Source organism: Idiotropiscis lumnitzeri, chromosome 2 (assembly GCF_059441095.1).
Source record: "Idiotropiscis lumnitzeri isolate Australia: NSW breed Sydney's pygmy pipehorse chromosome 2, RoL_Ilum_1.0, whole genome shotgun sequence".
NCBI lineage: Eukaryota > Metazoa > Chordata > Actinopteri > Syngnathiformes > Syngnathidae > Idiotropiscis > Idiotropiscis lumnitzeri.
In genome coordinates, this window is record NC_142392.1 from 7,651,273 (window position 1) to 7,795,451 (window position 144,179).

A 144,179-nucleotide genomic window follows, 5' to 3' on the forward strand; every position below is an offset into this window, starting at 1 on the left:
TCAACACACAGATTTCATAATTATTATTTTTTTATTTATAATTTTGTGGTATTTTACATGTGATCATACACGTCCAGGATGTTATTATCAGTGCCGTGAAGATACAGTCAGTCAATACACACATTAAGGTACACAGTATGCGGAGTGGGATTGGGTTTTTGTTGAGCTATGCGAGTACAGTGACGAGGACATGGAAAACAATGATAAAAAAAAAAAACGAAACAAAAATATTGATAAGAGGTCTAAGCAGGAAAATATATCAAAAGAATAAATAAAATGCTACGAGAGATAATGACGACAAGGAGCGGCGTCACTCAGGGATCAGTATCCGGACACCGGTGAGTGCGTTACTATGGCAACGCCTTCCTGTTCGGGCAAGGCGTTAATGCAGAGTCAGGTTCGTTACTAAGGCTTTGTATGGCACGTCTGCTCTGCCACACGACAACAACTCCCACAAACCACCTCTTGTAATCCAACAACATCCCAGTTCAATCTTCATCCCTTTAAAAAAAAATAAAGGCACTGGTATTTCTCCACATTCGAACATCTGGATAACTTTAAGATGAGCGAGGCAATGACGATGCACGGTTAAGAGGACGCACGGGTACACACACGGGCCAGCCGGGTTAACTCACCTCCCTGACGATGCTACCAAAGTATTCCTTTTGTTTCGCATAACAGTCAGCTGACGGCGGAGGCAACGGGATATGTAAACGTCGACAAGGCTATTACATCGTCATGACAAACTACATGTTCCTCCCGTGGTGCCTTCCAGATTACAAATTCAAATCAGGTTTAACTAAAAATGCATTGACCTGGCAAGTCCATAAGGGCTCAATTCCAATTTAATGGGTAGACACGGAACTGTTAGTGACTCAGTAAGCGGCAGTAGTCGTTTTACGCGGAGGATAAAGAATATATGCCTGTCAGTATTGTTACATTGTCTGTCTACATAAGTTCCTGCACCGTTTGTGTTCTATTATCCGTTGTTTACATCACCACACAGAAGCTATCAATAGACCCTCAATTGAATTTTGTATTGTTTTTCTTTTAGCATTTAGCTAAGCGGACTTTAGGCAATGCGATGTGATTGCATTAAATACAAAAAAAAAAGTCATTTTTGTTTGCTTTAGTTTGACAGTAAACTCCATTGGCAGTGGCAATTACAGCTTGACGCCTCTTTTTTGAAAACTTGCGCACCACCTGGCAAACTGTTGCTTGCAAGTCAAAGCGATAAAATCGTCCCAATGTCGGCTCATATCTTGAAAAACTCTTAAATTGGGTCACTCGGATTGCAAGGCACCGCTGTATATACTTTTTTTGATGGTGTATATATATATATATATATTTTTGTTTTTGCTTTTTACGTTGCCATGACGAATAGCGTCAATCCAGCCGTGTATATGAAATTTCGGACACATTGCGATGCATACAAAATGTCTTGGTGTTGCACGGAAATCCTGTTTGGTTCTATACACAGTGAATAGGAACGCCCAACTAATCATCTACACACTGAGCCGGGCTGCTACTTACGCAAGCCTGGAATGATTTTCTGTTTAATAAGGTGAATGTAGTAACAGGTAAAAAGGTTTTATCGCCTCGCACTACTTATTAAAGTGTCTATTCTATAATTCACTGTAGCACAAAAGCACTGGAAGCGACGAGGAAAGAAAATACGTTTTGCCCCCACCTCACGATGTTTAGACTTTTAAAATGTAAACTGATTTAAAAACGATGTGATCAACATTTGATTCTGTGTCTTCATCTTTCCTGGTCTGGAAATGTTAAGCTACACTGCGATAATGTAATTTAAATGGACCAGAAAATCGACAATTTTACGACCCAAAATTTAACTTAACTTTTGTCCTTCAAACAAGTAGGAGCTAGTAAACGAAAACCTAAAATGCGATCGCGTCTGTAATACGGACGTAATATCACCGGGTAAATTTAGCAAGAAAACTTAAAAATGATTACGAATGTGAGCTAAAAGAAGTGAAGCTGAGCCGAGGTTCAGGTCATCCTGACGTTACAGCTTTTGGAATGATGTCATTGTGTACATTTGACAGCAAAACTTAACCTACCTCTTCAAATTAAGAGGAGCTAGCTTGAGCTAAATGAAAGTAAGCTAAATGAAAACAAGTAAAGCCAAAATAAATACAGATTAACTAAAAACACTGTTTAAGTTGACGTAAAAAAGCTTTTTACTATTGTAAATTTTAGAGAAAAAGCCAAAATTGACCAACAAAACCGAACTTTACACTTAGGATACGCTATTTTATGCTAACTAGCTTAGCCAAGATAAGCAAAATAAGGTGTGCGTTTAGGAATTCGCGCTGATGCCCGAACATGACTAAGCCTGGGTGCGTTCCCTGATGCAGAGAGCGTCAATGCAGGTGTTATTAATTAATTTATTTATTTTTGTGACCAGCGAGACAACTGTAAACATTAGCTACAGCGGCTAGTTCAGTAGCGCCTCTACGCAAACACAAACTTCAAAAACGCCTCAGACCTAGTGCCACTAAATCACCAACAAATTTTTCCCGGCGGTACAAGTGGAGCAGAACATCCTCAGAATATATTTCTCAACACACCTAGCCAAAAAAAAACCAACAATTGCTTTTACTTGCTAATAAGCCTCGGTCGGCAATTTTTAGTCACCAAATTCTGTCGCATAAAAGTATAAAGTAATTAATTACTATAGATTTTTGTACATTAATGACACAAAAATTACAATAGCTTGTCTCATCTTCCTTGGTTTTTGATGTAAACTAAGATGAGCTAAGCTAGCCAGGTTAAGTGAAGCGACGCTAAGCTAACACGCGCGAGCAACAACTCCCTCATATTGAAGAAAGGTATTGAATGCAAAATATATACAATTAAGGAATGTTTCGACATTTTAACGCTGTTAAATCCAAGGCAGTTTTTTTTTTGGATGGATTTGCAGAATATTTAGCCGCACTTAATTCATTTTGTCAGCTTCTCACTATTAAGAACACTTAAAAATTACACGGTAGATTCAGTCGCAAAAATTAAAAAAAAAAAAAAGGTTGGGCAGTGCTCACTGTCGTTTAAGAGCTACTAAACATCAAGTTCTCGGGAGAATATTGAAAAAAATTGGACGTTTCCAGTGCGCTTGTGCAGAAGACAAAATACTGTACAAAGTAGTAATGTGTACTTATCACACTTTTCGAGCTGTACATGTCACCCATAAGACTTTTTGTTGTTTTCAAAGTGTGCATGAATTATTTTGAGTTCATTTCCAAGTGCTAAAGAAAAATATAAATTGGACCACTTTGGACGCAACATCATAAAATCATTTAAAAAAAATGAATACTGTATATTAGCATGAAAGGTCCTTTCATTAGGAAAGTCGTCATGGCTCTATAGTTAAAATACGTCCCCCCCCCCCGTCTTTTTTGGAGGATGACATTCGCATTAATGGAGTAGCTCCATTCCCGTCAAGACATAAAATGGCTGTGCTCTTTGTCGACAAGAGTCTCTTTGAAATTGGTGGATCGCATTTCGGAGTGGACTCGGAATTAAAATGCATTAAAAGTCTCCCAGTTTGTGGTAAATTAGCTTCTATATCTTAAAAAAAAAAATACAAGTGAGGATGATTCCGCGGGAGGGAAAATAATGACCCTAGAGTGCGTTTGTGATCAGTCTCTCTGCCTGGCTGCTACTTGAAGACGTAGTTGATGACCACCTGTAGGGCGATGAGGGCCACGATGATGACGTAGTCACGTTGTTGCAGGAAGGAGGAGCCCTCCGTCCGGCCTGCCGTTCGACTCCTCAATGTGCTGATGCTCCTGAGAATGCACGGCGGATGTATTGACGGTATAAATATACACTGCCGCGGATATAAATAGTCTGTCTCTTTTCAGTTGAGTTTTATAGGTGAGAGGTCATATTCAGGCTTGGGGAAGAGATGCAAGACATTTAACTCACCTGTTGATGTCCTGCTGTGTTTGCTTTATGGATTCAATGGCACTTTGAAGTTCACCAAAGTCTGCACCCTTTTTGCGCAGACGGCTGCTGTGTTTGCTCTTGTGTCCTGTGATGTAAAAATAATAAATAATTAATATAATTTTTTTTCCTTTACTCATTGACTGCCATTGACAACCAAAGACGTCAAAGATAATTTTTTTTTTTTACTTGGCTGGTAGTGAGTGAGTTAACTCATTGACTCCCATTGACGGCTAAAGACGTCAAAGTACCATTTTTAAAATTTTTTATTTATTTTTTACTCGGTTGGTAGTGAATGCAATATGTTAATAAATAAATTCATAAGAGTAGTCTCACGTTCGCTTCCGGAGGAGTCCTGGCGGTCTAGTTCAGGCGAAGAGCAGCCACTCTCAGGGCTTTTGGGCTTGTCGCTCTTGTGTTTCCTCTTTGGCACCGTTACCTACACGTCATGGACACATGAAGGGCTCAGCAAATACGTCACACTGGCAAGTACAGGATAAGTTTTGAAGTCACAAATAAAGCACACAGATTTAATTCAATGACAAAAAAAATATATATACGTGCAATTCACACAAACATGATGGCTGATGCAGAGATGACAGCATTAAGAGGGGAAAAAAAAGAATCCGGATGGACCAAATGTGCTAATTCTATATTGCTATAATTTATTTATTATAATTGTTTTTATAGATTTAAAAAAATAAAAAGGGGCCAAATGGCAGTGAACGTAACATCGTGGGAGACCACAAAATTAGAAACCATTTACAACGTAAAATTCTTCGACGACGCAAAATCAATGCATGGAGCGAAAATGAATTCTAAATAAAACCCGTTCCTAATGTTGCGGCCAGTGAATGCATGGCGTTTCTTTTTTCAAACATTTACCAATAACAGGCCCAAATGTTGCCTCCAATGCCACCACACACGCATTCGACGACACTATCGCACATGTTGATGCTCCATCCAGTTAAAGAAAACAGATGACGTAACATGCTTGCCACTTTTTGAAACACACACGATAGAACAAGGCAAGAAAAAGAGGGCAAAACAGGATGACGCAGTGAGGAAAAAAAAAAAAAAAAAGTTTTGAAAAAAAAAAATGAAGCTGCTTAGATGGTGGCTGAGGCGAAGAGATGTTTTTTTTGGGGGGGAAAAAAACCTACCTGGCACTTGCAATTGTCCCTCCGCGACCCCTGGTTACTCAGACTAATAAGACTGCCAGAACGTACCATGGGGGTGCGGTGTCGGACTTTGGTCTGGATACAACCGTCTTTTTCAAACTGGATCAGGTCGTTGAGGGGGTCCCATGGCCTTGTGCTGCAGAGAGACCACAATGAGCGACAACGTGCTGGATTGCAGTCCTATTTTGTTAGACAAGGAAACAGATCAAATATTTTTTATAGACTGGATTATATTTTTTGGGCCCCTTGGTAACCTCACTATGAGGTAGTAGAATCATGTTTCTGCTCACAGGCAATAATAACAAAAAAAAATGTCATAAATACTCTAAATACATAAAATAATATTTTTGTGCAATCGTGCATTAATGTCCTTTGATTAAGACGATATGTAATAGAATATAATATCTATCCACAAATAAATACAACTTGAAATCATCAATAACATTTAGGAAAAAAAAAAAAAAAAGAGTATTTTTGTACCAGCTCACATTCGTCCTTGCGCCAAAAAAAAAATAATTAAAAATTAAACTAATACAGTGAAAAGAATACGTAAAATAAATAAAATAAAATAAATAAAACAAATAAAATAAAATAAAATAAAGATATTTTTAAAACAAGAATACCATATTGCAGCATTACAATAAATAAATAATTAACTAATAAAGAAATAAAATAAAATAAATAAAATAAATAAAATAAATAAAATAAATAAAATAAATAAAATAAATAAAATAAATAAAACAAATAAAATAAATAAAATAAATAAAATAAATAAAATAAATAAAATAAAATAAAATAAAGATATTTTTAGAACAAGTATACCATATTGCAGCATTACCTAAATAACAAATAAATAATTTATTAAATAATAAAGAAAGAAAGAATATAAATCAAATAATATTCACGTACATGCAGAACGAACCTACACAGTAAAAATTATACAAATATGTAATAAAATCAGATTTTTCAGGATAAGGTAGCGACAGAATGCAGAGAATTAAATAATGACAAAATTCTCACTCAGCATATTTATAATGCCACTCTCCGGTGACGGGGTCCTGCTCGAACAGAGTGGGGTTCCATTCCTCGCACTTGGCTTTCCTCTCCCGCGCCGACTTCCTCTGACTTTCCTCCAGGATGAACTTCTCGTTGGTGGCCTCCGTCTGGTCTTTGTTGTTGATGGCCCTCGTCACGTGCTGCCACAGTCTAGAAACGACGGCGGGAGAGGACGAGGTCATCGTTGCGCGTTTGTAGCGGAAGCGCGTGAAAGCTCACCTCTCGGATTCAAACTCGCCCTGCTCCTCCGGCGGGACGGTACAGCGCGTGAGTCGGCTCTGCCTCAGGTCTGGCGTCGGGTTCCAGAACGTGTCCACCGTTCCTGTCTTTTTGTCATTGATGAAGATTTCGCTGTCCTAACGGAGGACACGGTCACAATAAGATTAATTCTGGAGCCAGCATGCAGTTAACAAGACTTTGCATGTTTGGTTATTCATGAGCACCACGCGACACACACCCAGTGTCCCTCGAGAGTTGCCAGCACTTCCTTGCCCAGCTTGATCTTTCCGGAAACCTGGTTGACACTGTCGCTGCTTCCCAGGAATGGCTGCGAGTGGCGCCAGACGATAAAGAAGCAAAAAAAAAGGGAGATAAAAAGTTAACACTGAAATATTTGATTTATTTAGGTGATCAAAAGTTGCAACTGCAATTGTGTGGTCTTACCTTGAGTTTGAACTCCAGCTGAGAACTGTAGCCTGTCTTCTCACACGCGATGGTGATCTGACCACCCAGCTCAAGAGTCATGGTGCCATACAAGATGCCTAGCATCGCACAAAAACAAGACAAATAATTAAAAAAAATGCATTAAAAAAAGATGGAAATGGAAAACATTGTGGGGGATTTTTTTCGGGATTTCTAATAAAAAATAAAAAAAATAAAAAAGTAAAAGTAATCATATATAATTTACATGACGCAAATCTCACAATTGTCATGGCAACAAAAAGACAATAAAAAAATATCAGCAATACTACACTGAAATTCAACAAACTAGGAATGGTTTAATATTGTGAAAAAAATTCCCCCTTAAGAGCATTGAAGCATTTGAGCAATCAATAATGAAAAAATATTGAACGTGGCCACACACACCTTTACAGTGAGCGTAGGGCATGTTCATCACATAGTCCTCTCCCCGGTTGAGGAAAGTGAGTCGAGCCTCGCCGTCTAATATGGCCGATAAGGAGTTACCTAAAGCATGCAAAAAAGGAACAGTAAAGATATTTACTAGGTAACTGGTATCATTTCTTAAATCACAATCTCTGCGCGTCTACCGTAGAACTTGGACTTGGCAAGGATGCTTCCGCTGAGGCAGAATCCATCCTTCCTGTTGCTGACGTAAAAGGCCGACACAGGAGGGTGATGGGAGACCTGAAGAGAAATGAGAAATTAAAGGCAGAGCTTTCAGATTATTGTATTAGTCGAAATCTATTTTAAGTTCCAATCTTCACCTATAGGGGGCAGTCTATTATTGCTTTCAGAACATTTTGAAGCTTGGATGCCAGTGCATCTGCATGTTAAAATAACACAAAGGAGGTTTCCACTGTATTGTTATTTTTTTTTTATGCGTTTACCTGTTCTGCAATGTAGAAGGTCTTGCTGGTGGTCTTTTGGTGGAGCCACATGCAGCGGTAGGTCTCGCCGATGATTGGGTTGTAAGGCTTCTTCAAGCCCTGCCAGTCCAAAAGCACGTTAGCACAAAAAATTATTCTTCACATTCAAATATCACTGGCGAGGGTGAGGGGGGGGGTTAGTGGGTGGAGTTTTGTACTCATAATTCACACCTTGGGCTTTTTATAGAACCCAGAGATGTACCACTTGACCACTTTCTTCATCCGGTTGTAGGCGTTCTCTTCTACCGCAGCCCTGAATGAGGAAATAAAAACAATAAAAGATGAAACACAGAAAAAGGTCTCATCAGCTATGAATTTGAAGCATAATGAAATGTCATTCAATATATTTGAGCCACTGAGAACTACTGTGGGCTAGTACAGAATAGTAAGTGCCATATTTTCACGGCCATAGGGCGCACCCAAAAGTCCCAAATTTTCTCCCAAATAACGCGGGAGCGCCTTGTGTGTGGGCCGAGTTCAAAAAATCTGCACATGCTGTGTAACTTCCATGAGTGCGCCACTGGTCTGACTGGGAGCAATACACAGTGTGTTAGCACCCTCTGGTGGTGAAGTCTTGAAACTACAGTCAGTGGACAGCATACCAGTCTGTACGAGTGGAAGAAATCTGGATAAAAGGGCCGCTGTCCATTGATTTGAATGCAAGCAAGAAACATCATGGGTTGGCAACATTTTTGATTGGGGGGCCACAATGGGTTCTAAAATTTGACAGATGGGCCGGACCAGGACCAGATGGATGGAGTGTTTTGGTAACCACACCTCATTGAAGAAAAAAAACAAACATTTAATTTTAAATGAAAGTGAACAAAAGCATTACAACAATATATATGTGTTTGAAAAACCACAGTATTTAGAAAATAAAACATAAACCAGGTTTATTCATTTAATTTTTTTCAAATTCGGCGGGCCAAATTAAAACGTTTAACGGGCCGCATGTGGCCCCCGGGCCGTACTTTGCCCACACCTGGGTTAGATTAACATTTACATAACAGACGCTGCCCAAGGCACACCACTCACCACATCCCTCTAACCGGACATCAACAACATTAACCGAGATGACCTATGGTCGGGAAAATACGGTAACTAAATATGGCGCCTTGCTCTATAAATACAGAGTATCAGTTGTCAAATGGGGCGAGCGCAATGTGTGGGAAGGCTCTTACTCGGACAGGAAGTCGGCATGGTAGTAGTAGTCGGAGAGTTTATCCAAGAAGGACCTCGGCTCCAGGATGAACGTGGGCAGGACCACCTTGGACAGATCCATTCCCGGTCGCACTTGCTTCAGAAGAGTCCAGATCAGGGATTTGTTCTCCTCTGACACCGTCTCCGTCTGGGCAGCCTCGCCTGCCTGCAAGACAGTCCAATGGAATAATTGCTAATTAATTAGCTGGCAGGGTGTTTAATTAGTGAGCTATCAAAGTCATATTCGTATGGAAATTATCATCAATTTCAGAATAAATAAATCAGAATCAGAATCAGAAATCCCAATAATTCAGTTAAATATATAAATTAGATAAATAAGAGAATTGTTAGTGCGATGGAAATGAAAGGTATTGAAAGTGGTTACCTCGCCGAGTTCCTCGTGAGATTGCTCGAGGTAGGACGTTTCCCGCACATGCTCATTGGGGTCCATGTCCACATACGAGTCGTCCTGGCGCTCCGATGTGTCGCTGTCACTCTCCTCGCTCTTCTCCAGCCCTTCGGGGTCCGACTCCTCGTGGTCTGGCTCGCCTTCCCTGTCGGACTTGTCGGAGTAGAGGTCCGGGTCTTTCAAATGGTCGCTGTCGTTAAATCTGGACGGAAAAATAACAAACAGAATTTTTTTTTTTTAGAGAATTTTAGGGCCTGACCGATTAATCGGCGATAGTCTTTCTTTTAAAATCGGCAAATAAAGTTTTTTTTTTTTTTTCAGTCAAATATTTTGCGGGTAATTTATATCTTTATTGTCGCCCAGCCCTAGATTGAGATATTTGTTTCGACTTACTGGAATCCATGCATGTTGTGAGCGCGTAGGAGGCTGTAAAAGTTAAGGGAATGTTCTCCTCCGGATGCCACCGTGCTCATGTCTTCCTTGCCCTCACGGATCATGGTTCTTTTCAGCAGGCTGGAGCACTTCAGTGCCAGTTCCAGCGCGTCCATCCAGCAACGACCTTGAATAAAAATTAATAAATAAAAAAAATTCCACATATTATAATACGACTGGTTAATTCCCAACCAAGTTGGTTGCCAGATTTAAAAGGGTGTGCACACTTGCGCAACCACATCTCAATCTCAGCAAGTTTTTGTTTTCCAAATCTGTTGGAACGCAACAAATCTCAGCTCTACCATTAACACCTGATGCGTTGATTTAACAGGAACCCGGCGTGAAAGCAGCCATTTTCACAGACGGAGACGCAGACTTGTCGCTTGTTTCAGCACCACGGACAGTTACACAACGTGCGAACGCCCTTTGTATATTTCAGCACCTCGGACAGAGACTTATCACATCGCCATGGTGTTCGTTTCATGACTGCGCTCGTATCTGAAATCGCTCGTATCTCAAATCAACGTTTCCCATTCCAATAATGGAAATGCCATTAATGTGTTCACATTTGGTATCTTTTCAATTTTTTTTTTTTTTTTTTTACAATAAAAAAAAATAAATAAAATAAAAATAATGACGACCAAGTGACAGTTTGTATGTCCATATAAATATGAGTGAACCCGATATGCAGCTGACATGTAGAGAAATGGGCGTCAAGCGGATGAACGTCTCTTACCATCAGACTCGGAAGCCGCACGGAAGATGAGGTGGCTGCTGGGTAACGGCTGAGTGATGGAGCCCACCGTTTCCCCTTTGGGACCCTGTAAGGACCTTGAATTATTCAATTGAATTGAACGGCTCTCAAGAGTTTGTTTGTTAGGGAGGTGGTGAGTGAAATCAATAATCAAGCGGAAACACTTTAAACACAATCAGGGTTGCAGTGGATTGGATTCTTTGTGCATGGGTTTTTTTTTTTTTTAGATGTTCCCTTTATTTTGCACTCCTGTTGAATTAATCTATGGGAAACAAAGGATTTAAACCGCTCACATTATTCTCATCCTGCCATTATGACTGAGTAATAATCCGGAATGGGTTGATGGGGTCATCCTTTGTCATGTGTCATATCGTTAAAAGGATCATTTTGGATTTTAGGTTCAGACAGTTAAGTCAGAGGCAAAATTACAATGAACGACTCCCCGTTAGCAATATAAATTGCGACAGTAAAGTCATCATTTTTAACTGTTAGAGAGGTGCGAGTACCAAGACCAGTATTTGCTGCGTTCTTGTGGCTGTTTTACTAAAAAAGTACTAGTGGTATCGGTACTTGGTATCGGTGCCTACTAAATAATTGCATACTGAAAAAATTGGCATATATTATAAAGAAATTCAAAGCTTATCATTTCTTACAAATAAAATAAAATAATGGTTAAAAAAATAATTACACACAATGGGGATTTTAATTTTTTCATTTTAAATTACATAGCATTAAATGGTTTTATTGTTTTTTGTTGTATTGTTTTTTTGGTTTTGCTGTTTTGATATCATGTGAATATCTAGTTATATAATTTTTCAATTAATACAAATTTAACATCCAGCCAGCTGTCTTGATGCATGTTTCTCCTTAACGGATCATTATAATAACTACGTTTTTTTTTTTTTTTTTACTCAACTATTATTTCAGCTTGCACCCTTGGCCATATTCCATAAAATGCAATCCTTCCGTGCACCGAGAGCTGAGTTGGTCCTGATGAGGCCGAATAAAGCTTTCGTAGATTTCTCAAGTTACATGGGCATATTCTGACCTTGACGGCCCAGATGGACTGCTCGAGGGGGTGAAAGAGCTTGAAGCAGAAGCCGTCCTTCTTGGAGGGTCGCTCGATGAGCTCGCAGGCGTTGAGCAGAACCGTGCCCACCCACTGGCCGTTCTTGTGGGTCTTATAAATGAGCAGGACGCCCGGTTTCAGCACGCACCACAACTTGGTCCAGCTCTTCAGGGTTCCGCGGATCTGCGGGTGAATTACAGGTTTATTCCTGACAGCAAAAATCTGATAAAAAAAAAAAAATTAAACTGGATGAAAGAATCATTAAAAGCTTGTTTTTACCTTCAACCAGTCAGCCATGACAATGACAGAAGGATCCGTGATGGTGCTGAGTAGCTCTTTTGTCGCCCTTTTCTTCTCTTCCCTGTAGTTCTTCTTTTGAACCTAAACACATCATCATCACACTTTCCACAAACTATGCCATGTAATCAAATCAAGAGTAATTTGCCCTTTTAACAAATTGTGTTAACATGTTTTTCCAATGACAGCCGATGACATCATTGGTTATCAGGCTATACATAACACGGGCGTCTTAAGTGCGTCCGGATAAACAATGTGTAAGCTGATTTCAGCGGCGGGTTTTTACCTTGAGGGACTCCTTCTTGGTGAGCTTGCCTCCAGACGCGGACACGTCCTTGTCGGAGCCATTGTACAGCTTGGTCTCCGACTGCGAATGCGCCAAACGAAAAATTATTTCAAATGAAATAAGATGACAACATTCGGGATGTGGATTATTTTAGTATTCAACTTAAGTTTAAGTGTCACTGAAGTCGGGAAACAATCATTCAAAAGGAAATAAATTAACATGATAAACAGTGCTGCGCAATTAATCGAAATTCAATTACAATGACGATTATTACACGATTGGCACATTTGTATAAAACGATTATTACTATTACATATAAAACATTGCTAAAATAGTTCAAATTTTATTGAATTGAAATTATTTATTGAGATTTATTTAAGTATATAGCAAATAAACTCCAATGAATTGTTTCTTTATACAAGGAAACCAGACTTGAATTTACACTTATGCACTTTTTTTTATTTTTATTTTAAGATGAAATAAATTTGATTTGGCTTCATATTGCTTCCATTTATTTCTTTTGTTGTACTCAAAAATAATATTTTAAATAATCGTGATTTTAATTATTACAAATTTTTTTTTTTATATAATCGAGCAGCACTAAAAATAAATATAAATTAGATCAAAAAGCATGCCTATTCTCCTCACAATTTACTCCACGCAAATAATGAGATTTTATACGATAATCAATATTAATAATTAATAACAATAAGCAAAAATGTTTATTAAAATAAAACAAATAAAGAAAAATCAAGCTTCATCTGCTTTGCTTCGCCTGTAAAGCAATGGCTTTTCACGGTAGCCCAAACTTAGCACACGATGAGCTGTATCAGACCTATAAAAGGCCTACAGGAGGTGTGGGAATGCGTCTGCCAGTTCGCTACGCGAGCCAATCGGGACTCATATAGAGCCCAGAGACAGACGCGGATGAGACAGGATCATTAAGTCGGGTTAAATAAGCCCTGAAATAAACGCCAGCAAAGCAAAGCAATGCGGAAAGTTCCAGAACAAAAGAGTTAAAACAAAACTATTTTGCACGGCACGGCTGGATAGTCTGAGACAAATGCCGTGAACATTTTTATCATCGCGCTCACCTTGCTCTTGGATATGGAAAGCGAGTCCTCTTTCAAAGGCAACGACAAAAGGTCCTCCTTCCCTCTCTCGAAACCTGTCGAAAAGGGGGGGGCAAAAAAAATATATCAACACATCCACATGACAAAAGCAGAAACTACAAAGACTATCACGCATGTTGGTGATTTTTTTTTCTTTTCCAAGTGACGACTCTAAAACGCTCCTACTGGTTGGATGCCAGCCCGGAACGAAAAAAAAGAAGAAAAAAAAAAAAATTCCAACCTCCTTATTAAAGTTTGTTTTCACACGGGTTAAGTCGGCCGGACCATCTGCACCCACTTGACGCGCATCCCCCATGCCAACCTCTGGCGGTAAACACGTCAAGGGCAATTGAGGCACTGAGATGGCATGACTCAGCATCCTCTTCCTCTAGATTTGAATGCGCACCGTTTCCAAGTTTGACACTTGGAATACTGCGGCATGTAACCGGCAAGTCTGCTGCAAAGCACCGAACGTATCAATTTTCCAATCAAAACTACGAGCTTCATGTTCTCAGATGGCGGAATGGCTTTTTTTTTTTTTTTTTTTTTTATCCTTTCAATGAGATAATGGCGACATTGTTGATAGATTTCACAGGGGGTTTAGATAAGGTCACATTCTTGTTTCGGCTGCCTCGGCTACTCTGAAAATGCTCTGTAGGGGGGGGTTTCATTGTTGGGGGCTCTTGAATACGGCATTTTATGTTACACGTGTAAAAAAAAGAAGAAAAAAAAATGAGGCAAGAGTCCAACATTGCACGGTGCAGTCTTTATTAGTTTTTACCCGGGCTGGGACGATACACTTTTGTCACGCCCAATACGGAACCTGATACTTAAATATTATAAAGTATTAACCTTAAATACCTTGAATTATTAAAAACAAAAAATTATACGCCCGCAACGTATTGAAACTCACAAAAAGTATCGCGATACATCGCAAAACGCTATTTTTTCCCAGCCGTAATTTTTTAGGAACGCACCACTCTCGAGAAAAGGACCTGGCGTGTGCCGAAACAGTGAATCATCATCATGCATGACACAGAATCTGAAAAAAAAATTAATTTGATTTTTGTGATATTAAATATACGTCACGATATAAATTACATTTGCTAGCTTGCGGGTTTCATATTAGCGAAACGCGACCGAGGCAATTAGCATCTTGACATGCGACAACAGTTCGTTGTAACAGAGAAAAGCTGGTCACTTTTCAAAATAAAATATTTTCCAGCCTAAAGTAATAATTAAACTTAAGTGCTGAAATTTTTTGGTTTCTTTCATTTATGCGGTCCGGCTCGCCCAAAGTGGCCCTCAACCTAGAGGTTGGGGACCGCTCGTGTAATACATTTGCTAAGACATTTCAGACACTGTACAACAAAATGACGCGCGAGTTGAGACCATTATCGTTAACGCATTATAGCATGACAAAAAAAAAAAAAAAAAAATGTTTTTTAGGGAGCAGATTGACGGCAATTTGTCCTGTGTGGGTTTTTCGCCAACTGCCTCGTTATTATTTTAGCAGATGTCTTTGAGGGGAAAAAAACCTCAAAACAAGCCCGTCTTCGCTAAAGGGAAAATGAGAACAAACCTTCTCGGTCTGTGGCATCCAATGTTGACTGTTTTGACAAATTTTTATTTGCACTGCACTAAAATAAAAAATAAGGGAAATAGTAAAGAGATTTTTTTTTTTTGGGGTGATTATAAAACATAAAAGCAGTCGTTTAGAACATTTAGACTGATTACAATTATTGAAGCAAAAACGCAGCCCCGATTAATCGAGTTGTATTCAAAGGTGCCAAGTTAGGTTGCGTCGCATGCTGTCCGCTCATTTAAATTTACAACCTCCAACTCTTCTGTCAGTTCACGTGCAATTGGAAGGGAAGGCGTTGCCCGTTTTTTTTTTTTGCCTTGAATTAAAAGTGTAAACAGCTGGTCGTCAGAAAAGAGGGGATTTAAAGACTTGGTAAATCGAATCGTAAAAATCGAGAAATGAAACCAGCATGAAATGAATGTGGGCTATTTGAAATTTGATATGTTATGCATGAAAAGGTTAAATAGCCTTCCCAAGCACCAATCAACGGCGAGAGAGAGAGAGACCATCGAGTTTAAGATGAGCCGGAGCCAGGACAACAAACGGCGTCGTGACTCACCAATCCCAAACCTCAGCTGTATTCCCACAAATTGAAACGACGTGCAACACAATAGAATTTGCACAGACAAAACAGTACGGCAAAGCAATAAGAGCGAGCAGCTGTCGTCTGCGTTTTGTCTCGCAAAAAAGAAATTGGTGCCTTGTTAGCGATTCAAAATCAAGAGGCTGGAGCTCTGGCTAGGGGGGGGGGACAAACATGCATCAACTTTCAAAGCAAACGGGGACAACGGCGGGCTGACTACATTTTAGTTCGAATTTAGTTACTACAACCTGGAAAAAAAAAAAAAAAAAAAAAAAAAAAATGGGGACGACTGACGACATTTTAGTTCGAATTTAGTTACTACAACCTGGAAAAAAAAAACAAAAAAAATAAAAACATAAAATCACATTCCATTCAATTTTAATGCGTTTTGTGCTATTTGGTTGCCAATGACGACGTCACAATACGAGACAACGGCAAAATAAACGTGTTAACTAAACTGAAGTATGGCTAAAAGATTTTTTTATTGTGTTTAGCGATTTCATTTCCGAGAAAAAATGTTCTGTCGGCCATTGTTAATGATGACCGCCATTGGTATCAGCTGACATGAAAAAAAAAAAAAAAAGGCTGGTATCAGACTGATACTGATACCTCGTATCGGTACTCACCCATCTTTAATAACAAAATAATAATTTCATTCAGATTAGTTTGATAAAAAAATAATATTTATACATGAACCAATAAACATGAAAAACAAGTATTTATTCATTAATTTATTTTTAATTTATAAAATAATAGGCATAGTTGTTTCTCTTTGATAGAGTTCTCCTTCAATCAAATTGACAGTTAATTATATTAAAATAATATTTTCAGTTTAAATAAGAATGTGTAAATAAGTCGGTAAATTAAAGTATGTTTGTGGTTACGCCCCCAAAATAAAAATTTGCCTCCGACATATGCAAAAAAAAAATAAATAAAAAATAAATAAATAAATTCCCAAATTATGGAATTTTCTGAATGCAGTGTTAACATTTGGTGCGCACTCCCGTATTTGGGACTGTAAATATAAAACCGCATTGGGACAGTAAAGCAAACATCGCAAAGTCAAACTATTGAACAACACAGATCATGTTAACACGCCGCAAAGTTAGCAAACATGACATGAAAAGGCGTCCTGGCTGGCCCACCAGCGTTAATCTCGCGTTGCCACGGCAACAACCGAAGATTCCGTTCACCATCAACGTGATCGGAAAGTAGGAACTTGACCTCAAGTTGTTCAGTTGTTTCAATGGAAAGTAACCAAAGGAAGCCACGCGTGGACTCGACACAAGTCACATCTTCTCTAATGACTCAGCATCACTAATAATCCAAACACGTCAATCACAAGGCACAACTAAAAGATGGACGACTTGACTACCCCTACTGTCTTCCCGACACCCACCTGACAACGAAATGGGCGACAGCTCGTTATAACCCCCGAAGGAGGCATTGCGGATGAGTTTGCGTCCGTCCGGGTGCGGGGGTCGCAGCGAGGCCGTGCCGCCGCACGTGGAGAAACGGCGACGCCCCAGCAGGCCCTCCTCCTTCATCATGGGGGCCGGCGGGCGATGCCTCGGCGAGCGGGGCGGACGGACGGGTGGGGCGTGAAGGTAAGTGGGGTTGCTGGCTGCGGTGGTTGAGAAACCCCCGGGGGAGAGGGTGAAAGGGGGGGGGGCGTCCCGCGCTCCTACGGCGAGCCGAGCAAAGTGAACCGAAAGAAGAGAAGACAGAGCAAAAGAGCTCAGAGTGGAGTGCGGTTTTTCCTCGATGCGTCCCTCAGCTGACTGCTCCCTCCTTCTCTCTCTCTCTCGCCCTCACTCGACTGTGAGCGACGAGGCACGCAGCACACTGGAGCTACCTCAAAGCCCCTCCTACTCACTCCCCTCCGGATGGGAAGGAGAGCTGCATCCAAGTTGGGTGGGGGGGGGGGGGGGTTTAAGGAGCCTACCCTAGGTTTAATGCTTCACCACGGGAGATGTCCAATTAATTTGGAGCAAATAGATAGACAAAATGCGGAGACAATTGAAGAAACCCAGACACGACACCCAGTTTAAAAAATAAAATAAAAATAAAATAAACAACACAAAAGTGTCAAAGAGTATTATTTTTGTTGTGAAGGTGTTATTACAGTGTTATTACACGGGGGGAAAAAAAAAACAATCTACTTAATTAATCAAACAAATGCACAACATTTAAAAGGTACAATCCAATCAAACAGGAATGCAGCTTGCAGTCGAGAATTTTCTTTTCATTTTGAATTTAATCGTTAATTATACAATTCAGTCAATACGTTTAAGTTTAATCACTAAAATACCTTTTTCTATATTCAAAAGTAGTATTAATGTTTAAGCGGCACAAAATGTTACAATGTTATTAAATCCATTTTTTAGGGAAAAGAAACCTGCCTTTTTTTTTTTTCAGTGACCACCTAGGCCAACTAGTTACCGTAATTTAACTCGGTCACTGCCATTGACGGGTATAGAAGCCGAAAAGTGCGAGTTGGGTCACTCCAGTCAAATTTGGATATTTTTTATTTTATTTTTTTTTTTTGGGAGGGAGCGTTTGGTGTTCTATTGGAAAATGAAGCTGCTTTAAGGCTCAAAAGTGACCTCGCGGTGACACTGCAACTAATGGATTACAAGTCAGCGACACCACGCGGCTTTAGTCATACAAAGACATAGCAAGCAGAACTAGTCGTCACATGCCGCTAACCACGTCAAACGCAAAGCTTCCGGGTTGAAACGGCATCATTTCCAAATTGTCTTACTTTAGATCCACACGGCGTCAGCCCAGACAAGCCTCCGGCCATCCGAGCGTAGCCGAGTCCCTGCAGTTAGTGTCGTCTCCATCGTAGCGTCAAATTGACTTCGTCTAGCTTCTCCGTCACCCCTAGTCCCTCTTAAGAGCGCTCATTGGATGAGGTCGTAGGTGAACGAAGCGACACCGCGAGGAGATTGGCCGAGTGCGAGGATAAGGCCGGCCTTCCGATGGAATGACAACGCCGTGAACAGGCCGTAATCCCAGAAGCTGAATTTAAATCCGCACTGACCCCATCTGATCTGCTGCTCACTGTTTACCTCGGCCCTTTTCTTTCTTTTTTTTTTTTTTCCCCAACCGCCCAATCACATTGAAAAGCCACGTCAAACAGCCTTTTCAGGGTTTATTTGCGCTTCGATGAGTCATAAAGAGAGTAGTGCCAAAGACGCTCTAGTGATTAGTGATGATGCAGCAGCCTAACAAAATATCCATGGGGTTGGGGGGGGGGGGGGGGTGCTAAAAAGAAATGAATATGATATACTCACCGGTGTTCTTTATCCTCTGCGAAGACAAGTCAGTCTCTCAGTCTCTCAGTCTCTCAGTCTCTCAGTCTCTCTCTCTCTCTCTCTCTCTCTCTCTCTCTCTCGCTCTCGCTCTCGCTCTCTCGCTCTCTCGCTCTCTCTCTCTCTCTCTCTCTCTCTCTCTCTCTCTCTCTCTCTCTCTCTCTCTCTCTCTCTCTCTCTCTCTCTCTCTCTCTCTCTCTCTCTCTCTCTCTCTCTCTCTCTCTCTCTCTCTCTCTCTCTCTCTCTCTCTCTCTCTCTCTCTCTCTCTCTCTCTCTCTCTCTCTCTCTCTCTCTCTCTCTATATATATATATATATATATATATATATATATATATATATATAAGAATTATTTTGGGGCATCTGGACTCTCAGACGCCAGCGTCAGAGCGAGTTTTGCGCGGACAAGTTCACACACCCACTCGCCAGTCTGTCTCGGACACTCGGAAGAAATAATCAGAGCAGCTCGTGTACTTTTCCACCTAATGCTTCAGCACGACAAGTTCACTGTGCAGTCATATAATTGTGGAGTCAAAATCAAGTCTGGACGGCAATATGAATCCATTGCTCGAAGGTATTTCACTGAACTTTCTACAAGTCGTACTTTCCGAAATGACAAAACTAGTGCGCTTGTGTATGAAATTCACTCTTAACAAAATGGATTTTGAGGCAAATCAACTTCACCATGTGACTCACAAAAAATACTATCAGTATATTTTATTTTTGGTCATTTAAAAAAAAAAATACACTTTCATGTATTTTAACCTTTGCAATTAATAAGGAATTAAATTACACTTTTGCACAAATTAAATTACTTTTTTTTTTACATTTTAAAGGTAACATAATGCATTATTTTTGGTCAAATTATCTATTATAAAAAAATAAAAGTGAACACAAAATAAAAATCTGATTCTTTATGGAAAATTGACTACTTAGTTTTCAGAACATTTGCCCAGCCAATTAGAAATCGCATGTAACAGGCACTACCACCTGATATCCACAAGAGGGCATACTAACACAACAACAAGGCAGAGTGGTCAAAATCCATATCTTTTTTAGTTTTTAATTTTTTTTTAAATTTCTTTTATTTTAGTTTTAGTTTTAAAAGTGTCATCAAGCAAAGTAATTCAGTTTTAAAATGGCACCTTATAAGGGAAGGCTGCGCACAATGTACTGAGCAACAAAGAGGTATGCGTGCTGCAAACCACTTGAGACTGAATGAGTCATTGTTTCAGCACTAGGTGTCTGGAGAAGGTTTTAAAAGCGGGAAAAAAAAAAAACACAAGCGCACAACCCCAGCAGCTCGGCGCCATAATGAGGTCTGTTTGAGGTTAAGTGCTTCATAAATAAAGCACAGGCAGTATTTAGATGTCATTTTGCGGATTCTCCACCAAGGAAGATGACATAAAAGTGGGAATGTGAGAGTGTGGTGTGAAAGCAAGCCATTAAATGCTGACTTGAAAAATATTTCATTTACTTAATACATATCCACCAATGTTATGGTATACGTTGTTTTAGATTTGACTGAAAGTTAGTTTTTGTGATATGCAGAATGATTGCACAAAAAAAACGTTTGTGATAATAGACATTATTCTGTTTTTTTTTTTTTTCCACAAGGAGCTACCATTGACTTTGAGTGATTCAGATGAACTGTGCAATAACATTTTAAAGTGTTGTAAAAAAAAAATAGCAAAATGGTTAAAACATTTAAATGCATCCAAATATTTTTTTAAATAGCAGGAATTCAGAGATTAAGTCAAAACCATTTTTTTTTTTTAAATTAGAACGACAAAAATATATTTTTCAGCCAAATTTAAAATTTGAATGAGAATCGCATCATAATAAAAAATATTGAACAATATTTTTATAATGATCAAAAAAAACAAACTAAAATAAATATTAAAATGTTCAGTAAAATTCACTGTGTTAGTGAGGTAAGTGACAATTCAAACATTGATTTAATTAATCGAATTCATAAAGGCGTAGCAAAGTCCCAAACGTACCGTGACTGTAGCTGACGCCCGGGCTGAGTGACGACGGAGAAGCGATATGTTCCCGGTTGGGTGTTTGAAGGCCTGCCTCCCTCTCCTTGTCCCTGTCCTTGTCCCGTTCCTTCACCTGGCGCTGGCTCATCCTGCCTGGCGTCAGAAAAACGGCGTCATCACCGGACACTACAGCTGCTGCTGGAGAGACAGAAACACATGGATGTGAGAATCCATCATGAACATTTATTTATTACCACTCATTTTTCAAGTGCATATTTTTCATTCGTTTTACTCAAGTAATAATAACAGCCTTTGTCAAGAAGTTGCTGGATGCCAGCTTTACAGATACCACGTAAGCTACAATATAATGAAGACAAGTCACACCACATGCTTATTTTTCGTATTTTTCTTCAAGCAATTAAATGCAGCGTGGCATCTAAGGTCAGTGGCTTACCAGAGGTGGCATGGAGCTCTCTCAACTCTGCAGGGTGCTAGCAGGTGTGAAAAAAAAAAAGAAAAAAAAAGCAACGGGCGGGTCGGAAGGGGTCAGGGGAAAATGGAGCGTGTGAAAAGAGAGATGGATCAGGTGTGGGAGAAAGTAAGATCAGAACAGCGGGAGGGAATCCTCCATGCGTTGGCGGCGGCGGCGGCGTTTTGCGTGCAGTGGCCATCAACGGCAGGAGGAGAAGCCGCAGCCAGCGAGTGCAACCAAAAAGACACACACAACAAAACAAAAAGAAATGGGGGTTGGGGGGGGGGGGGGGAACGGACATTAGTTCAACGAAAATAGAAACAGGACACATAATTTGACATGGCGATGGACGGTGAAATGAGGAAATGGGTACTAAATAAATATATTTATCGCGATCATGGATCTCATACACAAATGTGGCAATGTTCGGAATCAAGCAATCACACTGACAATCATTTTAAAGCGAGTCTGCCATTTTTTTAGTAGGCTTTTCTTGACATGGTTTGACTTGGTATATTCATTAAGTTTTTTAATTTTAACGTACCCTCTCAAAAATTTTTTTTTTTCCAATTGAGTTGCACAGTTAATAATCAACATCAATGATAAAGAAAGTTTTGAAATTGTATTTTTTTTTTTTTAAATATAAAAAAACCCCGTCATTTAAACAGGGGTGTGTAGACTTTTTATGCCCACTGTATATCAGACCTGTCATTTAAACAGGGGTGTGTAGACTTTTTATGCCCACTGTATATCAGACCTGTCATTTAAACAGGGGTGTGTAGACTTTTTATGCCCACTGTATATCAGACCTGTCATTTAAACAGGGGTGTGTAGACTTTTTATGCCCACTGTATATCAGACCTGTCATTTAAACAGGGGTGTGTAGACTTTTTATGCCCACTGTATATCAGACCTGTCATTTAAACAGGGGTGTGTAGACTTTTTATGCCCACTGTATGTTAGATAGACACACCCCCATCTTCTCTTTTAAAAAAAAACAAAAACAAAAAAACATGTAAAAATTATTCAGCATTTCACGTCCACCTAGATTGGACTTCCAACTCCGAATAATTGAATGAAACATCACTTTCCGACAGAATATAATATAACACATGTTAGAAAACTGGAGATCACAGTCAGGATTCCCAAATCCTCAGTCAGACAAAAGACAAGCCACTGATTGGATATTCTTCCGTTAATTAGGAAGCGGCACCCGGGTCGCTACGATGTGATTGGACCGAAGCTTTTCGAGGCATTCGCTGAGAGGATCAAGCGCGCCTAAGAGGTGCTTAGAGAACAATAAGGCGAAAGGATTACAGGACTGTCAGAAGATTTGTGGCATAGCACCAACATCGTCTTTTTCCCCCCCCTTTTTTTTTTCTCAATGAATCGCACAGATGACACTTATGCTTTAGCTACGCCTTGTATATCGTGAAACGACATGCGAGTAATTTAACACACTTCATGGAAATGTGTATAGCAGGTGTGGGCAAACTACGGCCCGGGGGCCACATGTGGCCCGTTAAACGTTTTAATCCGGCCCGCCAAACTGGAAAAAAAAAAAAAAAGTAAAATGAATAAACCTTGTTAATGTTTTATTTTCTAAATACTGTAGCGTGCCAAAGATATATTTTGTTGTAATGCTTTTGTTAAATTAAATTAAATGTATAAACACTCCGTCCATCTGCTCCTGGTCCGGCCCCTCTGTCAAATTTTAGAACCCATTGTGGCCCGCCAATCAAAGTTTGCCCACCCCTGATCGATAACATCAAAATATATAAACTACTTTAAAATTTTAAAAGAATATTAAAATACTTTTTCATTTTAATTTTTTTTTATTTACATTTGCAACCTCAAAATGACCCGCCATTGGATATGGGAAATGAACCATGGGACAACGCCTGATCACCTAGAAGACAATTGACATCTTAATAACACCGCCTAAATGTATTTAAATTCAAATGAAAAAAGACAAAGCGAAAACAACCAGTATGAGAAAAATGCCAAGATTGAGGCACGCCAAAGGCAGCTTTGACTACAGCACTCGCTCTAAGATGACGAGCGCTTGCTTACTATGTATAAAATATCCCGTGTTACGTAATCACCCACAGCTTACAGTCTCGCTGACCCATTTTTTTTTTCCTCAGTAGCAGGAGAACAGGAAGATAAAAAACGTTTTATTTTTCTGCTTCTGAAGGGCAACCCGCCCCAAACCTTGGACACCAAATCATCAACTCCAGTAAGCGTGAACTGTGGGTCGAATACTAAAAAAAAAAAAAAAAAAAATGAAATACAAGCGGTGAGTCATCGCTGTCGTGTGACAATATTTCTTCAGAAGACACTGAGAGAATATATTGATAAAAAATTATCTCATTGATAAGATTTCCATCACTTCTATTCTAATTATAAAAATAAAATGTAAATATGCAACTCAAAACAACCGTAAACATTGCTTTTAAGAAGACTCCGCCCCTCCCGTCCTACACATATTTCGATTAATCTCCTCCGAGACTTGTAAAGTCTACTTCCTGTTCATTCACATCCTCGCTTGCTTCCCATTCATTGAGTGGGAAAACTACAGCAGGCGCTGGCGTCACACTGGCTTGATCCATCAAAAACTAGCACATCTGCCTCGGTCTGGCAAACACAAGACATTCCGACTCAAGTTCTACAGTCAGTGGATATTTTTCTATTTTTTTTCCCGAACCAAATACATTGTACGATATTAAACATACTCTCTTAGGATTTCTAATAAAAGTCACTGGAGGTGACCTGACAACCTGACACCCGCCCCCACGTAGGCTGCATATCATCAGATAGCGTTTCAGCGTGTCTGTCTTCGAAATGGGACATGCGTGGGGGGGGGGGGTTAAATGATGTAGGCGGGCTCACGCAGAGAGCGGCGGTGGCGGACTCGGTTTCATCCCTGCAAGGGGGACAGAGGCTCAGGGACGCTACATGAAGGTGACCCCAGAAGAAAGGAGGGGGGGCTTATAGTGTGATATAAAAAAAATGTCAAAAGTGCAATTGATGGATCCATCAAAGCAAAGCGCGTGACATCAGAGCAGCCTTGAAAAACCAAACAGGCTCCTCGGCCTATTTACAAACTCAGCTTTTTCAAACTTGACACACTACAAGAGTGTTTTTGCTTGTTTAATCTGGGTGATTTAATTGAATAAAATTGTATAAAAACAAACAAACAAAAAAAAAAAGCTTTGAAACCGCCGTCTGGAACATCAAACAATACGCAATTGTCGCTCTTCTTAAATTACAAAACCAATGCTGCTGGTCTGGGTCCGAGCGTCTGGTTCTTTAAAATCCGTACCGTCAGTGAACGCATCCTCAGCTGTCAAGCAGCCTCAGAAACGTCCCTCCTGCCAATAGTCTTGATCAGGTAAATTTATCAGCAGCAGGATCACTACACATGTGATGCAGTTCTCGGCCATTTACCAAAAAAAAAAATAAATAAATAAAATAAGCTCGAACAGCCAGACTAAAATCTCACAAACAACGTCAAGTGTTCCAAACAGTCTTCGAGACTACTTCCTGTTTGCTACTTTGTCCGAGGCCCCCTCGCGGAGGCAGATAAGAGAAAAGCATACCGTGTGGAGGGAGGTGAGCTTGCTCCTGCTGTTGCTGCTGCTGTTGCCGTGGCGGCTTCAACTGAAGGGAGGAGACAAGGCAGGGAGCCTCACGCGTTTATTCCCCCCTCTCCTTCACTCAACGTCCTCCTGTGTTTATTTGTCGCCTCACCCCTCCTTCTTCTTCTTCTTCTTCTTGCGCTTTTAACACAAACCACTACTGAGCGCTCTGTTGCTGTACTTCTATTTAATTGGATTCTTTATTACATCACTCTGACTCTTTTTTTTTTCAAGGGGGGGGGGGGCATCATACAAATCATCAGAGCGACAAGGAAGTGGGCGTGTTTCTAAAGGGCTAAAGTGGAAGCTACAATCGGGACCTTGTCTTGTGTACGGGAGGCAGTTATTGGAGCGCTTAGGCGTCCTGAGGGACAGCCTCCTCGTGCTCATGTTGACTGAAGCCCTTCTGCGCCAATAAACCAAAGCGCCCACATCAGCCCACAGAAAGACACGTGCGCGACCAACCCCGCGGCGGTTATCATGGAACCAATAACGCGAGCTGAAATGCACTCGCCTCTGCTAGTGCTCGCCAACGCGACTGGTTAACCGCGTCGAAAGTGGAGATGAACAGAAGTTGTCACGTGGTGTGAATTACGGAAACGATCAAATCCACAGTCAAGGAATCAAAAAAAAAAAAAAAAAAAAAAGGAGATATTGAGCAGGATGGATGCAGCTCATCTTCCAATAACAAACACTGGAAAACATTGAGTAGAAAAAAAGATGTGATTTTAATGGATTTTTTTCTGTTAAGTTTAAAAAATTCTTCAAAACAACATTTACTTTTAATTCCAGTAATGGCATTTCCTTTATCCTGATTGCGGTTTCTGGTATGAGCGATATGTGCAACCACACTGGGGCCCCCTCCAAAGAAAATAGTACTTAATATTTTATCAATGGGGAATTTGCACCCCCTTGTGGAGACATCAGGGATTTTTTTTTTAAAGGATTTTGCGAATAAACAAAGTGAGAGGTTGGCAATGTCAAGGAAGTGTGACATTGTTTCCGTTTTTTTAGATTTCTGTAACTTGACATTGTCAACCGCATTGTGCGGATGGTACAGTACATTAATCATCTTGGGTAATGAGCCACATGCTGCTTCACCCAGATATCATTTTGATCTGTTTAAAGGGGAAGTCAACCTAAAAAAAAAGTATTTTCAAAAAAACGCTCAATGCGTCTTTACTAGTCTAAACATGGAATTCTGGTTAATATTGTGTTTGTGGAATATAAGTAAAGCAGCACAATCTACCCGTTTTTAGCCATCTCTTGGGGCGGCCATTTTGTCACTTCTATCGACTGAAAATGACATCACGATTTCGCAGGTAACAACCAATCACGGCTGACCTGTTTTCTGAAGCTGAGCCATGATTGTTCGTTACCTGAACCCTGAGCAACTGTGATGTCATTTTCAGTCGACAAAATGGCCGCCTCATGGACATAAAGAAGACAACGCAATCTAACCTTGCACCTCATGCACTGTTTCCAATGACCTCAGTCGGCCCCCTTACCGCTACACAGCTGTAAAAACGCTTAATGTGTTTTTAATTGTCCTGAGAGGCTTCAAAGAGGTCTTTTGAGAAAAGTGACGCTTTAACGGCCGCCTTTTTAAAGGGGAGCACACACATGCGTGTCTTTTGAATCGTTGCAGCCATCCTTCTCACGGCAGCGTCAATAAATCCATCCTGTCGCGATTTCTGGTCTCGCGCTCAGCAAGAATCTCGACACTAAAAGCCGAACGCTGTCAGGGAATGACTGCCAAGGTACTTCCATTTTTACCTCCTCTGTTTACTTCAACTCATTTACTTTAGTGGAATCAATACGTCCCAACATTCATGGCTGTGACGTTTGCTATGCAAGCAGAAAAAAGCTGAAGCAAATTCACCCCCCCCCACACTCCTGCCTGGAGCTGATATTCACCTTTGCTTTTTTTTTTCCGAGGCAAGCTCATTCCTGACAGGTGAGCTGACATTTTTTGCTTCGGAGAAGAAAGAGTGTCTGAGCCTCGCTCTGGCATTTCGAACTCATTTGTAGTAGTTGAGCTAAAATGAGAGGAAGGGTTTAATTTCAAAGGTGTGTCAGAGGTGGGTTTTTTTTATTTTTTTTTAAAAGGAAGATTAGTCGGTTTTATTGGGGGGGTTGGGTTATTTTCGTCAACCATTTTGTTTGTTTAATACCAGCACACGTCAAAAATACATGGCAGGCTGTGGTACACATCAAGGTTGAGATATTTTGGCTTTTTTATTTGATTTTTTTTTAACATTATTTGGTAACATTCCAACCCACAAACAGTGTGCTCTTGGTTGTGGTATTTAATTAAAAAAAATTGTGGACTCAAAAATTGGATGAAACATAATTCTGAAAAAGAAAGTTAGCCCAAATGCTAACGATGCTATTAGCGCACGAAAGCTACTGTTGCTACTATGCTTAAAAATTGTTGCTTTACGTGCCAATACATATAACATGCACCTCAAATAAAACAAACAATACATGGTGCCTTTTTTTTCTCAAATGGGGGCCAGGGATGTGTTAAATTCATTAATTATTCGGGGTAAAGCGTTTTTTTTATTCTGTGGGATTTGCACAGGAGAACACAGAATTGTGTCATTTTATTACAATGTAATTACAACCCATTTTTATCTTTTCGAGAAAGCATTGGCGCCCAGCGTAATGATTGATCAGCTGATCATGTGCTACCGCACGCGCCATCCCAGGGAGGTCTGATAAAATTCTTAAAGTTGGCAATCAAAAGAAACAGTTCATTGCCGTGATGACTTTTAGAAGCCTTTAGTCATTAGCGGCTTAATCGTGCGGGCACGAAGAGAGTCCGCATTAGTAATTATTCACGCCACGCTGAGAAACTCAACGCAAGGGCGAAGGGCTTTGGGGTCTGCGACCCAATAATCCCACTGTGTATCTTTTTGTGTGATGGCTTGTGAGAGAGACGCGGCCACGTTATCAGGCTATCTGCAATTATAATTGCACGCCCACTCACTGGCTTAAAAAAAAAAAAAGCGATGATGAGGGATTACAGTGGAGGTGAAATGAAAGGACAGAATGGCAAACCTGGGAGCTGAAATGCTGAAATGAAGGAAGGGGCAATTTAATGCGTAGCTGCTGACTGGAGCTCCCATCAGTCACATTAGAGGCTTTATGGAAGTGCTTGGAATAGATTGTGAGTTATGCTCTTTCATAAATTTGTCTTGGAGAAACACATGATCAAGGCAAAAGCCAACCCCGCAGTGACTCAGGTTTAACCAGAATTTGTTTTTTTTCCCCAAAATGAGATATTTGAAAATGCATGGTGAAAGATTACACTTTTTACATTATTTTTTTTTACGCATTAACAAAGACATGGATGCAGGCTTGGGAAAAAAAATAAAATAAATAAAAAATAAATAATAAAATAAAAATAAATAAAAAATAAATAAATAAATAAAATGAAAAAAATAAAATAAAAAATAAATAAATAAATAAAAAGCAGACCTTTAATGTATCGTCATTTGGGCTTCCATGGAATAAATCTGCATCACTTTAGAACCGCATTGCTTGTTTTTGCTTCCACAGAGATCTCATTATGCAGCCATTTTTGCTGTCTGAGAGACAAGGCTGTGCCACGGTAGCGTTATCAGGAAGCACTTTCAGGTAATTATTACGGCTAATCAAGTGTACTTCTGCAAACAATGTCGCTTCAGTGAAGAACTACAGCAGATACGCATTTGAGAAATAAATGGTTCGGGGGGGAACTAACCACTGTCAACAGGCAATTTCAATCATCAACCTCAAATTATGCATGTTTCTATTTCCAAAGCCTCAATCAAATCTTTAAAAGCGTTCTAAGTTGTTATCTTGGTGTCATTTTGGGACTTTGCCTACCATGTAGTGTGCATTATTCTGTCTGGGTATCGACTCACCAAAGTGGTCTCGGTCTCCTGTTGGGACTCAGAAGAAGACTTCATGGTCATGTTCAAGCTGAGCCGAGGGGCCTGTCAGCACAGCTCAGATAAGTGCATATCTGTCAGGAGAGTGAGGCAATACAAAAGGGTTACGGCGGCAGGAAATGATTACAGGCGGCAACTGACAGCTTGTAGACTTCCTTCACTCATGACATTTGTAAGATCTGTCAAACCGTCAAGATGTTTCCTCCCGGAAATTCTGAATTCATCCATTTGCCTTGGGCTTGTTTCCCTTGTAGAAGCATCGAGGCATGTCATTGTTTGTAACCCTTGTCTATAATCCAGGGATGGTTACATTAGGAGGGCACTTAGGCCATTCAGCGGACCTGACAAAGATTTACTCAACGCAATCTGTGTCGAATGGTTTTACGTAGAAGTCTGAGAATGTACACCGATAAAGAAAAATCACACAGTTGGTATTTTACATTGATATTGGACGTGAACACCAACATTTACAACATTGCAGGGAAATTTTATTAATTTGGTCAAGCTCAAGTCTTTTATAGCCGAGGGTAAAACGCAAACAGTGATTCCAATCATTCTCAGAAATAAGAGCGAGCTAAGAATAAATGACCAAGAAATCATGTGAATTTATTTTTCTTCTTCAAAGGGATGGAACAATCACCTAGTATCCTAATGAGCGTAAGCTGTATAAAAATTTGATGGATGGGATAGGAATGAATATTCTAACCGCTTCACATGTTTCCATAGAATTCCTGAAACAGCAAATCCTACCACTTGATACACTTAAAATCAAAACACTCCTTTACAACTATCAACAGGAGTCCTGCAGGGCTCTGTACTAGGCCCAATCCTGTTCGACTTGTACATAAATGATCCAACTTCTGTGTGTGACAAATGGGCCATCATAATGTATGCTTTATTCATTTTAGTTTATATGATATATAAACTATATAATATAAAAAAGATAAATAAAAATAAATAAATAAACAAAGAAATTAAAAATAAAATAATAAAAAATATAAATAAATAATAAAAAAATTAATAAAATAAAAATATAAAAACTGTATAATATAGTTTATGTAATGCCAAGAAATGGCTCGTTGACCCACAAATATGTTAACTCCAATGTAAAAGCAAATTTTATTCCAAATGTTCTAAACTGTAATATGTATTTTTACTGACGATTATATATTTTACCTGTTGTACTTGTTCTAGTTTGTTTTCATTTAGTCTAGAATTCCCATGGCGAAGGGACTGCCGATCAAAACGAGCCTTTCAGCAATCTCGGGTGAATTTATTAAAACGTTAATTGAATATCAATGATCCTTTTCAAAGTAAAGAAGATGAATTTGAACCAATATAATACATTTTATGTACAAATAATCTGCTAGTAAAGGTATCGTACACTAGTCTACTATATCAGAAAATTTTCCACACTCTCTGCTCGCCTCTACAAAGCTGTCTTGTCCAATTCCACGCTTATAAAGATGCAAAACGTCCAACTGCGGGCATTTTGACGACATGCCAATACCAACACACAGACATTGCTGATGTGGCATTCTCTCTGAAAGACCTGTCACACGAAGACAGATGCTTCAGAAATCAGTCCATGAATCAGCCGTAAAGGTGGGAGGAGGAAAAAAATAAATAACACAAGCTCCCTGCGCCTACATCGAAGGCTTGATGAACTGCATTTTTTTCAACAAAGTATGTATAATGTTGATGGGAGAAAAAAAATGGAAGATGATTCCATTGGTGTGAGGCGCCGGTGAAAGAAAGTCTTTGTGGCCACTTTGGTCAGAGTTTGGACATTTTCACATAGAGCTGTGCTCACTGAGTAAACATGAACACATTTAATCCCAGCCGTTTTTGCAAGAGGAAACACCTCAATCACTGCGTTTTTTCCTGGCTTTTGACTGATTTTGCAAGGCCGACGGAATATTGTGTTTGAAAGATTTAAAAACATGGAGCTCTGACGCAAAAGGATAAGACGTATAAATACGTCTTTGGGAGGCGGGGACTACAATTTTGAAAACGTATATATACGTCTTATGGATTGAATGAGTTAATGGCTGCGTGTTGATGTATTTTCAATGGACAGTAGATTGATACTCTCATACGAGCTTTACATTTAATAAAGTGCAATTTCTTCAGAGTTGTCTTATGAACAGATATGAGTGGTGAACTCAATTTTGTGAAATTCTGATATGGCTTTGTGGTTATCCCATTTGACGTCATTGGAGCTACTAAACCTTTGCTGTAGATAGTTCAAGTAACCTTATTTAAAGTTATATAAAGACAACTTATCATAAAAAAATAACAATGAATCATAATTTAAAGTCAATCACGGAATTTCTGTTGCACAATGCCCACCATTTTATAATATGGAGTAGGAATGTGCAGCTCCATCAGTTAGACCAAAACGAAACGGAAAATTGTGGCAAGTTCAAGTCTCCTGTCTAATTGCATTCTTTCGGGATGACTCCAAAATGGAGACACACTTACGGCATAGCAGTTTCTCAGGACAGGATTGCCGTTTCTCATCACTATAGTGCGATATTTGGCAGAGACGTGAGAATATTTCGCCGCTGACAACACAGAAACAGTTTGCGATGTGGCGGAAGGTGAAACGACCAGAAATCAAATGACTGGGCATCTTTAAGCACTGCACTCACTGTAATATCATTTACGCCAAAGGAAATCATAAGGACGTTGAAAGAAACACATTCTCTTGATATAAAATCAGCGCGACAGTTTTTTTCTCAATAACTATGCTCCGATTGTTAATGTTTCATCAGCAGAGTGTCACCTTGTGATATGCCAAATCACACAACGCTTAAGAGAGTGAGAGAGATGACTCTCCATCCATCCGAAATGCCGGAGCCAGACGCGGATGGGAATGCTGATGAGCCGGATGACAAGGACCGAAGGAGTGAACCCCGCGAGGTGTCAAGGAGACTGTGATGACCTCAAACGCGTGTTCAAATCCTCTTAGCGCCGAAACAATGCAGCAGCTGGACATTTGGAGGACAGGAACACACAGCTACTCCCGAGATGTGCTGCGAAAATCTGTTGCGACGCACGCTGTCTGATTTGAACGTTTTAGTGTGTGTGTGTGCGTGCGCGCAAGAGAGCGTTACCTCTTACATAACATCAGAAGAGAGTTCGAGAGAGGGAATACAGGTGCCGACAGATGTTACAACATTCCGCCTTAAGATGTTAAGGTCTCAGCTCAGGTGACGTGTTTGACTCAGTGAGTCACTAAAGTCACATTAGCATTTGTTAGCAGACGTGCTATACAAACTGTGAAGTTATTCCCTTAAAAGAGATTCAGCACGAACAACGGATGAATTCCATCACATACATGCCAGACCGTAAACGCAGCGTGCACGTGTATCAAGAGAGCCAGGGGAACCTACCTCATGCAGCTTGGGCAGTCGAAGCACCATAACATTCACAACACAGACCCTGGAAGGAGGAAAAGATACAGAGAGAGAGAGAGAGAGAGCGGGAGAGAGACATTGAGATGACATCACCATATTTTCGCCCGCCTCCTATAAAATGTAGGCTGGTGCTGCAGGGCTGCCAGCGTCTGCAGGAGACGAGTAGAGAGCGCTCCCCCTTGTGCGTGCGTGTGTGTGTGTGTCGATCCATGTGTGTGGCACAAGCCTGGATGGCAAGCCTTATTTTTGTTTGTGTGGACGCGCAAGAAAAAAGCAACACTGAGTTTTATTTCAACACATTAGACGAGTGGTTTTCAAATTCTATACAAGCATCACATAAAAATAATTAACCCGCTGAGAATGTAAAATTCAGTAGCATAATAGGCTGTACTCCTAAAAAGTATATTTAAGAAAGCCACTGTAACATTGGGCACAGTTTCAACATGAGCAGTGACCTTAAAGAGGATGTCAAGCCCAAATATTTTTGGGCAATAATAAGTTCTATGCGTCTTCCGTGATCTAAACATAGCATTTTGTTTAATAATACGTATGCGGAATATGAGTTAAGCGGCAAAATCTACCCGATTTAGCCATCTTTGGAACGGCCATTTTGTCACGTGAAAATGACATCACAGTTGCTCAGGGCACAATTAACGACCAATCAGAAAACAAGTGACTGTGATGTCAATTTCAGTGGACAGAAGTGACAAAATGGCCGCCCCCAAAGATGGTAGATTTTGACGCTTAACTCATATTCCACAAACGCAATATTAATCAGAATGCCATGTTTCGATGAGAGGGCCAGCATGGAACATATTCTTGCAAAGAAAATATTTGGGTTGACTTCCCCTTTAATATTGTTATCAGAATGAATATTGGGCGTATTTAACTCATTTAATCCCAGATATTTTCACTCGAGGAAACCCTTCAATTACAGTGTTTTTCTGGATGTCAACTCATTTTGCAACAGAATATTGTGTTCTAATGCTATAAAAACGCGGAGCTATGACGCAAAAGGCTAAGACGTATAAATACGTCTTTGGGAGGCGGGGACTACAATTTTGAAAACGTATATATACGTCTTTTGGATTGAAAGAGTTAAAGGGAGCTTGCAAGTGTGCTTCAGATCCTGCTCTTGTTTTATGTTCAAAGCAGGAGATTGCACAGACAACGGTCGTTAATATCTGAAAATAATCCATCTTAAAGCCTCTCGTCGGCCTGGAAAACGACGGAAGCATACGCCGACTTTCAGACGCCTTTAGCTGGAGGCTACATGCGGGAGAAATGCAGGTACGCCGTCGTGGCTTTTCAAGGAGAACCTCTCGGCACGCGCGTATCAAACGGCTCCATCAAAAGCAATGAATCGTGTTAATCTCCAAAGGCCTGCAGCTGTGCACACAATTGCGATGTCTGCCTGAGTGAATTACAACGTGACATGAGTTCAGCCGAGCCTTATCATCCAAGTATACATCAAACAAGCAAGTTCGAGAGCAACTACAGCAAACATAAAAGCACGGTAGTCTTCCAGTCCGTCGGTAAATTTAGGGGGACTGATATGATCTTGCTGCCGAATACTTTCATTAAAATGCGTCACGCAGTTTATGCGACAGTTATGCAAATATTTCATTTTGTTCCCCCCTTAGTTTTACCTTCTCACGTGTGTCCTTATGAAAAATCCAAACAAGTCAGTTTCTTAACTCTTACTACACGTACCCTCCTCGTCTATTTGCAGTTTGAATTTGTTTCCAAGTTTAGCCAGGGTTGTTAGTGGAAGTTATGGAGAGTCTTTGCCACATGAGTACATTTTTACTCTGCTCAGTGGCTATTAAAAAGCATCTGTCAGCGGACCTGAGCATTGGCACGGCGCCGCACAGATAGAGGAAAACATATATATAAGTCACGATCAGAAACGTACGTCATCTACACCGCCAATTAGTTTGTGATCAGGAAATTTATGAGAATTTTTTTTTTTTGCAGTGGCTTTAATTATGAGCAGACTCCAATTGTGTGTAGTGCTTGAGGGCATGCTTTGCACAATGCGAGGTGCGGTCAACGGCTACACCTGCTGCTACATACTTTTTTCTAAACCACACGATGGCACGGGAATGTATGGTGAGTCACCCCCCCTTGATACTTTCTCAGGAGTATTAGGCGAGGATTTGATGCATAGCCATGCGTCTGCCGTGTTACCAATGGTGGCATGATGGGGGTGAACACTTAAGTTAATGGCCTGGGGGAATTGTAGCAAGTGTTTGACGCGGCCAGAAATTTCTTTCCAAAGAAAAAAAAAGAAATAAAATTAAAAGCAAACAACAGCAACAAAAAAAAAAAATAATTCCACCTTGGCGTTATAAACCTTTTATTACATACACGACTAAAATTCCCTTCAGAATTGATATGGAAGCCGCCAATTACTAAGTCGATACAGGTGATCTGAATTTGCCATCTCACTCCATTTTTCCAACCTCGTGGGCGCTTTTACAGCATCGTGATGAAATCGATATCATTTCCTGATTTCAACTTCCTCAAATGGAAATACATTGACACGTCAAGGCACCGTGACACTCATCACGTCTGATGACGATGTGCAGGTTTCGCAATACAGGGACTGAGCTTTGCCACGAATAGAAAAAAAAATCATGAATAATTGACAACCCAGGTTGGAAATTGCTTATAAATGGCAAAAGATTGGGCCAAAACAGCTAAAAAAAAATGTTACCTCACCAATGCCGAACTTCTGAATCGCAAAAACAATACATTTTGAAACTACTAATCCGACAAAACAGGAATTACTACTGTATCTGTTTGGATCTTTTCTTGGCTTTGTTATTACCGGACCAAAGCGCCACTCGTGAACGGAGGAGAATTTGCCTGGCAAATGCGCACGTTGGCTCTCAACGCTAATTTGGCATGGAAAGTCAGGAATAACCATTCATTAACAATGCAAATGTGGGGGTGAATTGGAAAGATGTCATGGAGTCTACACGCCACAATAGTCCGTCCAATGATTTTCATAAGGAAATAAGCGTACTATTCTATCACACATATTTTAAAACAGCCACATGTATATGTGCCTCTTGAAATGTGCATGGAACATGTCTCTCAGTCTTACACTTTTCAACCTATGATGCATAGTTTTGGAACGTGGGCGAACATATATAATATTCTGGACATTGAAATGCAGCATCTATAAAATTGATTAATTCCATTTTTTTTCAGCCATTTGTACTAAAGTTAGGCATCTATCTGGAATGAACTTGGAGTGATATATCAGTATGCAGGATTTTGTTGACATTTTAAGGGACGCGAGTTAATTATGTATGAAAGCGTGAATTAGGTCAGTCACAGTTTTGTTGCTGCATGTTAATCCCAAAGATAATATTGTTGAAATATTGACGGCAGAAACTGATAAAACGCAATGAGTTACATCATACCATATTATTTGCTCCGCGTTTGAATGAAATCACAAAGAAAAAATAAAATCCTGTTTTGAAAAAAATGTCATTGTTTTTATTGAAGGGTGAAAACGAATTTTTAATCTGAAATTGGATTTTTGTCAATTTGATTGACTCGAAATGTGCATGAATAATCACGAAATTAAATGTGAATAGAATATAAGCCAATTGTTAATTGCAGTTCAGGTGTATTTAACTACAATTAATTACAACGCAGCTGCAGTTCATATTTTCTGCTGTTTATTTTAAGTAAGTATTCCCCATACATTTAAGCACAGTGTTAATGTATTAACCATGCATATCGCTACAATAACACGGAATACTATTATTATTATTTTATTTTTATTATTTTAGGAACGCTGTTAATAACGGTGGCTATGTTTTTTTAAGTACCGTTTCAGGCCGTCTGGTCGATCATTATTAATCATTAACATTTAACATGCAGGCTTTCATGATGCACCAGATGATTGTATCAATTATTATGTATAAAATGGTCTAAATTGCATTTGCAGGCTGCTCTCCCTCTTGCTGCTCCAGACAAGTGAAAGTGGTAACATGGCACCAGAGTGCAGCAGCACGAGTGCATTGTGCGTAGGAAGTCAGGCGAATGCAGGTCAAGTATCTCACAACAAAATATCCCCTTTTTGCAGACAGACTGATGCAGGGTTTACTTTGCCTCGATTATTACATAATAATATAAGTCTGCTCGCCTTCTGCAGAGGTGACTCCAGCGTCAACATTAGCACCGCTAGCCGCCTTTATGTTTGACAGCTGTTTGAAAAACGAACGTTATTTGACACATTTGGTACTCACCCGTGGCGAGATTGGAATATTCGGGTGAAAATGCTTTGTAAATCCGACGTCTTCTTCAGGGAGCGTTTGTCTGACTCGTGCTAACTATATAGCCAACGTTTCATATTCACAAGCGAGCGCAATCATAATCGCTGACTGTGCAGCGCGGTCCCATTTGTCCCCATGTTATTAAATGTAAGGTAACAATATATATCCAATTATATACACGCATTCAATTGTTGAAACAACAAATAAGACACATTTAGACAACTTGTAAGATGCTGCTACACCGGCTGGGATGTGTCAGAGACGCAAGAGAGCAGAGGGCTAGAATAAGAACAGATATTACGAGTTCCGATTATTTAGTTTCAATGTTAAAGTTATATGAAAAAAAAAACAGATCGTGTGTATGACATCCATACGAAACCCCTTGTATTGAGTTTCATAAGGTGTACACGTTTTATATAAAAGAGACGGGTTTCTTGCGAAATATACGGGTTTTCTTCACATTACTTCGTCGTTTGTAAAATTTATTTTGAAATCTGTCAGTTTTGTATCCGGTCTTTGCTTCCTATTTACGGAACATGATGACAATTTCCGGGTACCACCCTTTTTGCTGATTTAATTTACCTGGTTCATAATGGAAACCAAGACAACGTGTTTTTTTAAACTAAAAACTACTTAAAAAGCACAACTATAAAATCACTTTTGCTGTTAATTGTAAATAATGGCCAGTTTATATTGTTGGTTATGACGCAGTGTGATAAAATCAGCGATTATTAATGACGCGACGATTACCAAATATTTAATCTATTTAGGTAATTTTCAAAATATGCATCTATAAAAAACAGATCCCTATAAAATCGCACTACATGCTTTTGTGTTTATTTATACGATTACTTGATTATAGTAGCTATCCAGTGGAGCAACGGCGACATCTAACGGCGTGATATGTTCATTACACAGCCTGAACCTCCCACAATATTAACAATACCAGAGAAGTATTCTTTATACAACATATAGTATTATTGAAGTGACTAAATAAACCCCAATTTTTATAATCAAACGCAATCATATATTTGTATTTTTGACAGCTCCGCCCTCATCACCCCACCACCCATGCCCCCTTCTCAGCCTTCCCACAATGCACTGCGGGCATCACCACCAAGATGGCCGATGTCATGGAAGAGTATGAGAAAGAAGCTGGCTGCGTCCCTATTCTCCATCCAGAGGTACGTTTTGTACAACCCAGTCGTTAGGGCGCGTATGCATGAACACACCTTGCACCACATTTGGTTCATCGGTGTGGATGTTCTTTATATCTCGTCGTGTTTTTTCCCCGCAATAGCCAATGCCCCCTGCATTACCACTAGTGGGGGGATGTCAAGCTGCTAACGATGCTAAATGCGCTAACGGTGCCCGCCCCCCCACCTCCACACACACCCCTCCTGCGCCTCCTGCTGCATTGCTAGTGCACACACACACAGTAGATGTCCGTGTTATTTTCACGCGAAAGTGGCCGCTATCTTAGATTTTTTTTTTAATTTAACCTAATGCACGGCCGCTATCCTGCAAGCGGTGCGTTTAAATGTCCTTCCGCGGCACGAAAAATGTCAATCCTCAGTCAAGCGTCCTGTAACTCGGGAGCTGCATTGAAAGCGCTAGCTGGCATAAATATGTATCAAATATCGAAAAGGCCTCCCTGTGTTACAGACGATGTTCCTAACATCCAATTATTAATATTCTTGTTTTACAACATGTGTCGTCCAATATCCTAATTGCACTTAAACACATCACCCCCATTGCTATGAGTGTTCGCCTCGGTCCAATTTTAAAAATGCTAGTCGCTGCTCATTTCGATTTAAAGATCATATTTTTCTTGAACCAAGACTCAGTCATGGTCTTATTTGGGCATAATTGTGGCTTACTGCTGTGTTTGGAGCTTATTGCATGGCTTTAGTTCATGTTAGAAGTTAAAAAGGGTAGTCATTATTGAAATGGTTGCAATGAATTAGCATTGACTTATCAATCAATTTAACCTTTTAAAAATAAATAAATAAATACAATTAAAATTAATATTATGACACACAGAGGCCTCTTTTTCTTCGGGTGATCTGGCCAAGAAAGTGGAGCACAATTCACGTCATAACAATATGTATACACAAAAGAGTGCAGTATGCATAAAAGGGCATATAAGATTACAGTAAATTTGCAATCAGGAAACAAGGACAGTTTCAACTGACTCAATCTCATGTAAAAAAAAAAAAAAAATCAAGATGGCGTTTAGCGAGGCTGCGTGTTTGGCGACCCTCTTGATATTTCAGCTTTATCCGCGGATTCACTTTAAGTGTGTGATTGCCAAACTTTGTTGGACTTACGGTGCGGCGTTATTTTGGCCGGCAGAACTTTTTGTGTTAGCCTCGGTTGCGCTCTGTGTCCCATTCATGGTGTTCCACAAGGTTCTATTTTGGTGCCCTTGCTGTTTTTGTAGGTTCCATCCTAAACATGGAATTTCCTTCCACTGCTATAAATTAAAAAGGATCTTTGAACATATTGCGTCATAGGAAGTGGGTGCTCCTCTTGTTGGCGGGGTGTCACCACGAAGAGTGATGTCGGGGAGAAAGTGATTTAACATTTGTTGTTACAGACGGGCCTCCCCCACCCACGATGAATTGTCAGCACTTTCTATCAATCTTTAAATCCAGATTTAAAAAAAAAAAAAAAAGAAGAAGCTTTTTGCCTGCTGGAATAATAATCTCTACATGTTCATAATCTTTTTTTTTTTTTTTAAACTCTTTTCAGTATCTTTTTTTTCCTCAAAAGAGGAGGTAGGCAATAACAAAAGAGCCACTTGGTTGTTGATGCTCTGTAGCAAGCGTGGGCAAACTACGGTATTATTCTTTTTTATATACCATATTATATTGGTATTTATCATTTTATGAATTATAATTCCTTTGTTGAAAATGATATTTGTTGTTTTCTCAAATTCTTGTTTATGGCCAAGAGAGTCTAGTGTGTTTGCGAGAAGCACGCGGACTGCGTTTTCCGGGCCATCGAGGCTTAATTGCCGGTTCTGCCGTGTTACCGTGGAGGCTAATTGAATGTGAGACGTGAGCGCAGATGCTGCGTCGCACACGTGACACGTTAGATCTTCCACCGCAGGGCGAGATTAGCCGGGAGTGTCCTGTTCTATTGCTGCTTTCCCGTCTTGGTTGATCAGAAACTTTTATAAATGTACATAAAAAGGTAAAAGTCCGTGTTTGCTCTTCTCTCTTTAGGAAATCAAACCTCAGAGCCACTTCAACCACGGCTACAGCGAGAACGTCAGCCGCAAGAACCACGTGGACGACTACAGCACATGGGACATCGTTAAAGCCACGCAGTGAGTCCAAATAAAGCTTTTTGGTTGGTTCTGGAACGGAGTCACAATTCGCTTTGATATATCGTCGTCTCCTCTGCAGGTACGGCATCTTCGAGCGATGCCGCGAGCTGGTGGAGGCCGGATTCGACGTCCGGCAGCCCGACAAAGAAAATGTGACGCTCCTCCACTGGGCTGCCATTAACAACAGAGTAGACTTGGTCAAGTGAGTTTTCCCTCAAATTCTGGTGTTATAACTATGTAATAGCATAGGTGTTAATAATACTTTTTCCCACAGGTATTATATATCAAAGGGGGCCATCGTGGACCAGCTGGGAGGAGACCTCAACTCCACACCGCTTCACTGGGCCACCAGGTAACTTGTGCTATGTGAAGTGTTTTTGCTCTTGCATTATTGATAGCCTGTCCTCTACCTTGCATTGACCTTTAAAACCTCCCGTGGTCTTCTTCTTAATCGTTTCTATGACTGCACCGAAGGGGGAAAAAAACCCACTATGGATCTGTCATTGTCTGCCTGCAGAGAGATTTTTTAAACATTTCTGTTCTGCCGTGAAACACCAACTTTATGACTTGTTTTCGTCCAGACAAGGCCACCTATCCATGGTGGTGCAGCTGATGAAATACGGCGCCGACCCATCTTTGATCGACGGCGAGGGTTGCAGCTGCGTCCACTTGGCCGCCCAGTTTGGCCACACGTCCATTGTTGCCTACCTTATCGCCAAGGGACAGGTCAGATGTGGATATGACTATAAATCCTCCCACATTCCATAAACATTTGCGATTGATTCATTGAAAAAGTCGGTGCTCCCGCTAGTGGCGCTTTTTAGAACCGCTGTTTTTAGCCATTTATTATGGTGCAATTTAACTTTTATTTGCAATGCATATTAATTTGTTCAACAAGTGGATCAAATAATGGATGAGTTTTTATTTAGGGTTGTACCACTGTTGGCCACCTGAGGGAGACATTGCATTCATTTTTTTCCTTCTCTTCTTAATTTGCTTATTCAGCCTTTTCCACCCTCTTGCTTGTGTTGCATGCATGACAGGATGTGGACATGATGGACCAGAATGGCATGACTCCCCTCATGTGGGCGGCGTACAGGACGCACAGGTGGGTAAAAAACACGTCGTGTTATCGAGTAGGCGCTGTTGATGATGATGATGAATGTTGCTATTTGCCCTCAGAATAAAATAACACAATATAACCCAAATTAGTAGTCGCTTATTAACTTAGAGTAAATATTCCTTCCTTGTGTTCTTATCATAACCTCAAAAGCGTGTTTGTCAGAACAGTTCACTGGTAGCTTGAGCACATTTTTCATTTTCACGTTGTGGCTACAGCGTGGACCCTACCCGACTGCTGCTCACTTTCAACGTGTCCGTGAACCTGGGCGACAAGTACCACAAGAACACGGCGCTGCACTGGGCCGTGCTGGCCGGCAACACCACCGTCATCAGCTTGCTGCTGGACGCCAACGCCAACGTCGACGCGCAGAACATCAAGGTACAAAAATCGGTTTGCGGCAATTCGCTTTCCGTGTGGCGCGCCGGTTAGATTTTGTATGTTTTGCCGTGTGTTTTAAGGGCGAAACGCCGCTGGATCTCGCCAAGCAAAGGAAGAACGTGTGGATGATCAATCACTTGCAAGAAGCGCGGCAAGCCAAAGGCTATGATAGCCCGTCCTACTTGAAGAGACTCAAGATGGACAAGGTGGGCACAAGTCATCAATGATTAGGGGATGGTGATTACGATTCGCCAGAAAATCGTCAGTCATGAGTCACAATTAATTTGCCAGTTAAAATAAGGCGCGCTGATTAATATTACATTTTTCGAATATGAATTTAAGCAGCAAAATCCGCCCGTTTTTAGCCATCTCAGCGGGCGGCCATTTTGTTACTTCTGTCGACTGAAGTAATGACCAATCACGGCTCACCTGTTCTATGAAGATGAGCCATGATTGGTTGTTAGCTGACCCCTCTGCAACTGTGATGTCATTTTCAGTCGACAGAAGTGACAAAATGGCCGCCCCTTGAGATGGCTAAAAATGGGTGGGTTTTGCCGCTTAACTCATATTCCGCAAATGCAATATTAATTAGAATGCCATGTTTTGACTAGCGAGCCTGCATTGAACAGATTCTTAAAAAAAAAAAAAAATGACTTGACTTCCCCTTTAATAAAAAAAAACTTGCAGTGAATTGTATAAAACCATTTGTGGTGCTTATAATATATAAGAGGCGTTGCCTAGTGATCTTTCCTATACTTGACTCTGTTTGTTTTACAGCAGCACACAAGAATAATGATACGATATTCACAACACCGGGCGAAGCAGATTGAGAACAGCCGCGCGTGCGGCAATTGAACATGAATAATTTATACTCCGAATGTGGCCGGCGTTTTAAATGTACCGGTATAGATAAGCAGCCAAGATTACTGCATGAACAAATAAATAACATTTGATGAACATGAAACATCGTTGCATTGTTTTGTTCTCCCCCCCCCCCCCCACAGGAGGTAAGACAGAAGGTGATGCTGGGAACGCCCTTCCTGGTCATCTGGCTGGTGGGCTTCATCGCCGACCTCGACATCGAATCTTGGCTCATCAAGGGCCTCATGTACGTCGGCGTCTGGGTGGCCGTGCAGTTTCTCTCCAAGTAAGTCCGGATGGGAGCGCGTTTTATATTTCATGTCGGAAGATGTCACGCTTTATGGGTCAAAGGTCAACCCCGAATGAAACATTTATTCACTGTGGGTGCGTTTGGGAATAACAATAACGCACCCGAATTTGCAATCTTTTTTCTTCCAGGGCTTTCTTTGACCACTCCATGCATAGTGCTCTTCCTCTGGGAATCTACCTGGCAACCAAGTTTTGGATGTACACAACTTGGTTCTACTGGTTCTGGAACGATATCCTTTTGGGATTTGCGTGCACTTTGTTTTATCCAGCGTGTGGGAATTTATGGAGTCATGTGATATTCGCTAACCTGCAGCGACCGATCATTTTGACACATGGCTTCTCATGTCCACCAGACGGCGTGTTGAGCAGCGTCTATTTATAGCTTCTTTGTCTTTTCCAGTAAATCTTGACGTAAACAAGGAGGTTGTAATTGAGACTGATTTTACTGCTTTTCCCCTCACATTTGTTTTATTTCGACAGAACACAAACGATTCTGAGCTGCGGGCTGAGTTTTAATCTATTTCGCTTAAAAGAGCCGAAAAACAGAACATAAATGGGGATGGAGCGTCTAATAAATGTGCGTGCAAGTGAGCTTGTTAGCTACTTTTCAGTGTTTTTTTTTAGATTTATGGACGGAACAGCTGCTGGGCGAAATCCAGCAGAGAGAGAATCTGGCTGCTCATGCTTTTCCTTTTTTTTTTTTTTTTTTTCTGTTCAGGGAAGAATTGTCTTTCTGTTTGGGAGCTGCTAATTGAAGGAGGGGAGGGCAGTGAATCACATGCCTCATTGCAGCACGAATAGGGAGGGCGAGTGCAGATGTCTTTGACCCGAGCGTGATGAAAAGAGGCACACCGGGTGTCGCCATTTCGACACTCTTGCTTGTGATTTATGAGTTCGAGCAGAGCTGGGCGGACTTTTGAGTTCAAGCGCAGATGGGCCGAGCCAATTGTAAATTTGAAAAAAAAAAATCCAATGTGCTGTTTTTAAGAATATAATTTAACGTTCCAATTATCAAATGTGATTTTTGTATTATTTATAATTAATGTAGATATGATAAATTGAATAATTCATTCATGTGAAAAAAAAGTTAATAATAAAAGAAATAGATTAACCTAATTAATACCTGTCAAATTAGCACCCAAAAAATATTGTATTGTTTACTATATAAATTGGTTAATTGACTTTTATTCCTTTTCATGTTTTATGTTTTTAATAATGAACTTATAGAATTTTTAAAGTAGTAAAATAAAAAAAAAATCATACATTCATGTATTTATTATCAAATAGATTTCTGGTACAGTAATTCAGTTTATGATGAGAATTAATTATTAGGTTATTATTTTTCAAAAACTGTTTTGCATAATTTTACATGGCATTTTTCACAAACTTTACTTCACTTTGAAGTAGTGCGTTTGATGATGATTTCCTTTTTTTTTTTTTTAAATATGTGTTTAATTTAATTTGCTATCAAGCCAAGAGGCAAATATTGAAATAATTGTTTAATAATAATTGTATTTATTTAAAAAAAATACAAATTTCAAATGATTAATAAAATGGATGAATATGTTTTCATCACCATTTTTTTATTTATTCATTTTTTGTAAATTAATGCAACGTTTACAGGACTCTTGATAATCTGAATGCTCCGTCTGCCCGATTCAATTACAAAGATCGATTCAGATACTCACAGATTCTTTTTTTTTTTTTTTGTTGTCTTTTATTGCTTTATCGAAGGCATAACACCGTCGGGTTTATTCGGTACGCCACTTGAGTGTTGACTTTCCTTAACTTGACAGCGCACATCTCCCATTCGCCACGGTCCACGTGCCATTCCTCATAAACACGCTGGCTCTGTTCTACAACTTTGGCAAATCGTGGAAATCAGACCCAGGAATCATCAAAGCCTCCGAGGAGCAGAAGAAAAAGGTAAAGTTAGCACTTTTCAAGCTGTCGCATTCCAATTTGGGTCGTTTTGAATACAGACCAAATGCAACATGGCAGCCCCCTTGTGTCTTCTCCCTCATTATTGGGCTATAAAACACACCGAAAGGGGCCCGGATCCCCCATCCTGGGATTGATGAACGTGCTAAATATATCCCGCATTGTTGAGCGCTTCAAAGCTTTTTTTTTTTTCCTCTTGCCTGTGTAGAGGAACCCCTTCCATCCCATCAGTTCCCATAAAAGCAAACCCAGAACGTAAAGGATTTTTATTGTCTTTATTTTATTTTTATTTTTGCATCTGCCGATATCAACTCCGAGCCGACTCCTCGGCAAGACATTCATTTTTTTTTTTTATTTGACAAGAGTTTTACGTTAAGTGCGGCTGTAGTTCAAAACCACTAATAGAATTTTCTTGATAGCATATCAGTGGCGCAGCACAAAATAATGATGCAAACAAATTACAATTAGTGTCCCATATCAAATAAACAAGCTCAAATTAAAAAAAAAAAAACATTTAAAAATAAAAGAAAAATAATAATAAGTCGAATTTAGTGCAGTAACAAAATTTGTGATCGATTAATTAAGGTTTTAAATTAAATTATGATTTTTGTGTAAGTCGTTTCTGCTTTATTCCCTCCTCTAGACTATCGTGGAGCTGGCAGAGACGGGCAGTTTGGATCTCAGCATCTTCTGCAGCACTTGCTTGGTAAACTCGAATAATTTTTTTTTCCCCCCCTCATATTTACCGACAAATATGATTATTTAAAAAAAAAAAAAAAATCAATTGTGTCCCTTTCTTCCATCTGCAGATACGGAAGCCGATCAGATCCAAACACTGCGCCGTGTGCAACCGCTGCATCGCCAAGTTTGACCATCACTGCCCCTGGGTGGGCAACTGCGTGGGTACGTCGCGGATGATATTACTCTTGAGCTGATAAATCATCACGATGCTTGGTGATCCTGAGAGAGGAGAAGACAGTAGAGCTTTAAATTAGGAGAAAAATGCTTGGAAAGAGACAGCGGGGGGGGGGGGGGTGAGGAGCAACAGGGGGCTTGTTGAAGCAGATGGTCCGGATGAAGCTTTGAGAGCGAGGAAACGGATCACACTCCTGCTGGAATGTTTACAAGTAGGGAGGAAAGATGACCACTGATGATGAAGAAACAATTTGTGACACAGACGAAGGCATTTTTTTTTTCTTTTTTTTAATGTCAGTGGGAAGCTCGTGATTTTGGACTGCGGACTCAACAAGCGGCATCCTTAGTCGTCAGTCGGCCCCAGGAGGCGAATACCATTTTTATCTGACGCCACTTTTTGTTTCACCTCAAACCGTTTCTTTTCCAAACAAAAGCGGGAAGTGACGTTTGTTTTCTCTGTCCACAGGAAGCGGGAACCACCGCTACTTCATGGGTTACCTGTTCTTCCTGCTGTGCATGATCTGCTGGATGATGTACGGCTGCATCTCCTGTGAGTGCTTCCACCTGCTTGATAATTGACGCGGGATTTGCGTAGAAGCCACAAAATGGCGGCAAATCATCTAAATATGGAGATTGGTAGTTCAATTATGACTTGTGAAGCAGAAGTAAGCCACAAAGGCCGTTTGGTGGCTACATTGGGAGAGGAGCAGGCACATGAAATTTGTGTCACTTCCGCCCCCGTTGTAACGCTGTCTCTGTCCGCCGCAGACTGGAGGATCCACTGCGCCACCACTTACGCCAAGGACGGCTTCTGGCTCTACCTGACCCAGATCGCCGCCTGCTCGCCGTGGATGTTCTGGATGTTCCTCAACAGCGTGTTCCACTTCATGTGGGTGGCCGTGCTCATCATGTGTCAGCTCTACCAGGTTTGGACGCCTCACTATTTTGCCGCATCAAAAGCATCAATGCAAGGCGCTGACGTTGCAATTTGTTTTCCCTCGACCAGATCGCCGCTCTGGGAATCACCACCAATGAGAGGATGAACGCTCGGAGGTACAAGCACTTTAAAGTCACGGCAACGTCCATCGAAAGCCCCTTCAAGTAAGTATTAAAGCATCTGATTTCTTTCGCCATACGTTTAGTCTCCCAAAGCAGCAACCCTGCGGTTTGTCGGTCCGTGTAATTTTCAAAGTGGTTAATTTATAACCTGGGTAAGCACAAGCCAAGCACTACAGACAAGGATTGATGTGCTCCGCTATGATTTTTTTTACCATGTGACTTCACTGAGGTTGCTCTAAGTCAGGCGTGGGAAAACTATGGCCCGGGGGCCACATGCGGCCCGTGAAACGTTTTAAACCGGCCCGCCGAACTTGAAACAATTTCAATGAATAAACCTTGTTAATGTTTTATTTTCTAAATACTGTGCTTTTTCAAAGACATATATATTGTTGTAATGCTTTTGTTCACTTTCATTTAAAATTAAATGCATTTTTTTTCTCAGATGAGGTGAGGTGACCAAAACACTCCATCCATCTGCTACTGGTCCCGCCCCTTTTGTCAAATTTTAGAACTCATTGTGGCCCGCCAATCAAAAAGTTTGCCCACCCCTGGTATAAGTGCGCGTTCACCGAGCCACTCGAAACGGCAACGTGCGCCGCCCAAAATTCCGTTTGTTGATTTGGGGGGGGAGAAAAAAATGACACTTGACGTTATGGCCACACTGCTGGGAAAAAAAAATGGCGACTGCAAAAAGCTGTTAGAACACTAAAGTCATTATTATAAGAGGGAAAAAAAAGTCATGCAGTGACGATTTTTATATTTTAGCCTCCTGATGTCTTTCGTAATCAATTGAGCATTCATTCCAATGTCGGTCCCTCTCTGTTTTGCAGCCACGGTTGCATCCGAAACCTCATCGACTTCTTCGAGGTCCGCTGCTGCGGCCTGATCCGGCCCGTGGCGGTGGACTGGACCACGCAGTACACAATAGACTACGACCAGACGTCAGGCTCCGGCTACCAGCTGGTGTGAGAAGAGGAGTGTGAAGGCAGAAGGGGGAGGGGGAGTCCAAGATTGTTGTGAGGAATCGGCACTCCTTTGGACCATCACGCAAAACATCGGACGGGATTAGCATGCTGTTGAGGGGCAAACCCCCCACCCCCCCTCCCCTTTTGTGACCACTATTAGAGGGAGATGGACAACAAAACGTCACAAAATCAGCACCTCTGGTACTAGTAGAGATGCAGTTGCAGTATCCCCTCTTCACTCTATTTATGTTCTTTTATTTGCAGATAAGGGAATGTCTTTTTATCAGAGTTCTGGACCGGCAAATATCCTAACAGGAAAGTCAAATGTGTCGCAGGTATATTTATTTAAAACGTATTTATCGATGAGAAGCGCCATCATTTTTTTTTTTTTTTTTTTTTTGCTGAGAAGGCTTTTTATATTAAGAGTATACCTGTAGCTGTTGGATGGTGTATTTATTCTGGATTATAGGACAGGAAAGTTCATTCCATGTGTTTGTATCAAAAAGCTGTAAAGTCTTATCTATGTTGTTTTCTTTTTTTGTTTTTTTTGGTCTGCCTACAAACTTGCACTGATTTTTGTTTTGTTGTTTTTAGCTGTTACTGAACAAAAGGGCCAAGCAGCACCTTTTCCCATTGTTTACTTTTCCTGTATGTGAGGCGGCGTGTAAAGAATGTGTACATAAATAATCTGGAACTCATTTTTTTTTTTGTCTTTTTTTTTTTTTTTTTTTAATTCAATATGAGGGGGACTAAATGACAAGGACATGAAGAAGTGACTGTAGCTTTTAGTGATGTCCAACACTGGTGTCCCAGACTTGCATGTATGATGCCCTCCCCAGCCCCCCCCCCAAAGCCACTGTATATACTCAGTGTAACGTATTGGCAAGTGCATTCTGTTCCATTTGTTTTATTAACCCTCAAATCCAGTGTCTAGTGAACCCCTCAACTATGTATTATATTCCATGCTTGTGGACTGTACTCAACGCTTTTTTTTTTTTTTTGTATAATTTTTAAATGTCATTTGGGTTTGTTATACCACTGGATGTACAAATTGTAAAGCAAAGACACTAGACATTTTTTTTTTTCTTTTTCTTTTCTAAAAGCAGAAGTGTGATCCTGCGAGATGGGCCTGGTGTTTTTATTCGCCCGGCAACACTAAAAGCAGCCCCGGTTTCTCAAGTTCTTCCAACAAGAGTCAGTTGAGTTCTGGGGGTATACAGTATATATAAATATATACACGGGAAAATAAGATATAATTTCCAGTGCCTCTCTCTTTCTCTCTGCCCACATCACTTTAGCTTCGCTTCAGATGTAAAACATACGGGCATGGTTCAGTTTTAATGGCTTTAATAATAAAAGACAGTCAAATGTGAACTTTTATGTGAGGTGGTGGTGGACTGTTTTATTTGAGAAGGATTAAAAGCACAAATAGCGGCAAGGAATGGCGACGATGTTGTCACTCGGCGTGGACCAGGGCCCCCGCTCCTTGGCCGAAGCCGAATCCTTTCGGGCCAAAGTTCTTAGCGTAGCATGCTGTGGACACCAATAATCAGATATTAACTCATGAAAATACCAACCTCGGTGTTTTTTCTTTTCTGGATTTTGACTGATTTTACTAGGCCTACAGAATATTGTGTTCTAATGATAAAAAAAAAAAACATGGAGCTGTGACGCAAAAAAAAAATAAAGGACGTAATAATGCGTCTTCGGGAGGCAGGGACTACAATTATGAAAATATATACGTCTTATGGATGGAATGAGTTAATTTAAAATATAGATGAGAAACAAACTCTGCACTTTCTGAAACATTACACGAAAGCAAAAGAGCTGCTTTTAATTTTGTTGGATGCACAGGAAGCATGATCGAATTTAGCTTCTGATCCCCTTTTGTAAAATACATTTTAAAGAAACAATTTGCAGTGGAATGTTGTTGGAATCTTTTCTGTCCCATATGATGGACAGCAAATGCCCTAGTGTCGTTTGAAGCTCACATGCCACATTCCAGCTCGTCTTTTTTTTTTTTTTTGTGAGAACATCTTCAAGCTTTGTGGGTCTCTACAGTGTGTGTGTGCCTGGTTTTCTTATCTCACTTTGGTGTCAGTGAGAAGTTCAAACTGCTTGTTAGTGTGTGAGAAACACCCAAACAGTCGTAAATAGTTTGCCGTAGCTCTACTGAGTTGAAAATCAAACTGTTTACGGGGTTAACATGGAGATGAACAGGAAAACAAAACAGAGAAAAAAAAATGTCGCATGCGACTGCTTCATTTGATTGTAGTCATTGATGTCACATTAAATACACAAATTGAATTTCAAGGTCCAGTGATGAAACGGACTTGGTTGTTATATTTAATTCCCATTTGGCACGTTAGTGGTTTTCTCTTTTTGAAATGTATTCATTATGAAAAATATGCTTCTACAGTTTTAAAAGAAGATTGTGGAATGAAATTAAAGTAGCATAACAGCAGCACAAGCGAGTAAGATGAAATGGTGCTGCTCGTGACATCAATAAACAAGAAACTAAGGAAGCGGTTTTGGAGCCTTGAAGTGCAGAAGGCGGGAAAAACAAGAGTTGGATGTCACCTTTACAGTAGATTTCTCCTTCGTTGTCCGTCTGGGTGGTGGACTCCAGGCTCTTGCCACACTTGGCACAGCGGAAGCAGTTCTTGTGCCATGGCTGTGGGTACAAATGAGCACATGGATTCTTTTTAGAGCGGTTCATTTTAACTAGACAACTACACTACATACAGAGACAAGCAAATGCTGCCAAAACTTAACATAGTGGCTAATTATGAGCAAAAGGCATACAATAATGTCATTTTGTACATATTTTGGGGAAAAATCTGGAGGACTGAAAGTGCCCAAATTAAATAAATAAATAAATACACCGTGAAATTTATAATTATTTTTTAATTAATTAACAAAAACTTTGATGCGTAAATTTGACGGATAAAATAAATTCATGTAACACTGCAACACGGCACTATGAAATAATTAAACACGGAAATAATTAAAAATAAATTCTATAATGCGTTATATTTTTTAACATATAATCATGAGTAATTTAATTAATGACACATTGATTTATTTAATGCCACATCAAATTAGTAAATGAAACATTTAATTAATGATACTTTTATTTGATTATTGAATGCTGCATTTATTTGTTTATCTGATTTATTTAATTCTATATATAAAGCAATGAATGAAACAATTCATAACAATTTTAGTTCAACATTTCATGTTGTATTTATTTATATATTTAATTTTGGCACGTTCATAAAAACAACAAAAACAAACAAAAAAAAACAACACGAAAACGAGGTCAGGCTTTAGTGTGAGCAAATGGTATGACTGCTGACATCTGATTGGTTCCTTTCCAGGAAGTGCACAGGAAGTCGGACTTAATTTCAATATACCTCACAGCTGGGGGAAAGACACGACAATCAAAAGAAAACTAAGGAGAAATAAGTAAGTTGTGTTTGCTGTTTAACATAATATCATTGGAATTCAATGTTACACTGGATTTATCACTCTTGAAGCATGTTTATGAGGAAAATGGCTGACTTTTGACAGGGATATGCTGTCAAGTGGCTCAGTTGGGGTCTTCCCTGCTAAAGAAAAGCTTGGTAAGTTACTCCCTCTATTTGCTTTCACTGTCTTTTTTTTATTTTATTTTTTTATAATATATTAGAACACTTAATAGCATTTTTGCACCCTTGACATGACATATTGACTTAGTGGAACTACAAGCAACTACAATTGAACTTTAGCTATTCTGACTACTGGACTGTTCATTTCTTTGTTTGCGCTAGCCATTTTTCTAAATGTGTTTGAGTGCTAGTAAAGTTAATAATCATTAAAGTTGAAGACGTGAAAGTTGTAAATTTGCCTTTGCTAAAGTGTACTGAACTGCAAGTTAAACCAATAGAAACAGAGATTTTTGGGTAGTTGGTTGTGACTGTAAGACAAAATTTACAATATTCATACTTAAAGGGGAAGTCTATCCAAAATATTTCTTAACAATAATATGTTCTATGCAGCCCACGAGACTAAACATGGCATTCTGATTAATATTGCATTAGTGGAATATGAGTTAAGCAGTAAAATCCACCTGTTTTTTTTTTTTTGTACATCTCAGGGGTGATAATTTTGTTACGTCTTTCGACTCGAAATAACATCACAGTTGCTCAAGGTTCAGGTAACTACCAATCAAGGCTCACCAGTTTTCTGAAGCTGAGCCATGATTGGTTGTTAGCCGAGCCCTGAGCAATGTTTAGACTTGTGAAACCACATAGCAAATAATATTGTGAAAATTCTTTTGAGGATGACGTCCCCTTAAAAAAAAAAAAAAAACATTATTTTGTATATATTTTTCGGAGTAGGAAAAACAATCAGTTTTATTTGAGACAAAAAAAATAAAATGGGGGGGGGAGAAGGATTCTTTTATTTGAGAATTTTTGGGGGAATTCCGGGAGTTTAAATAATTTGCAAATGTGAAATATTTTGCGCAAAACTAGCAAAATCAACACCTCTTACAACCTACTAAGACAATAAGTTTCTTCGCCAAAACTGAAAAAATTGTCACATTATCCCAAAAAAAGAAATGTCACATGTTTCGAGAAAACAATGTCATCAGTTGTTTAAAAAAGAAAATGATCAAGTGTTATTTTTTTTTGCCAAGTTTTTTTTTTGGTGTTGTCATGTTATATAATAATAATAATAATATAATAATAATTTAAAAAAAACTATTTGGACCGGGGCTGTGGGGTGGTTTTTGAATTTTCAAGAAAGAAATATATAAAAAAAAATTCTTATAACCCACCAAACCAATGTGACGAAAACAACAGCATATATATCAAGAGAAAAAAAAATTCCCCACATTTTTCAACATATGTGAATGTGTATGAATGTGTGTGCAGCATATATTTCCACTTTTTCTCTGACGCTAGAACAGTCACCTTGCCCGCGCCCATAATCTTCTCCGCGGCGTACACTGAGTCACCGCAGCGAGCGCATTTTTCCGATCCTGCAAACTTCTGGGCGAATTTGGACGGGTTGGGGTTGGTCGTGGGCTTGTGACACTGCGACCTGTCGAGAGAGAGGCGAGCACAACACAGTCGATAATGAATATAATATAGTCCCGTGGAGGCCCTGGAGCTGCGCTCAGTGAAGGGTGACTGCGAGCGTTCCTCAATGAAGCTCTTTGTGGCGTGTTGTGAGTCCGGTGTAGCTCGTTACATAAGAAGAGGTTTTCATAATAATAAGCGGCGGGTGACTTGGGTTCGGATAAACACATTGGCTAGCCAATTTATTGTAATAACATTCTTTTCAGCGTTATTGTGCCAACACCTGACTCAATGAAATGAAAGCCAAGTCATTCGAGAGCTGATAAAAAAATATATATATTGGTGCGGGAAATATTTGAATGACTCCTTAACAAAAAAATATATATATTGCATTATTTTTTTAAATAGATGGGCATTACTATTAAGAATGTAAATAATGACATCTTTATTTGGTTTTGTATATAATTTCAACCTTCAAAAAAGATGCATCAAACAAAGCAGGCGTATTTTATTGAAGAAAAGTTTTAATTTATGACATTAAAGCATTCATTTTGAGAGGAATTTTTTTTATATAAATAAATATTTGTATAACCATATACATATATTTATTATAATATTTATTTGATTACATTCAAGTGATGTGATATTTTTAAGAAGTATTGTTTCATTAAGAATTGTAATTTTTTAAAGAAAAACAAAAAATGACCACACACACGAAAATAATGATATCACGAGAGAAATAGATTTCAACAACACATACAATAAATTGTCATCTTTAAGAGAACGCATAGTGTTTTTCTTTTTTATTACCCCAAAAACTGTCAAATTTTATTGGATAAAGTTGTCGCTTCACAAAATTTTTTTAATGAGGAAAAATAGAGAATAAAGTTGCCTTTTTTCATGGAAGTGAATTAATTTTATGAGGGGAAAAATATTTTTCAGAATTTTTGTTTTACTTTATATGCAAATAGTCGTATTTTGTAAAAAAATGTGTCTTTAGAAAAGGTTTTTAGATAATTTTATGAAAATCAGAAAAAAATGTTTTTAAACATTTTTCTAGGAATCGTATTATTTGACACCCAAAAAGTACTGAAGAAAACTATTGCTTTAGAGAATAAAATCGTCTTTAATGTCACAAAAATATAATTTTGGAAGAATAAAGAAATAATTTCACAAAATCTTTTGGGCAATTTTTGGAGTTTCTATTGAAAAAAAAAAAAAAACTACTTTCCATGACCTACACCGCAAATAATATTTAGCAAAACCCTGAAAGTGGATTCCATAGAGTTCATTCTTATTACGATTGTTGTCAAAGTGAAGTAACTTGGGGAGAGCGCTGCTTACTGCTCGGGTTTGATCCCCAGTCGCTCCCCTCGGTCCATGTTGAGCGTGCCGGCCCCCTGGCCGTAGCCGTAGCCTTTTGGGCCGTACTTCTTGCCGTAGCACGACCTGCAGTAGATCTCCTGGTCGTGGATGCTCACCGTGGTGCTGTCCAGGCCCTTCCTGCACACCACTGACAGCGCACACACAGGCATCATCAGTTAGTTGATTTAATCCGCCGTTTTATTTAATGTCACTTGTTTTTATTTCCGTCTCGTTTAAGGTGTTAGTTGTGTTTACGGTAATTTTTTTTATTTTTAATTTAAGTTTGATTTACGAAGAATAGTTTTAGTGTTAGTTTTTATTGTGTTGCCGTAGCAAAGCTTATATAATAGTCAATATCGCCAGTTTGACTTTTAACAGTGGCTCGATTTAGTTTGGCGCTTTTAATGTTCTGTAAAATTTGATTGATTGAATTGATTATATCCTGTTTCATTTTTTTCCCCTAAGGGGACATAAAATATTTTAATGGGAACCAAAGAGGTTTTACTGTATGAGTTCATTGTCAGAGTGGGGGGGGGGAAAAACGATTATGGCCATCCATTCTCGATACAAGCTCGTGAATGTCAAAAGGGGGGGGCAAAAAAAAATTGAGAAAAAGGCATGGAGCCAAGGACACAAAATCCCGCTACCGATCGAATGCGACAAGCTCATCTTTGTGAGACTTCCCAGGGCAACATCTCGGGTCAACATCCCGGTCGCTCGGTACCGGTCCGCGCGTTTCCCGCTGAGATGATCGGCACAAGTCCACGCTTTCACCCCAGCGTGATCTCACCGCAAGACAACAAGCGCCCCCTCCACACAAAAGACGCTCGACCCAGCTCGCCTTTTGTCCCCGGCGCCGCCCGCTTATCTCATAGGTACTCACTGCAGAGAAAGCAGCCCTTGTGGAAGCTCTGGCCGTCGCACTGCACCTCCTCGGCGTGGTACACCGTGCCGTGGCACGCCGTGCACTTGTTGCCTCCGCCCCAGTTCGGCATTGTGGCTGAGACGGTTGACAAAATGGCAAATGGAAAGCAAACGGGAGTTTAGAACATTCTGACAAATTGAACAATAGTTATGAGCTACGATGACGGAGAGGAGCAGGATTTTAATCTACAAGAGTAGTGTTTGTAATGTATTGGATTGTTGGTTGACTTCCAAATTGTTTAATCTCATAACCTGAGTGAATTGGCTTCAAACACAACGGGCTATGTTTCAAAGTAACATTCATATAAGGATGAAGCCCTTTTGATCCAATCCATTTTCCACAGCTTGTACAATCGACCAGGGATGGGCAACTGGTGGCCTGTGGGAGTGGCCCCTTGACTAATTCCCCAAAATGAATTAATAATTTGCAAAACCACAAAATATATTTCTTAAATCCGTAAATATCGTATGGAGTTGTAATCCCACCAATCACCACGAGATGTCTTAGTCGAGTTTAAGATAGGACTTAAACTGCCTACAATGTGAATAGTCCTAATCTTTTTTTTTTTTTATGATATATAGAGCAAATATATTACCTCAATAACATTAACATTTTTAGTGAGTTTTTTCGTTGACATTTTTTTTTTAAATTGAGTTCTTGCGTTCAGTAGATTTGTGCCATCCTTGAATGGTAATTTGTAATAACATGGTTATTTTGTCGTTTGCTTCAAATCCTTTGTTGTTGTTGCTGTTAGCATAGTGGATCTTGTATACTACATGCTTTGAAAATTGCATTAGCAAAAATAAATATTTAATAGCACGTATTTTGCATGTAGGCACATATTTTGGCCATATTTAAAATAGCAATTTGTCATCTGTTTAGGTAGTGCGTGATCCTATGTGGCCCCCAGTTGCACTACAGCATTTAAGTCGCCCATCCCTGTTGTAGACTTTACGGGCCCAAATGGGAAAATCCCATGCTGCTCGTGTTTACGTTTCGGAAAAATTTCTTCGAGAAATGAGAGCACGGTATCGTGTTTTTTGTTTCTGAGTGGGTGGGAAAAAAAGTCCAACCCTCACAACCTGGGGCTAAAGAACAGGATAAACTCGACTTAATACCCTGAGGAATGCCTCTTGGCAACGGGGGTGTCGCGGTGAGCTCGACCGCAGACCCTCTAGAAACATTACATCACAATCGCTCCCTTGATGGCTCGGCACTTGCGTCTGGCTGTAATTACAGACCCCGCCCAGCTCGCCGCGAAATGTGTCCATTTGGGCCATTTGAAGACCTTGATGTGATGACATGACTTACTATGCGATTATCAGGCCAGATGCTGTTGTCTTCCTCACATCTGGATCAACACAATGCCAGGCTGACTCAAGAGCGTAATAGACAACAGAAAGAGTCAGGAGTTCGCGCTAAAATGACTTTTTAAAGTTCATGTTAATAATTTTCAAAAATCAATCCAAATACAATATGTATGTCCGTTTTCCAATTGAAGCAATCAAGGATGCATTTAATGGAGTCAAACTGGTTAGGTTAATTGAGATCTTCCGAGTTCCTACAGTCATGAACACGCTTCGCAAATCATCCTCCCCCATTGAAATAAAAGGAAATGCTCTGAATCGGTTCCAGCCCACCAAAAAACGGCAACTTTTTTTTTCTTTTCTCTATAACGTCGCAACGTTGACACTCAATTTGTTAGCTAGTCTATGGCATTTTGCATTGAATGTTAGCATTGAGCTAGCCACCGGCAAAACTATGTGGAATGATTATGCAATTGTGTTTATTTCAGTGGTGTGGTGGAGCATCCATTTTTTTGAGGGGGAGTGCGTCAAATCACCCCTACTCAATGAAAAATATGAAACGGGCATCAAAATGTGTATCGACAGCGAATGGAAAAATAAAGCCAGATATTGCTATTATTTTACTAAATAATTTAGCTGCACCCCCCCCCCCCTTTCACCCAGTTTTAAATTTATTTAGGTTTGCATGTTGATATTTAGGTTTACATGTTGATTGAAATTTTAAAGTCCTTAAAAAATCGATTTAAGGCAGTTTGAAACTGCAAATTGGTCGCGGTGGTATTTTTGGGTGGTTCCTTCCATGTAAAAGGTTTGACAACCACTGTATTATTTTATCTTTTTTTGTGATAAACAATACCAGCATTTTTAATGTATTTCGGCATTATATGGTCAGAAAACAATCGAAACTAATGGAGCCGTTTTATGATTTTCACATTTGATTTCGTTACATTACAACTAACTTACCAGAGTAAACATTCATTAAAAAAGTCACCCACGTACCTGTGCACATTCAATAAACAACTCGACGTGCTTACTTCGAAAACTGTGTGCAATATACATGCAGTCAAATACCTTTTGGTAGCAGGCAGTTCCAGATGTCCCGATGGCAAAATTCCAAACGACGACGTCGCGTCGACTGCGCTTCGCCGTAATGTCTTCGTGACGTAGCTGTGCTCGTTTTTTACCGACGAGATGGGCGGGGCTTAGGAGCTGTGAACGTAGCACTGCTGCGTTCAAGAGCTGTCGTATTTTTTTAAACTCAAACCCTAATGTGAGCAAAACTGTGGATTTTCCCGCAGAATTCGACAACTACGGGTAAAAACACGTCAACGTAATATTGAAATTGAATTACTAATCATTCCAGTGGAAAGAAAAATATGTCTGTTACTAAATACCAAATTAAAAACAGCAGCTCCCAAAAATACAGAAATATTACTTTTATTTATGTGACAGTTATTAGAGGAAAATCAATGGCCCACAGCTACAGTTAAATGGTACTGGACCAGATTTGAAGCGCCCATACTTAAAACTAACAGTGCAATCAAAGAGTAAGACAAGCATGTAACAATACGAAAGCATGAAACGATACAATGCACACAACAATAACAACTGTACATGGATGAACACGTATTAGTGGGTTGTCCTGCACGCTTTGGTGTGGCCTCCTGAATGGTTCACAGTGGGTTGGTCAGTCAGTACAGAGCACCGTTAGGTTACCATGGTAACCCCCTTAATAACCTGAAGAAAATGTGCCATGACAACTGAATACATATATTTAAAAAAAAAAAAATACAAACAACAACCCTTAAAGGCACTTATCCCGCAAATGCATCAGCCCATGTGTGTTTTGTTTGCCCCCTAAAAAATAGTCATGCGTCATCTCAGACCAGCGGGCAAACATTTCTCCTGTACTCCTACAGTTCTGCAAAATACCCCTATGGTAGAAGTCATGAGAATTCAAGTACCTGAATGCATCGTCAAGTTTTGCTTCACCATAAAACATTATGGCTGCCAATACACAACACACACAGCCACACATGTATTTCATGTACAGTAAACAGGCCTTTTCGTCACTTCATCTTCACAGTAATGTTTAAAATAAAATAAACCAATAACAGACTAATTTCTGATAACTTGTACAAATGAATAAACATACACTTAGTGCTTCAAGTGTTACAGTCCTTGTAATTAATATATATTAGCAAAAAATATATAAATAGGAATTATTAAGCGTGTGTGATTAGGGGAGAAGGTAGCTTGGTTGAAATTTGAACGGGGGGAAATTTAGGCTTTAAATCTTGTAGTGCCAAACAGCTACCACAGGATGGCACTGTTTCACTGAGAACACATTCAGCAAATCCATTAGCAGTCCATGAATGATATACAGGAACCCCGGCACATCCAGTAGTAATTGATGTCCACCCAAAATGGTTGGACAATGAATCTGTCCCGAGCACAAGAACAACCAACAGCCGAATTTGTAAATGCCGAACTACGAATATGCGGAGGTTCACTGTAATTGAATTCCCTAACTTTAAATAGCACCGGTAACGCTTTCGAGCTCACTGTTCGCGTTAAGACATCTAACAAGGTGACGGGTGGTTGACATCCAGTCTCCTCTGCACGGAGCCTCGCTTTCGGGCTGCTGGCGCCGTGCTGACACCCTCCATGGTGCACGGAGTCTGGAAGAAAGTCTTGGACACGGTTGCTGGGATCTCCTTTGGAGTGTGCGGAGTCTATGAAAGCAGAATCAGATTTGTCAATCTTTTAAGATTTATTTGAACCCTTAAACATGGAAGCGTTACCTGCGTAAGTCTCCTTACCAGTGGTTGCGGAGCTGTTGTAGGATGTGGCACCCCTGAGGCACCCCGCCCGCCCTGTTCCGGCGTGGAAGGCGACGGAACAGGTGACACCTGGCCAACCTCCGACGGTAGGCCGTACGGTGCAGCCGCCACCATAAAGCGCGCGGGCAGGTTGAAGCCCACATGGGCGTCGGCGCCCTGCACTGGGTAGTGGGAGATGGCGGTGGACGGCACCAGTACGTAAGGCAGCGCCAGCGGGGGCACGGTGCCGCGGGTGAGATTAGCCGAGGACTGGCCGGAGGGGAGCAGGAAGTTGAGGTTTTTCAGACCTGAAAAAAATAAAAGGAAAATAAATGTTCCTGATTCATTTAGTATTGTATAATAATCACATGATGTGGTCCTATTGAGGAGGCTTTACCGGTATTGTTTGGCACATAGAGGTAGTGTGACGCCTGAGTGCCGGTGACGCGCTCATCAGATACTTGTGACACGCTGCTTTGCGCTCTCTGAAAGATAAATGAACATGACCTCAATTTTTAATGGCTGCTTCACACACACAAGGGCTGCAGAAGATTTGCCGTTTTAGTTTACCAGTATATGATTAGAATTTCCTAGTATGGTAAAGAGACTTTGTAAACATTGTTTGTATACCATTGTTTATTAGAGATAAGGCATTTGTTTGATCCCCCCAAAAAATAAATAAAAACACTGTTAACATTAATTTCATGATAATTTCTGATTGTTTTTTTAACCAGTATTATGAATTAAATCACTTTTATTTAAAAAAAAGAATTCATTTTACTCTAGAAGAGGCCCTGTTATTTTCAGTAAATCGATGCATTAACTAAAATATTGTAATGTTACAATTTTTTTTTTAATTATAAAAATATTTTTAATACGTTATTGAGTGAATCGGATATGCAAAAACATTCTAGCATGAATAAATTCACATTAAAAAAAACTCTAGTAGTCAATATGCCAGCAGGCCAATTCAATATCTTACTCGAAAATGAAAGGAAAATCCATTTTAGCTTCATGCCTCACCTCTTCTCCTCTCTCAAAGCCAGATGGGCTTTTCTTGACCGCCACCACCACCTCCTCCTCCACGGATTCCCTCTGTCTCTTCCTCCCTTCCGTCGGTTCTTCTCTCGGCGACCCGGGGCCCTCCGCGGCTCCCTCGGCCTTGCTCGTCACGTCTGGTTGGTTGTATAGCATGACCACGGAGGGTTGGGAAAGGCCGGGTAGGTAGGCCAGGCAGTGGGGGGACGAAGAAAGCGTAAAAAGCCGCTCCGGGTGCAGGGCGGGGACGAGCAGGGTGGGCGCAGCCGGGTTTCTGCAAAGAAACGTGACGTGTCAAATCATCGGCATGACTTATGCATTGTGTTCAGTTAAAAGTATTGCAATGTCACATAATTATATTTTTGACTGCATGAATTTCGATCTTTTTAAATATTTAATCACGCATACACTATTTAAAAAAATATATTTTTGCCTTCAGAAACTGGCTATTTTTTTTTAAAAATGTGTTTTTAAAAAATTGTATAATTGGGATAAAACAGCTTATTAATAGCATTTTTATTTAGACTTTAATGTGTAAATTTGCATTATTATATTTTCATAACTCTCTGGAAGAATGAACACTCATGAAAAAAAATGTTGACCCTTTTTTTTGTAATGATGACTTAAGAACTCACCCATTGTGGTTTCCAAACTGCAATGTACAGACTGCCTCGCCGGCTCCCGTCCTTCTGGAATAATCCAGCGGCTGAGGTCTAAATCCTGTCGAACAAAAGTGTGATGAACTCGTCCTTGTTGATAAAGTACAGCGCTAAAGTAAAGTAGCATCGCTCACCGTTTGTGTCCCTGCGCGGGCTACTTGGTGCCGAGGTGAGGTTAAAAGAGGCGTGGCGTGCCAGTTTAGAGTTTCTGAGGTCTTGGGCTTCAGGTGAGGTGACGCCCACAAGAGCATCTGCTAACAAAGATAATCAGATCAACATCTAAAAGGGGTCCAAGAGCAGCTTAATAATCAAGAAGTCAAAGATACGCACCAGATTTGTTAAAATCCACCGGTCCCAGCCATCGAAAAGCCGGCTTCCTGCCTCGCTCCTCTCGCACGTGCACTTTCTTTATGAGGCCCAGGCTGGTCAGCACGTTTGCGATATCATACAGACGTCGTACCTTGGCTGAAAGAAACACGCGTGTTTAGTTTTACGAAACGGCGAAATAAAATCACTCGGCGGTGCCGGTGCTCACTTTTGTACTTGCCGTGACTGGACGAGTCCTGACTCTCCTCGATGAGAACCTTCGCCGCTGCTTCCAGGGTGACGGTCTGCGTCTTGGACACCAGGAAGAGCATGACGAACTTTTGGCTCATGATACGGAGGGATTTGTCTTTCCGGTTTCCAGCCGCTGCAGACAACGTACAGATAAAATTGTAAAATATTGCTTTGAGCGCCATCTAGTGGCATCCGTGAGTGAAGGAACTATGTTGAAGTGGGGGAAGTCGTTTCATGTAGTCAGCCCATAGCATTTTCCAAAGTCAGCAAAGGAGGGTTCAAGAACAGGCAGATCGGCCCCTCAAATAAAATCTGTTATGAAGGACACATTAATTCTTACCGTGGCCGTTGTCGTCCTCTTGGCTGCGCCCGGCCTCACTCGCGGCGAGCTCCATGTGCCGGTGGTAGCCCTGCTGGCGGCCCCGACGCTGCAGCTCCTGCAGCGTGGCCTCCAGGCGCAGGCGGCCGTGCCACGTGTAGCTGTTCTTAGCCATGCGGCCCACGATCATGAGGGACTCCAGCACGTTGACGATGTCGTAGATGCGCCGCCGCTCCACCCCTGGATAAAAATTTTAAATGAGAGAAAAAAAATCTTGGAATACATAAAAAAATAAAATAAACACATGTAGTTGTCTACAAGCTTGGTCACAGAATGACACCAGTAAGGGAAAGTGCAACTGTAATTATATTTGCTTCTGACCTAAACTAGTCGCCACCTCATCCAGGGAGATCGAGATTGGTTTGTCAGGCGGTGGAGAATCCGGGTAGAGAGCTAGGAACTTTTGGCACAGCAGACCCAAACTCTTCTGCTTCCTGCTCGGCTTCTTCTCGGCGTCGTCGTCTTCTTCCACTGCTTCAAACTGTCAGAAAAAAACTTTATTTCAGGCTTCAGTCTTAGTAGAACTGGTCATGGTTTTGACGACTTTCGAAGCAAATTTCTCACCTGATCCTCAGCCGCCCCTCCGTCGTCTTTGGCGATAGCCGCGCTTTCCGTTTCGTTCTCGATGGGCCTAAAGAGCACTTTCCTCATCTCGCGGTTTCGGATGTCGGGACTGGCGGCGTTGATTAGCATCTTCAGGTTGGCCGTAGGCGACCAAGGCTCGGCCTCTGCGGCACGTTTGATCGGGGTAATGTGGCCTGAGTCCGGGGTACCGCCTTTCCACTTCATCACGGGTATGCAAGGCTCTGTAGACTTGGTCGGGGTGGATTTCCTCCGTACTGTGAGTATATTTTCCTGCAACAGAGACCATTTTAAAACTGTTAGTGTCTTTTTCCCTCCATTTCCTTACATGGAAGCACTTTTACTCTCTGGCAGTCTTACCTTCAGTTCACTTTTCCTTGAACTTGTAAGATCCTTAAGTGCAAGACATTCAACTTCCATTTTTTTTAGGGGAAACCTGCATTACAGTACAAACAAGAATATCAATAGGAGGTAAAAGCATTGTGAGTCGACATGTTTAAAATAAACGATGCTAGGGGGGAAAAAACTGGAGGGCAGCTGAATTTGGCGCAAAGTTATCGAGCGCCCGTCTCCAAACTTAAACAATCAACAAAGTAATGAAGTACTTTAAGTTACTCCTTTATAGTATATGAGGTCATCTGTATGGTTAATCGGCACTTTAATCACATCATACAAATGTAACATCGAAGGACACTCCTCGCTAATCGTTCCAGTGACTTATAAAACAAAACACACTAGTTCTACTATGGTTACACATTTAATACCGATAGTAAAGTAAGGCGGACAATATCGTTCAATAGTCAATATATTTGTTTAGTTACGTAACATTGCCGCCAAGTCCAAACTTAAATCAGACGTTAAAAGCTGAAAAATGTCCCCCCAACTTACCGGTGTTTTGAGCCGTCAAAGCAAAGCCTCGGTTCTCTTCAAGAAAGTCGTCGTCGTGTTCTCTCGTCAACCCGCCATCGCAGCTAATTTTCCCTCTTAAAAATAAGCGGCCAGCCCCTGATAGTAACTACCTGTCCCGGTGGAGGAATTTGCGCTCTGTCCCGTGGAGACTCCAGCATCACCCGCTCAAGCTTGCTTTCTGGCGCTCTTCGGCATCTGGCTGCGGCTAGCCAATCGGAGTAGAGCTTGATGTGACGTTGTCTGAGCACGGGCCAATTAGAAAGGCTGTACTTGCCTGCGCTGCATGGGTTCCACCAATGGGCGCGCGTCGTTGACCACGCCTCTTGAGAGTTTTGTTGGCGGGGCAACAGGCGCGCTGTTTCAAAGCTTGTCAAATATTGAAGAGGTCTCACTATCGCAAATAACATACTGTCAACTTTATTTGTAGAGAACTTCAAAACTTATGTGTTTATTTACTACATTAGACTTTATTAGTTTATAAATAGAATTATTAATGTTAGTTTATAAATACAGTATCCAGTAGTATTTTTATTTTTGTAATTGTTATTTCTATTATTGACAAATCATAAATTGCTTTATGGAGACGCAGAACAATTTAATTTTAAGCGTTTCGTGTTTTTTTTTTTTACATGTGTATGTGATTTGTTCTAGCTTTGTATTTTATTTTTGTATTTTTTATTTGGTTTATGTATTATATTTTTGTTATATAATACTTTGTTTGATTGTCATTGCCTTTTATTTAATTTGTTTTCCGGTCTTGCTTTATTTTGGTTGTATTTTATGATTGTATTTTTTAATATTTGGTATATTATTGTTTTTATTATGGATGATTTATTATTTATTCTGTGGTTGTTATGTGTCATGATTTTTGCTTTGTATTTTTAGTTGTATTCTTGTTTTCATTTTTATTATACATAACACTGGTGAAATGATTCGTTTATATTTTAAATGAATCCAGAAATCTATTTTGAGTGCTGCTAGACGAGAAAAGGTTGTTTTCTCCTTCTCACAAAATTCAAAGATGTATTACTATGTAATTAGTATATCCCTAAAATAATTGACACTTAGTCATGAATTTCATTATTTGTTTAATAAGGAAGCAGCTCGTGATCCTACGCGCTAAATAAATAAAATTGTATTGTATTGTAACGTCCGACTTCAATACAGTATATTGTGCAATACTTACGAAATGTTTTTAAACCAGACGAGCAAATCATCACCTTAGTGACGATCTTTGCTTGACCGTCAACAAAGTGGGCTCGGTGTCTCCCGCAGCGGTGCAGCAAACAACTCGTGCAATCAAACGTGCTATTAATACCTTTCCCTCTTGTTTCTGCAACGCAATAAGCCTTTCTGCTGAAAGAAGACAGATGTAAGGAGGAGGCGAAAGGCTGCTGGGGGCGTGCAGTGGCGCGAAAAGTGCAGGGGTCGCAGCGGCAAAAATGCGCAGAAAAAGGGTGTCCCGCCCTGTATGCAAACAAGACTTGCACAGCAACCTCCAATACACACAATCTGCCGCCAAAAGCGCTTTAAATCGGGTTGGGTGGAGAGTGCGGACGTGATTGCAAGCACGAAAGACCCCTCGCCCCTTTTAGGTTGGAGTGAAGTCAGCAAAGTTTGCGGACTGATGAACCCAATTTTAGTCAACTTAAGTTATCCAACTCACTATATGTGAAAATCTGCAATAATAGTCTTGATAAACAATTTTGTGCTCAGTCCTTGAAAGCGACACTTGAATTAAAAGGAGCTTAATCAAAAATAACTGGTGGATGTTAGTCGCTCGCCTAGTAGAAAGTTATTTGAGTAAAAGTCAGAAAATATCTGCAGCATTTTCAAGACTTTTGACAAGCAAATTCATTAGCATTCATATTTAGCAAAGTTCCAATAAATTTGTGCAACTGACTTTTCAAACTGAACTGGCCACTAATTAACTTGCGTCAAAATCACATCCCAAAAAATGATAGGGTGAATTATTTTCCAGTCTCGTTTGCCCGGTTAAACCAATCATCTGAAAAAGCCAAACCACCACAGTGAACACGTTAATGAAGTGTGAATCTTCTCACTTTTCTTTCACTTCATCATTAAAATCATTTGCATGTCAAAAGGAGAGCGTGACTGTGAGTCTGGTAAAGATTGGTCCTTCCTCATCAGCAGTCTGAAATTTATGACTCGTATTGGATAAGTGTTGTAACGGGCTTGAGTTTGGAAGCGTCTCTTTCGGGGTGGGGTGTTTGTTGCCCTGTGGAGCGGCTGATTGTGTGTTCACAGCAGCCACCCGGGCAGGTTGCAACATGTCAGGGTTGTCAGGGAAGTCACCTGACGCCGCTTGGGTGCCAAACCGCCAAAAATGACACTTGTCCCCCAACTTCCCATCATAGCTAAACACTTTTTATGAATCTCGCAGAATTCACTTGTGCAAATTGATTTCACCTACAAGTACTCTGGGTTACTTTGTCTTTATCTCTTTAACATGCAGTTGATTAAAAAAATAAAAGTCTACACACCCCTGTTTATGCCAGCTTTTTGTCACTTGATGATTGAACCCAAGATAAAAAGAATTACCACATTTTCCACGGTTAATATAATCCGTTATTAGACCACACTTAATTATTCTAGGGAAGCAGATGACGCATCCTGTGAGTGAGTCGCCACTCCCTGCTCAAATGAGTGGCAACAACTAGATTTTATTTCATTTTTTTTTCTGTATTTCATAGCACATTCCCGCTTTAAACTAACATTATGCTCGTTTTGTTTTGCAAAAATGAATTAGATGTTGCCGATTGACCACTAGGGAGCTCTCCTTACCCGCCACTGCTGCAGCTTCAGGTCATGGTTCAGAATTCTAATCTAGAGACTTTATGACCAAACATGCATCATCGTGTATTTACATAATTTGTCATTCTGGATCAATCTTTAGTTATTTTATTTTCTTTAAGTAGTGAAAAGACAAGTGAGTGTGTCATTTAATTCAGAGTATAACGTCAAGAAGATGCCACTCGGGGAAATGGTCGATGAAATAATAATGGCTCTCTTTGTGTCAAGGGGACCTTATAGCATTGATTCTTGCGGCTTGTCGACGCCGGTCTAAAGAGTGTGTCGATGTCGTGAAGGGGAATGCGATCCCTGTGTCCAAAATTAGCAATGTTAGCCAATTCAGTCACATGACCGCCACCAATATGTTGTTCCATTAAATTGACTTCAACTTAAAGGGGAAGTCGACCCCCAAATTTTCTTGACAAGAATATGTTCCATGCAGGCTTACTAGTTGAAACACGGCATTCTGATTAATATTGCGTTTGCGGGATAAAAATGAACCGCAAAATCCACCGTTTTTTAAGTCATCTCGGGGGGCGGCCATTTTGTCACTTCTGTTGACTGAAAATGACATCGCAGTTGCTAGGCAATTACCAATCATGGCTCGGCTTCAGAAAACAGGTGAGCCGTGAGCGACTGTGATGTCATTTTCAGTTGACAGAAGTGACAAAATGGCCGCCCCTGCTGATGGCTAAAAACTGCTGGATTTTTCAGCTAAACTCATATTCTGCAAATGCAATATGAATCCAAATGGCATGTTTTGACGAATGATGGTGCATAGGACATTTTATAACAAATATTTTTTGGGGGGTTGACTTCCCCTTTAAGAAGAAATACCGATCCAAAATGTCTGAGGATTGTGAAGTCCATATTTAGTTTGCCATAAATTTAATGGAACCATGCAAGAGCGGCAAGCTGATAGCAAGTCACCACAGACAATAAGTGTAAATTGGAGACTGTGTGTGGCAAAAGTCCACAGTTTGCACAGCTAGGCTTCTGTTGCCGTGATCGATGGCCTCTGACACCAGAGGTTGCGTGCAGTCGTTTGTCAAGCCGCCCGCCGATAAACAATCTGAAGGATATACAGCCAAAATCTGCAGAGCCTCCAGCCGTGTAGGCTCCGCCATCAGAACGAGTGGACTTCCCCCTCCCTCATATACGGCAGCATCCTGCAATTTAAGATTGATGAGAAAGGTCGCGGGTGTGTGATTTAAAATGCTTAGCAACAGAGTTTCACCTGTTATAAATGATTGCCAAATGTTCTAATCGGAGCTCATGCCAAATCTTTGCTAACACATCAACACCAGTTGAACTGCTATATTCCAAGCGAGACATGGATTTCATTTAAATGTATTCTGCTGTGAGCCGGAGTGATGAAGAAGCGCACTGCATCATCCCGAGAGGTGTAATATTTTGCCCCGACCCAGCCGTTTAGAAGCGTAGCGAAAATATTAGAAACACTACTCGGTGCGATGCAGTATACTGTAGATAGAGAGCAAAATAAATGAAAGTGCGGTAGTGGGTAGTGCGTGTGCCTCACAGGTGAGAGGTTCTGGGTTCAGCTCTGCTCTTTTTGGAATGTGGGAGGAAGCAGGAGTAAATATGAAATATTGGAAGCAACTGTAACCGTTTGAACATGAGCCCAAGATAATGATTTAATTAAAATACATTGCACATAAAAGATAAGTTTGACCAAACTAAATGTTTATGGGGGTTCGGACAAGTATGGATCCCCCCCCCCTTGCCCCCAATCTACTCCTGATCACACGCACACTAAATGAAAAACCAGAATGTGTCCAATCACGGCTGTCTTCGCCTTTCAGCTAGCCAATCAAACGTGTCAATGCAAGATAAGAGTTTTTTCCTGTGCTGCTATGAGATCGGCTGAAATATTATCCTATTGGCACCGATTGTGGATATAGGTGCAGATAAAGATTTTGCTGGAAGCGAATATATGGGAAAACAAGAGGGGGGGTAGGATTGAACCTTGGGGGACACCTTGAGAGAGAACCAGGATTGTTTGATGATGCCTTCTGCGTTGGTCGGGCTGCGTTTTAGACTACCACAGTTCTCTTTCTTTCCGCAGACTAAACAAAATCTTCATCCTAAATGTAGCGTACAAATGGGCCAAGCCGGTAATAGTCCTATTTAGACATTTGAAATGTAATACACTGATGACCTTCTGTGTTTTATAGCGGAGCCGCGGCACCATCTGCACACAATAAGCACTGAAGGCCAGGACCCAGTTTTCCATAAATGAATAAAACAGCATGCCGCTTACAAGCTGTAATAGGGTTTTGTATTTGTTTGCCTACGTGCTATTGAGTATAGCGAAATGGGTGCGCACCCAAAATTCGGCATGTCAGCAATGATAACCAATGTGATTGATGGAAAGTTAGAAGCAAACTTGAGTTGCTTTTATTTACCTCTTAGCTCATGTTTAAAGAATTGGGAATCTTAAATTCACACCATCTCATCCTTTCGCATCCTCCCACGCCGCCTCTCTTGGCACTCCTGCAGCACATGGCGCATCAAGAAGACTTCAAGATGTAAATACTGACGCATGCACCCATCTCGGAACCCGAGTTATTTTAACACTCATGAACATGTCCTCAAGCTAAAGCCTCTTAAAAATACATCTGTTAAGAGCTTGACTCCCAATCATGACCTTAAACCAGGCGTGGGCAAACTACGGCCCGGGGGCCACATGCGGCCCACTAAACGTTTTAATCTGGTCCGCCGAACTTGAAAAAAATTAAATATTTTTTTTTTAAAAATTACATTTTGTTGTAATGCTTTTGTTCACTTTCATTTAAAATTAAATGTATTTCTTTTTTCTCCGATGAGGTGAGGTTACCAAAATCCATCTCTATCCATCTGCTCCTGGTCCGGTCCCTCTTTCAAATTTTAGAACCCATTGTGGCCCACCGATCAAAAAGTTTACCCACCCCTGTCTTAAACAATGCATAATTCTTTCTAAAATTATTGGTAAACAACTTTGCTTTTTAAAATGCGGCTAACCTTTTGCTTTTTAATATACATTGCAATTAATAGAAGCTCATACCTCTAAATCTGTCCAGAACCTTGTCATCATTGGCATTTATTTCACCAGTGGACAGATGTGGTATAATCTCTTCTAGTCTTATTCCGACTCAAGTTAATTCAAAGCTAGTGTTTGATTGTTCATGAGTCCACAAAATAAATGAGGACACGCGTGATAGAAAACGGGTGGACGGATAGAAAAGGAAGGTATCTAGGATTGAACCTTGGAGGACACCTCGAGAGAGAAGTGTTCAGTGGGGTTCCTTTTTCGAAGAATTGAGGGAGTCAGGATGACAAAGGTGCGTAATGTAATGCGACGCGCCATGTAGCCCGAGGGACGCGCGCTATCGTCCGTCACCAGCCATCTATGACCGATGACTCTATTCTCTCTGTGATGTTCGAGGCCATCCATCACGTTAGGGAGCTTTCAGCTTTCGTAAGTATTTAAGCACATGTAAGGTCGACTCTCTGTTTGACTTTGACCTTGTTCCGGACTGTGGACTACACATGGCGCGAATGGCGTAATTCAGAAAGGCACCGCAGCCCAAAATGAAACCACGACACCACCTAGATAAGTCGGCTCATTTATGTAACGTTCCATGCAGCTTAAATTTCAAATCAAAATACATATTATGTACCACCAGATGGCACTGTTTCACTTTCATTTCATTTTATATTTGATACAGAGCTGTGATTCAATTGATGATGGCATACTCCCGTCTCAGTGTAGTTTAGGCGTAGAATAGTGTACACATCGCCTTATTTAGACAAACTTGACAATCTTCTTGTATTGTTTCCAGCTCACAATATGGAGTAATAAAGAACATATATAATAAAACAACTGAAGCAAGGCCAACGACCAGCGTTAGCAAACAGCACCGCTCGTATTTGGGATTCAATATGGAACCCCCTGTTGAGCAAATGGAGCCGCGGGCTGATGATCCATTTCACTGCGGCGGCGGCGGCGGCGGCGGGCCGAATCCGCCGAGCCTCCTGTAGGCTTCCGGCTCCCCTCCATTACCGATTCATCACACGCAAAAGGCTAAAAGCAGCTGGCTGGCTGGCTGCCTGGCCGAGCTCTAAATTGCGTCAAATTGTTTTCTTCTCATATTGTTTGCGTTCTGCTTGTTTGCCGAAATCACATCACATCAGGCTGCTGACGAGAGGACCGAGCAGCGTCATTTCCCCGCACAAAGTGAGATGACTGAGAGCACCAATCATATCCAAACATCATTATTATACAGCTGTGCTATTTACCCGATGAGTCATATTTCCAGATCGATTTGTATTCCCGTCTTTGACCAACCTGTCTTTTACTATTTGGGGAAATTGACAGACAGGTGTGAGTGCTATCCATTAGGCGCCATTTCAACAATATTCACATTTTTTTGTGTGTGTGTGTGTGTGTGTGTGTGTGTGTCACTGTCTCACCTGGCTCAAATGCAAGCGGCTTAAAAGTGATTTTTATCAGTGCATCTATCGTGCTACAGTTAAAAAAAAAACAAAAGGCAGGAGAGCTTATCAGAACAAAGGTCAATTAGCCAAGTTTGCTGTAACAAAAGTTAATGAAATCACAGGTTGATGAGTCGAGCTTATTACCTCTATGCACTTAGAGTGCCTATTCCCACCTGGACTGAATCACACCCGTTCGCTGAGTGTTTGGGGAAATAAAATGATCACTTTTTTTTTTTTTTGGTTAAGTGCCTCACTAGTTTCATTTTATCAGGGCAGGATTTGATTAGGTGTGCGTGTGTTCAGGTGTAGATTGGGGCGGAAAATCCAATCTCGTCAATAGCCCCGTTCGCAAGGCTTTGTGTCGATCAAGGTGGTTCCCATGGAGACCACATCCCCTAAAAGAAAAACACCGACCGCACCATTTTGTGTCGTCATAAATGGATCTGAAAGCAACACTTGAACACGGATCCCAATGTCGCTGTCGCTACGGTTCACTCGTGACAGCAAAATCCTATCAAATTGGAGTGCACTCATTGCAAATGCGTTTTACGCTTGCCATCTGCCTAGCCAAACTATCATTTCCTACGGCAAATATAACTGTGATAAAAACAAATATGATGTTTTTCATGGAGTCAAAACACAAAATATATATATTTTTTTATATTCTCAAAATCAAATTGTCAATAATTATAAGCCCCTCTATGTAGGGACATTACATTTCAACGACTTGTCCAATGCATATGAAAGTCTTTGAATTATGAAAAAAAATCATATGAGGTATAATAAGACAAACAATAATAAACAAATACAAACAAAAAAACCAAAATAATAAATGAAACAATATGACTTTTTACAAGAGTCACCAACATCCCAATGAGCACTTTTTGTATTCCAAAATTCTCCATTTTGACCAATTAATGCCGCCTTGCTCTATAAAAAAGCATGTACTGTTTAGTGTGTTGCGTAGTCTCATTTTTTTTCACCTCATTCAGTGATCTCATTTTGTGCAGCTCACCTCCTGGGAGATTTTCCGTTCAACACTGCCACCGTGTGGACAAAGAGTGCAGCTGCCCCCCCTGATGCTGCGAGCGCTCAGACAGACTCTGGGATGTCTTGCTGCGAAGAAGGCGGCTTCCTACCTCCAATTCCTCCCTCCCTTCCTTCCATCCTGGAGCTCCGTTTTGCGCCGCAGTCCACACCTCCAGCTTTCCCGAAGCACATTTTGGAAGACTTTAAGCTCATTCTCAAGACGCCAAAGCTGCTGTGGATTAAAAAAACAAAAAAAGGCTGCAGAGGGCGAAGACAGAACTGCTGGACACCAGGTAGGATCATTTTGATATATTATGTCGTATTTTTTTTCAAAGTGGAATTTACCAGATTATATGGTCAGAATTCTGATAATAGCCATTGCTCGTGCAAGGTGCATGCTGGGTGGGAAAGTGATGCTCAGCACCAAACTGTGCTTCAAATCACCACTAATTAGCCACTTTTCCATGAAAAGAGGTGGTCATCAGAAGAGTGATGCTGCATCCATCCAACTTTATGTATGCAGTCGTGTAACATGGATGTTTTCACTTTAGGTTTCATTTATTTGTTTTAGTATCACTCTCAGCCCCCCCCTCACCCCCGGCAGTATTTTCAATAATCCAAGCCTGATGAGATTCATTGTATCGATTCTGCCTGTAGCACGTAATATGTGAAGGCATATTTTATAACCATAACAATCTCAACATTCAGGAAAGGACAGACGGTCCATACTAATATGTAAGATCATTAGAAAGCAGTCTGAAATTCAATTTAAAAATGACCGCCTTAGTGTCCAATAAAATGCAACAGGTAAGTGTGGGCTGTTGAAGGGGTATGAACATTTTTACAAGCCACTGCATGTAAACAATTGGCGATAGATTGCGCTCCAAAATGCAATTAATTCCCCCCAAACTTTAGGAAATGCGTAATCGTGCAAAAATGATTTGTGAATTTGAATAAAAATCATAACCATGTTACTCTATATGAGTGGTTGACGATCCAAAAAAGGGTTGTAATTTCCTATCGTTACCACAAGATGGCAGTAAAAAACGTTTTTTCTTGACTAATAGATAAAGCTACGTCCTTATTAAATGATGCCCCACGATGGCGCCGAAGCAGTCTTTTTATGTTAGACATGGCTTTGGCTAAAGCAGAAAGACACATTAAAAGACTTTTTCTCTGGCAAATGGAAGTCCCCTCCCAAATTTGACGTGGGAGGCGTTCCACCGTCATGATTCTCTTGAACTCTTTCATCCCCACAAACAATCCATCCCCAGGCTCCATCCTTCAAAACTAGCTCCCGTCCTCCTGATCCGAATGGCTTTCACGTCACCGCGTCTCCTTTTGGAGAACCATCCCTCATGGGCGCTCTGCTTCTGGTTACGTTTCACTGCGATCAATGGCGGTTGATGACGGTTCACTCATCCAAGTGTCCGATTAAATTAGCGTTGCCGATGAGGCTTTAAAACGTCTTGGGGGAGAGCGACTACGATTGACAACGGAGCAATTTATTAATTAATTTATTTTATTTTTTTTTAAAAGTCGTTGACTCTAAGTACCACCTAACGGGATTCCATCTCCAAATGAATAACTGAACATTACTTTGTCGTCCGCGTGCATTATCCGGACTTGAATACGGACGAACCAAGAAATCCACTTGTGGAGGCCATTCAAAAGAAATTTTAACTCACTCCAGTGTCGTAACGCGGCTGCTTGACACTGATGCCGTGTGAAGTTGCTTTTAAAGGAAGCCGAATGAACTCGTCATGACGGCTAGTTTAGCAGCCTGACGGTGTGAGTGACAGCGAGATAAAAAGGGTGCGCGGATGTTTCTTTTAAAAAATTTTTTAATTCTTCTACAGTGGACGGCAACATTCCCGTTTGATTTGAATCGGAAATATTGTCGTCTTGAGGCGTGTGTGCCGTGCAATTCCAAGCCAGGACTGCCACAGCGGGCGTGTCACTGATCTTTCTGGATGCAATCCATTTTGTGTGATTTATGATTTGTGAAATCTAGAAAGACCCATCTTATGTTTTGTTGCGCTTGGTCAGCTCCTCAAGAGGATCCCCCATCGTCTCGTAAAGGTTTTGTTCCCGTGACTATACGCGAGGCTTTGATTAACAATCGGGCCGTCGCGCCGAACGACGCCGCTGCTGTGACCGGCGGCTCGGCTGCACCACTGTAATCCCTTTTGCTCCGATGGGACTGGAGTCAAGTGAAAGCTTGAAGCAGGAAAAAAAAAAAAAAAAAAAAGACAACGCATGCATGAGGCATAATTGGACATCTTTATGTAATGCGCCACAAGACTGAAAAGCCATCACTTTGAGCATGGCAGGATGGTGCAATATCCTCCGGATCATCCATCACCTCGCTCTTTTTTTGACACCCGAGCGACTTCCTGCTACCTGTTAAAAATCCAGTCGCAGTGAATAAATGCAACGCTAGCGAGAATGAGCCACATGAGGAGTCTCGGTATAAACTTCAAAGGCATGATTTGCAAATTCAATAAAGACGGAATGGGAACCTCCTTCTTTCCTCCTTGCATGCACAACAACCCTCCCATTGTGACTCTTTCGTTTTAATTAAGTACCAGCGTCACCATTTGGCATTTTTTTTTTTTTTTTTGCGGAGACTCAACCCCGCAATCCCTCCGGGGGTTGGTGGAGCAAATTAATCCACACCGAATGGCAAGCAGTCACATGCTAGGCGAGAACATCAAGTCCTGTTTTAGTTTCCCTTTTGGTTGACAATTTGGCTGTGGAAAGTTTCAGATGGACTGCAAATCCCAAAATGCTGGGAATTTCTGCACAAATCCAATTAATTATGAAACTGTCATCTTGCACTATAGAAATAAACACAAGGACGCGAAATCCTCCACAAAGTCGGGAAAGTTACAGTAATGCGAGCCTGTGCTGAGCGTCACGTGGTCTGTTGTGAATATGATGGAAATCGATGGCGTGGTTATGGTAAATTTGCACGGGGAAGATTTCATAGCCTCAAACCAGAAAAGTTGCTGACGCCGAGACTTTTTTTTTTTTTTTTTTTCCCTTGCTTGCAACAACCCGCGTAAGCACGCCATCAAGCGCGCTATCAAAGCGGCGTGGGTTTATTGCAAAGGGGCTTCGCTGCGGGCGCGAGGGTTACGCGAGTTCAGGGAGGCCAAATGCAAATTTCCAGCAACATAATGTCATTGTCGGTCCGGATTTTATGTTCCCGCTTTATTCCAGAATTTTAACCAATTCATTCCACAGTACAATAAATAGGATGACAGAAAGCACCACTAGACTACTAGACTGCTTTTATCATTTTTTTTTCTCCCGCCCATTCATGGTTACATAAGGGTTCATCATGTCATATTGTGATGAAAAGGGCTTTACAAAAGCTATTGGCTAACAATCAAGGCATCTCTTCAGTGGCTGCCTCAGTCGCCCCACGAGAGTGCTGACTAACTGCTTGAGTCAGCGCCGCGACCGTCAATACTTATGAGCCGGGAAAAAAACAAACATTCACTGCGGAGCCATTAATCCTTTCTGCACGCCACAATAGACCCGAAGCTTTAAAACACACAAATGTATCTGGAGGCTGCCGCGACGCATAAAATGGAAGCTAAGTCGAGTATTTTGATTAGAGCATGCTACAATTTTTTTTTTTTAAGATACTGTTTTAAATTACATTTGGTCAAAATTGCTCGTCGGCTTTCATTAGCTTGACGAGTCATGCTTCAATATTCGATATGAGCTACATGATGACATGAAACCATCGGCGATTTGTTGTGCCATTTGTCCAACACTTGTCTCGAGCCCGCCAGCATTTTGTCCTCCCAATCTGAAACGAAGCATGGGGTCGGCGAGTGAGTGGGATATCAGGCGCCCAAGCTCGGATGCTATATAGTTATTGATTATTACGGTAAGCTGCGCTATTATTAATAATGCCTCAGTGTGGTATTACCTGCCGGCAAGCGTCGAAACGTAAATTTTTTTCTGTCCCCTTTCTCGCCTATTTTTGGGTAAGGCTGAATTTTTGGATTCTATGTTCACATGCAAACGTTTTGATTGGCGGGCCACAATGGGTTCTAAAATTTGACGGAGGGACCGGACCAGGAGCAGATGGATGGAGTGGTTTGGTCACCTCACCTCATCGGAGAAATTTGAAATGAAAGTGAAAAAAAAAACATTACAACAAAATATGTCTTTGGAAAAAACACAGTATTTAGAAAATAAAACATTAACGAGGTTTATTCATTTCATTTTTTTCCAAGTTCGGCGGGCCGGATTAAAATGTCGAACGGGCCGCATGTGGCCCGCGGGCCGTAGTTTGCCCACACCTGGTCTACATACTCACACTAGCATAAACAATTGCAGGTTGCCAAATAATTGTGTTCCAGATTGTTGCGTTGAGAAACTTTTATGGCGCAATAGGTGCATGCCATGGTTGTCGACTCGACCACTTTGCTTATTTTACCTATAATTTAATATCTGTGTTGTTTAGTTGAGCAGCTTTTATGTCGCATTGAGAGTATCATAAATAATTTGAGGTTGCTTATTTTCTAAGCCAGCCTCCTTGTATCGAAAATTCCAAAATCCAAGATTGGCCAGAAATGTACCATGTGACCATCACCTCCATCTGCTCTCCTCCATTTCATTGTACACTACTGCTTTTACCCCATGCAGGTGGGACGCTTTATTCATTGGTATTGATGTCTCTGCTCCCATCGGGGGTCTTTGAAAAAGGCAGGAAGGAATGAACAGCGGGTCAAGCCGCTGAGCCAAAACATGCCGTTTTTTTTTTTTTTTTTTTTGATCGGCGGGCCCAAAAGGCCTTGTCAAGGACATGGCTCGTTCGCTGAGCTTTTATTGAAGGCAGCAGAGCAACAACAGGGTGTTTGCGCTCCTTTGATGCATAATGTATTAAAGGTGACTTGCAGCCTCCTTGTCCACCTTTCATGTACAGTTCAATTTTTCATTGATGGCATTTAACCAGCGTAGATGAGGTAGGCCGGAGGGCTTAATGAGCGCATCTCATTATTTCTGACCTTTATATGAAAAGTATATCTACACACTTATTTTATACAGAACCTGTCTGTGATCTCATTCTGATGCAGGAGTCGTGCTTTCGATTGCTCGATTGACTGTTACCATTTACTGCTATTAGACTCTACCAGGGGTGTCAAACTCATAAAAATGTATGATTGCCTTATACAGTATCATCACATATGCCGTCAATAATTATTTTTCAATTTATTTTTAACTCATTGACTACCATTGACGGATAAATACGTCAAAGATACATTTTTATTACTTGGCTGGTAGTGAATGAGTTAAGGGCGGATTTATATAAAAAAAAAAATGCTCGCAATATCTCACATCTCAGTGTTGTTAAAACAATTTGAAAGAAACACGATTTGCTTTTGCAGGCTCCATGGAATAATTTCATGGGCCCAATCTGGCCCTCACGCCTTAAGTTTGACACCAGTGTACTATACTATTAATGTAAGAGATCCTGACCACCATACGGGGAAATACAAGTTAGAAAAAAAAATGCATTTTTGAATACTATTCTAAAAATGTGTTGGGAAAAAATAAATGAATAAATAAAAGCGCCATTTCTTTTTTCAATATTTCTGAAAAAAATGTTTGTACAAATAATTGCCTTCCTCCTAGAATAATAAAACATAATAAAATGTGTTTTAAAAAAATAAGCCTCTCCCAAAATAATAACCACCTTAGACTTTTAGGAAACTCTATTGACAGAATAATATGCAAAAGAGTTTTTAAAAATAAATACCTCAATTTTGAAAATATACCTGGTGCTCTCTGCAGTTGGCTAAATAAATGCCTTTGGCCACCACATGATTGAAAAGTCATTAGAATGATTTTGAACAACAGATGTCCCACCAACCGAGCCGTCTCGTGTGGCGCTTGTCGAAATCACGGAGAGTGTCAACAAAATATTGTCTCTTTGTTTCATCGACTGCTTGCTGCGTTATTGGTTTATTTAATTTTTGGGGGGTTTTGAGATCAACTTTTGTTTTAAGCAAACACAACATGCGTCTCGCATCTGCTCCCGTCACGTCCCCGCTGCGACGCAAGCTTCAAGATTTGGCGTGGGATGTTTTTGCCACTTAAAAGCGAGACCCTCGAGTATTGGCCGGTTCAATATATATTTGCACTCTCACCCCGAGATAAGCGCTTTGCAGCTTCAGGAAATGCTTGTAAAGCTTCCTCAGCTAATGTGTAGTGATTTTCCAATGAAAAAGAAAACGGGTAATGGTGACATCATTGCCAAATGACGCCATGGCTCACATATAGTGGCTTTCACGATGACCTCGCTGTTTATCGATTTTAAAAAAAGGTCTCCAAAAGCCAAAGACGCAGAAAGTCAACCATTTTGGTTTGAAGCTTATTTCCAGATCTCTTTTGTCCCGCTAGGAAGGTCATCCTGAAATTAGCCTGTTTTAAGAGGGCGGCCCCGTCTAATTCTAGATACTGCTCGGTCAATGACACGTACCGAATTTTATTACCATGACAACCAAAGGCAGAGCCAAGGTTGACAGTGGCAGCACATTGAGCCCTGAATCTCAATAAAGCCACTTTGACCCCCCCCCCAGAAAGACTGCATAGTCTGTATTTGGCAGCAGTTCATCACCAAGTTGCCAAATAACTTGGCAAAGCAGGTAGTGCGCTGATCCGGTAATGTGGTGCATGCAGCGTACCAACACAATAACTCCTCATTGCTACCACATCAAAACTACATTAGTTGTGTGAGTTGATTCTCAGAAGCTAACATTGTCAGTCAAACTATAATTGTTGCTTGGAAGTAGCTTTGGATCTTCACCAAAGATGGCTTCCAAGTTATGGGCAGATAAATTGTGCGTAGGGGCAGTGATTGTGTAAATTAGCCCGATTGTTGTATAACGGTGAGGCAGAAATTCAAAAGATGTTTAATTTCGCATTTGATAGCTCGCACTTCATAGAATTATACATTTTATATTTAATAATATTGAAACATTTTGTTTGTGCTCGTTGGGATCAGCGGATGGATTATTTTAGCCATGCTAGCGACGGCGACTACGGTGACACAACATCCGCAGAGCTCATTACGCCGCCATGTCGCCAGACATCTCGCGGGATTTGAAGTAAAGCGAATCATTTAGCGGCGGTGTCAAATCCCCCCCGCCCGAGTTAATACCCTGTAATTGTTTTGAGGAACTCTGACAAAAAGCAGGACTGATTGTTTCTATGGTGCTTTTTTTTTGCGTGAATCATTGAGAATTTTCTTAATTAGGCTGGATGGGTCCCTCTAGTCGTGTTTTGCTACATTCAAAGTCACGACTAACAAAGGTGCAACAGTTAGCATATTAGAGCAAACCTGCCAGCTTGGCAAGCCATCTCCACTTCCGTTCACGCTCATTCCTCTCTCTCCCAAGGACATTTCCCCGTCCTTTGTGGCTCTCCACTTAACATATGACTAATGTCTTACACCGCCGCGGAGTGTTTGATGGATTCCTCGACGTGCCGGCGCGGAGATCGGAGGCTTTTGTGTCATCCGCAGACTGCGCCGCAGGAGCCGAGACACCGAAAATCAAATCTACGGGCAGCCTTGGCTTGTATCTGATTCCAGAGTACATTTTTAGAATCCTGACATCTCACTTTAGATATATCGAATCCCCCTACGAGCGGAGATGCTCAGATTTCGGACTAAAAGTGCCGTAGTAACTGAATCAGCCTTTTAGTTGCACTGCGAGTCAACAATACATAAGAATATGACCTTAAAACAGGGGTGGGTCACAATGGGTTCTGAAGTTTGACGGACCAGGAGCAAATGGATCGAGTGTTTTGATAACCTCACCTCATCGGAGAAACAAAAACACATTTAATTTTAAATGAAAGTGAGCCAAAGCGTATATGTCTTTGAAAAACCACAGTGTATAGAAAATAAAACATTAACAAGGTTTATTCATTTAAATATTTTCAAGTACGTCGGGCCCGATTTAAAACGTTTAACGGACCGCATGTGGCCCCCGGACCATAGTTTGCCCACAGCTGCCTTAAAATAACAGCTTCGAAATTGTTTAATGGCACACTGGGTTGTAGCATCGAGAGGAAAAAATGCATTCTAATTGTCCATCCGTTTTCTGTCGTGCATGTAGAACTTCAGATTCTTTTTCTTTTTTTTTTTTTTCTCAATGAAACCATAGTGTGTCACACGTTCAAACTGCCACTTCCTGCCACTGGCGGCATTGCGCCAACCCCCGTGCTGTCGGAATGCCAAGAGGCCTGAAGGCTGCCCGCCGCTCGCCACGCCGGTCTGCCATGTGCCCATTTGCGAGCCCGTTCGGCTCATCTGCTAGCGGGAATCTTGACGCGATCAAAACCAAAGAGTGCCGCGTTACAGTATGTGACAGCACGAACAGGTGTAGCCTCCCGGTGCACATGCAGGTCGGAGAGGGCAACCCTCGTATGCCCACGGCTGTGTCTTTGAACAAGGGCACATCCCCTGCTACAGAAAGAGGGGAAAAAAAAAATAATTAAATATTAAGATTAAAATACAGCACTTTGTATGTAAAAGCACGAAATTCAACTCAGTTGAGACGGCTTGAAAAAAAGTTTGTGAAAGGCTGTTATAGACTCCCAGAAGATCAACAACAAAAATACAAACAAGCATGAGCGCATCTGGAATTTAACTTATTTTATTTATTTTGTTGTTATTATTATTATTATTATTTTTTTTTTTTTAAAGAAGAAAAAAAAATATTTTGGTGGTCAAAACATTTGACAGACCGCTAGAAGCATTTTGATGGAAACCTGGACCAAATTCCAAGGTGATTAAAGCTCGCCGTCCTTGCTCCTTGTGCTGATTTTTTTTTTTAAATTTTTTTTTATTTTGAAAGGTCTGAGGTGGTAAAAGACCACATGACTTTGGTTTTGCCCTTATCATCCGCGCAACCAATCAGCAAAGTTTGAGGTTGCTCGAATAAATGTCCGGGCAGAAAATTAGACTTTGGACTCTTTGCTCTGTCTGATAGGGAAAAGGTCAAAGGCCGCTTGGCAGGTGTAGACAATTGAATCTGAATTTCCGCTCAATAATGAGACAAAGTGAGCAGGCTTTCGTAAGTCCTTGAGAGGCGGCATGAAAAGTTAGCGAGGAGGCCCCCGAGTCTTTGTTTCTCTCCGATTTGCCGCTCAGTGGCGGCGACGCGCAGAGCTCATCGAGCGTTGCCGATGATTTACGCCACGCCGCCGTTCTTTTGACCGATAGCCACATTACTGCCAGACGTGTCGCGCGAGACAAATGACGACGGTAAACGGATGAGGCTTTGGGTGTTGTCAAGTGTGCAAAAGCGGGAGATTGTCTCTCACGGACGCCATTCCATGGTCGGGAGTTGTATTCGTGTCACAGCTGCTAAGGGAGAAGAAAAAAAATAAATAAAGCACGGGCTAAATCGCATTTCCCTCCACACTGTACACTTTTTAATACCAGAAATTCGATTTCAACCCAGCGGGGGTGAAATCATATTTGCAGGCAGGCGCAATTTGTTGATGATGCAGTCAGTGGAGCGTTGAAACCTGCTTAGATGGTCAACCCTCTCCTTGTCGCGAAGCATTTACATCATCGGGACGTCCTCCGCCAAGGACACTTGCATGACCGTCGAATGTGCACGTGTGTTGCTCATCAAGAGAAGCCGCGTTTGATCTCTTTATTTTTGGAGATGGAATCTCAAATTGCCTCCCGCTGGGAGCTATGCTGCTTTTTCAATTGATCATGCGGCCCCGCGTGTATTTGCGGAGCGTCCGAGTAGAGCGAGGGAGCAAAGTCAGATGACAGCTGGAGGAGGGATTTCCTGACAAAAAACAAAACAAAAAACAAAAAACACGTTGGCAGAAAACCCAAAGCAGCATGTTGTCTGTCCCTGAGTGGAGACTTTGTCAGCCTCATTTAGAGTCTCTTTGTTTTTTTTTTTTTTCCTTTCATAGTCAGTGAAGGGTCGAGTGTGACATTGCAACAAATGACCCCTGCTACAGAGGTCGCAAATGGCGTCACAAAAAAGGGCAAAGGGATAATAGTGGATCCATACGGTTGGCAAATTAAAGTTACACATCATCAACCAGTCCGGTCGATAAACGTTAGCCGTTGTTTGGATTAACCTTGCACGGCGCCAACGCAGTGCTCATTTTGGACATGAAAAAATTGAGTTCTCCTCTAAATCCTTTGTTTTTTTTTTTTGTTTTTTTTTTGTCTGGATTAAATGCTGTGTGAATCGCGGCTGGTGAGATAAAGCAGCAAAAGCTTTTGTTGGCGGGCCGGCTTGGCTCACGTGTGCCACGAGAGCGCTGGGAGCTTGCCAAGCGGCGTCAATACCACATTGGTGTGCTCATAGATTGGTCTCATTGCGTTGCGACTGTCTGGAAAACATCGGGACAGCGGCTTTGACCCTGCGCGACCCGACAGTTGTTGATTTAATTTTATTTATTTATTTATTTATTTTTGTCAGGAGGGCTTCGAAAAATGTTGGAATAATACTTTCATGCAATATTTTCAGATTCATGTCGTTGCTATGGTGACTGTGGATCACCAACATGTCCAGTGGAACCTTGAAAGATTTCGGGTTGAATGTGTGCCACTAGTGGAACGCGGGCTCCCTCTAGTGGCATGCGAATGAATTGTCGATTTAAATAATTCAAATTGGAGACTGTGCCTGGCGTGGGAGTGAGTGGTTGAAACTTTTTTTTTTTTTTTAAATCCAGTACAGTGAATTTGTTAATTACAGTTCATTTGTCATTAGTTTTTATTTAGATTTTTACTATCATGGACACTGTTTTTTTTTTTTTTATTTATTTTTTTTATATATATATATATTTTTTTTTGCAAATAAGGTGAAATTCTGCTCTTGTTGCGCACTTTTACAGTTCAGCCACTAACAAGTTGACTGGCAATGCATTAGCAAGCATGACCTTTATATACTGGCAGTTTGACCTGTTGAATTATTCCAAGTTCAGACGCATGGCATATTTGAATCCGTGTTTCTGTCGTCCTTTGGCACATTTCATCTCTTATAACTTTCCAGAATATAAATGTCAATATTCTTGTTCCTTTTTTTTTTTTTTTTCTTTTAGTTTCGATCGTTCAAAACGGGGTGCTAATTGGATAGTCACATGATCACACAGTGTCGACAACGGTACACGTGAGCGAGAATAGCTGCTGCTTCTTTTCTCCTACTCATTCCTCTTCCTTAGCATGATGAGATTTTTTTTTTTTTTTGTAAACTGCATCTTAAACCATAATCTAAAAAAAAAAAAACAAAAAATCGCAGATATCTTCGACTATATTGTCATTCTCCCTCATCTTGGCTGCAACATCCGAGCACTTTAAGTGATGGAGAAGCGGTTGCATCCGAGGCCGTATGTCATCATTTACCGCCGCCCGGAGGCCCTGTGCAATCCTCGCCTCCACCCATTTTCTGTCTCTCTCTGTCGATCGGGTCAGCAGAGGGCAAAAAAAAAAACAGAGGGGGTGGTTACTAGCAACATGAAAGCCCCCCGGGACACGGCTTGAACTGCCGTAAAAGGCTCTATCAAAAGGCAGGCGAAGAGTTTGAGCTTGCAAAGATGGCGTGCAGTCAGTGTACAATGTGATAAATTGTCAAAATGCCTCGACGTGGAGAAATACAAATTTCATGCGAATGCACTAAAAACACCGTTGTAGAGTTTAGAGCAGGGGTGGGCAAACGTTTTGGTTGGCGGGCCATAAAATTTGTCTAAATTCTAAAATTTGTCAGACCAGGAGCAGGTGGATGGAGTGTTTTGTTGACCTCACCTTATCGGAGAAAAAAAAAATGCATTTGATTTTAAATGAAAGTGAACAAAAACATTAGAACAATACATATGTCTTTTGAAAAAACGCAGTATTTAGAAAATAAAATATTAACAAGGTTTATTCATTTAATTTTTTTTCCAAGTTCGGCGGGCCGGATTCAAACGTTTATCGGGCCGCGTGTGGCCCCCGGGCCGTAGTTTGCCCACACCCAACTCAGCACTAATGGGAAAAGATCCTCAGGATGGATTTCATGACGCCGGTCAGCGAGTCATAAAGCAGCCAGGTTCACGGTTGGGGGCGGGGAAGGGTTCGTGAGAAATGAGCGATTCCAAGGTGTGGCGTGCGGGGCTGACGTGTGTAATATCTTGCTTCCCCACAAGGGCTGTTATCAGATTCTGCTCATATCCTGGGAGATTAAGTTGAGACGGCACGGGTGAAAACGCAACTGCTTGAGGCCAAAATAATACCGCTAGCTAAACTCGAAAGTGTTGATATCAAACATTGTCCGTGTCAACAACAAGCTCAACATTAATAACAACACTTATGAATGGAGCTCATTTTATCGCCTGCTTTATGTTTTCGCGTCCGTCCTTATACGATCCCGACGATATAGCATCCTTTCCTGTCCTTACCAAGATGGTACATTTTCAGTCCTCGGGAATTCAAATAAAAAATGTAAACTAAGGAAGATCAAAGTTGCAGAGATGCGGTCGATTCCCCTCGCCGACCACGAGTGCAATTCGAGAGACGTCGGGACATGCCAAGATGTTGGGAACGTCAACCATTCCGGGATGTTGGAAGGGAAAATGACCAATTAGAAGCGATCATTCCTGAGCCAGATAGTAAATCATCCTGAGGAGGATGGTGAGACGTTGATAGGCAGGCGATGATAACTTGTTTGATATTTGTGAGCCAAGTCCAGATTTGAGGGGAGATTTGCTGTAGAATCTTTGGATGGATGGACAAAATCTTGTGGTTGGAGGAATGCAAATGGAAATGGATGTGGTCTTTTTTTTTTTCAAAATCAGCTGATGTTTTCATGATAATTAGCAACTGTCTTACTTTAATATCAAAGTAGATGAACTGATTTCAGATTTAACTTCTGTACAAATAAAATATTCGTCATTTTTCACAAAAGTTCACGAAATATGCCTGAGTATTGTTATCTGACTACCATTTATCTCCAAATATCCGTTGCTTTAAAAAAAAACGTAACACAAACTAGCGTGACTGCAGCTTATTGAGTTGTGACCGTCATCTGTTATACTGCCCCCTGGTGGCCAAGTCCACTCACACCAGAAGGATTAGCGCCATGTCTATTGAAATGAAGCAAACATATCTTTCAATTTATTTAATTTAAATTTTTTTTTTTTTATTTATAAAGTTTATACTATTCAATTGGCTGCCCGCAAAAGCATTTCACGTGGCCTGCCAAAGATCACCCAAATAATTTGAATTATTCAATATAATTAGCAAAGGGTATTTGTACATATTATAACCCCCCGCAAAAAAAACAACAAAAACACCCAAAATGAATATTAGCAGATGAGCACCGATATTTGTGATTAGCTCCTTTTTGAAAGGGCATTTTAATTTCACCCCGTATTTTTTCCTCGAGCCGTGTCTGAGAACTCATTTAGTTCCAACTCATTTAAATCAGTTTTTTTTCCCTCTCTTTTAGCGTATATACAATTTTACCTTGGCTACGATTTTTATTTTTTTTTTGCAGAGTGAGCGCGGTTGAATTATCCATTAAAATATTTCCTCATTAAGGAAGAACATAAGAAATAAGGCCAGTCCATCAATTACAGGGAAACCTGGCCTACTTCGCGCAGCTTAAAATACGCATCACATTCAGTTTTTAGCTCATCTCTCAGCAGCGAAACAACAAAAACTGCATTTTTTTTTTTTTTTTTTTTTTTAACCCCTGTTGGACTCTTGTTTGAAACCAAACCCGCGCAAACAAGGCACCTGACAAACGACTTGGTTGCACGTGTGAGAGATTACACAGCCTCGCTTCTCCATATGGAATAAAGCGCCCGCAATAAACAGGCAGCAATAGACACACTAGACTATGATTAATGGATAACCGTGAAACAGGATCTCTCGAAAAAAATAAATAAATCCTGCAGGCGGCGAGCCAACTTTAAATAACTTACTCGCGAACAAACTGTATGGCGCACACCGGCGCTCCCGCTGTGTGAGAATGAATTGCTGGGAAACAACAAATTTTGCATGTCTTTTGCTGCAGTCTGTCAATGCGGCTTGTGGAAAACACACCAAATATATTTTCATCCAATCTGACTTGGAGGGACTTGTCTTCGCGAGTAATGGAAGGCAGATGCGAGATAAACGCAAAAGAAACCTGGAAGTGCATCAGAGTCGAATTTATTGTTGCTTTTGGAACGCGACGGGAGACGTTGGTTAATTTCACTCGACAGGCGTGGAATTATTTGTGAATTTAGGGCGCTTCTATTTTGCAGCCACGCTAACCGCGCAGCTCTGGAGATTTTTTTGCGATTTGAACGCCGGCCGAGGTTGCGCCGGAATATTTGACTGTAATAACTCCAAGCTTGGCCATTTATGAAATGATGTCTTAACAAATCCAAATACACAAAAAGACACTCCAAGAGCTGCTGTCGCAAGAATCCAAGACAAATACTTCAGAACGCACTTTATTTAATAAATTGCCGTTCTTCTTTATTAGAAACACGCGGCATTGCAGTTCATTTCAAACATGGACGACGATCGAATGTGCTCTGTCGGGGTTCTCCTGCCAAGCCTGAAGGGTCATTTATTGGGCAAAGAAGTGCCACCCCACTCCTGTGTTGCAAAAGTCTGCCGTGTGAAAAATGCATGAGCTATCAGCATGGCGTAGAAGGAAGTGAACGCGTGCATTTTGAATACAAATGCTGGACGAGGAGCACTTAGCGGACCACCCAAGGCTATTAGAGGTGTTCCATAGGACGTGCTGATCATGCAAAATAGTGCTCGCTGTGTACAGGTACTGATTGCAATCTTTAAGTAAAAATATAAAAGTTAAAGGCTCTGAAATGGACAAAGTCAGACGTACCGGAACATATTTCATGCCAGTTATATCCAATGATCATTTTGTATTTGAGTTTTTGACGGTTTGTCCCGTTCAATAAATTGCCGAAAGTGCGTCGGCAATTGTGGCTCTCCTTGCCCTCATGCGAGTGTTCAACACAAATCAATTGATCGGAAAATTCACAAGTTGGGCCACTCGTAAGTCAAGGCACCACCTTGTGTCCATCGGAATCTAGTGTCTGCTCCACACTCGAGAGCAGGGGTAGGCAAAATTTTTTTGATTGGCGGGCCACAATGGGTTCTAAAATTTGACAAGAGGAGCAGATGGGAAATTAAATACATTTAATTTTAAATGAAAATCAACAAAAGCATTACAACAATAAATATCTCTTTGAAAGACAAAATATTTATTCATTTCATTTTTTTCAAGTTCGGCGGGCCGGATTAAAACGTTTAATGGGCCGCACGTGGCCCCCGGGCCGTACTTTGCCCACACCTGCTCTTGACATTGCTTTTGTTTTGCAGCCAGAATTTGAGCACGCCACTGTTTTGTTCCCATCATTTACCGGTGTTCCCAACAGATAAGAGCTCAAGTGCTCATGTCAACTTCTCCAAGCAAATTTGCCGTCTTGTAAAATGCGCTGTAACAAAATCCCATTAGGCTGCCGAGATGATGCCCCGGTAAACGTCAACTCAACTGTTTGCGCCTCTCCTCCGCAGCAGTCATGACCATCGCCGCTATGCAAATAACAACATGCCACCTTGTAAATTTGTTTGAGTACGGCAAATCTTTTGTCACACCGTTTTCCACAAAGCGCATGCAGAGCGAATAATACGTTGTTAATACATCATCTGTCGGCGATCCAGTCACCGCCGCAGGTCTGCGAACCTACCCAGAGGAAACCAATTTTTTTGCCACATGACGCAAGCGCCGTTGTCTGCTCGTGTGTCCTGCAGCATGCGGGCAATTATCTGGCTCTGCAATTACGGCACTGGCAGCGACATGGAAAACCGACGGATTACGCGGAGACAAAAGGCGAGACGCAGCCGCCGTGCCGATACAGACAAAGTTGGACGGGGGGGGGGGTTACATAATTAGCTAATTGCCTCCTGCATAGCTAATGCGGGTGGCTCTGCGTATTCCAGAGATTTATTTATTTATTTATTTATTTATTTTTCCGAAAGATATTTCTAGGCGATTTGCTGATTCGGCGCTAAATCACGTGTGTTTCTAGTGACTGGAAAATTAGCGTGATTTAAAAAATGTGAACACAGCAACATAGTGAATATAACTCATCTTGCCTTTTGGTATCTTCCAAGAACTATGACGACTTTTGTTGAGGAGCTTGTGACCTCGGTGCCAAGGAGCTATGTTGAAGTGAGTGGAGGAGCTTCATTTTGACACAAGTGGTGCTTTGTCGCCATCTTGTGGCGTCTCGTAAACTAGGAACTAGGTTGACGAAACTTGACGAGCTTCATTTAGACAAAAGTAGTGCTTTGCCATCCTATGGCATCTACAGGCAATTACAAATCTTTTTTTCATGGGTTTTTATTTTTGAGGGTTCATCAAAATATTATTTATTTACTCATTATTGTGGTGATAAAGAGATAATTTTTTTGCCTGTCGTAAATTTCCATTTCACTCGTGCGTATTTACTTTATTTCAACTTGTTTGCCGTGATGCATTATATGATGGAGTGAGTCTTTCTTTTTTTTTTTTTTTTTCTTCCGTCTTCTCTATGTTGCCGCAGTTCGCTGTTAGCGGCTTGCTTACCGCTCGGCTCTCTGATCTAATTGGACACGAGGCCTCCAGGGTGGGTGACACCCAGACAGAAACATGACCGAGAACCTTACGAGGGGAGCTGGCGGGGGGGGGCTGCACTTCCCGGGCAGACTTTTTTTTTTTTTTCCATGCGCGACCAGTGTATGAAAGGTTGCTGCGTCTAGACGTTTCCTTTTCGAAAGGTCTGAGGGACAGTCCTTTTTTTTTTTTTTCTCTCAAACGTCCTCCATGACATTATCCCCTTATGATACTTGGGGGAGGAGTCTCGCAACGAAACAAACTCCCTGTATTTAAAAGCATGTGCCGTGTAGCTCACGGTGATGGGGAATTCCAGTTGAACTGGACAAACTGCGGCCTTCCGAGTCCCTTCTGGTGTCGTCGAGTTTGGTCGGCGTGTCTGAGCTGTGACTTTCCGACTGCGCAGCCAATTGTCTGTCTGCTATTGTCTCAAGCCTCGCGGGCGTCCAACTGCTGCCGGAGCGGCCTGAGCATCTTGTTATCCTCACTGCACCGTTGCTTCAGAACCACGTCAGCATCACATAAACATCTTGAGGTGTTGCCTTGACAACGCAGAAAAGTTGATATCCATATCAGCATTTCTTGGCACGGAATTTTTAAATTCAACATTGTGATGACGTTGTTGAAAACGCACAACGATAGTGACGAGGTCATCCGGCACACGCTTCACTTGCCTTTCTTACAGTTGCAGCGTTGGGTTATTTGTTTGCTGTTCATTTTTTTTATAAATTGTAATTTGAGGGTTTAACAGTAAAAAAAAAAAAAAAATCTCAGACAATTTTATTCAAACTTCTCATCACAGCTCCTTCTGGTGTGTGTGCCTTGGCCACTAGGGGGCAGTATAATATGCTTACTGTGCTTGAAGACGTGATCTGTAAACTGCATTGAGACTATATCCCTGTCTGGATTGTCCGTCTACATGTGTTGCTGCAGTTTTGTGGAAGTGGTGAAAAATGGCTTGAAGCCTGCTTATTGTGAAATTTGTTGCAAGAATTATTTTCTGGCTTAGGGTTATTAATATTCTAACCTTGCTGCCCCCAGACGATGCTGAGCGCATCTGCTTCCCCAGATGTTGGCTGGACAATTGTGATTTTTTTTTTTCCCCGTGTCCCATCATCTTCTCGCTGCCTCATTTTCGAGCCCAGCGTCTTTCTGGAGTTTTTCCCCAAACGAGAGGAGGAAGTCTGTCCTCTGTCACCTTTCTGGCTGCACCCGATCGCCGTTGCGCTTTGTTCAAGTTACTAATTGAATGAATTTGCAGTTTTCTGTGAATTCCTTAAACGAACTGTTTGACGTCAAAGAGTATGCCACGGTGCAATCATTGGCAGTGACTTTGTGCATCCGCAGTTTATCACCGCGTTCCTTCCAACTCGCAAAGTTGGCAGCCCTCAATCGCACTTTTCATCAACTCATCCAAAACTTTCCCCCCTTTCAGTCTCTCGCCGTTTTCTATTCTCGTTCCCTCGGGGTTGAAACTCGCACACGATAGTTCCGCGCACCGAGACCAAAGCACCTCGAAACAAGCAGTCAATCTGCTGAGAACCAAGAAATAGATGGAAATTCTTGTCGGATAGTCCAAGCCTTATTTTTTTATTTTTTTATTTTTTTTTGCCGCTTGCAAAGAAAAACGGTGAGTAAGGTCAAGCATGTCTAAGAACTCCTCCGGACTGAAAACGGTAATCTAAGAGATTCAGGTCATTCCTGTGAACTAAAATCGTTCGAGTAAACATTCCTAGCGGGAATTGTGAACATTTGATCACAGTCGAGACGATTTCCGGCGTCTGAGCAAAAGGACGATTTCATCCCTCACATGCGCGCGCCATTCAGCGGCGAATGTGACCGCAACTTCTCTAATTGGAAGAGCGACTCGACTGAGTTTGAACGCCTCCTCCCGCCGCCAATTATCACAACAAACCTTTCCAGCGGCTGGATAATACTGCCGAATTCCCGCTGGTGTTCAGAGCTTTTCCGGGAATGTCTTATCCACGTTCAAGAAAGATTTTAATGGGTCTCCTCCTGATTCTATCCCGCGCTAAAAAGCAACGTGTTGAGTCTACGGTGTAATAGTCCCCCGGAACTGGAGTTTGAGAAATTGGCGAGCGTCAGGCGAAGTTTTCCCGAATTGGGAATTGTAAAAACGTCTTGTATTTTTATCGGCAAAATCTTCGACCGCTGTTTGCAAATCAGAATCTGGAATATTATCGATCGTCGTGCAAAGTTTGAGGTGCCGAGCTGGCAGACGAGCAGCAGCGACATCAGGCGCGTTATCGATCGGCAACGTTTTACGTCAAATACCGCGTCGGGCCTCTTTGTTTCGATCTCAACTCCAGACGTTTAATTGCATGGCATTTGAGCAGAATGTAAAACGTATCCGCCACCTTGGTTCGAGCACTTTGCAGGTGACATAAAACACAGCAACAACAACCCCCTCGGGAGAACTTGCGCTGCTTTTTCCTTTGCATGCTACTTCGTGATTTGCGGTGTACTTGCTTCGTCTGATAGAAGCTGCAATATTTATGAATTTATGATTCTTTTCTTTTTTTTTTTTTTTTTTATTATTGCAAAAACCAATAAAGCATGCCATTGATCATCGCGGTGCAGTGTGTGCATGTGTCACGCAGCCTTACGACCGATGAGGACATCTGCATGCGGATCAGTAGCAGCGGCCATTGATTGGCGATGGAGCGCCGCGCGTTTACGATGTGATACTCGCGTGTCGGTTGGTGTTGGTTTGCGCTCGGCCTTTGCTATAATTGGCAATTATGGGGAGAAAAATGACAGACAAACACGCGGAGGTTGCGAGTGGCTCATGTTGAATGACGGAGAGGGATTTGTGAGTCATTATCCATCTGATCGGAAACTTTCATGTTTTTTTTTTTTTTAATCCTCAGAATTTTACAAAACTGGCTTTTAAGTTTTATGACCTATTGAGATTTTACTTAAAATTTAAAATGTTGTTATCCTTACCTTGCGTCATCAAATGCAACTGTGGTTTAAGACGGTCCTCAACCACAGGGGCGTGGCCCGTTACTGGTCCACAGACCACTTTGGATCGGTCCACGCAGATGAAAGAAAAAAAATTACATGAAGTACTTCTGGTATATTTATTATTTGAGGCTAGGAAATATCTTATTTTGAAAAGTCATCGTGATTAGCATGGATCAAGTACCACGGAAATCCAGAAATGGTATTCAGTCGCTAATTTAGGACGCTAACAAACCGCTTGTTTATTACGGCTTCATTGTATGACAGGACACGAGTCTCGGGCGTTAGTGGCTGCTAGTAGCTAGCAGCTAGCTGTTAGCATTAGCAACAAGCGCCAGCTCTCACATTTATTACCAATCAAGGCTGATTATGCTTACCTCACAAATACGTGCTTTATTTATGAATACGCGCCTATGAAATTATGATGCTTCAAACTGAATCTTAATTGGCTGACTGGACACACGCAACATTCAAATGTATTCCCCGAGTGCTTTTTTTTTTCCCAAACACGTCCCTCATTCTCCATATTGATTTTTATGTAACATTCTGATGTATTTTGAGCGTTGGGTGGTATTGCGCGGGAACATCTGTATTCATGTCACACGGCCGCAATGACCTTGAGATGAAGGCTGCACAATTCTATTAACATCTCCAAATTACCTGCATGGCAACAAGGCCAGAGCCAATCTTGAACGGAGATGCATAATTGATTTGATCACATGCTCCGTGACAAGAGTCTGCCTAAAATAAAAGTGAATTTCTCGCTGATTTTTTTAAATTATTTTTTTTCCATATCTCATCCGTGTTTCCAGTTGCGTCGTCCGTCCATGTCAAGGTGAACTAATCCCCAAACAAAACAGACGAACCATTTCCCCATTCGGACGCTGTTATTGATCTGTGCGCAGATTCAAACAAAATAGATTAGCCAAGAAAACGCAGTGGGAAGGTCAGTCGAACTTCGGCGGGAATCACGGCCTGGAAACCAAAGACTTAAAAACGTTCGTAAATTAAATTCTGTAATCATTTATTTCTTTATTTAGTTTCCACTCAATCTTACTTGGACCTTTTTCACGAGAATTAGTCATTTTTGATTGTCCTTTTGTGTCCTTCGTGGAGATGAATGGCCGCGGCAATATCGCCCAACTGTTCCCTGCCAACTTGCTGAATATGATTTCATATTTTTTGATGGATTGATCAATTCTGCAAGCTCCATTTGAAGGCGAGCTGTTTTTACAATGCGGACAAATCGAGGGCGGGGCTTCCAACGTGGATGGAAGCATGCGGGTCAATACGCGGCGAACCCAATCAGTGATAAAAGCGTAATTAACGGAATTTATAAAGAATTAAAGGAAGCACTCGGTTCACTTTTCCCCTTATTGCGCTCGCATCCTTTTAATTGGCTCTTTATCAGCCAATTTACAGCCGACGTCATTTGTCAGAGAACGCGGGCGCCCTTCGGAGTCATTAACGCCACCCGATTGATTGAGTTAGCCTCTTCAGCTTTTGGGATGTGGACAGGCATGCAAACGGCAACTCTTTGCGCGATCGACACATGAAAAGATTTGACGGAATGTCGCCATTGCGGCTCACGCAGCTACTTTCCCTTTTTTCTCGTCGTACAAAAACCGCCTGTGACATCCAGTTGTCTTTTTTTTTTTTTTTTGGGTGGAATTGGAAGCAGCCACCAGGGAGCCAATTACCATTCCCAACGACTGGCTGGTTGTTCATCTATATTTTATACGAGGTACGGCATGAAGGGGGGGGGTAACCAAAAAAGATCTCCCTTCTGCCGGACCAATCAGAGCGATTCTTGAACATCTGCGGCGGGTTTCTGGAGGACGGACGTCATCATCACCAAAGTGTTGCGCGCGCTGAAAGATGTTCAATTTGCAACGGCTGCTTTGCGCGGGTGTGCAAAACGCTAAAGGTCCCCCTTAGTAACGACTACGGGAATGAAGGTGTTCTTTCATTTTTCCAACCAAATTTCCCCTTTTTCTCCTGGAATTTTTTTTTTTTTTTTTGATGTGGCTGTAAAGAAGGCCGCTCCAGCAATATATTGTTTATATCTGTACTATTACTCCTGCGAAAGCACCGTGCCATGAAGCTGTCAAAACCAACAGCAAATCAAGGCGCACTACTAAAACGGATGCGCCGTGCAGACAGAGCTGTATTTTTTATTTTTTTTTGTCATGAAATGATATCATGATGATAATTAACAGTCATGTAAAAATGATAATTGACAGGCTTGACTGTTTTCCGGACATCTCGGTTGCTGCTGGGTGGAGCGAGCGAGTTAGCAAGCGTCATGCTTCAAATGAAACCCTGACGCAGGGCGAGTATTTTCACCGTTAATGGGCGGGATAATAATCTGCTGTGACCTCACTCTTAAGAGACAACCAAAAAGCAAACGGTTATTAAAGAGGATCCCAAGCATACGATTACGGTGGGAATCCGGGAGAGTTATTACTGTTTGTGGTACGCAGCTGACAAAGCTCCGAGACCTTCCTTCGATTTGCATTTTCTGGCCGGCGCCGCTCCCGTTGGCGATGGTCTCAATTTCACGGGGTCGCGCCTGGATTTTCGGGAGAGGGGCAACAAATGAAGGCTGTCATGCCAAATTGAATGCCTGCATTTTGGGGAAGACGATCCGTAGTTCTATCACCAACGGGAAATATTGCTTTTTTTTTTTTTTATTATTTATTTATTTAATTTTTAAGCTACTCCTCTCGATGTTGTAACAGTCAATCGCTACAATTGGCCGAGAATAAGAATGGAGAGGATCATACGGCATGAACATTACATAACTGTATTCACTAGTTCACAGAACTGGGCACTTGACCCCTTTTTTCTGCCGGTCAGTCCCCCGCCCGCCGGCCGCTATCTCTATACTGTTCTGGCCTCGACCCTCTGGCCTTGTCGCCCTCGACCCCGTTCTGCACTAAAAAAAAAAAAAAAAGTGTCCCTGCATGACGCTGCTGCGGGAGAGATGCTAAGGGCAGAGGTTCAATTAAACTTCGTTAGTTGGCTATTTTACGATTCAACTCCGCTTACTTTATTATGGCCTTCTTCGTCGCATTCTTCTTTATTCTTCTCCACTAATGTACCCAATGCAAGTAAGTACACGCTGGTTGTGTTTTGGGGATTGTGGTATTGCCCCGCCCCCCTCTTGTAATGGTATGCCTGAGTAGCAGGTGCGTGGAGCAGGTTACGTGAGTCAGAATAAGGAAATACGGGCATGCTTGAATGTACGCTGTCTCACGTCTCATGATACACAAAAAGTTGGTTGTGACGCTTTTGACGTGTTCGGACGGAATTTTTGTCGTCTGTCGTTTATGCAAATAGGTTCATCACACGCACAAGGGGCGATTTGTGGGCCGGACTAAAATGCACCTCCTGCCTTTGATAATCGAACCCTTTTTTATAACTTGTCACCCCCCGCCCCAAAGCTGTTCAACAAAAAACATCTTGTGTTACATTTTGAACCGATTAAATCTATCACTCATGTGTGGAATCACTGTACCTAATGAAGTGTCCAGTGAGGGTGTTCCCCCCCGAACATTCTGATTCCAGCACTCATCATTTAATCATCATTTTCTCAGCTTGTCTTTAAAGTGACCTCAACTGTGAGAACTACTCAAACATGACGTGGCTCATTTTGACATACTTTTGTATATTCGTCGAAGCCGTCGATACATTCCGGCGCATTTTTCCTCAAGACCACCAAAGTCGCAAAATCGAGGCAGACAAGGCAGCCCAGCATTCCGACTGATCTCATCCCTCTCCGCTCGTACTGGGAACACTGGTACCTCCTTCATCCACAAGATGAGAGAGAACACGCAGCACTGCTCAATTCACACCCCCCCCTCCTCAACCCCCTTTTCCTCCTGAGACCACCCCTGCATGACGGCATGCCACTATTTTTAAACACGCCGTCATCTAGATCAGGCGCGTGCACGCGCACGTTACTGGTGTGCGCCCCAGCAGCCCCACCCTGCAGGCTGCAAAACAAGCGGCCCTCCCTCATGAATATTAAAGCAAAGTGGGCTTTACGTTGCCCGGTCGGACGAAAGATTGCCGGAGCAGGTGTGCGATAACGAGCGCTGAGCTGCAAAAATCTATAACGTGACCTCGTTGTTATTCCGAGGTGACGGGCAATGAGCTGCTTCAACTACATGTGTGGCTTCACTCGAAGCACTTGTATGTGTGAAATGGGGGGGAGGGGGGCATGTCGAATACTATGATGACTTGTCATTGTTGTCAACAGCCCACTTTAATATTCAAATTAGGCGGCAACGGAGGATTAGTCACTTGTTTAATGCAAATGAGCCTGCGTGGCACTTGCGATGTTTATTTTCTCAATGTTACGCTAAAAGTCGGTTGGTCGGACGATTTACATTTCTATTCTTTTGTTCAATTTTGAGTCCTTTTACTTTAAAGGGGAAGTCGAGCCAACAATTGTCTTGACAATAATATGTTTTATGCAGCCCCACTCGTCTAAACTTGATATTCTGATTAATTAAAAAAAAATATTGTGGTTGGGGAATATGAGTTAAATTGCTAAATTAACCCGTTTCAAGGGCGGGCATTTTTGTCACTCGCCGTCAACTAAAAATGACACTTTAGTTGCTCAAGGCTTACGTGACAGCCCATCACGGCTCAGCTTCATTAAAAAAAGGCAAGCCGTGTCATTTTAAGTCGATGAGCGTCAAAATGGCCGCCCTCTGAGATGGCTAAAACGGGTGCATTTTGCTGCTTAATTCGTATTCCACAAGTATAATATTTTATCAGAATATCAAGTTTAGACGAGTGGTGCTGCATAGAACATATTGTAAAGAAAATTTAGGGGGTTGACTTCCCCTTTAAGGAATATCACACCATACCTGTTATATACTTAATTTGGTCACATTTTTACCTTGTATAATTTCTTCATCTTGCTTTTCCTGATTTTCACTTTTACTTTAATTTGATTTTGATTCAACTCAGGGGGAAAGTATTTTATCAACTTTCCTATTCAAGTTAAATAAATTTCATTTTTTAATTAACATATTTAATTAGAACAGGTTTAATTTTTTATTTATTTATTTTTAACCTGATCTGACTTAACTCGATTTTATCCTTGGCTTATGTTTAATAATATTTACCGTTAGTTGGAAAACAAAGAAAACCACAACACCTCATATTAGGTTAAATTAAATCTCATTTTTTCTTTATTTTACTCTTCTTTTATTTGACTTTCTGGAAAAACTAAGGCGTAGATCCCAAAGCTGAATAAATGCCTTGCACGTTTTTTTTTTTTTTTTGTAGGTGAATTGAATTAGCGACAAAGACGACAACGGGTTCAAATAGCCAATTAAGGTGTTTTATTACAGAATGAATGGTTTCCTTCCGTTTGAGCTCTTAAAACGTCCCCCCCCACCCCCCCGCACGTCATGCCTTGTAAAGTTCTCCATTCAGCCCATTTTCTTGTAGCAATTTGTCAACTTTAAAGTGAACTGAACATAAGAGTTGAATAATTAAAGTCCCGTAGGCGTCTTTGAGAATCCACACGTTCACCTTTTTAGCAAAGTGAGCGCTTGTAATAATGCCCGAGGAGACCGGCGGCTTATCGTGAACCCCGGCGCTGAGCGCTTGTAGCAAGTTCGGTTGGCCTATCACTGACCCGGCTACAAACCCGACGCTTATTATCTTTCGCAAGGTTTTCCACGGTTAATGTCAATCTTTTCGATCATATCATGAAGGAAAATGTGAGTGAGATCTACGCTAAGCTGCAAGAGCCTCGTGGCTTAGTGAATGAAACGTGGAATATGTTGTATCATATTAAACCAAAGGGATATATTATCGGGGAGGTTTTTTTTTTTTTTTACAAGGAAATGAAGCAGCTTTATTTAATAGCTTGCGCCGCATTGTCGAAAAAAAAGAAAAGAAAATTAAAGACAATATTTTTCATGCCTTTAGGACCCCCCACGTTGCAGCAATGCCGGGTGCCGTCCTGATTAGCCAACTGTGATCCGTCTTAGTTTATTTAGTTGCTTAGAAAGTTGTGTCCTCATTTGCAGTTAGCATTATTTAATATTCTATTTAATTTGGACAGTCAGAAGCGATTCAGTCAAATCAATTTAAATAGAAAATAATTGAAGGATTTAATCAGAAAATGCCGTTTAATTTTATTCGTCAATTTAGTGTGTCCTCTTTATTTGGGTGAAAATAAAGGTTGCTTTATTTGTAAATCGCAATCGTTTTCTTCCGTCCACATGCTTTTGTTTTCCTAAGACTCCCCAGCGACATTCAATTGGAACGCTCAATCCGCCTCTCGCCTGAGCCTAATAGTTACCCCGCCCTCTTCTTTGTCACATCAAAACATGTGCACGAGTGTCCAATTTATTGCAACCTAACTCCTTCTTTTTCCCCTTTTTCCCGGGGTTAAAGGCAATTCTGCGATGCTTTTGTGCCGTATCATACACGGAATGAATCGGAAAAATAATTACATGTTTGAACGTAAGAAAGAGCCGTGAAAGCGATACAAATAAAAATAATCTGATCTAATTCTGCTGGTGTGTTTGTCATTCTATTTATGCCCCCCCCCCCAAACCTGCAGCCATGCGTTTGAAGTCTGCCCGCTCTGGCTGTTTTTTTATATGCATTAGCATAGGGGCAGTAAATTAAATGGCATGGCCATGCATGGCAATTTAATTAGGCCGCTTTAAAATCCAACATAAATTCGCCCCTGTGCCGGAATTTAATTTCCACCAAACAAGCCCTTGAGCTGTTGGTTTTGCATGACAGGCACGCTGACACACATTAGAAGCAGTTCCGTGTCATGTTGGAGCGGACGTGTGCACGAGTCGAGTATTATTTGCTGCCACCTATTTGGCATGTTTGTTGACGGAAGCGTAGCGCGCTGGATCGTGGCTGCCTTTTCTTTTTTTTTTTTTTTATTGTCAGCGAAGGAATCTGTCACAAATTGCGGTGACGTTTGGTAGCTCGATACAAGCCTTCATTTTTTTAAATTTATTTATTTATTTTTTTATTTGACTTGTGAGGAAACATTAGCGATACGAGCACCGTTTGGTGAACTCAACTTATTTCATAACAAGCTGCAATTTGTCTTTTCTTCCGCTGTTTATTAAAATGATAATACACAATACAAAATTCCAGAGGCGGGTAGAAAAAACTATTAAAGCAACACAAATGGTGTAGCATTACGTGTAGACCGACAATATTACTTTCACTGTCATATTAATGCAACTTAAGGATCTTCGACGAGATTGTCTTCATATTTATTGTATAAGGATTATACTGCCCCCTGGTGGCCAATCCACACCCAGCCGAAAGAGCAACGCACCTATTTAATTTATTCCTATATGTATTCTGTGAAGAACAATAAAATAAAGTGCAATTTTTCCTTCTTCTACTTTTGGAACGGATTCAACACTGTCGGTGTTAAAAACAGAGTTAAAGAAAAACCATTATTTAACCTCATGGGTCCACTTTTTGTCATTTCGGCACCTTGGGCCAGGATCTCCGGTGACGCTTCTGCTTTGTGTCACCGTTGCATCCTCACGGGTATTGTTAATAGAAATTCCCGTTGTCACTCACATCGGGACACTCAAACATGGCCGATCAAACACGCACTCCCTCGTCTCCGAAGCCTGTCTCTCGTTTACGCGCGTCCAGCATGGCTTCCCTGACAGGTACCACGCCGCTGTGGAGCGAAGCAGCGCAATCTCCTCAAGACGAGTGTCATTGTGTTGATGACGCACAATGTCAAAGGGCCGCTGGGACGAAAGTGAAACGGAATCCTTTCATGTGAGTCAATATGGTGCCATTTGGAAGGAAATCTTTGCTGTGTCGGTGAAATATTCGGAAAATATACAATCCATTCTAGACATCTTTGACTTTCTATATTGACACCGTTCACAAAAATAAAGCGGACGACTTAGCCATCGGGGGGGCTATAACAACCCCGCCCCCCTCCATGAGGTATTTAAGTGGCGCTGTAAATTATTCATCGCATTGCTAATTTTCTCCATGCAGCTTTTATTGGCTTGTATTTGTAGTTGTTGTTTCCCTTGTGACTCCCACTACAATTAGAAAAATGCCCCTTGTATTGTTTTCTATGCAGCAATTAATTTTTCCCCAATTTTTTCTTCTTAGACGCATGATTTTATTTGCCTTTTTTAATTAATTATTTTTTTTTAAACTCCTATTACGCTGTGTAACTTTTGCAAGCAACCGAGGCCAGCTCTCATTATCGGTAAACTGCAAGAAAAAAAAAAAAAAAAAAACGTTCTCATTTTCCTCTTCGTTAACTAAAGGGAGGGCATAATCCGACTCATAATTGAATGTCTTGACTAATGTTCGACGCTGGCGTGCAACACAAATACCAACATTTCCACTGGCGTGTTACTTACCTTCCACCAAGGGAGCCAATTTAGCTCATGCCTATGCATTTATTCATATGGATTCTTGCCAGTTTCTCCCCCCTTGCGCATAATGGTGTCACCATGATCTTTGGAGTCGGAGGGGGTGAAAATGGAAGCCTCTCCTCTTGTTGCCCACAGTACGAGCCAATCAAGCATTTATTATCGTCTAGTGGTCCTAACGGCTTCTAAACACCGGCCCATCCCCCCATGATTCTCATAACCTCACATCGCCTTTTGATGCAATTGTTGGAAAAGAATGCAATAAATCACGCCTTTGCCCCACCGTACAGCGCCGCTTAATCATTTCTTTGCTTTCTTCTGCATTACTCATGAATCTTAGTCCGAGGGGGAAGCACACAGTGGTTGTGATTGTTGCCAACTGAAGCTGTTGCACTAAGCATGGATCTGGTGATGTTTTTTGTTTTCGCTCTCTCTCTCTCTCTCTCTCTCTTTCGCTCTTTCTCTCTTTCTCTCTCTCTTTGTCTCTTTTCCTGTTTCTCTCTCTCTCTTTTTGTTTCTTTCTCTCTCTCTCTCTTTCTCTCTCTCTCTATCTCTCTTTATTTCTCTCTCTTTTTGTCTCTTTCTCTCTTTCTCTCTCTCTCTCTCGCTCTATTTCTCTCTCTCTCTCTCTTTGTCTCTTTCCCTGTTTCTCTCTCTCTCTTTTTGTTTCTTTCTCTCTCTCTCTATTTCTCTCTCTCTCTCTCTCTCTCTTTTTGTTTCTTTCTCTCTCTCTCGCACTCTCTCACTCTCTTTCTCTCTTTCTCTCTCTCTCTATCTCTCTTTATTTCTCTCTCTTTTTGTCTCTTTCTCTCTCTCTCTCTCTCTCTCTCGCTCTATTTCTCTCTTTCTCTCTCTCTCTCTCTTTCTCTCTTCGTCTCTTCCCTGTTTCTCTCTCTCGCTCTCTTTTTGTTTCTTTCTCTCTCTCTCTCTCTCTTTCTCGCTCTCTCTCTCTCTCTGTATTTCTCGCTCTTTTTGTCTCTTTCTCTCTCTCTCTCTTTCTCGCTCTCTCTCTCTATTTCTCTCTTTCTCTCTCTCTATCTCTCTCCCTCTCTCTCTAGTTCTTTCTCTATATATATTTCTCTCTCTCTCTCTCTCTTTTTGTCTCTTTCTCTCTTTCTCTATCTCTCTCTCGATCCCTCTCTATTTCTCTCTCTCTCTTATTTATTTTAGCATTCTGATATCTAGTTTATCAATGTAACTTTATTTAAATCAGGTTTTTTTTACCACCCCGGCTGCAGGGAAAATGTTTAAAGGATGTTCACCTGACTTCTATTTCGAGGCAATGATTTTTTTTTTTTTCAAACGAGCCTGGCTTCGCTTTTACTATTAACGTTGATTGAATTTAAAAGCTTCAAATCTAAAATGACAGCCTGCAAATGATCATCTGGGGTCCATTTTGTCAGGCCGTTCTCGTTCCTATCAAGTAAGCGCGTCGCATATCCCGCCCGCATAACCAAACCGTGGACAAGCTGTCTACTTTAATTGCGACCGACGTACTGCGAGGGAACATCTGTAAGGCCACCACCGGCGTACGAATGCAGATGGTGAACTTAATTAGTCGGCGGTAATCGCAGACACACGCTATGTTGTCCAGCCTTTTGTTTTCAGAAGGTTATTGCCCTTTGCCGACCTTAAAACCAAACTTCCAGAATTGGGCCTTCTCACTCTGTTGACTGGAATGAAATCATCTGGAAAAGCGTCGAAACCACACCCATTCTGCTTGCTCTGATAATGATTGGCTGGCTGATCTTTTCTTTTTTTTTTATTTTTTATTATCAATTTTCCTCACAAGACTCCTCCGTTGAAAGGTTCCCATCGCCGCTTCTTGACTACACAGGTTACTAAGTGAATTAGCAACCTGCTAACCTGAGCCCCCAGCACTGTTGACGCAGAGAGAAATACAGTAATCCATCGTCCTCAAGACGCTAATTCCATCAAACGCCCGTGAACCCTGACCCGAGCGTATGCTAACCCGTGTCACCGAGATGGATTGGCAGAAATGAGATGTAACCACACGACGGGACGCCGGAGAGAGGGATGGGCGATGATGCGGCCATCAATCTCCCACTCCCCTCCCTTACTTGTCGCTCATGACCGCCTATTATCGAGGTGGCTGGCCTTCATCATGTGAGCCGCCTCGACATGATTTGAATATGAATGCGCTCGTTCTTTGTGTCCGTCCAAATCCTTGTAAAGATACCGTCGAACGCCACTAAGGGAACGAACATGCCACTCGGCAACTTGGACTTGTTCCCGTTGTGCAAATGTTCAGCCGGTCGCCATGTGAAGAGTGAGCTCCTCCCTGGATGTTGAACAGCTGGAGCCTGGGTGAAGCATGTTAATGGTGTTTAATTAACACCAGAGGTTAGTGGCGTCTCCGTCGTGCTCCCGTTCCAGAAACGATGAATGGATAACTGCTGCGGGTGATGACTTCCTCTGCGGCCCGTGCTCTAATAGGAACAACTCCCAAGAGGCCATTTTGGCTGCCATTATAGTGATGACAAAGACCTTTGTGTTGTTGACTTGTTGCTGGGTGTCGGATTGCCCGGGATGGAAATGCACTTGTTAAACTGAGATTGAGGAGGTGCTTTCTGATTTCAGGCGCTTTGACTTGAAGTGATTCCAGGAAAAAATGACTCATTTTGCGTAGACTCAAACCTGTCAGCATGACATCATCAACTATGCTGTGCTAGTGTTCCGAGCATGAATGTTGAGATTGATCCACACTCCAATAAGTCTGTGGATGATAGAACATTTTTCTCGTGTGTGTATGTGTGTGAGAGTCTTGGGGAAGCGGCATTAAAACAGGCCAAAATCCAGATGTTGTAAAGTTTTGAGAAAAAGGTTCAATTTTGAATTTCCTGTAACAATAAGAATATTGCTGAAGCATGCCTGAAGTAGTTTTAATAACAGGTTTTAAACCAACATCTTAATTTTTTTTTTTTTAATAGCTGATGCTGCATCACAGCCACTTTATTGGGCAATCTGACATTTCTACAGTTTTGAATATTTGATCATCAATCTATGTCAGCGTTAATATTCTCCATCTAAAAATCGGAATACAATTTAGCGTGGCACCCAAGCAGCCCCGTGACGAACTCTCTAGAAACCTCGATGATCTTAATGGTTGATAGCTGCGAGGCGCCCTGGAGCTTCATGAAATCATGTGTAGGAAAAAAAAAATAAAAAAAGCTTAAATAGCCGTTAAATATTGATGCGTTATTGGCAGATGACGTCCACGTGTGAGCAGGAAAGAACTGCAGAAGATGTCAATATGTAGTGACAGCAGGGTTAGGATAGTTATGGATTTTTGATTGGATTTAGTTTTTATTTTGTTTTGCCTTTTTTTTTTTTTTAATTCAGTTAGTTTCAATTTCTTTCTAGAGCAGTGTTTTTTTTAGTTTTAGTGATTTTTTTTTTTTTTTTTAATGTGGATTTTTTTTTGTCAAGTGCAAAATTAAAAGAAAAATCACAAAAATTGTGTAATTGTTTAAAATAACCTCCTGTTCTCAAATGACTTTTCTTCCACTGTACAAATCTTCAGTAGTCCCAAAATAAATCCAAATCTAAAATGAACTCCAAAAGCTGATTGAAAAACATAAAACAGATATTTTCACTAGAATTATATTTCATTTTAGAAATGTCAGAATTTATTTATGTAATTTTTTTGTTTCATTAATTATTATTATTTTTAAATTGTTTTAATTAATATTTTTCAGTTGTTTTGTCAGTTTTTTGAGTGAACGAGATTGGCAAAATCCTGCTTGGAACATTTTACAATGCAACCATGTTAGGATTACCGTTTACATAACTTGCTTTTTAAATATTCCACTAATGATCGTGTGTACTCATCGACTTATTACCACATTAAATGACACATTTCCTCTAATCGAAACAATCAGAACAAACACAGGATAATAATGCAATAAAAATTCGCATTTTTACTTGCTTTGAAACGTGTGCTTTTACGCACACCTCGGTTATAACCGGCTGGCATCTCTCCATGTCCTCATTCATGGCCACAATAGCGGTAAGCAGGAGGGGCAAGCAACCGGTTGCAATAATGGAAGAAAAGGTCACTCGCAGCTGGTTAATTGGATTTGGCTCGTTTCTACCTCAGCTAACATCGTCCATCGGGGATGTTATCGGTGATGAAAAGCTGGCTGCTCGCCTTCCCCTTTATTGTCCTTCCGCATCGAGTGGACCCTTTCCATACTATGCCGCTGAGCGTTTTGCAGGTCAGTGAGCTGCAGCAGGTAGCGTAAGGTGGACATTGTTTCAGATGTAGCATGCTGTGGTGAGTTTGAAAATAAGATGGAATCAAAACATTTTTTTGCAGCAAAATGAATCTAAATTTGCTTCTTGTGGGGGTGTTGATTAGTCGTCCTGTAGTTGAGCTCAAAAGTTTACACACCCTAGCAGAATTGTAGACGTGTACAGTTGTTTAACCAAAACGTGTCGTCGAGCAGGATACATTTGTTGCATGTTTGTTTAGATTCACATCAAGCTGTGAGGCATTTCCAGAAATTTTAAAGCAATAAAGAAGTTTAGTCACGAGTCATATTTTCCCCCAAAATTCCCGATATTCCACAAATTATGTCAAGACATGTCAATTTATGAGCACAGCTTTATTTATGTGTTAATAATTTTATTCTAGTTTATTTGCTTGTATTAATAGTTGTTGTAAAAAAAAATATTAGAATTTTTTTTCGGTCATTATTATTATTGTTAATGTCAATAGATTATCATCAGCGTTATTTAGTCAGAATAAATCACAATTTATCTTCTGTGTGTTTTTTTTCCTGGTAGTTTATTTTATTTATGCATCGTTGCCGCAAATATTTATATTTATATTTATATTTATTTTTGTATTTATATTTATATTTATATTTATATTTATATTTATACCATAAAACAGTGTCATCTCTCGTTATAAAAATATTTTGTTGTCATTCCTAAATCATGAGATGAGAATGGTACATTTTATTCATGATTGCTACTAAAATTTAAAAAATACTCAAATTTTTGAACGCATGTGATTTATGCGACTTGAAATTGCCAACTTAAGCGATTCTTTGTTAGTTTGGATTTGCTTCGGCGTGTATCTCGGTGTGAATGTTTCCACTTGGCTGCACTTACACGCTGCGGAGAAGTGAATCTACTCTGCTGGTGTGCCCCCCCCCCATCATGCTGGTTGTACTGGTGCCTCGCGGCTCTTTGTTCCACTTGACTGGGGTGTGTGCGAGGATGCGCCGGGAGAGCGTTTTTGAGTTTCTCCGTTTGCCGAGCGCGTCTGTCAGCTGCCGTGTTTGATGTTGTTGATTGGAAGCCACACGCGCGTGTTTCAAATGAAAAACAAAAAAAAAAAAAGGGCGGTGTGTGTTCTGCTGGCGAGCATTGTGACACGTGTGTGGGAGTACGCTTTGGTGAGTGTGCGTGGAAAACAACACGCTCGCACACTGTGATGTCGTTCGTCTAGGTGCGCGTTTGAACCACCCCCCCCCCCCCCTCCCTCCCTTTACGCACAACTCCGGGGACGAGCATGTTCATTATTCTTCCTAAAAGAACCATTAAAATTTCATCAGTGCAATGCAATCTGTAGCAGGGAGGGGGGGTAGGGGTGTGCGAGAGAGAGTGAGCGAGAGAGAGAGAGAGAGAGACCCTCACTGGTGTGCGGGAGGAAGGATGCTGCATCCTCTTCTCATTCACCGCCTCCTGCTTTCACCGCTCCTTTTTTTTTTTTTTTTTTTTTCCTCAACATCCATTTCTTTCACTGCCTCAAATCCCTCGCTGAGAACACGCCGATGCGCCGATTACGACTCGTCTCCCGATATGAGACGCCGGCATCCCCCCTTACTCTGACTCCCCTCCCTCCGCACCTCTCTCCAGCCGTCCCACCTCTTTCTACTACGACTACTCCGGCAGCATCACCGCGACTCCCTCTCCCTCACGCAGGCAGGGGCGCACGTCTCCTTAGGCAACAGGATGCAAGCGTTTAGCATCCGGAGCAGAGAGGCTAACAAGGTGTTCTTCCCCTCCCTTCCAGGGTTTGGATATGTGATGTCCGCCGGGGCTGGATGCGTCCGGGGAATTTGGACTTTTTAAAAGCGAAAATGTAATGGTAAGTCCCGTATTTATTTATTTATTTTTTTAAATTTTTTTTTCTTCCTTCCTCTTCAACTTGTTGATTGCCATAAAAAGATGCTTGTCACTCTCTTTTGCTGTGATATTGACGGGCCACTCGCTCATTAGGGCTGCACTTTTCTCACATCGATCGAGGTTGCGGCGATTATTCGAGGCTGCCATTGATGAATTCCCCGCCTAACTACGATCATAAGCCGCGTTATATGCCCACCGCCGTCTCTCAGGTAGCGCTAATTGTCTCCTAATTGGGCTTGGCCTCAGCCATGGAGACTCATTTTGGTTGCTGAGCCGCTTAAAGCCGCAGATGAAAGAATTAGCGGCATGATGGCTCAGTGTGAAAGTAGGGTGGAGTGCGTCTGTGTGTGGAATGAAAGAGAGGAGAGGAGTCTTTGAATGTGTGTGCGTTATCCACGGGGCCATCTGCGGAGGTCCCGCGTGATAGATGGAGACCAAGGCAGGGTGTGTGATGGAGGAAGATGAGGATGAGGATGAGGAGGCGAGGCAGTCGGGTGGAGGATGGTTTGATGAGGAGAAAGGGGGGGGGGGGGAACTATTTCCCCCGGTGTGCGCGCGCGGAGCCGTACATCACAGAGTGGCTAATGGAATACGGCCGACTTGAAGGGTCCTCAGCACCTTCCTACTCTTACATCTCGACAACTCACAGCGCCCTTTAAAAAACATTCTGGGTCGAGTGTGTCGGGGTGTGTGTGTGTGTGTGTGTGTGTGTGTGTGTGTGTGTGTTCATGTCCATTCAGCTGGTTGAGGAGAAGAGTCGCCGGGAAGTATTGTCGAATTCTCATTTCGGCCTTTTGAGGTGCTGGCGAAACTTCAAGGAGTCTCGTGGAAATATTCAGCCACGCCGCTTTATGGCGTAACTTCTGTAAGGATGTGGAGGCTTCTCAAAGTGCGCTGCATGCAACACTTGTGAAAGAATCCGTTGAAGTGCAGTTGATTTGCATTGCACTGCTGTCAACATTCTTGCAATCCAAATATCTACTAACTCCATTTCCCTATCACAAAACATTCACACGTCCTCAATTTGCCTCCACGTGGACTCCAGGGTCTTGAGTTTTTGGGTTGGCCGAAATGGACCAACAGGTGGGGGGGGGGGAAAGGTTTCAAGTGGTCATTTAAATCATCTCATTTGTAATTCCAAATTCTAATTCAGCACAAATCCTTTATCTCCCTGAATAATTGCAATGTGCTGTATTCAAAATTTAGTCTGCAAACAACAACAGTGCAGCTCAGCCTCTGTTTAGTACAGCCTGACTTTATTTGAGGTCGAGCCAAGGCACTTTTAAATGGTGGACAGTGCCGTTTTGAACGTAGCCACACCCCCAATTAACGTAGAAGAGGGTGTGCACACTTGTGCAAGCACATTTTCTCATTAATTTTTCACTTCACCATCGCCACTTCCTAATTTGGTTAGCAAAGGTCAATATAAAATTGGAACATTTTTTGGAACTGATGAGACGAAAACCTGGCATTTGCACAGGGGTGTGTAGACTTTTTATCTCCACTGCGTGACATTAATCGGCAGGGTTCCGCTAATTAGTTTTGACTCATTCCTTTAATACCCGCAGAATTGTTGCTGAACGTCAAAATTTCACTGCGGCGACAGCTGTAATCACGGCAAACGGTCTCCCGCAGCGATTATAGTTAGACCTGATACGATTGATTTATTTATTTATATTTTTTTCAATTCATTTATTTATTTTCTCTTTTTTCAGAAAGCAGATAACACCCGAATGCTCTCAATACCTCGGCACGTGTCGAAAGCGACACAATCACGCGTGACCGCCACTTGCGGTTTGCGTAATCAAGCCGCCGCTCTGTTTCCACCGGCGCCAACCGTGCACGCCGGGTCCGCCTATTTGAGACGATCCCCGTGGCCCATTTCCTTCCCACCCTTGGTGGCACTCGCGAGAGATGACGTATCCGGCAATCAACGCTTGCGACGCCGCTGCGCTGTTATCGCTCATTTCTATCGGGGCTTGGCTGTGATTCAGTGAGGGCGTGTTTATGTATGTGTGGGGGTGTGTGTGTGTGTGTGTTTGCAGCCTGTTGGGAGAAAGGAGTGTATGCAAGTGATTTAAGAGTGTTTCTACATAAGAGTACCATTTCACCCCCCGCATCCAGCCCTGAGGAATTGAGGTGCACGCATCCCAATATGATGTCGCCTCCCGTTATTTAGTGTGACAATCTGTTTTATTTAACGGGGAGAGGCGGCGTTCCCCCTCAACATCCCTGTAAATTGGGCTTCGTGGCCGTGCCGGCTTTATATCACTTTGCCAATTACAATCTTTGCGGATCTATTGGTCGTAAAAAGCGCTTTATAAAGCGTGAGCGTGTCCGACTCGGGTGGCCTTTCTCAACGAGGCGCGGCGAGTCTCATTCGGAACCTTTGACCCATGTTTTGCTACGTCCGCTTTGGCCATGCGTCACGTTCAACACGCACAAAATGGACGCCGCATTCCTGGATGCTGTAAATCAGCCTCCCGAGCGGCTGAATGCGTAATTGAGATTTCACACTCCTGATTTTATCTCTCGTCTGTGGATTTCCCCCTCCATAGTCGACGATAAAAGCTAAAAAGATTCCCTCCCACGTTCTTTTCCCATGATCCCCCCCACCTTCCTCCCGTCTCCCACCATTCACCACATAATGAGATTTGACGTTAATCCCGACACAATATCACAAGATTACGCGCTTACGAGCGCCGCCGACGGCTTTGGCGCACGGAGCGGCCGTCGGCGGGGTGAAAGTGAAAGCACATTTGTGTAATCTACGTGTAATTGGGCGCTAATGCGACCGGACGGGCGGGAAGGGCGTCCCGTCCCGTTGCCGTTTCGCAACATTGTCTTACCATCCTGATTTATCAACCCTGATTCATTCCTCCGTCAGCGGCAACAATAAACAAATTTCTCTGGGAGCCGCAATCCGCCTGGCTCAAGCTGATGAGCCGCCGCCTCTCGTTGTCAGCGTTCACCTTCGCAAAAAGTGATTAGCCAAGTATTTGGATTGGCACCATCACCCCCCCGCCCCCTCGTTTCTCGGTTGCCGTGACAACAGGAGAAGCCTGGCTTGCCTTGCCTCAACAGCAATTAATGCATCTCGCCTGATTGATTTGGATGTAGACCGGGAGATAAATAAGGACGGGAACGGCGAGGATATTAATATCGCAACTGTTTTTTTCATTAATGTGCTTACAAAAGATTTTCGTTTAATGATTCATTTACCGCCCTCTTCCCCTCCTTTTTATCACTCGAACCTTCCTCTCGCTTTTTCCTCCTCGCCTTCCAAGGACGTCTTTTTTTTTTTTTTTTCTCACTTTCCTTTTGTGCAGCGGCAGGATTCAACAATGCAGGCCGATCCAGATCAAGCCTGCTGTAGGTGCCATATAAAAACGCGTGCCCTCGCATGCCGTTTGATTTATGAACTGTTCGGAGGCTACAGTTGTAACATCACACAGGATGGGTGGTATTAAACTATCGCAATATATCCTCTATTTTATGCCGTTACTTTCAGCAGAGTCACCCCACTTTCACCCTCCTTCATAAAAGTTCCATTTCACGTATTCATCTCACTCAGGACAAAACGTCCGGGTTTAAATGCCGTCTTTGCAATCGATGCAGTCATATTGCCGTCAATTGGATAGTTAGTTATTCCTTCACAAAAATCAAGTTGTTCATAACCTCAATTTGTTTTGAAACATTTCAAACCCCCGCAATATTTTTCTTTTCTATTGCTGCTCACTTAAACACAGCGGCGGGCCGTGCATTTCGGAAGTCCTACTTGAATGAATCCCCCCGCACAATACGATCATTTATGACATCACGGCTGGACAAATAATATACAGAAACACGCTTACACAGTTCTGAGCGAGTGCTGGACGACCGAGCATCTCTTGAAAGAGCCGTCTTGAAAATTGCCCTGCAAGCGTATCTGCAATTAAATTCGCACTTTTCCCTCCTTCGGGCATTGTGGTTTAAAAAAGCAAGAATATATTTTAATAATAATAATAATTATAATAATTAATTAGATTTGGAAGCGCCTTTCACCAGTTGCAACTTTCGGGGGTGTTGATTCGCCCTAGCGCTGCCCCCTCACGAGTGAGAATCCAATCACAAAACGCGAGAAGGCTCACTGTCACCGACTCGTGATCTGATTGGCTATCGCAACTGTCTATCAAATCTGAAAGTCCTTTGAGTTTGACAGAACAGATGGCCGTACAATTGCAATCTAATGTGCGCGACTGGTATTGCGAAACCTGCCTAGCAACACGAGCTGGAGGAAAAAACTCTCACCTAAAAATACAATTTAGCAGATAATATCACTGAAAAATCTTGCCTTATTTAATAATAGAGAGACTCAGTTGCTCAGTTTTTTTTTTTTTTTTTGAATATTGAAAACTGCAAGTCGACTGATTATTTTTTTAAATTAATTAATTATTATTTTTTTAATATTTTTTTTTAAGAGAAGACTTACGACTCTGGCCCTCTTCTGCCGTTGCCTCCTTATAACGTTCTATGCAGCTGCAAAATGGAGCATAATGCTTGTTAATCCGCCAAAATTGAATTGTGAGCACATTCTGTCAATCACCGTTGGTCGTATTTTGATTGGCTGCAATCGTCACTTTAAGCTGGGCGTTTACGTAGAAAGACGCCATTAGGCCCTGATCGTGTTTTAATGCCACGGCACGACGTTTGCCGCGTTTCACCTCTGACCTATCAAGGCGATAATTTGCGCCGCGCCCATCCCAGCGCTCTCCTTCCCTCCCCGAGGAAATCAGGCTGGATCTATGACCGCCATTTACATCTGGGCAAATTAAAGCGCCGGTGTATAGTTATTGCCTCGGGCCTCATGAATCAAACTTTATTGACCAGTTGGAGGGTTGCAGACACCCGTCGAATATAAAGCGCCTGGGTAAGGCCGCCGTTTTGAGCGGGGGAGTGGGATGGGGCGGGACCATCTGTGGAAGATTGTGGGTGGGATGAGCAACTCTGAGCACCAAAGCAGGGATGAAATTGAAGTCTCGGCTTCTCATAAATATGATGATCTCCTTTCGGGAACAGGAGCGTTACGGCACATGTAAATGTGATCTTAAACAATCAGCGCTGAAATGTATTTGTCAAAGATACCTCGTCTGATTTTTTATGGGGCGAGAAATGTTGCATTTTACAATACTCTTATGATCACGTTTGATTTTTCCATTAAATTTCACAGATTCAGTATGGTCGGCTTTTGTGGAGCATATTTCTTACGACGACCAGGAAGTTTTTCCATCCAGTGTGTTAATATCTTGTGGTAGTTATTTGTTTGTCTTTGACAAGGTCACGCTGTACCTGCTGTCGCTTGTCAGGAACAGCAGATGGGCAAGGGCCCCTGCACCCGTTGGCCGAAATAGACGGCCACGCGGTCGTTGACAGGTTGCCCCTTCCTTGTCGCACGCCGAGTAAGCAATTCGGTATTGCTGTACAAGCATGTCGTCTAATTTAGAATGGTTCAAAAAAAAAAAAAAAAAAAAAAAGAGGAAATGAGCTCTCATGCAGTTTAAATGAGTTAAATAAATCCCCTATACAATTTCATGTTTAACGGGAGTCTCGGAGCCATACAGATGTGCGTTCTGCCAAGTTAGCGCTTCTTGTCAGCAAAATCAGATTTTTGCTTCATTTTCATAATTACCAACAGCGGCAAATATCCCCCACCGCGATATACGCCCGTAATAGAACGAGATCTACTACTTGAAAGGAGAGCCGAGTACACCCTTTTGCCGAGAGCTAACACTCCTGGGCGGAAATCTCAATGGGCCTGGAGCACGCAAGCCTTTTCCGATGAATTAACTCATTCAATACCATTGACGGATAAATACGTCAAAATCCATTTTTTTTTTTTACTGGGCTGGTCGTGAATGAGTTAATTGAGTTGGCGGCATTTCCTTGATTGGTCTTAACTGAACGTGTTGCTTTGTTGTGTGTTTCTGGCGGCAAAGAAAGCTGTGAAGATCAGACTAGCGTGTTGGACGTGTCCTCTAATGGCCTGGCGGTGGTCACCCAGGGACGCCACTCCTCTGTATTGACTCGCCTTGCCGTATGTTGCGTTTCCTTGAGGGATTATTGTGAGTGTTTGATTGGCCACTGTGGCGGCACTGCCGTGTAAGCGAAATCGATTTCTGTCACATGCGCCGTTTCTGCATTTTCCCCATTCGATCAAATCATCAAACGATCAAATCTGATATTTCGCGTATTGGAAAGAAAAGCAAAACCCCGCTAGCAATGATTGCTTTCAACGGCAACGGCCGGGAGTTCTCGTTGAAATGTTGCATGCAGATTTCCCCACATGTCATTTCATGCTGGGTAAAGTCAAGCCGGTTTGGCCTTCAGTTCACACGAATCATTTTGAATGACAGTCGCTGGAGTCTGCCAGCTGCAAGTAAACCAAACAGACAAAGTTTAACCCTCGGCGAGTCCAAACAAAGGCCCGCCACCGATCCTGCGGTTCTCTTTCCACTCTTGGACCCTCGGTACACGTTAAGCCAACCTCAAAATGACTCAATCCTCCCTCAGAGAACTGTTGGTGGAAAATAAGTTTGGATCGACCAGACAACAATCGAATTCAATCAGTCACTTTACAACAGAAAATGCAGAAGCCCCCCTCACCCCCCCACCGCCGCTAGCTTTGATATGCAGATCCCCGCACATTTGTACAGTGGCGCTCTGAAGGGAATATTGACTTTTCCGAAAGGCAGGGAGCATTTGCATTAATTGTATCAAAGGCTATCATGTCTCTCGTCTTTCCGCAGACTTGGAGGGACTCCTTGTTGGAGCCAGAAAAGAACTCGACACAATGACGTGGTTTTTGTAAGCACCCCCACCCCCGCCCGTTGATCTCCGGTGAAACGTTCGATTCAACTCTACTGCCATGGATCGCCTGCGTCCGGTGGAAGGCACGAGCCGGACACGGGCCCTCGTCGGCAGACTGTAGCCCCTCCTGATTGTGTTCAGCTCACCTTGTGATTTTTCGACTTGGAATTATAACTCCGGCCGGGATGGATGGACCGGAAGCCGGCAAGCATGGCAAGAAGTCAACAGGTCAAAAGCTGGAGGACCAGAAAAAGGTCAGCGAACATTTTCCTCCTTATCCGTTCTTGTTCCTGCTCGGAATATACATCTACTCTAGTTGATGCCCTTTTTTTTTTTTTTTTTTTTTAATTGAAGTCGTTCGGGACCCGAGGACAGAACAGTCCAAACAGGAAACAAATGGTTCATCTATTTAGCGATCTCACATCTTCTCATGGCCTCAAAGAGATAATGGTGAGCTCGGCGGCTAATGGGAGCTGGTTTTGTCTCTCAATTCCCTCTGACCTCCAAGCGGGTCATCTCAATCCGCGGTGAAACTGGCAACATTGATCCGCCCACATTCCCAGCCAAAGTTCATTCATTGCCTTTCCAATGTGGGAATTGATGGCGGCGCTTGCAATCTATGCGGCTTTTATGGCCTGTTAAGTAAAAGAAAAAAAAACAAAAAAAGGTTCGGGTGCAGGTTTCATATGGCAGCTGTCAAATACTCATAGCCGCATTTATAAGTATTTTTAATAGGATTGGTCAAATCAGAGGAATATGCGCCGTCATATATCAGCACTGACATTTGTGGCACAACCAGGACCTCATACATTTTTTTTTTTTTTAACCTTAAGCCACAAGGATGCATCTTGTTGCGTTTCGTCTTGGCCAGTAACATTGATCCATGCAGAACACCGTGTTCCCGGGCTCTTATTTCCGAGCCCAAACGCTCTCTAATTCCACGTTTAGGAACCTCTTAAGATGCTTGAAGAAAATTGGGCGCCATTTCCCACTGGCGTTCGAGAAGCTAACGCACGCTAGATTTTGCGCTTTTTACGATGCGATTAGAATTGAGTGAGGAGTGACATCTGTTAGGGGTCACTTGGCTCGGCGCGGCTACAATTTTGGTTTCAGTACGTGGTCGGCGCCAACATGGACGCCGTTGCCTTCGGCTAGGAGACGAATGCGTCGGAGCAAAAGCAGATTTTTTTTTTTTTTTTGGGGGGGGGGGGGATAATACATCTGGCGTTGTTTTCGTGGTGGGACTCGGATGTGGTGACTGCTCGACTTGACATGCCCAGCCCCTCTAAAATCAAAATCTGAATCCGTTTGCCGTTTTCCCACAGAAGTCGAGCTGTTCAGTTTTAAAATCGGCGTGACGATGTTCATCCCGCGACTTGAATCTCACGGGTGCTCCACTTGATTAAGTCGCACAGTTTGTCACACTGGAGATAGATGATGCCACCACTGAGTACATGTTTTTTCGGTCCCAAAAATGTTGTACAATCCTCTCTGATATGCACAGTTTATAATTATCCCTGCCGGGTATAAAACTCTTCACGGCGTCTGAGTGCCAAATTTCCACAAGTTCAAAATCCTTAAATTGTAAACTATCAGAACTGAATCGACTTCATGTGTTCTTTTCACCGGATAGATAATGCCGCTCACCTTTCGCCGGTTATTACCAGCCGACCGCTCACCTGACCTCCCTCAGGGAAAGCATTGCGCAGCGATTGGCTGCGAATAGGCCAGACGGTGGACGTCGCCGTGTTGCTAAGGCGTCTCTCGGAAGCTTTCGTTAACCACTCACCCATGAGTAGCACGAGCTCCCCGGATAACCTTTTGTATATCTTGCATCATGCGTGCATTAAGGCAATCTCACCAGGAGCGGCCTATCGGTGAACGAGCGAATGAACAGTCACCCCCCCCCCCCCCCAATGGATTCAAACATAAAATGTTCTGTCTCAAGCTCCTTGGCGGGCGCGGGATGAATGAATAATTTAACGCCGGACCCCGTTCGCATTCTTCTGGATTTAATGCATACCATCATGTTGCCGAGCACATGTCGGAACAAAGGAGGACATCCCTGTTGGTGAGAACACTCAGCATATGTCGTCTAAATAATTAAGCTGGCACGTTCAAAGGCGGATGGCGAGTTGCGGAATAGCACCTATAGATCCTCGTGCACGCGGGTGATTAACATTTAATTGCTAAATAAATCTGACCCATTCTTTTCGTCGGCTGCTTGAACAATATAAAATCCGCCTTTTGGTTCTCTTGGCAAAAAAAAAAAAAATTACATTAAAGTGAATCTGGGGGGTGGGGGGGGATGAACCGTGTGACACAACTGTGGAGCAAACATATTTGCACCTCGCATCCGTACGCCTCTTCCACTTCCTCGGCTTGTTTGCGTCCATGTCAGAAGCTCCCACTTGTGTCGGGAAGGCACACAACCTCCCCGCTGCACTCGATTCTCGGAATCCTGATTTGTGCTGTGCATGCGAACGAAAGTCCTCTTGAACAAATATTTCGACAGTAGAAAAATGCGCACCCTCGTCCAAATGGCTTAACTTTGTTTGAGTTTGTGTTGACCATAAATTCCCTCGCCGGCTTCAGGTTTAGGTTTAGACATGTTGCGTCAACATTTTCTGCTGTGGAGAAACAATCATAATTTTAACATACACATTTTTTGAAAAACAAAAGACTCCCCCCGGGACAGCTGGGTCTTATTCACAATTCGAGCGTTTGGTCCAAACGTCCCAAAACAAAAAAAAAAAAAAAAAACTCGCCGCGATTTAGACATTAACTGTCTGAATAACGCGAGTCGTTTTCCAGTGGCGAAGACAAACTTTGAGTTATGTTGTCACTGTAATATGTATTACGGCTTCTTTCTGCTACATTAATGGTCGAGATTCAGCGGAGCAAGAATTATGGGGCAGCGTGTGCTGTAAATCTGCCACTGAATCGAAGCGTTCGGATTCAAACTTAATATACACAATAAATACTGTTCTGATTATGGTGAAAGGCCACCCCAAAAAAAAAACAAAAAAAACGTCTTAAATAACGTCCATGGAATTTCAATGACCCCTCAAAATACACTCGCAAATGTATTCTGTTAATTTCTCTACACTTTGCACACTACCCCGAACGAGCCGGAGCTCCCACTCAAGATCGACCCAATACATTCCTCAAATTTAGCCGTGTTCCATCTATCAGGACCCGGCGCTAAATCATGCCATTCCCGAGCGCGGCCGCAATCAAACGGACAAATTAGATGGAATAACCTCCCACGCTCAGCATGTTCCAGTTCGCGCCTGTCGTAAAACCGCCGCTGAAATCCTTTCCGTGCGATGTGAGGTCACTCGTAGTCCTATATCCTGAAATATCAACGTGTCATAAAAGGCGGAGAGGTCACCAAACGGGGCGCAAGGGGGTTTAACGGGACGAGTGTAGAAAGGATCTGCTTTGTAATCGATAGTCGCGGCTGTATAAATGGTAATGGCGACTTTACAGCTGTGGGGGAGAAAGGAAAAGAAAAAAAAAAAAAAAAAAAAAAGTCAATTAAAAATGTCGTCCTGACCAAGATTAAAAGCTAACGGAATAATTAAACGTAATGTTGAAAAAAATATTATTATTAATTAAATATAAAAATTTATTTAAAAAAAAAAAAAAAAAGAAAACTAACTAAAAGTAATTTACAAAATTGGCTAAAACTTTTATTCTGAAGAAAATTTCCTTCGACAATTTAATACTCGAGCTACAGGGTTGATTTTAAATGTATTTGTTTTGATGTTACTGCACGGCCGTTAGCCAGAATAAGAAAAGATCGAACATGCATCTGGGAGTCAGAGTTCTCTCGATGTCTGTCGCACAGACGCAATGTCGTCAACCAGCAAGCAATAAAAAAAAAAAAAAAACCTCGAAATGACGTCGCTCCAAGGAGACGTGTTTGCGTGCGGTTTTGGCCCGAAAGCCTTACCTGCTCTCGACATTTAGTTCAGCCCAAAATGCAACACCAAGTAAAAAGTACTTTTTTTTTTTTTTTAATTCATATTCATGAAAAAATATTTACAGTAGAACACTCAACATTAATTCAAGCCACAAATCCACTTTAGAAGTTGGCAACATGTCAAACAAGCTTTATTTCATTAATTTATAAGCGGTCTGCACTGCATTTATTATAATTCAAATTTTGTAGTCTGTTAAAACTTCACCTTGTATGGTCAAAATGTTTGAAATATTTCTTCTTTCTAATTTATACGAGTCAATATTTAACATGGTCTTTTTTTTTCTTTTAATCATGTACGCAAGTAAAACACTTATAAATAATAAATAAAACTAATACTAAAACTTAACTAAAAAAAAAAAAAAAACTAATACAAACTAACAAAGCCGCCCTGAACACCAATTAAAAATAAATACATTATAAAAAAAATAAAAAAATACTATCTATAATTAAAATTCCCAAACTATTATAATCCTTGTCCTGACAATTAAATACATGTTGAAATATTTCTAGTTGTGGCATCAACAGGAAGAACATCCATCACGGAGGTACAAATTCTTTGTGCCTTAATCAAATGCATCCCCACAACGCTTTTGATTGTTCTGACTCGATTTTGGGCCGATACCCATGGCTGTCTTTTGCATGCGCGCGTTGACGCTCGATGCATTATGCATGCTCAATCCTGCACGCGCCAGTACGGAATTGCCGCGGCAAAGAGGCAACGCTGCCAGCCATAACAACAGCGACCGCGTGTGCGAGCGTGTCTGGATCGTATCCAAATGGATTTGCTTAGATGTCGTGCGCACACCTGCGAGGGTTAACCTCACGCGCAACGCAGGCAGGTGAAGTGTGTAGCATTATCTGGGCGCGCCGGCGTGTGAGCATCAACATTCGGCCTGCGTGACGGGGGGCCCCCGCTGTACTTTTAATGGGAGATAACAGGATTATCCCCAACAGCTGGGTTCTTAAGAGCGGCCGGAGCCTTCAAGCCTTGAGAGACTCAAAAACGTCTGACTTGGAGCGGCTACATGACCAAACGCCCGATAGGTCTCATTTTTATTCCAACAGTACATCCAATGAAACGAGTTTGACCCCTTGGGGGCCCACTTATAAGCGTGGCCATTCATGAATCAGAAGGTGACTTCGAGTCTGTGCGGCGTATTTTGTATTCCGCACCGCATGCGTCTTTTCGCCTCCTTGGTAACTCTTATTAAACACTGTTTGTCTGCATTACATCTAATTTAGTATTTCCTTCCATCTCAGCGGAAATTAACCGAGCTGATGGCGCCGGGCCGCTCGCCATCCAAACGCCATCTCGCTGACAGATTTCCAATAAGTGGAGAATGACGCATGCTCCGGCGGACCGAGCGGAGACAGCTTATCGCCGCTGTGCGACTTGAATGGGAGTTCATTTCATCTCATCTCAGATTCATCTTCACGAGCGGCGAATGTCCTTTTCATTGACAGAGCTGGCGATCGGGCGTCATCAGTCAGTTTTTTTTTTTTTGCTCCGGCTTATTTTTGCAGTGTTGGGACAAATGCATTTGCGTTTGCGCCTTGGCAAGCGAGGGTGTTTGCCTAACACAGAGGTGGGCAAACTTTTTGATTTGGCAGAGCAGATGGTTGGCGTGTTTTGGTAACCTCACCTCATTGGAGAAAATAAACACATTTAATTTAAATGAAAGTGAACAAAAGCATTACAACAATATATATGGCTTTGACACACTACAGCAGGAGAGTCAAACTCGTTTTTGTGGACGGGCCGCATCGTAGTTGTGGTTTCCCTCAGAGGGCCGGTATGACTGTGAACCCATATAAATTGATTGGAAAGCCAGTTTTGAAATCAGAAGCTAGCAAGTAATTGTTCAACAATTTTTCAATTTATTTTAAAAGGGGAGGATTGGTAACAAATAAATGGCAATATCTCATATCTCAGTGTTGTTAAAAGTGAAGAAAATATGCTGGAAACAGGAAGTTGATGCAGACGATTTGCCCTTTGCGGGCCACATAAAATGAGGTTGCGGGCCAGATCTGGCCCCCGGGCCTTGAGTTTGACACATGTGCACTACAGTATTTAGAAAATAAAACACGAACAAGGTTTATTCATTTAATGTTTTTCAACTTCGGCGGGCCGGGAATAAAACATTTAACGGACCGCATGTGGCCCCCGGGCCATAGTTTGGTCCAACTGGCGACGCTTGATGGAGGAACATAAAAAAAAGTACATTACAGTCATCCACCCGAGATGTGACGGAGACATAAATGACAGTTTCAACAGAGCTGGGCACTTGACCCTTTTTGTCGGCGATCTGGCTAGCTTTCTGGCCTCAACCCTCCGGCCTTATTCATAAAAAAAAAATAAATAAATAAAAAGTCTTAGCGGCTCCATCCGTCTGTTGTTTTTGGCTGGCAAATTACTTCTTTCGGATATTCGAGAAGAGGCTGGATCAAGAGCCATTTATGTTCAATCCAACCCCCCGTCCGTGATTCCTGTGGGTCACGAGCGCTTCTCCAAGTGAAGAGCTGTCAAGGTCAAAAGAAATATGCGAGGTCCCCGTGTGGCCGCATCACAAGAATTTCCATCGTTTGGCCTTGGATGGAAATTCTCTTTGAGATCCATTTCTATGCGCTGCGGCATATTGTTGTCTTGTTCATTTCGTTTGACGAAGGGATTCATTGTGCGGGGCGAAAGATGTTGTAGACGTTTGTCTTTTTATGAGACGACTTTTATCTCTCGTCGTACGGGCAGAAGAAAATTCCTGATAACCGTCGGAGAATATGCCCTCCCCGAAACGGATCCCGTGTTGTCGTTTTGATCCCATTGGCCCGATTCACTGGGAAGCTGCAGCCCCCCTGTCGTAAGTGTTAATTGGTTGTGATTTTTCCAATTTAGCCATGGCTTACTCCTCCTCCTCCCCGACGTCGTTATTATTTTCACCGTGTGTGTATGAACTGTGAACTGGCCCCGTGGCCCCAAACCTCAGAAGCACTCGGTGAGGCGAGCGTTTGCCACTTCCACTATTCTACACGTGAATAAACATGAATCATGACGGTGTTAATTGCTTTGCCCCCCCTCTATTTGCATCTCATCCGTTTTTTTTTTTTTTTCATTACCGGAGACCAGACATGCCACCTTGTAAAATAAATACAAAAAAATCCACCAAATTGTCACTTAATCCACGTTTGAGGCGAATATAACCAGGAATTCCTACAAGGAAACGGAAGGAGAATCCCAAGACGCTTTTAGCGTTATGTGGAACGCCAGCGCTTGTCGAAGTGATGCGGCATCCCCCATCGAGCTGTCGCATGGAAAATAGCTGAGCTTGATTTACTTTCGATCCCGCCCGGGTCAACAAGGCAGCAAAACCGCAAGGCACGAGAGATCCAATAAAAGACACAAGATTCGAGATGCTATTGGCAAGTATTGACTTTGTGGAAATCGTTTCCATTTTTTGATGCCTCATTTGATGGAATTCACAGGCTCGGTTTTCCAGTTTAGTCCGGGTTTTATGAGTACAAGCACGAGAGGAGATGAAAATTGAATCGATAATTAATTTTGCATGCTGATTTATTCTTTTTCTTTTCCACGATTCCATTTCCACTTGAACTGGCGAGATGTCCACTTTTTGTCCGATGTCAAAGAACGGCGAATCCGAATTCTTGCGCAATCGGTTGAATTCGCCGCAGCGTGACTGCTGTTTGTTGTTGTTTGGCGGTCTGCTGTCTCGTTGCAAGAAGGGACCAAAAGTCAGGCAATAAGCCATGAAAAGACCTCTTCCGGAATCTTCCGCAGCTCCGTCGTCGCGGCTATCTTGGTGTTGCTCATGAATACAAAACGGATCTGCTAGAGCAGGTGTGGGCAAACTTTTTGATTGGCGGGCCATAATGGGTTCTAAAATTTGACCGGGAGTGTTTTGGTCACCTCACCTCATCGGAGAAAAATAAAATACATTTAATTTGAAATGAAAGTGAACAAAAGCATTACAACAAAATATCTGTGTCTGAGTATTTAGAAACTAAAACATTAACAAGGTTTTATTCATTAAATGTTTTTTTCAAATTTGGCGGGCCGGATTAAAACGTTTAACGGGCCGCGTGTGGCCCCCGGGCCGTAGTTTGCCAGATGATCCTTCAAGCTTCGGAAAGATGAGAAAAAAATCACACTGCGGTACGGCACGTGAGTACGTAGGTTTGGAATGTCAGGAACTGTCAGATGCTCGTTGTCCTGCCAAAACTCTTGTCTTTTCCTGTGCATCTTTTTCATTGTCTGGTGCATTATACATTTTTTTTAATTTTTTTTATTTCGTTCCAGCAGCAAGTCCTGATTAGCAGGCAGAGACACGAGAGGCACAGAGAGCCACTCGACCTGAGCGCCGGGGAAAGCTAATCAAGTTATCGGAAACGACAGAGACGAGAAGCAACCTTGAGGAGAAGCTGCGTCTATAAAATAAACTTCATTTGATTGCGTTTATTCACTTATCAAAGTTGCGCAGCTTTATGATTCATGAGTCAATTTTCCGGTCGCACGCGTTTTTTTACGTCGTTTTGAATGCGCATCGACCTTCCATATTTCAACCTCTTTTACGACAACCTAATGAATACATTTGATCTTAATTGCATTTAAAAAAAAAAAAATAAAAAAAGGCCCTGGCGAGAAGTCCAGTCACGTTCACGTTCATCCCTGCTGACTTTGCTGTCATTGGCACCAGCGTGGTTGATTCACCGATTCCGAGTCAAGACGCTGTTAGCGAAATCAGTCTGAGCAGACGCAACAATTTTGTATTTTATTCTGTTTTTTTTTTTTTTTTTTTTTTTTTTTGGGCAAAAGCATAAACCGATGCTTGACAGGCCTCCATCTGTCAATCAACGTGATCGCCAAATCGAGGGAGACGCGGAGCAAAAAAAAAAAAAAAAGGATGTCAAGCTGCTCTTCAACAACGGTTAGCGTGAAGAGCGAAGCGCAGCGCTGGCAGCTCGTCAACTAGTTGAAATTTCGGCAAAGCGTGGCCATTATCGATGTGAGACTTTTTTTTTTTTTTAATGAGAAACTGAAATTGCTCTCACCCAAACCCAAAGAGCCCTAAGTGGGATCAGGTGCTTAGTTGAGTGCCAGCTGGATTAAAAAGCTCACAGTTATTTCAAGATGAATACGTGCGCCGTCCTTGACCTCAACAATTGGTTTTGTCTTTCCTGAGTGCTAAAATTTGGATTTTTCTTTTTTTCTTGTTCTGGCTAGCGACTGGCAGTTGGTTTCTAGAGCTTTAATCGATGCTTTGAGGAGTCACGTTTTTTTAATTGAACATTTTTCCCAAAAATGGATCTTTTGACGTCTTTAGCCGTCAATGGCATTAAATGAGTTACAAAAAAAAAAAAAAATTTTTGTTTGGCGTAAGCGCACGTAAAATGTTTTTTAATCCAATAATCACTCTTCGGTTCTCTCGTCATCACGCAAACGACACAATTAGTGTCGAGTGACATTTTTTGTCTCCGTTGTCTTCTGCGTCTAATTTTAACTGTTGAACAAATGAGCATTTCCTGTGTGGCTCGAATAAGTGCTGTAATGATGTCATTTCGATTTGCGTTCATTCCCACCCCGTTTTGCAATCAATTTTCCACCGTGACTAAGAGCGGTCTCCGCTTGCCACCCACTGCGCTCTGACGGAAGATGAGTCTGAAAGGAAGTCAGCAAATCCCGACGTTTACCCTCACCCGCCCAAGGCGATGGCGCTCGTGGACCCGACTTGTCACTTTCGTCGCGCGTTCAAATGATGTCCGTGGAGCAGCACTGCTGTCACCTCGGGACAATTTTTCCAATGTCCAATCAACCTATCGTGACATTTCTTTGGAATGTGGGAGGAAATTGGAACACCCGGAGAAAAGCCACATAGGCACGGGGGGAGAACATGCAAACTTGAGAGGCGTCAACAACGCGTTTAATTGAGACAACCATAAAGTTACCCCAAAAATAATGAGTTCAGCTCCAGTAGTTTATTATTATTATGATTTTAATTGCCTCTCGCCTCAACTCCGCTATTATGCGGACCTTATGCTTAGCCAATCACAATGAGACGCCTTCAAGGTCTGGCAGAAAGTCGGATTTTACGGAACTCGAACTGCAAATCGCATTACACAACCACAGTTGAGTAAATATTTTTTTTTTGTTTTTTTTTTTTGGCCGTCCCGGCGCCAAATGTGACTGGGACCGGTCCTCTTGTTGGCTTTTATCTTCGGTTGTACGTTATGTGTGATAACTTGCTCCGGCAGCTGCATTCCTACGCGGTACTAAAATGTCTTTTGCGTCTCGCCTTTGGGTACACACCTGGCGTTAAAAGTACCACTCGGTAAAGGTTAAGTTGAAAGTCACAAGTGCTGCCGTGACTCTGGGCTTGCGTATGGGTTATCCGTCAGTTTGTCGTCGCTATGCAACCCCCCCCCCCCTTCCTCTGTTCTTGGCACCCGTTCAGTTTAATTACTCTCCGCCGTTGCTTTCGCATCCCACTCCGCTTTCACCTGAACTCCTCGGTGGTCTCTCTTCATTGCTCATCTGCGCTGATTATGCACGCCAACAAATCTCGGGAGTTCAAACCTCTGGCCGTTCATTTCACTGACACCTGCCGAGCAGGCTTGAGTCTAATTAGTGTGGGTATTTGGAGACGGGCTTTTGTGAAGAAAACGCAAAAGGGGACAGTGACGTTCATTTCAGGAGCGAGAGGACGGTCGGTGTTAATTTGGGCGAAGCGTTCGCAGGTCAATGGAGACGTCCACATCAGGACTTCAATAAAACGATTATCGTCACGAGTAGTTTGAGCGTCACCCGCCTCTTTATCTCGTTCACTTTCGATAAACTCGCGACATCGGCGTCGGCGTCGGCGTCGCTTTCTTTGGCCTTTGAAAGGGCATCTGGTGATTAGATCTCGTTGCCACGCCGTGCGTCGTTTCAAATCGCTTGGCCCTGACCTCTCGGAGTTACTTAGTAGAATTCTGTCTCGCCGCTCGTCGCCCAGTCCTGGTTCGACGCGTTTTGTCGTTGCTACTTTGTGTCTCAATTGTGCTTCCACAGATGAATGAACTGTCTCTCACTTCTGAAGGTTTTCCTCCTCCGTTTCCATCGCCTCTGCTACGAAGAGTAGCTCGCAGTTCTTATGAACTCTGACAACCCCCTCCGAGAGACAGAACGTGAGATCAGATCTCTCCCACTCGCAAAAAAAAGACCACTTACCTGCATCTCTGTTACATGAAGGACAATCCCGGCGCTGTTTGATGATTGAGATTGTTTAATAATGCATGACGATTCCTCCGAAGCTGGTTTTTAGGCGGCTGCAATAGATGGTGCACATATGATGCTCCTGTCTGGCTTTTCCTTTGCACTCGCTTACTGTTTCTTATTTTTTTTTTCTCTTGCGCTATTTTACATGTCATTGATACAAAAATTGGTAGGGCACTTTAGCGCTCATCCTCAACAAATTTTGTGTGGATTTGTTTTGTTTTTTTTTTTTACACACTTTTCATTGTTTTCTTGACTTTGCTCCCTTGCGTGTGGGGATTTTATGAGCGGATAATTAAAAAAAAAAATATTTTTTTTTTAAGCCACTGCTCCCCCGCCCACCTTCTGCGATTTCGGAATAGGAAAGGATTCAGTTGTCTAGGGCCCTCATGCTTGTTCAGTCGCAAACCCCCCAGCCTCTGCCACCCCAAGTTAACCACCTGCAGGATAGATCACAGGCCACGCATGAGAAGATGTGGCAGCAGCTTGCCGTTCCAAAAGGTTAACATCACACCTGTACGGAGGTGTTATAAATTCATGACGCGAGGGTTAAAAAAAAAAAAAAAAAAAAAAAAAAAACAGACGCAGGTGGCGCCTGTGCTCCAGGATTGGCTGTCAGGGGCGCATGCTAGGCTCAGCCACTGAACTTTTTACAAGTGTTTCATTCAAGTCATGCAGAAGGAAGCTGGCGTTCGTAAGTAGGCGATGGCGCTCGGGAGGCGCGAGGGTCATGCTAAGCGCAGCGCCGCGAGCTGGAAAAATCGGCCATGTGAGTAATCGCGCCGTTCCGTGGAGCTCACCTGGAAAATGGGCTCTACTTTAGCAACGGGGAAGGATATGACATGCCTCTGGCGGAGCTAAACGTCATGACGACTTGATCTCGCATGGAGCGCCAATGAACACGTCGCGTTGTGTTGTTATGCAAATGAGCTGCCTTCTCGTGCACGGCGCGTTAAATTCGGGGACATTTGTAGTATTCACTTGGCTGCAATGTTGAGTCTTTAGATTGGGATTGCGTTGCCTGGAGTAGGCGTGGGCAAACTGCGGCTCGGGGGCCACACGCGGCCCGTTAAACGTTTTAATCCGGCCCGCCGAACTTGGGAAAAAAAATGAAATGAATAAACCTTGTTCATGTTTTATTTTCTCAATACTGTGGCGATGACGTCCTATTTGAAGCAAAAATGTTCCCCTTGGTTAATGTAGCTCTTCTGTCGCAATCCTAGAATCAAACCCAACTTTAGAATTGTTCTTGCAATCCCAAATAACTTTTGGGGCATCCTGAAAAGTATATATATAAAAAAAAAAATAAAATAGCCTGCGATGTCGCTTTGTTGAATGATGACCTGCGGGACTGGTTGCTTTTGTCGGAAGGAATTTACGATGACTTTCCTCGCTTGTCATTTTGACAAAATGCCATCGCCTGCATCCCGCCTGTGGGCAGCACGAAGGTGAGCCGCCTTGGCATTTTGTCGTGAAAAATGTAGGCCACGTGCGTTAAGGTGACGCAAGCGGGAAAAGTACAACGAGGACGGCAAGAAAGTCACTTCCAACCGGTTCCTTTTTCGAATATTCCCGTTTCTTTTCTTCCTTCCCTTTCAGTTGACCAGCAGAGTCTCGACTTTTGACGGGATGATTGCAAAACTGTCTTTTGTTGTCGACTTTATTAGTCACGGTCAGTCACTTGACACGCCATCGTCCGGGAAACATACATACTATGAAGTCTATTCCATTCTCATGTCCCCTCAGTGCGGGTCACCCCCGCGTGACGGCTCCAATATTTCATCTAATCTTGCATCAATGGAGCTTTTCACCTCAGTCCTCGGAAATTGGGGCGGGGCGGCGGGGGGGGGGGCGGGGTGTAAAGTGCTTCTGCAGGTATGCTTGACAAGCCATAAATAAGGCCTCATTGTGTTGAAACAATATCAAATGAAAATATTGTCTTGCCCTTAATAGTCCCGCAGAAGGGAGGGCGGGATAAATCAAAAAAAAAAAAAGGTGTGGGGGGGGGGGGGGGAGTCCAAGGTTCAGCTCGCTTGCACTCACCTCCCACTTACTTAGTTTCGCCCCCCTTCCTCTCGGAAATGTAGTGTGAAACCATCAGTCACTTCTCATTCGGTGTCTCTCAGTCAGCTTTTTTTTTTTTTTTTTCGCTTCTCCACCCCTCCTCCTTCCTTCTCCGCAAACCTAACTTTGAAGAGACTGTATCGGCGTTAGAATTTTCAGCTAGGAGTGGGCAAGTTTGACTTGTGATTATCCACCCGTGCGCAGAACTTGAAAGGAAATCCCCCCCCCCCTCCAAAAATGTAAAAATGAAAAGAGTGCAGAAATGAAGCCGTTTTCGCATCACGGAATACCTGAAATTTTTTTCCCCAGATCTTCCCGCAGAGGATACGAACGTGCGCTGTGGTTAATTGAATCAGAAACTGACCCCCCCCTTTTTTTTTTTTTTTTTTTTTAAAACAGCGTCGCTTCTCCAAGCACACCCTCATTGTGGTTGTGTTGGTGAATATTTTCCTGTGGAAGGAAAAAAAATGCCCAATGTGGCTTATCGTGAATTTAAATATCCCTTTGATGCTTTATTCATGAATCGTTATTTTTTAATTTTTTTTTTTTTTTTTAACTCTGTCGTGACGCCAAATACAGAAAGATGTCACATGGTTCTGGGCGGATAATCTCTTTTTCAGTCACTTTCTTTCCGCTTTGAATTAATTTTATAAGTTGTTGGGAGAAGCTGTAATAATATTTTCAAAAGGCGACTGCAATCTCCGCATTCTTCAGGGGGTGATTCGTCTTATTTAGACTCCCTGACGCTTTGGCTGTATATGAACTTGGGCACCGATAGGATTGGAGGAAGCGCCCTAAAAATAAGATTCGAAACAACATCCATCATGTTTGACATCTGATGATGCAGCAACTTGGAACACGGTCACTGGACGTTGCGATTCACAAAACATTACGGCGCGGTTCTTTGACATCTTGTGAATGAAGTCTGGTGTCATCCCGCCCACAAACTGCCATGAGGTGAACGCGAATCAATGAATCGAAGGAGTAAGCCAACTGAACGGCGTCCCGTCTGTGACTCCCAGTAGGTGGCTGTAATTTTTGCCCCCCCTCCTCCCTCAAGGTGGGTCCCTCGACAGAGCCCAGATTGGCAGCGGCAGCCGGCAAATGGTTGCGCCAAGAATCACGTGAGGCTGCAGTCTGCCACTCTCCCCCTCTGGCAGCATTTTTTTTTTTCCAAGGAAAATGGAAGCATGTCGTTTTGAGCTTGAGCAGAAGGACTGAAAAAAGTAATTACTACGAGCGCTTTCGGGAGAGGTTTATTCCATGTATGTGAGAGCTGAAGACAGGGAGTTACTAAATATGAATTGTTACTTTCTTCTTTAGTCTTTTTTTTTTTTTTTTTTTTTAATAATTTTAATCATCTTTCAACCTTTATTGTGACTGTTTAATCTTTCCACACTCTTTAATCATATATATATATATATATATATATATATATATATATATAGTTGGCACCCACCAATATAACCGAAGCTGAAAAAAAAAATAAAAATAATTTTAAAACCATCTTGCACACAAGTGATACACAATTAAAAAAAAAACTAAAATACTAAAACTAATAAAAACTAAGCTAAAGCAAAGCATTTTTGAAACATGTAAAACAAATTAAAAACTAACGTTTAATAACCAAAATTCCAAACGGATTAAAACACTGGTCGTGATTCATCGACTTCAAACTTTGATGACTAGTCGACTAACGGCGTTCCCCACGTCTCGCCCCGACTGACCCCGGCATTGGCTCTAACTCACCCGCGACTCTAATGAAGACAAACCGTCTTGAAAATTGCCGAATGGATAACTTTCTTGACGCTCTAAATAATCATGTCGGTGTCAACGCAGTTTGATGATTAACGTGGATGATAGTCTCCGTTGCGGTTTTTGGAGGCATACGCGGCCATGTGCGCCGTTTAACCTCTGCATTGCATTAACCCTGAAAAACAATCAGTCAGTGAGCGCCCGCACACTCTCGCATCCTCCCACATATGTGCGGAGTCAGCGGCTGTCAATCACCTGCCGTCGGAGACACGGAGAAGCCCCTGGGATCACTAATTAACCGTGACTTGTGTTTGGACAGGGGGGGGGGGGGGGGGGGGGGGGGGAATGTGCGTCTTTCTCGCCGCCGCACACATACTCATTAGAAGATACACAAGCAAACTCCTGAGTCCCGCACGCCCTCTAACACAAACACACCGACGTCTCGGAATGAGCGACGCGGCAACCCGAGATGGTGGCGGTCGACCGGGACCAAAGGAGAGCATCTCCAGGCCTCCGACCTCCCTGCACCACCTCCATCCCAAATAATCAGGGGGCCTCCCAAAACCAGAGAAAATAACTTAATTGGTATGCTATTTGAGGTTTTTCCCAATGTCATGGAGCGGCGATAAATTATACACTCTGCGTTTCTTCGAGCAGGCAGCTCTGCAATCTTAATCAAACTGCATTTTTCACTCATTTTTTTTGGAAGAGAGCTGTTAAAGTTTCACCGTAGTGACAAGTTAAGTATGCGTTTTGTTAGTTCCGCTGAAATAACAACGGCAAAGAAAACCGCCGCGGAGCACGGTGAAACATCGGGGGCCGTCAAATTAGAGGCGAGTCAGAAAGTTGCTCGTTGGGAAGGCGGGTCACGAACTCGGAGACCACGGTGTCAATTGTAACCCTGCAAACCAGCGCATTTCCTCTCCCCCCTTCTCCGCCGCCGTCCCAAAGCGCAGCGACGTCCGCAAAACCAATACACTCGCACGCAGCGTCGTTTGTCCAAACTGTCAGCGGTCATCCGTCTCTCTCTTGCGTCCTTCGGAAAATCCTCGCCGCAGCAGCCGGCGGTGGACCGGTCGCAGGTTCACCTTCCTGCTCCTGCTTTGATTGGGAAATGTCAGCACCGATGGCTGGAAGGATTCCCCCCCCCGTGGCTTTGTCGTCATTTTTGATTGATCAGGTTATTCTCTATGAATTTGTGTTAAGTGCCTGTCAGGATTCCCCCCCCCGTCACCTTTTTATAAAATCCAATGTGAAGTCAGCGAAAAAAAATAATCTTTGAGTGCAAGACATGCTGTACTTTGTGGTTTTGGCTCCGTAAACCGCCCATCGAGGAGACCCGATTATACGCTTGTTTTATGCTGAGGGGGATTGTTCTGCGGTCAGTGTTGGTTCGAGCAGAATATTTACACGCAGCTTTTCGGTACGGAGCGAGTGGGTGGGTGGGAGGCGCCGTCGGTTTGAGTGCGACGGAATGAAATCTGGTCAGGAATCGATTCAAATGGGACCATTTCTTGTTTTGCTCTCCGCAAGCGTTGTTATTTTATTCTAGTACGCTTCGCAGAAGATTTGGGCCTTTCAAAATATACCCTTGAATCGTCACTTGGATAAAAAGGCGATTTTAATATTCGGTGTGGTGCAGCCTGTGCAAGATGACGTAATAAATCCTGGCATCTGCAAATATCATTTTTCTGATTCTCAGCATCCCTTTAGATCACGGCTTGTTTTGTGTTCTCCATTCCCCCCCCCACCCGAGCCGTTCTTTCATAAGAGCGTCTCTGCCCCCACAGGAGCCCCATTTATAAAGCCTCAATGAAATGCTCGGTAAATATATACCGGGGTGGGTTTATCCAGGCCACCGTTTCCTCACAGTTGATCGAAGAGAAGTGCTGAGGAGGCAGCTGACCTTTTCCGTGGCATCCACAATCTGTGGCGCCCTCCTCCACCTCCACCTCCGTCTTGTCTCCCTGCTCCTCCTTTTCACCAGTCTGTTGTCTCCCCTGCAGCCTTTTTTTCATCCGTTTATTTATTTTTTTCCTCTTTGTGAAGCACCAGCTGAACGCTTGTCTCACGGGCTAAAAGCTGCTAAATGTCGGTAATATGTTGTTCGAGACTCCAGCATAGTCGGGATGCTCTCTTTCCCCTCGTATCATCTCAGACTGAACACTGCCATCTGTTGACCGGTGGGCGAATTGCACGTGTGGGTTTTTTTTCCCCCTCTGCTTTCTAACTAATGTAACTTCATTGGGGAAAATCTCCACAGCAACTTATTACTTCTTATTTGGTTTGACTCCAGGAAAAAAAAAAAATTCCATTCCTCACTGGGGTGTTGAGTATGATTTTGGTTTCAATGAAGCTGTAGAACGTTGAGTCAAAGCGCCAGAATGGTGCTTCTGACATCCACTTTATTACCATGCAGCTCATACATTAATCAAAGCAGCGGCGGCGGCGGCGGGTCAGTTGATTTTGTTGCCGTCTGTTGATGCTGGCTCGCTAAAAATCCCCTGGAAATGCTATGTTGCTGAAACCGCTCTTCCGTGGGCTAATTGGCACGGAAAGCGTAAACGGCCAGCAATCACGGAAGTTTTCACACCGAAAAGTTAGCCTGGGTGTGACAAGCATGGGAGTCATGCGAGGAGTGCGTTTTCACTCCGAAGTTGTCGCTCGGCACTGACTCGTGTTTTTGGTGCTTTAGTTCAGCACAATTGAAGGAAGTCAGGACGGAATCCAGCTTTCCGTCATTTTTTTTAGAGACTTATTTTTGAGTTTGCCGTGGTGAGAATGTGTGTCAGCGTTCATTTAACACAATAAGTTTTTGGCACCAGCTAAGTGTTTAAATTCCTGTCCGATAAAGGGGTCGGAGCAACTTTTAGTGAGGGGGGGGCTCAATATCTGTTTCGGTTTGTTGATCCCCGATGATTCATGCTGGTCTTGTCCGGGGTCAAGCGGAGTTTGGGAAGCTATCAGCGCGGCCGGAAGCGAGCTTATCAACGTGACACCTTGTTGAACGCCTGCCTTCTGATCCCCACACGTGCTGCTTATTCCGGTCACACTCGGTTGACCCGGCGCGCATACGGATGAGTTCATGAAAAGACACAAACAAAGAAGAAGAATTGTAATAGGACTGAATATATGCCTCTGACAATTGCTGTATAATTTTTTTTCGGGGAATATTTGTAATTTCGACGTCAACGCTTCTTTTTAACCTGACAGGAAGTTACACGCTAACAATAATTTCTATATCATGTTGGCACTTGACGCTGTCACTTATTCACAGTCCGTTGCCGTGAAGTATTCATCACGTCACCCAAATACATTTTCCTACCTTGGGCGCAGTTGTCGTTCATTTCTCGGGATGTGTTCCATTTCGTTTACGCGCCTCAAGTGCTTGTTGGGGGGGGGGCGGCTATCAAGCCTCAAGGTTTTTTTTGTTTTGTTTTTTTTTCTTGCTCACACAAGTTATCTTGCCAGCTGTTGATGTCGGATGGCGTCAGCAAAGCCTCAAGTCAAACGCAACCTCCCCCCCCTCCTCCCCCTCCCCGTTCCTCCGCCACTCTTTTTGCTCGCCTTATTCCACTAGGCCGTCAATCCTCACCTGCGAGCTAATACCAACACACACATCCAAGTCTTTGTTCGTCGTCTATGGCGCCATTGTTCTCCAGGGAACGTTTTCTTTCAAAGCCCAACGGAAAGTGGATGCCAAAAAAAACCTTTCGCGGGCCTCCGACAACGGCTCGGGAGAGAATGATGTCGTCTGAAAAGCATCAATCCAGCACCTGTGATTGCCGTGCGTAATTGCCGATTGCAAACCAAGGTCAACGCAACGCATGCACATCCGACGAGTCAAACGTAGCATTTAAGGGGGCGGGGCCGAGTCGTCCGCTGACACGTTTTATTAGCGTTCGGGTAAATAACGCCGAGATTTGATGGCGCCTTTTGCGAGCTGCTTTTCTGCCATTGACTCGTTTTGCGCTCCAGGTGCGTATGTACATTTCATAATCAGTCCCATCCAATTCATGTCGGGCTGCCACGCCATCCATGAGCCGATTATCATTCTTACTTTGAAATGAGGCGAGGGACTGTTGTGCTTTGCCGAGCAGCGATCGCAATCGGATTCGCTCGGCTTGTACGCCATGAAAAAAAACGATGTCCCGTCAAAAGCCTTTTGTTTGTGTTTCCTGATTAAAATCAAATTAGCCACGGAGCACTTATTATTCGACACTTTCTGCTTGGACGTATGCTTAGTTAATTGGATAACACACCGGACAATAAGAGGAGCGGGGGGCGGGGGGGGGGGGGGGAGCAAAGGTAGGTCGGAAATTAAATTGGAAATTGGGCTTCATTATCTCCAGTGGGAGGGAATGAGCCTTGAATCTGCCGGCTAATGCAGTCAGGTGTGCCGGAATGAATTTGCAGGGAGATAAAACTCTATTTACACACACAGCACACGGGTGTGTGTTTATGTTGGTGGGGGCTTGGCACAGATCGCAACCCTCTCCGTAATCAGATTCCCGCTCTCCCGCTCTCGCCGCACGCATACCACTCAATGAGCAGCCATCCATGCCGCCGATGCATCAATGCACTCAGCGTGATGGATTATCTCCTCAGACAGCCTTCACATGCACACCAATATTGTCAAATGCAAATATGGACGCATACAAGAGATCGCAATGACGATGTCAGAAAACAGAATTATTTTTTTTTTTTTATTTTGTCAAATGCAAAGTTAAATCTTCTTCAGAGCTGCGGGGCGTCAACTCCAATCGTGTTTTGATACGTTCCTCTTCACCTGCTTGCAGGTAATTTCCTGAACCGTTTCCCTCTGGCAGCAACTTCTTCTACAGCAACCAAAAAGCAATTTTCTCTCTAAAGCCTCCAAAATGTTGTGCACGTCAATATTTAGGCCAGTCGTTGACAAGGCAACGCGGATTTTGCTCTGTAATTAATTTTGACGCAGCATCTCTTAAAATCGCCGTACGATTATGTACAGATCATATCCAGTTTGCTTGCTTTGGAGTTTTTTTTAGTTTGCTGTTGGTCAGCAGAACGGAGGCTGCCTGGTGCGGTATCTAGGTCAGTGTGTGTGTGTGTTTTTTTTTTTTTTTTCTTTTCCCATTCATTTCGGCAAAGAACAATGTGAGTATCCGCACACAAAAGGAAGCATAACTTAAAAATACACTCTCATGCAACTCCAACACAATCATGTTCTCTTATAACCACTTTGCAAGCCGGCTGAGCGGCCGTGATTTGATGTGGTTAGAACCAAAGACGGGTGGACTCGCCCAAAAAATGTACTCGAGTAAGAGTACAGTTACTTTAGAAAAAAAAAAGAAAAAAAAAGTAGTCCTACAAATAATCACTTCAGTATTCAGCGGGGAAAAAACCTCGGCTACTGATTTATTTATTTATATTTAAAAAAAAAAAAAAAAAAATTAAATGTACTTTCTTGAACATGTGAACTAACAAAATAAAAATAAATACCTGTAGATGAAAATCCAAGTAGCAAGCGGAACGTAGCACCACCTAATGGCGCATAAAGTAGCAATTAGTAACCAGTCTGACCAGTACAATTTATCCAAAACGTTACTGGTTTGTGGCTACTTACTTCTTTTTCGAACACACTTAATATTCACCGCTATTGTACTGGATGTGATTTGCATTCTGTGGGTTGGAAAAACAAGCTTCTGCATTTTGTTCTCGGGAAGTGATCGCCGTTTTCATGTGGCACTTGATGTGCCGCTCTGCATTCACTGCTTTTAAAATATTCATATGTAATGCGCTGGACTACATTTGTAATGTCACTCTATTTTTTTTCCCGCTTGAAAGTCAGAATTATTAAAATAAAAAAAAAAACATTCCGAGTTTACTATCAAAGTGAGTTTTCTGCAGCTGGAGAGTCCACGAGTTCAATTTCATAACCCACTGAACACCGGGAGCGGCACAACTCACGGCGGCCATTTTTATTTTATTTTTTTCACCCTTGAGGCTTTAATGGGAAAAATATTTTCCTCAATAAAAGCAATGCCAGTCATTTCATGATATCATCTTGACAAGAAAGCCAAAGACCTCAGGCCAGCTCAAGATTGACATCTGGAAACAATGGCGGTCTCTTGGACCCAGCACACTTACGATACATCCGCTACATCCAGAACTTATAAATAAATATAAATATTATAGTTTAAATACTTCCCTTTGCTGTTAAGTCCGTTCTGATTTTTGAGATTTAGTAAGCTTGGGACAATAAACCTTACGGTTTGTTTACAATGTGATGTGATTAATGCAGTGCTTCTCAAATAGTGGGGCGGGTCCCCCTGGGGGGGCGTGGCGCGAAGCTGAGCCGCCCGCGTGTAACCCTGGGGGAACATGCTTTTTTTTGCGCCGTACTACAATAAAGTGTAATTGCACATCCCCTCCAGTAGTTGGCAGTGGCGCTCTCATTGTGCTCAGCGAGTATTAAGTCTACGGTGTCGATTTGTTTTGCAATGAAAATGCGAATATTTCTAGTTGCGGCGGAGAGTGGGTGGCGGTGCAGAGGCGCGAAATGTTTTTGCCAGGGGGGAGTATCAGAAAATAATTGAGAAGCACTGCTTTCAGAAGTTGACTCTGACTGACGGGGTGATGGTCTCCTGCATTAGTGGCTACTACTGGCTAGCAGCTAGCTGTTAGCATTAGCATCAAGTGCCAACTCCCGCTCCCTCCCCAAACACTGGTTGCCAGTCCGAAAAAGTTATGGAGTTGTATGAACTGGTCCGTGGCGGAAAAAAGATTGGGGATCACTGGTCTATACGGAGAAGAATCACTCATATTATTGATGGAAAAGATTTGTCCTTGAATCTTTGCCATTTTGAAAAGTGCGTCAAGACGTGACAAAGCCCGCAGTGATTGCGCAATCGAGATCAAATCCCATGTAGGCCGTCCACTTTGTGGTAGCTCAAGTCTGCTCTCGAGACGCCAAAGCTCTGATGTCACTCGTTTCAATTCACTGCACGACATAAAGCCACGGGCTGCTGCCGCAGAACGTCAGCATCGTTGCGTCAGGACGCTAACAGCCGCATCAGATGGAGCGCGTTGTCTCGGTATCCAAAAGACGTTCTTTCAAAACGATTGTCCTTTCGTCGACCAGCACTTTTACGTTTCCTTTTGGTCAAAGTGGACCAAATCCGACGAAATCAAATATTCTGAAGCGCCGAGCTCTCCGTGGACGAATGCAAATTAGAGTCCCGTCTGTCAGTATGCCTCGTAACAAAATTGTCACTGTTCAAGTCTGAGAAAAGTCGGCTATACATTGTTCAACATACTTTGTACATTTCTAATCAACGTGCTCATCCGGCACCACAAAGCGCTTGCAAATTTAATTAACTAATTCACTACTTGCTGGGTAACAAAAAAAAAAGGGATCCTTGACGTCTTTAGCCGTCAATGGCAGTAAATGAGTTCAAGGGATTGCAGTTGTAAATCCTCAGAACAAAAAATGTCATCAGAAAATCTCGTGCTAATCATATGAAACTGTTTTAAAAAAACAAGACAGCAGAAGACCAGAATGTGGTATTCTGTCTGTTTGCCCATCTCGACCGGGGATCTTCAATCCTGTTCCTCGAGGCCCGGTGTCCTGTCCATTTTCCGGTCCGTATCAGCAAGCTCTGCAGAAGCTCGACAACGAACCGTTTGAATCAGGCGTGCTGCGGCAGGCAGGAATAGAAAACAAGCAGGATACCGGCCCTCGAGGAACAGGATTGAAGACTCCTGATCCTGTCCCTCGTGTCCTCCAGTGTGACGTATTTCCGGGCCTCTCTGCCACTGAACGTCATGTTTGTATCTGTGTGGTCATAAATTGACAAAAGTGGAGTCATGTCAAGAGAGTGCCAGTTTACTCATTAATTCGTGCGCCCTCCTGAATTGTCAGTTTCGCTAATAAGCGTTAAAGTGGTTTACAGTAAAGTGGAAAAGGAAAAAAAAATAACAACGCTACTCCAGAGAATGATTTTTTCCGATAAACAGCCTGCAGGAAGAACTCTGGCCCGATGCTTTGTTGACATTTTCGCGGCCCTCCACTCAGCCGCAGCGGTTCAGCGAAGGACAGCGGCGAAATGAACGAGTCACAAACCGCAGATAACAACTGGGAAGGCCTCTGTTCTCAGAACGCCAAGAGCGAGCGGGCCGGAATAAAACGTTCCCCCGCCGGACGACGCTTCTCGAGCTTGTGTTGAAAGAAAAGTGTAAACATCTTTGTTTGTGTGGTGTTGAGTATGTTTGAGGAAATTATTCAGTGCGTACACACGCCACTTTGGCCTACAAATACCCGGCAGCTTACTTCCGTTCCCGCCCGATGAAAGGAATCGAATTCGACTTCATGTCAAGCCGTGACGGTTCACGATGACAAAATGTCCACCGCGTCTGACGGCGATTCCTCGTTCCATCAACCTAACTGATGTGGCGGTTGCCAACTAATCTGCGGCGAGTGCGTTATATTCCGCGCCGGTCCGATCAGATGACTGGCGAAACGTGCTCGTGGTACAGGCTTGCTCTCGCCGTCTTTGTTTTGACAGCAAATCAAAGGATGAAGTCATGCAAGGTATTGACTGGCGCGAATCGATCGGGAGGGGGGGGGGGGGATCGTGATGTGACCTCATTGTGGCTTAAGAGCGACATTTACAATGCTGGAGAAAGGACGTTGTCATGACTTAGTGAGTTAAAACTCATTCAATACCATTGACGGCTAAATACGTCAAAATATATTTATTTTTTTACCGGGCTGGTAGTGAATGAGTTGAGGTCCAATCCTCGTCATTATCGAGAACGCGTTCAATTTATGAGGGCAACGGCAGTTTAGCCTTTTTTGCAGGGTTAGTTTTGTATGAAATAAATCCGCGACTCATTATTCATTTCTTGGCATCGACGCGTACGTCGAAAGCAAGGATCCTCAATCCTGTTCCTCCTGTTTTCCATCTCAACACACACCTGATTGAAAATGGTCAAATTATCAGCAAGGTCTCACGATCCTGATCGTTTGAATCAGGTGAGTTTCAGCAGGGAGGGGAACAGGATTGAAGATGAAAAGGCAGACCTTCAGACTAAAAGCATGTCATGCAAGACCGGTTCACACCGGGTGATGGATTCCCTTCAGATGTTTGAGTCTGGAACAGATTTGTCGGATTTACACTATTTCCTATGAGAAATGTGGCTTTGGTTTTCGTCTGGTTTAGGTCAGACTTTGTGGAACTTTGTTTGAGTCGTGATAGTTCGCCATCAAAATCCAGGTGTCAATTATCGTGGATTTCGATGATCTTTGTCGGATCCAGTTGCCCCGCCCCGTCAGTTGAGAGTCCGTCAAAAAGTTGCTATGTCAGCTGAAACGGCAAATTGTGGGGACAATGTGGAAAAAGAAACCGCCACTCCTGAGGAAACGTCTCCATGGGGATCTGCCGATGGCGCTTGCGTGCTTCCCAGACGTGACCCTGCAAATGGCGCTTTAATGACGTTCCAGTCACGATCTCTAAACTACAGTGCGGGGGCCGACGGCTCCAACCCGCAGCTGGGAAAACTTCTGCGACTGCTTTTCGGCCGCGACACCAAAATGCCCAGCCGGACCTCGGCATCCATGATCTCCAATTTAATACCACCTCAAAGCAAACAAGGAGAAAACGCAAAGCAAGCTCTGTTGCAAAACAACAGATGTTTTTCCAACGGTAGTTACCACACTTGGAAACGTTTCAGTAAGCGGTTTGTCCTTGTTTAGTCTGTGACCTCACGGCAGCGGTCTGTCCGACCAGCATCAGCATCCATCTTGGCTTTTTTGGCGTTTCTGTTGGGCCACGACGAGCCACTCTACAGCTGCTCTCGCTAATTCACGGGACTGTCCAAAGAGTCTTTTTTTGTGATCTCTCCTCGCTGTTTCGGCGTTTCGGCGCTCACTCACAAGGAACGTCTTCACAAAATGATTTCTACTGGTGCGTTTGCGACGTACTGTATAACGCTGGCGTTTCAACTCCGGGCGGTTTTCTGCTTCCCATAATTGCAGTTATGGCAGCTAAAAATGACGGTGTCTGTTTTTAACAGTTGGAAGAATGATGAGCCCTGCATGTTCCTGATGTCCTTCAGCTGCCTCGACGCAACATTGACATTACATCTGATTGTTTGTGAGCAGACATTGGATTAGGCTCATTTTTCTGATGTTTTTAAATCCCTTTTTTTTTATTTTTTGATCCCAGCGCCGAATTCAGCCTTTCATGCTTTCAATAAAAGCTTTGAGGGCCTATCGGAAGATGTTGCACTTTTTGTTCTTTGTTGATTGATTGGCAGTTGCCCGCCACATCAGAACCCGAAGAGACAAGAATGATCAAAACAGAAAAGACGATGATTCACCTACAGTAAATTCCTGCCGCGGCTTTTGGTCTGGCTGAGGTTTTTGGGTGCCCACAAAAATCACCAGTCACTTAAAAATCCATTAACTTCCAGAGATGCACAAAGGACACTCCACCACATGTTTAAAACGGTATCAGTGCACGTTTTTGAGTCTGCCAGGCCGTTTTAGGTTGAATGAGACTGCTACCAGTAAAACACGCGTGAAGGTTCAAAGGTTTTTGGGAATCCAATCCAAGAATTCAAGTTAAAAGTCGGACAAAATATGTTGTATCCGGAATGTGGCAAGAAAATACCATGATGCATTGTTTGGCTTTTGTCATTGGCTCCTTGCTTGGGAACTTTAACGAGTTGCAGGCTTGTAATGTCATAAGTAGTAATGTTGCAAACTGACAAGAGCACACCAGGGCGCTGTTAATAACTTATATAAAAAAATATTATATATTAAATGTATTTTATTTATTTTATATGTGTATATATATGTGTATATATATATATATTATATATATATATATATATATATATTATATATATATATATATATATTTTTTATATATATATATATTTATTTTATATATATATATATTTATTTTATATATATATATATATATATATATATATATATATTTTTTTTTTTTTTTTTTTTTATTTATTTATTTATTTTTTTTTAAATTTTGCGATTGGCCTCTTGGCCTAAGTTGAATTGAACACGTTGAGCTGAACATTGTAGCCAAACAAGATTACTGTCTTTCCACGGAACAAGGCGCTAACTTTTCAGCCGGCATGATCCGTCCTCACAATCAGAGATGATTTACCGTCATACGTTTACGGGCGCCGGGAAGCAAGTTGACAGAGAAACAAGGCGGCAGTGTTGTTGTCCTCTGTTGTGACACTTCTCCCCGTTACCGCTGACAACTGCGAGCTCACACGCTTTTATAGGTTGATATAAGCGTCTCCTGCTGAGCGTCTTTGGCAATTCGCATAGCACCGGCTCGTGTCCTCCTCCCGGGTTGTTTGGCTTTTAAAAGCCCTGCGGACACACCAAGTGTCAGTCAAGTGTGACCTGTACTTCCATTGTCATAAACATCTGGTTGCCCGTTTCCCTTTTTTTGCTCACATATATGAAAGAGTGGATGTTTACTTGAGAATTCTTCTATTTTGATTTGAGGGGAAAATGGGGGATGAATTATTCAGCGGGAGTGATTACTCAAATCTATTCTGGGAGAGTGTTGTGCATGAGGAGATGAAAGGGAGCCCTGTCTTTTTTTTTGTGTGTGGGGTGGGGGGGTCGCCTGTAGTTTTAGAACGTTTGCGGATTTAGGGCTTGTTGACCATCCATTTTCGAAAGTGCTCGCCCTCGTTTGGGTACGCTGCAGCATATCGCAGCTGATTTTTGGGTGAGGGGCGGAGTCAATCGTGGATGGTCACCAGCCAATCACAGGGCAGCGAGACCAACAACTATTCAGTTGCGGGGGTATCGATTCAAATTTACAAAATTCGATTCGATTTGATAGACAAAGGCTCGCTTTGATTCGATTTTTGAGTCACAATTCACTTTGATTGATTTTCGATTCAATCATGCTGCTGTAAGAACTTCTTACTTTAACTAGATACATTAGTAAAAATATAATTTACATTACGAATTGAAGCCAATGCTTTATTTAACAGAACCTGAGAAAAACGAAAAAAACAATTCACGCTTGACGGCGTTGACTTCACTGCTTTTTTTTTTTTTTTTGTGTGTTGATACGCTACTTCCGTGTCGTGACAAGATATCACCTGACGCGTGAAGTCATGTAGATTTATAAGGAAAAATACTTTTATTAGAAATATCGATATACGGTTTTATGACTCGATATCGGTCTATGATGCGGAAAATCGATTAAATCGGTTTTTTTTTGTGTTTTTTTTTTTAAACCCAGCCCTACTGTTTTGACCTTGTTTATAATTTCAGTGGTCGTTTGACAGACTACAATATCCTTTTCCACATGTCTCGAAGCGCTAATGCCAATCATGTATTGGTTTCACATCTGCATTCAGTGCACAGATCCCAAGCGTCCAACCATGTGACCCCCCCCCCCATCTGCAACTAACAACACTCTTGATTGAGACAATCGGCAAATGAAAAAGAGGAAGCTGATTCAGACCGTCTTCACTGCGGTGGTCTTAACACACACACACACACACACACACACGTGGTGCAGCGAGCCAGAGCTTGTGATGCACAACCCTGCGAAGGCGGTCCTTTGTGTGCTTGTCAATTAATACCAAAACTCTGGAGAGAATTCAGAAGGGGAGCTCATTCCCCTCCGGTTTCCTCAGCATTTTGCTCCGTAATTGTTTACATCTGTCTCATTCCAACCAAAATATATTACAAAAACATCTCAAGGTCCCGTTGGCCCTTTGGATCTTTTGGCAGCGGATGAGAGAGGCCATCCAAAAAAGCTGCGGCCAAGCCTTCGCTCCACTGCAGTTCCCTCCTCTTCCTCATCAAGGTCACGTTATATCGGAATGTTCTCTCCGAGCGGGGCGTTTGCCTCGTCAATATTGTCACGTCGCACCGTCATATACGTCGCAGACGCAAACGTTCGGAGATTGCGCTTGCGGTGTGCTGCGTTTGTCACCGGGCGATGAAACAGATTTATCGCCGCGTCATTTATTGCCCGTTTCCTCTGAAATGTTTGCGACGGCGGTTCTGAACAAAGATGGACAGATGATGGGAAGTTGTTCTGTGGGAAAGGAAAGTGACTCATCGCTGATGTGTAATTATCTTCCAAATGTGAATGATGCCACAGTAACCAATGGATGAGTGAGAACCAAAATGAGTGTGAGGTAAAAATGTGCTTCTTAAACTGATCAGGTGCTTACAACTTGAGGCAGTCGGTACACGGCAGACCTCCCCCAAGGCAAGATCAGGCTAATTTGGTTGGAGTTGCGAGGGTCATATTCTGCGCACTTTTCCAAGAATGGTTGGATTTACCCATCTTGTTGACTCGTTTGCCTACCATTGACGGCTTAAGCCGTCAAAGGATTTTTATTTATTTATTTATTCATTTATTTTTTTTTTTTAACAAAGCCAGTAGTGAATGTGTTAAAAAATGGATCATGCCATAGCCAATTGTCTTTGAGCATATAATTTGTCTACAAATTTATTTTCTGCACCTTTTTTTCAAATGTGCTATGCCAAACGGTTTCTTCCTCGCCCGAATGTACGCAACTTTCAATATTATTTTTGTTTAATCTTGGTACCAGTCACAAGACTCTTCAATCAAAACAAGCCCCCCCCCGCGTCTCAGCACTGCAACATGTCTAAGAGCTTTTGAGTGTTTTGTAGTCGTTCTGGATTGCGTTGCGGCGTCCCACAGCAGAGCTCCGGTGTCAGACCCCACTTTGGAAAAGCCCCTTTTTCCGTCTTCTGGGAGTTTGCTTTAATGCTTCTATCTCTCCCACCAAGATGTTTTGGCTAAAATCTTGTTGCAATTTCTCGGGGGTCGCTCCCAGGAGTTGGATAAAAGCGGCGAACGACGCATCTGGGCATCAAAAAGTGAGCTGCAGCAACATGTGAGGGATGTGGGAGCAGGGAAGAATGTGGAGGAGTTCCAACATGGTGTGGCTCCAAACGTTCATGAGTCCGTTTTTTTGTTTTTATTGGCATGCCATCAAAGGCCATTAATACCAAAATACAAATTATTTTTCACACGTGTTGCTGTGAATTTTTATTTTTTTAATACAATCCTATGTGAGAATAATTTCAAATGGTTCTTGGTACAAGCCAGAAATATGTCCACCCCCCCCCCCCCCCCCCCTCCCGTGACTCGGGAACATGTCAAACATCCTCGCCCTGCGGCTCGCCTGCGGGCTAAACTTCTCCGGTTTGATTCACTTGTTGATTATAGTTTAATGCCAGTCTGTCGCGAGCAGTAAAGGACACGCCGTTCAACATCAAACCAAGTTTCATCCTGATTTGAAACTGATCTTCACTCTAATTGCTTCTGTCGGGCCACTTTTGCTTCCACCGTGTTTGACTCAATGGCAAGGCTGTCACACTTCTTTACGTCAATTCGGCACACTGAAACCAGGGATTAAGAGATTAATGGCAGCCCCTGTGCCCACCAGTATCACACAGACACCAGCGGGGGCGAGCGCCTGTCCGTCGCATATGTCTACGCCCCTCACAGCCTGGGCGCTAGGCCGAGCGGGGACGCATTTCCCTCTCGGGAAGGGTGGCTTCCAAACTGCCGTAATTCCAGCCGACCTCTCGCCGAGCCCCGCGGGGAATTATCCGCTTTCAGAGCGCTACAACACTGTGACATTCGTTTCCACGGGGCACTGTCGTCTGCGGGATTGTCATTTCAAGAACTTTAAGCTCTCTTTTGTGGGTTGGGAGCGTGGTTTGGTCATATGGGCTTAAATATAAGTCTCCGGTTGACTCCACGTTTGCGCCGTTTACTGCTTCTGGCTCTTTTTCTTGTTTCATTAGTCGCGGGAGAGGTTTTCTACTCAGGAATCAGAAGAAACTTTGTAGAAACCCAGTATTGCATTCTAGTGCTGTCGTATATAGGACCAAAACTATAAAATAATAAATAAAATAAAATATAAAATAAAAAGAAATATCTTAAAATGTACTGGGAACTAGTGGAGAGAGGCCAGAATCTTCCGAGGTCCGGTTAGGAGGCGAGCGGCAGCATTTTGGACCAACTGGAGACACTCGAAGGAGGACTGGCTGACTCCAAAATAAAGTACTTGACGGTAATCCAGCAGAGATGATACGAAGACACGAAGTGCTGCCTAAAATGAACGAAGCTGGATTTTATTTAGAGACTTTCACAGTCGGTTCTCTGCACTACTCCATCTTCCTTGAACGACGGCTCGTTATTTTGTATCCTCGGTAATTACAATAATGGCACTCAAATGATTTGATGTTTGGTCACCAGAGGACGGCGCCCTCTTCCTGCTACCTCAATCAAACATCAACACACTTCAATCAAGTGTAACGATGGCGTAATCCATCCTCATGCGAGCGTCCATCATCCATCCCGTCGCTGAGTGATGCGCACGGCAGCCCGCGTCCGATGCACTAACTTTGGATTAATGCTCGGCATCAATCCCTCGGTCTGTCTGAAAGCCATGTGACACAGCAGGACGCGTTCGTGTCTGTGGAACGGTAGTATGAGCGTCTTAGATAAAGTGATGGGGCGCCATAGTGACAAGGGGAAAGTGACAGATGGCGGAGGGGTGGGGGAGGGGGAGGGGCGGGGGGTTGTGTGTCACTAGGCTACAGTGCAAAATGGGGGGGGGCGGTGTGTAGACTTTTCAGATTAGTGTGTAGTATTGCTTTTTGGGTCGGTGTCAGGCTGTCAGCATGTAACCAGCGCAGTGCGACGCGGCGTCGACATGCTCCAGACGTAGAAACCAATCGGGATTTATTCATTTGGTCATGAAGTGGCTGTCATCCGTGCGTGCAGTGTTGACGGGGGGGAGCCGAAGCGCCCCCGTCACACCTGTTGGCAGCCCCGACATGCACTCCAAGGAAGACCTGAAGGCCAAGCAGGTAAGGTGTGAACACAGATACCGTGGCAGCATCTGGCGGGAATTTGCGTTGCTTGCAAGCCGTCCCGGATAGGAATCGTATGAAGCCTCGTTCAATCCACCCAAGGGCTTTCCAAACAATTCCAAAATCAAAAATGTTCATTTAATGTGTCCCTGCTTTTAACTATCCTTCCATTTGAAAAGGAACACAATGAAATGAAACGAAAATGGATCTCATCCAAGCGAGACCAAATCCCAAGCCCACGTTTGTTTTCCTTGGACTTTCCCGCTTCCCCGCGCCGCGCCGTTGTGTGGAAAAGCAATCCGATCGTCCTCGCGAACGAGAGAACTTGAGCGTTATATCCGCACGCAGTCAGAAAAAAAAAAAATACAATCTGTGTTCTCAAGGTCCGCTCATTGGAAAGCAAGTATGTAGCGACTTTAGAGGATAACGTTTTGTGTATGCCGTAGTATTAAGCTCTCACCCCGACCCCACGCTGCACTGATCCCATGACGAGCTCTGACGACTGCTACGACGACCTCCCATGACTGCCACACACAGAGTACCGTTAGCTACACCACTCACACAAAGCAATGGTGTGGTGCTAAACTCTTACAACCTGACGGATGACCTCTCGTGTCAGACATACCGAAATTGTTTACACAGCGTACTTATGGGGACTCGCACCCATAGTCCACAAATGCTTGA

At 42.3% G+C, this 144,179-nt stretch overlaps 5 protein-coding genes across 16 annotated transcripts in view; 2 read left to right on the top strand and 3 right to left on the bottom strand.

The window, feature by feature from the left end:
- Positions 1-1,209: 1,209 nt before the first annotated feature.
- Positions 1,210-36,887, bottom strand: osbpl8 (oxysterol binding protein-like 8). Of its 9 annotated transcripts, none has more exons than XM_088287866.1 (25): positions 36,579-36,887; positions 32,287-32,335; positions 28,862-28,962; positions 21,292-21,328; positions 20,856-21,032; positions 13,352-13,425; positions 12,258-12,338; positions 11,954-12,055; positions 11,654-11,857; positions 10,588-10,672; positions 9,813-9,978; positions 9,396-9,621; positions 8,992-9,176; positions 7,982-8,063; positions 7,772-7,870; positions 7,472-7,568; positions 7,290-7,388; positions 6,867-6,964; positions 6,661-6,750; positions 6,423-6,559; positions 6,168-6,353; positions 5,130-5,283; positions 4,303-4,405; positions 3,949-4,054; positions 1,210-3,809 (listed from the first exon to the last, which is right to left on the bottom strand). In XM_088287866.1, the coding sequence occupies exons 3-25, from the start codon at positions 28,910-28,912 to the stop codon at positions 3,680-3,682; spliced, it is 2,769 nt and encodes a 922-aa protein (XP_088143992.1). In that variant the 5' UTR covers positions 28,913-28,962; positions 32,287-32,335; positions 36,579-36,887; the 3' UTR covers positions 1,210-3,679. The 9 variants fall into 9 exon arrangements, with proteins under 9 accessions (XP_088143992.1, XP_088143993.1, XP_088143991.1 ...); XM_088287867.1 differs by having other exon boundaries at positions 5,196-5,283; positions 20,856-21,035; XM_088287865.1 differs by having other exon boundaries at positions 20,856-21,035; positions 36,579-36,886.
- Positions 36,888-37,699: 812 nt separating this feature from the next.
- Positions 37,700-48,864, top strand: zdhhc17 (zDHHC palmitoyltransferase 17). The gene is made up of 17 exons (XM_088288875.1): positions 37,700-37,789; positions 39,836-39,939; positions 40,019-40,141; positions 40,214-40,291; positions 40,521-40,665; positions 40,983-41,047; positions 41,278-41,440; positions 41,521-41,646; positions 42,445-42,587; positions 42,740-42,840; positions 44,412-44,536; positions 45,195-45,257; positions 45,361-45,454; positions 45,933-46,016; positions 46,235-46,392; positions 46,473-46,567; positions 47,356-48,864. The coding sequence occupies exons 1-17, from the start codon at positions 37,727-37,729 to the stop codon at positions 47,492-47,494; spliced, it is 1,869 nt and encodes a 622-aa protein (XP_088145001.1). The 5' UTR covers positions 37,700-37,726; the 3' UTR covers positions 47,495-48,864.
- csrp2 (cysteine and glycine-rich protein 2) lies at positions 48,821-57,341 on the bottom strand. 2 transcript variants are annotated; one of them, XM_088288878.1, is made up of 7 exons: positions 57,225-57,294; positions 56,158-56,218; positions 54,805-54,921; positions 53,901-54,069; positions 52,449-52,578; positions 50,071-50,164; positions 48,821-49,023 (listed from the first exon to the last, which is right to left on the bottom strand). In XM_088288878.1, the coding sequence occupies exons 3-7, from the start codon at positions 54,914-54,916 to the stop codon at positions 48,947-48,949; spliced, it is 582 nt and encodes a 193-aa protein (XP_088145004.1). In that variant the 5' UTR covers positions 54,917-54,921; positions 56,158-56,218; positions 57,225-57,294; the 3' UTR covers positions 48,821-48,946. The 2 variants fall into 2 exon arrangements, with proteins under 2 accessions (XP_088145004.1, XP_088145002.1); XM_088288876.1 differs by lacking the exon at positions 56,158-56,218 and having other exon boundaries at positions 57,225-57,341.
- Positions 57,342-57,631: 290 nt separating this feature from the next.
- e2f7 (E2F transcription factor 7) lies at positions 57,632-63,277 on the bottom strand. 2 transcript variants are annotated; one of them, XM_088288469.1, is made up of 13 exons: positions 63,080-63,277; positions 62,552-62,627; positions 62,174-62,464; positions 61,931-62,090; positions 61,571-61,789; positions 61,208-61,363; positions 61,003-61,137; positions 60,807-60,923; positions 60,649-60,733; positions 59,999-60,287; positions 59,373-59,460; positions 58,976-59,283; positions 57,632-58,888 (listed from the first exon to the last, which is right to left on the bottom strand). In XM_088288469.1, exons 2-13 carry the CDS (start codon positions 62,609-62,611, stop codon positions 58,736-58,738), a joined length of 2,061 nt encoding a protein of 686 aa, XP_088144595.1. In that variant the 5' UTR covers positions 62,612-62,627; positions 63,080-63,277; the 3' UTR covers positions 57,632-58,735. The 2 variants fall into 2 exon arrangements, with proteins under 2 accessions (XP_088144595.1, XP_088144594.1); XM_088288468.1 differs by having other exon boundaries at positions 58,958-59,283.
- Positions 63,278-71,681: 8,404 nt separating this feature from the next.
- The window catches only part of nav3 (neuron navigator 3), a 182,847-nt gene continuing 110,349 nt past the window's right edge, over positions 71,682-144,179 (top strand). The window contains exons 1-3 of one of the 2 annotated variants that reach the window (XM_088288882.1): positions 71,682-71,733; positions 105,556-105,630; positions 112,454-112,768. In XM_088288882.1, coding sequence (XP_088145008.1) covers positions 112,700-112,768 — 69 coding nt within the window. In that variant the 5' untranslated portion in view covers positions 71,682-71,733; positions 105,556-105,630; positions 112,454-112,699. Of the gene's footprint in view, positions 71,734-105,555; positions 105,631-112,453; positions 112,769-143,347; positions 143,493-144,179 lie in introns of those variants that run through there. The other variant, XM_088288881.1, reaches the window with a different exon arrangement.

Excerpts from the sequence above, each read along its gene's own strand:
- osbpl8 (XM_088287865.1), bottom strand. The coding sequence starts at position 28,912 with ATGACCATGAAGTCTTCTTCTGAGTCCCAACAGGAGACCGAGACCACT. Across the intron at positions 6,965-7,289 it reads GCCCTACGCTCACTGTAAAG|GCATCTTGTATGGCACCATG; the intron begins GTGTGTGTGGCC and ends GTGCGATGCTAG. Across the intron at positions 4,406-5,129 it reads GGGACAATTGCAAGTGCCAG|GTAACGGTGCCAAAGAGGAA; the intron begins GTAGGTTTTTTT and ends CATGACGTGTAG.
- e2f7 (XM_088288468.1), bottom strand. The coding sequence starts at position 62,611 with ATGGAAGTTGAATGTCTTGCACTTAAGGATCTTACAAGTTCAAGGAAA. Across the intron at positions 60,288-60,648 it reads CAGTTTGGAAACCACAATGG|AAACCCGGCTGCGCCCACCC; the intron begins GTGAGTTCTTAA and ends GTTTCTTTGCAG. Across the intron at positions 59,461-59,998 it reads GCTTTGAGAGAGGAGAAGAG|AGAGCGCAAAGCAGCGTGTC; the intron begins GTGAGGCATGAA and ends TTTATCTTTCAG.
- zdhhc17 (XM_088288875.1), top strand. The coding sequence starts at position 37,727 with ATGGCCGATGTCATGGAAGAGTATGAGAAAGAAGCTGGCTGCGTCCCT. Across the intron at positions 40,142-40,213 it reads AACAGAGTAGACTTGGTCAA|GTATTATATATCAAAGGGGG; the intron begins GTGAGTTTTCCC and ends TTTTTCCCACAG. Across the intron at positions 42,841-44,411 it reads GTTCTACTGGTTCTGGAACG|ATCTCCCATTCGCCACGGTC; the intron begins ATATCCTTTTGG and ends TTGACAGCGCAC.
- csrp2 (XM_088288876.1), bottom strand. The coding sequence starts at position 54,916 with ATGCCGAACTGGGGCGGAGGCAACAAGTGCACGGCGTGCCACGGCACG. Across the intron at positions 52,579-53,900 it reads CTGGGGATCAAACCCGAGCA|GTCGCAGTGTCACAAGCCCA; the intron begins GTAAGCAGCGCT and ends CTCTCTCGACAG. Across the intron at positions 50,165-52,448 it reads AGATTATGGGCGCGGGCAAG|CCATGGCACAAGAACTGCTT; the intron begins GTGACTGTTCTA and ends TTGTACCCACAG.